Source organism: Astyanax mexicanus, chromosome 3 (genome assembly GCF_023375975.1).
Source record: "Astyanax mexicanus isolate ESR-SI-001 chromosome 3, AstMex3_surface, whole genome shotgun sequence".
Classification (NCBI taxonomy): Eukaryota; Metazoa; Chordata; class Actinopteri; order Characiformes; family Acestrorhamphidae; genus Astyanax; species Astyanax mexicanus.
Window position 1 is genome coordinate 42,628,242 of NC_064410.1, and position 120,670 is coordinate 42,748,911.

Here is a 120,670-nt window from a genome sequence, read left to right on the forward strand (position 1 = left end):
TATGTCAGAAACACACACAGACAGACACACACTTGTAATATATCCATGAATATGAAGGTGGTGCTATAGTAAAACTCAGCCCATACACACTCTAACCCAACCTGCCTGTTTGCTCCCTGTCACAGGTTTATTTCTCTTACCTGTCATGTCAGTACAGAAATTGCTTCTGACATCATTATATTTCTGTGCCACCTGCCATGCAGGCAAGGTCAGGCTCATGGGGAAACAGCACTCATTTGTGACTGCATAGATTGCATGATGGCTGCTGTTGATCTATCCCTAACATACTAAAACCAATCCACACTCTACACACCACTCAGAGAAAGCGGGCTGAGGCCACATTACCTTCAGGGTCATGGGCTGATGCGAAAAGGGAAAACACTGAATCACGGGAAGCCCCTTTTTACCTGTTGAAGGTCTCCTTATGGCAAGGACCTCCTGCTGTCAAAACTAGCTCTGATTGCAATCTGTCAATGTCATTCAGTGCATTACAGACACAGGCAGGGCTATACAATGCGGCATACGACCATAGCAATCAATATGTCTACTGATATAGCTATGCCTGACTGACAATCATATGCATTATACACTGTTGTAAAGCATTAGGGACATTAAAGGTCATTAAAGGACCAATACATAAAAAAAAATTAATACCATTCACTGCTCATTTCTCAGTCCCATTTCCACACCCCAGGTTACCAAGTATGGAACACAATATCTGGAAAATTTGTGTGCTGTAGTGTGCTGCAGCCTCAGTATCCTACTAAAAAGCTCCATAACCAGAGGAAAACATAAGTAAATATTGGCTATGAGTTTAATAGATACAGCTTAAAGCCCAGAAGGACTACAAGACAAATAGTAAGCTGGCTAAATTTCTCCTGAACAGGTAAGCACCAAGTATCAGATAAGGTTATCTTACCTTAGCTAGGTAATTCATCACATGTATCACACAGGAAGAAAAGATGTTCATTTTAAGTAATTTCAACATTTAGTTAATTATTGAGTAAAATTATCCTATATAGTGCTGGCTAATGCCATTAGGCTGCAGCATGCTACAATGCAAAAAAATGAGCAGATGGGCCACAGCTGTTTTTTTACCTTGTGGTGGAAACTTACAACAAAAAAAACTAAAGTTTGAGTCTATATACTCATTTTAAATATAGATAACGCTCTTCAGTGTTTTGAATTTGGGCTGATACGCCAATTTTACAAGCTAGCTTTTATTTAGTACTTATTATACTATTCAACTGCCATTCCATTTTAATGTAAAACTTCATCTACTGAATAATCGTGTTGATAGTCCAGCCAATAATTCAAGAAAATTACAACCACTGGTATGGACTTCAAAAAAAAGAAAAAATAAATTTTGTGGATTGTTGTTTTAAAAGTGTCCTCTAGTGGATGTGTTGCCTAGTGTCCATGCCAGTGTAAAGTATGCATTTAAGATTGTGAGCAATAATGGTTATATTATAAATTGATTTATTTATTTTTATGTGTAAAGGGAATATAAATGAGACTTTACCCTGCATATCTTAGAATTTATATCTTATAAGTATTGGCCATGTGGTAGAAACAGCTTAGTGCCCAGAAGGCCTACAAGACAAATGCTAAAGTGGCTTATTTTCTCCTGAACTGGTAGGCACCAGATATCAAATATCAGGTTAGCTAATCCTAGCTAGGTAATATAGCACATTAATGGAAAGAATGCATGAAAGATTGTTAAATTTTTTTGTTATATTTGATTGTTATATTTTTCATATGTAAACGGAGTATAAATGAGCCTGCATACCTTTATGCAGAAATGTATATTTTATAAAGCTACAAACACAAATGTTCTATAGATAATCAGCATGGAAAGTATGGGTCTGTAAGTTCTCTAAGCATTTTTCTACGCTCGATATAACCAAGGTTAGATTACTCTCTGATCCTTTTGATCTCCAATCATTGTCCCCAGCCTACTCCCTTTTGTCCTATAATTGACTCTCTTAAGAGCCAAGATGCTGTATTCATCAGTGTGAATAAATAATTTTTTGATCCTACAACAAGGATCACAGTGAACCCAAGGATAATGCACCCTTATTCATTCAAGGCATCTCCAGTCCTCCTCTAAAGCCACCCACTCATCTGTTTGAGGACAGTCTATTACTTTCTTTAAAACATCAAATGACCCCCAGCTAATGCATAATCAGGATGCAATAAAAAGATCTTAACTTCAAAATCCGGGTAATATCCATCGTTCAGCATAACAAATGCATTAGCATGCTCCCATCTGACATTTAAAAACATTTGCCTGATGAAGTTGTCTGAGCTCAATAAGATAAGCCTTAAAACAGCTGTGTAGAACAACAAAAAAACTCAACATTAAACCATTGATCGTGGATCAGACTTATATACGTGTATACAAATATTTTGGATATTTTTTTTTTTTTTTCATTTTTCATTGCTTCCAATACTAGTAGGAGAAAGGCTGTAGCACATGCCTCCTATGTGAGTCAGACACTGCCTGTTTTAAAGTGCTCCTGATGAAGCTTCTGGCTGGCCAGCATGCTCTGAGGACCGTGTGAGTCTGATACATTAGCTAACAGACCCCTGTACTGACTGATATTATATTTGAAGTGATGTGGGGAGGAAATGCCATCTACCCAACCCTGAGTAAGTATGGCCAGTTGTGCTCTCTTAGATGGGCAATCCTTAAATCTTTTGGACAAATGTTTATCCTGCTCATCACTTCTGTACAGAGCCTCAGAAAGGACAAGGTATTTTTTTTTTTTTTTGTAAAAGGTGGTGAGCACCAGATATTAAGTGGTAAGCACCACATACTAAGTAGTGAGCACCAGATACTAAGTGGTAAGCACCACATACTAAGTCTGTACCTGATCTCATCTGTGTTTAACTTTTAAATACAGCTAAACACAGTTTGTCTTGTCCCAGTATAAAGTTTTGCCAATAGAAAGAGATTCTCTCAAGCAGATAAACATGAACCTATTGACACTATGCATACCCAGCTGCCCACCAACAGCAATAATTTCAGGTTGATTGTTGGTCATGACGTCAGATTACATAAAATGTACGTCAGGAAAACGTCTAATACTGTTATATGCCTGCTGGGATAGTGCCAGGAGTGGGCTAGAGGGGTATAATGAGCTGAGGAGCAGTGGAATTTTGTTCTCTGCAATGATTGTGTTCCAGCCAATACCAAAATCTAGTAGAAACCCTTCCCTGGACAGTAGTCACAAAGGCAGGATAAACTTAGATTTCAGGAAAAAAATACTATCAATGATTGACCCTCCCAATAATTTTGACCACATAATATTTTGCATAATACATTGAACAAATTAACACACTCACATTCTCACCGTAAGGGCAAAAAAAGTCTTTTACTTAATAGTTTCCAATGTCAGCATGTCATTGTCCTACTGTAAAGTTTGAATGGCCAGGATGTGGATTACAGCTGGCTCTCAGTGATGTTCAATGAAACATGCCAGTCATCTGCCCAGACTCTCATGCATATTTCTATCTGTCTCTGAGTCCTAAACCAGGATTAATATTCAAGACTTAATACTGTCATTTACACCCATAACTACATTCACAAACTAGCCCACTTTGGCAGTCCTAGCAATCCTGTTGTAGGGAAAAAAACAGTGAGTCAAACACACATATCTGAAAAAATACTGCACTGTTTTTGGCTGCCATAACAGATGTGAAGCTTAAATTCCTACTGTTGTCACAGCAGTTTCACTATTGCTGCTGTTTTCTGTCTGTTCTACACAGTTTTACTACTCTGGCTTCTGGCAGTTTTACTACTCATGCTTGGCACTGCATTTGGTGGGGCACGGCCTGTGCAACTTTAGCTTTAAGAAGGTTCCCTTAGTTTTCAAGTGCAGAGTGACCTGATGAAGAGATTTCAGAGCGCTTCAAAGGAAAGGCAGTTCAAACTTAAAGGTAATCAGTATTGGCGCTGTTCCTTGCTGTAAGTCCATGTAATGAAATCAAATGGTTGTAGTGTAAGAGTGTGAGAACTGAAGATCAGCAAGTATTTCATTCATCCCTGATGATGTTTGTATTCATGAGTCTACAGTTATATCTGAGTTACAGTAAGACACAGTAAGATTCTGTGATTTTTCAAGTGAGTTAAGCATGGTGGACTCATGTGAATCCTAAGAGAATTTGAGTTCTGAACAGTGTGAGATGCATGGAGTCACATATAGATTTACAGCAACATTATTAATGGCTTTTCTATTCCTGGTCACTGCTAAAGGACACATGATTTTTACATGCATTTTTGGACAAGCTGAGAAACACAGAATCGTTGACCTCTAAAGTAAATGTTGCACAAGTGCTTTCTGAGTGCTTCACCAGAATTACATAGTGCAGTTTTAAAGCATCGGAGTAGAAATGATAACCTTGATAACTCTTAGCAAATGGCATGATCTACTTTCAAGGCAATAAATCGTATGTATATCTTATTTATACATGTGATAAGAATGTATGTATTATTAAGCATATATATATTTATATATATATATATATATATATATATATATATATATATATATATATACTGTATAGAAATATAACTTTATGTAAATTTTTTTTCCCAACCCACTCATTAGGACTCCCCCCATCACTAGTAATGCCCCAACACCAGGAGGGTGAAGACTAACACATGCTTCTTCCGATAAATGTGAAGCCAACCACCGCTTCTTTTCGAGCTGCTGCTGATGCAGCATTGCTGAGTAGCATCAGGGAAAGCACAGTGACTCAATTCCGATACATCAGCTCACAGACGCCCTGTCCTGCAGACATCACCCTTTAGTGATGTGGGGAGAGAGCGCCATTTACCCACCCGGAGGGAGCAAGGCCAATTTTGCTCCCTCTGAGTGCCGGCAGCTTATGGCAAAGCTGCATGAGCTGGGAATATTTCGCTTATTTTCATTCTAACTTAGAATATTCAACTTATTTATTTTGTCATTTGAACTTAAAACAAGTATAAAAAGTCACTGGTCAAGTTATTCTGATTCTTGTGTACAAATTTAGGCAAAAACAGTGATAGATACACATGCCACATGACGTTGCTACAGCAGGCTATTCAATCAACACATCCCACAAATATGTGTGTATGAATAAACCGCCTTCTAGGTGCTGCACAGATGAGAAGCTACAGAAAGCAATTCACTTATGTTATTGCCAATTAAGGACGTTCCACTAATTACTGTATATTACCTGGAATATTATTGTGTTGGGACCCCTGTGGCTTCAACAACACACTCCAGTCAAAGGAGCTTTCAACTGGAAATTGCCTTCTGTCTCAATGAAAACCTGCCTCTACGTCTCCATGTCTCAAACACCATTCAGAGTTCATAGGTCTCCATCCAGTCCTCTAATATGCTCACAAAGATCTTATGAAGTCCAAGGCCACCTGTCTCCCTCCTCATTAACCTAGGGACTAACCTTCGCACAAGCATTGCTCTTCCAAGCAATCAATTATATCCCCTGTTGTTTGCAGTGACCCAGGCCATAAAGAACTACATTCAGGGAGCTTTATTATTAGACTATTGAGTTCACCTATTCTGTAGAAAAAAAAGATAGGTATTCAGTCTTTGATTTCCGAGGTCACAGAGGTGGCTAGGGTCCTGCTGCATTCAAGTGGTGTTGATTTGATAAGAAAAACATTTTTTTCTACCAGGAAGCATCATCAGGCCTCCTATAAGGTGGATGCATTGAATTTTCAATGCAGCAGGAATAAGTCGTGGTGTAAACGCTATTTCCCAACATGTGGAAAAGATTTCAGAAAGGTTACCCTGTAAATTAAAGAAATAATGTATCAGAAATGTTCTGAAATTGTCTGATGCAATAATAGTTTGCATTATTACATTACATTTGGCAGACGCTTTTGTCCAAAGCGACTTACAATAGTGAAGTACAGAAATAATAGAAGGTAAAACAACTTTAGATAGGGCCTAAAGGAGGTCAAAAATAATGGGATAGAGAAGTGAAGGAGGGGAAGAGGAAAATGAGGTTAGAAGTAGTTAGTGTGTTAGAGGTGTTAAGAGAGTAAGTGCTCTTTGAAGAGCTCTGTCTTCAGGAGTTTCTTAAAGATAGCGAGAGATTATAATGCTATTAGAACGTTTCTCACATAACGTTTCACACATTCCCAGCTAGATGAATAATAACATTATAGAAACTTTGAAAGTAACATTCCCAAAACTTAAACTGTTGAATGGCCACTCTTGGTATAGTGCCATCTAAGGGATCACTGTGTTCAGCGTAGGCTTGTACAGTATCTCATGATTCCTTAAATTGTTTAGTGACATAATGCACTCTAGAAGTATAATTCCAAATACCATTCAATCTCTCTTTTTTGAAATAAGCATTGTAAACATTTCAATGCTTCTTTTACCCATTTGTTGAAAATCTAGAGATTCTTTGCTTCTCAAGAGATATCTTTGCTTCTCAAATAATCCGGCTTTCATGAATATGGCTTTTGCACCAAATTGTGATTACAATTCCATGTTGAAAAGACCTGTTTGAAATCACATCATTATATAGTTTCTAGTTTATTTTTACCTTGTTTCTGGCACTAAATTCCCACCCAAACCACTTGTTTTGGTGTTTCAGGCCCAAACTTTTATGTCTTCTGGTTGTACAAAGAGTTCCATTTTAAATTACTTTCTTATCATATTATTAAGCACACTTTTGCCCTTTTGCTTTCGCCAATGCTGCCTTTTCTTGTCCATAATTTTCAAGTTCATTCAAGCACTGAAAATACATTCTATTTTGAGTAAAGTTAAAGGTAAAAAGATGTATTTTCCTACATTCAGTGTTGGTTGAATGGAAACTGTGAAAGGCATATTTTTTCAAACAGCTAAGCAGATATTTGTGCGAGGCATTTTGCATGGAAGTGAAAGGTTAAAAGATGTCTTTTCCAAGTGGATACAAATATGTTATTGTGCGTTTTTATATAAAATTGTAGCTGTCTTTTATGATTGGTGTTTTTTTTTTTGTATTTAGCACTGCTTAAGCAAGGAACACTTTTTTCCCCCATTTTATCCCCAATTTACAAGGCCAATTACCCAACCCACTCATTGGGACTCGCCTATCACTAGTAATGCCCCAACACCAGGAGGGTGAAGACAAGCACATGCCTCCTCCGATACATGTGAACATCACAGCGCACTTGGAGGAAAGCGCAGCGACTCGGTTCCGATACATCAACTCACAGATGCTGATCAACATCACCCTTTGGATTCCAACCGGCAATCTCCTGCTCATAGTGAAATCGCTTAGACCGCTAGATCATTCGGAGCCAAGCTAAGGAACAAATTTAATGATTAGCATGCTTTCTTATTACCCTACGTTAAACAGTAAAATCACTATTTTTGACAGGTTGTGTCTGTTACACAATATTAAATAAGTGAGGTGATGATGACAAACCATTATCTCTCTCTTCTACTGTATTGTTGGGAAGTTCAGTACAGAAATCTGCTAACGCTGCCTTCCGGACAGTGAAGGACAATTTCTCACCTCTAACATCCTGAATCTGCTCAATGGTCTGTGGTGGAACGTAGAGCTGGACACATTTGAGATGAGAGTGAAGTTTCTCTCACAATGGCATTGTAAATCTCTTAAATTTGATGTATGTGTGACAGGATGTGTGTGTGTGCCCTTTTTTAGAAACATGTCCCAGTGAACCATAATTGATAATGACACCAGGAACAGAGAGCTCCTGGTGCTATTGGAGGAGGTGATCTTGGACACTACACTCAGTGGCCTTTTCACAAGCAGTAAAGTTACAGTGCCAGTGGAACCAATTACGACCTTAGTCACCAGTGTATGGCAGTGTGGAGTTACATCGACATAGTAGTGAATGCTACTGTGTTAAACAGTTGTTACTGTAGAGTGTAGTGTCCAAATGGAGCTGTTGGCACTGGACATTAGGCGTGAAACAATATAAATATCGAAATATATCCTATCGTTTTTGTGTTTGCGATACATTATCGATGTATGGCATCTAATATCAATATTTTTATTGAATCTGAGGTGCATCTTGCTTTCCGCTCAGCTTGATAAATTGTGGATTCATTGTGCTGCTGCTGAGCACAAAAGGCCTTAAAGGAGAACTCCAGTGTAAAATGGGCTTTTGATGAGGTAAAACATAATAAAAAGAACACACACACATTTAATTACCTCTAATTACCTATCCAGATTCTAACTAGGAGGTGTGGAGCTACTTTGAGCCTGGATAGTGGTGGAAAAAGCGAGTTATTGGGGCATATTATGCCATGTCACCCAGTCTGAAGGGTGTTCGGACAAACTGTTAAAATTTCTGGATTTCCGGAGGTGTGCTATTTATCAAAGTTAAGTAATTTTTTTTATCATGTTTTACTACACCAAGAGTCCAGTTTACACCAGAGTTCTCCTTTAAAACTCATCCCCAATTTAACTTACTAAAGTTACTGCTTTATTACTCAGTGTGGTGGTGCTTATAAAATGAATAAAGTAAACTTGAAGAGAAGAATACTGGTAGTCAAGCTCTATAAAAACTGAAACCATTAAATCTGTAATTCCTGGTATTTGCTTATTTGGGAGTATTTTATCAGTATCTTTAGTAACACAGTCCTGCAATACATACAGGCCACAAATGTCACTTGTTAAAGTCTAAATTAAGCATATGTGCTCAATGTTTACTTGAACATGTTTTACTAGTGGTGTCAATCTCTTAATCTGCTGAGTAAAGGTTTCAGGGATAGTGTTTGACAGCATCAAATACTTTTAAAGTAGAGCTTTAAAAGCCACTTAAATCTAGATATCGTTTAAACGTATAATTTGCTAGTAATTAAATATGTAATCTGTTGGGTTTGGGCACTTTTGGAGATACAGACTAAGTTGAGTGTAACCTGTGTGAGTGAGCCATTTACCCATCTCCCATTGTGCTTCTGGTCTCAGCACTTTGGGTAATGCGGTACTGTTACAAATTAACGATTAGTCGACACTGAAATTTGTAGTCGACTAATCTTTGCAAATCTACTTTTAAACATGACTTTTAATAGGTAAACAGGTGGATTAAGAAGGGAGAAGAGGAAACAGGCATCAAATGTATTCTTCAATGGAGCAGCAGCTGTGCATGCATGAGTGTGTGTATGTTTGACAGAGAGAGAGTGAGAGAGAGAGAAAGAGAGAAGAGAGAGAGAAACTGAAGAATGTGAAGAATGGAAAGGTTAGAGGTAAGAAAAAGAGTTATGAGATTAAATCCATATTTAAAAATGAATAAAAAGTGATTCTAAACACAACAGTAATGAATCCGCGTCTTACATCACTAAATAAACTACTAATATGTCACTAGGTTTGGTGAGTGAAAAGAGTGAACTATGAGAGAATGCATTAGTGTTGACAGCACTCAGCACTAGTTCTTACTTATGTTCACATCAACATACTACCAGTGAGGGAAGGAGTGAGATTCATTAAAAAATGTATGATCCGGGAACTGCCGGGTGTCGGACTCTTGCTCTTTGCCATGGGGGCTTCGTCTGGAGTCTCCCCCGTCCTCATCTGGGGTGTGCGCATGGTTACCATCGGGATGTGTGGCCGCGGGTTTTCTGGGCTCCTAATGGGCTGTGGATGGTCTGGGTCCACTGGGTTCTTCCCTATCTGCCTCTGGATCGCAGGGGCATGGTGGCGGTTTCTTGCCTCCATTGTGGTAGGCATTTCATGACATAATCCGTAACACATGACATATTTTTGCAAAAAACAATAGAATAGAAGTAACTCTGCGTGTGTGTGTATGTATTTATGTGTATGTATTAATATGTATGTATATTTATGTATGTGTGTATATGTATAAACATATGTATAGTTAGATATGTGAGTATGTGTATGTATGTATGTTTGTTTATTTTATGTTTATTTTATTTTATTATTTTTTTGTTTGTTTGTTTGTTTGTTTTTGTTTAGTTCTTTTTTTTTTTTTTTTTTTTAAATGTATGATCACTCAATCTGTGATAAGGAATGCATGGGCACTGTCGTACACTTTATATAAAGAACATTTTATTAAGAACATTTCATCTTTGATGTTTACTAAACCTTTTTCTTCCTAAGGAAATGCAACCTTGAAGACTTTCCTGTATCAGTAGGCAAATGAATATGATTAAAACTTGATGGAATGCAATCATTTATGAATTGTCCTCACTACACACTTGACCAGCCCTCATGCCACAATACTGTCATACTGAAAGACTGAAAGTGTACAGCATATGTTTCTATGCTCTAGCATGAAACAACAGAGCCATCATGTGGTGGAAAACTGTGCTTTCTACAAATAGCTACTCCCCCAGTTGCCCCAGTAAGGAGGGGGCGGAGGGGTTATTTGATATTCTCTGCTAACCAGAGTATCCAGGTCATAAAGCATTGCAGCATTTGAGCTAGTTGCAAGGTGTTATGTGACATATGTAAGATATATTGGTTTCATTTTCTTTTCTTCTTCTGTCATTTATACATAGTTAATGAGTTAGACATGTTCCAATTCTTCTTAGACACTACATGGCAGAAGATATAACCATCAATAACATTACAGTTTATTCCCTCATAATAGTAATATGTTTTTTACAGAAGATAAAAGTGCTCTTCTAAATTGTTTAAGTGAAAAAAAACAGCAAGACAAAATTATTGTTTTCATTACTGGAGGAAAAAACAGAGCTGGTATGATCCATGATGCAACTCCTGTTAACAAAAACGAGGAGAATTAGTTCTGAACACTGCAGCGTATAAATATTAACACCCAGTATGTAATTAATGAGAGAATTTGATCATTTAATTTTGTGTGTGCAATGTCTTTAAAAATGTTAAATCCCGCTTTGAAAATTAAATGGTTTTGCTCCAAAGCACCAACAAATGAATGCTCTCTCATCACCCCGGGAGTTCAGCAGCAAATATTCAGGGTGCATTAGGCAGAAACAATTGATCAAAACAGGCTAATTAATGTATGTGTTTTACATATATTTTTCCACATCATTTATTAATGACATTTAATGTATTTGTTTTATTTTCTCAAACGAAACAGAGACTATCAAATATTACAGGCATACCTCATTAGCAACACACAGCCGTGAGCATCCCATGCATTTTTAAAGGGCACAATTCACAATAACTGTTGCCTTTAAAGGCATTTTATTGCCTAGCGTGGATTGTGCAGTGGAATGTAATGAAGGAAATAAGCTCAGGCCTGTTTTTGTAGCGCAGCTTTATAATAACTGGAAATGCTGACAGAGGGATGCAGTGGTTGACCTGTCTGTGGCATGCTGGTTCATCGTCCTCATTTTGATAAAAACGTCAGTCTAGTTGGTGCTGACATTTTTCTTATCTTTGATGTACTGGAGACTGGATATGAAGGGAGGTTTTACAGATCGCTTGTCTAGAGGTCTTTTAAGGCCTTTACTCTTTGATGAGTCAGAGTTTGAATATAATATAAGATATAATAAAGCTAACATGGCATAGGGAAACATAAAATGAAACAGAAACACTATATTCTGTATTTTGGTTTTTAATTATGCAGGCCATCATAAGCATACATCATTAACAAAAATCATTTCATTATTTGCTATGATGACTGATGACAATAAAAGTATTTTATTGCTTTTGTGTCTGTGCTTTCCATTATTGGCCCAGGGAAAAGACATTAAGTGCTCCTTTCCCTTTGTGACCTGGGAAAACATCTTGTTTATACTGTCCCAACATTTCCCACCTCTTTATACTTTGTTAGTTTTGCTACAATTCCGTAAACACAAATCTTTGCTTAGCTTTGTGTAGTCAGAGTTATTTTAATGCTGTCAAAATGAAAGGGTTTATGAGTGCACTTCATTTTGAGAATTTAAAGTATATATATTTTTTACACAAATTAATTATTTTTATAATTTTTGGCCTTAACTTCCTTACATATTTCACTTCTTTTACAGAGTCTATTGGCGTATTAGTGGTTTTATTTAGCAGTGTAATACATCGCTGCTACTGTTGTGTTCAGAAGGTAGATTTTTAAATATGGATTAAATCTCATAACTGACTTTCATTATCTTACCCCTCATTCCTTTTCTCATTATTCTGCTTCTTTTTCTCTTAAAGACTCTGTGTCTGAGTTGTTTAGTGTTCAATGCTAAGGCTCTCCTTAAAAAATTACTTAGCAGTTGAAGAGATTACAATTTACAAATCAAAGAAACTACACTGATATATAATAATAGAAGTTAACCTCTCCAAAAACACCAAAGAGGATAAGCATTTAAACTTGTGATTAATCATGATTAAGCACTGCATATTGCTGTCTTTAATATGATACATTTTGTACCCCTTGGTGTCTTGTTTCAGGTTTAGTTACTTGTGATTTTTGACTAGTTATTCTGTGTATTGTTTTAGTGTATTATCACTCGTAAAGTCACATTTTCTCCATGATTGATGATAAACTCACACTGGTCTATACAACAGTGTTTAGTGTTTTGTCTGACAGGGGGGTTTAAGGAGAAAGCCTACTTTTACTTATTTTTATAGCCTGACCTTAGACCAGGTTATCACTAAAATACTGTTAAAAATGACAACTTAATGCTAACTTGCATAGTTTGCATAGAGATTCATGTGCTGCTCTCCAGCGTTAAAAGTATGAACTCCTACATCTGTAAATGGACAAATACATTTGAGGTTCATTATGTACGGCAATTTTATGTACAAAAAAAGTATTGTATTCATTAATTTCGTTCATCTTTTTATCCACTTCTTTCTTCTCAGGATTATAGCAGGTAAGACGCCAGTCAATCACAATTTTTTTTTTAACTATGCCAGTGTAAGTTTTCTTTTCATCTTTAAATAAACTTTTGTGTGTATGTGTGTGTGTATATGTGAGATAATGTGTGAGAGAGAGAGAGAGAGAGAGAGAGAGAGAGAGAGAGAGAGAGAAAGAGAGAGATCTCTTAACTTACACCAAAAAAAACATTGAAATTCTAAGGCTCATTTATACTCCCTTTATGCACAAAAAATAATATATCTAACACATCCACTAGAGACCAGGGGTGGGTTTCCCGAAAACGATCAATCTTAGCGAATAACGAACGAACTAAGGAATGACGTGTGTAAAGAACGAGCCAGTTCTGCGAGTGTTTCCCAAAGAGCTTCGCAACGTGAAAATTAACGAACGAGGTTAAAGAACATCTTTGTTGACTCCTCCCCCGAAACAGCGCGCTCAATCGATCCACAAATATCGATTCAACACTGCAATATGCAGTATTTATTCACTATTACACCCTAAAAACGTAGAAATGTGTTGTAATTAACAACATTATACTCCTAAAGATACATATGACTAAATAAATACTCGAAAATCTAATCTATTTTAAAACATTAAACTTATTCTTACATTTTTAAAACTATTATTGTTAATATATATTATATTAATAGATATTATACTAATATTATTAACAGTAATATTGATAGTAATATTAATTTATTAGTATTTTAATTTTTTATTATTATAACAATAATATAATAATACATATGTTCCTGTGTGTGTGTGTGTATATATATATATATATATATATATATATATATATGTATATACATATACATATATATATATATATTACATTTTAAACCAACAGAAATATGTTTTGTACTTTATACTGTGAAGCTCCAGCTCATCCTAAATCACCATCTCAGTTGGGTTAATGTCAGGGGATTGTCAAAGCCATGCACCTTTTTGTCTACTAATTCCATTTGCGTCAATTAGTTTTCATGGTTTTAATATTAATCGACAATGTAAAAAAAAAAAAAAAACATGGAATGAGACGTGTCCAACTTTTGACTGATATTTGCGAGCTGACACACCCCAGAGTTTGCCCAGATGAACTTGGTGACTTTGCAGTTTTGCTTAGACCGTGAGCATCATCTGCAGGAATTGACTGATTGCATTTCTTGCAGCATTAATGTCAAGACTTCTATCATCGCTAATCTGGATTTAAATAATTTACTCGTGGGTTTGATTGCCCAGTTAGACTACAAGCCACAGTTGGCATTATATATATATTATTATAATATAATATAATATAATATAATATAATATAACTTATTCACTCATTTACTGACTCGTCAACCGCTTTATCCGTTAAGGGGCGCGGGGGGGGGGGGGGTGGGTCGATGCTTGGTGGCTGGAGTCTATACCAGCTGGCATCGGGCTGAAGGCAGTATACACCCTGGACAGGATGCCAATCCATCACAGGGCAGACAGACACAGACAGACACACAGACACATTCACTCACACCTAAGGGGCAATTTTTATCCGACATCTAATTAGCCTGAACTAATTTCTTTGGACTGTGGGAGGAAACCGGAGCACCCGCAGACACGGGATATAATATAATATAATATAATATAATAATTATATAATATAATAATAATTATATAGTAATATAATTGATTATAATTAATAGTAATATAATATAATATAAAAATATTAATAATTATATAGTAATATAATTGATTATAATTAATAGTAATATAATATAATATAATATAAAAATATTAATAATTATATAGTAATATAATTGATTATGATTAATAGTAATGTAATATAATTGCTTCAAACACGGAAATTATCATTTTTCTTCCTCAAAATTGGTGGTCCCTGGTGTTTAAGGTGCTGAACTGCAAGTCGAGATCCCCTAAAGAAGCTCGTTAAAAATAACGACTGGGTCAGGGCACTCGTTAATCTGCGAGCGAGTTTACGCAGTACTTTAGTTACGCACGGGTTTGGGAAACACTCTTTAATTAACGATCAATCTTAAGTACGAGTTAACGAAGTTCTTAGCGTTACGAAGCTTTCGGGAAACCCACCCCAGTACAGTCTAGAGAGAACCACCAGGGTGGAGGTTGTGATTATGTACTTAGTACAAAAAAATAAAAAAATAAAAAAATAAAAATTCTGTCCGTCTCACTAAGCCCTCTGAGAACATACACAAATATAAATAAATGGATGCATAGAAGTATCCATCCATATTCATATACATGTTTAATGTATTTACAGTTAGTATATTCCCAGGCAGTTATTTTCTGTCACACTAGACTAAGCCCTGATCTCTATGAAAGAGAATAAACTAAAACACTCAAAACCATTTTACAATCATACTTTAAACCATTGATGAAATAGAATTTTGTTTTTGGTTGTTCTGCCTAACGAGCTTGCACAGATCTCCACATCATGGCTATTGGATTCTCTTCTACTTGGGTAACATTTTTGCTGAAGGCCAGAATTTTGTCTGTAAACAGACAACATGTTGAGCTTCACATAAACCCCCATTAATATTGCAACCAGTGGTTGGCTCACTCATGTCTCATGTCTCATGTCTGGCATAAATGAGCCTTTCCAATACCTTTCCAAATGTTTATAGGCATCAGTTTATTCATTATTTCATTTGAAATCAGGAATATTTAAAGCAAGTGTGTCCTCCCTTTGCTGCAGCAGCATCATTATCCAAGCAGATATCTGACAGCGCTACTCTTACACTGAAAAAATAATAAAGACTTTGGCTGGGAGAGATCATTTAGTGTTGTTTGTGCAAAAAAACTATATGTCCAGATGTACACTCCTACTGATTAGTAAACTCAGCTATACTTTAAGGTGCTCCTATTGCTGACACAGGCACTGAATTGCACACACAGCTTATTTACTTTCAAGGCAGCAGTAGTGCTGAAGTAAAACATGGGAATCGCTTAGTTTCAGTTTAGAAATATAGGATTTATGTGGTCCAGCATTAAGGGAAATCTACAATCAGCAACCACTGGGAACAAGTAATCTACAGCTGTTGTATTAAAATAATTAATAATGTATAAGAAGATAAATTATTTGTATTTGCAAATAAGTGCCAAGTGACTTTTTTTCAGCTTAGCTGACATTAAATAATGATTACTACTGCTAAGAAAGGTAGTATTGTATGGTTTTAGAGACCTAATGATAATATATGTTTTATAGCTCTTTATTTTTAATGCAATTATATGAAAGAATTTTCTCTATATCAGAAAAACTAAAATGTGATTTGCACATTTGCACCGGTGCTGTTTCTAGCTTTTAGCAGCTAAAGATGGAGACGCTACACAACCAGTTGCAGCTAGTTTTTACTAGTTGGCTCTAGTCTGCAGACTCTGGTGCAGTCGGATCTCACAGTCAGAGTGAAGTTGTGAAGTGTATGATGGGCTCGGACTTGATTTTTAGCCTAAAAATCCATCCAACATCATCAACATTTTTTTTTACTAAATTTGGCATTAATTGTCATTTTTATGTGTCTATTGCTCATTTAAAAATTTAATGATTTTTGTTTGTCATTGTTGTTTTGTTAGATTTTTTCTTGTTGCCCCCCCCCCCCCCCCCGCCCACCACAGCGCAGATGCTGGCCACGATTGAATGGTAGGACATCTGTGGTGTTTTACATCACAATGCAAATGCACTTTGTTCTGTTACATGATGACTTAAATCTGTTGTGGTTAGGAGATTTAAATGGGCCCAATTTAGAGAATCACCCAGTACCTACTTAGTAAATAACTCTTTTAGGCATGTACAGAGAACGTATTACTTATGATCAGATTAAACTAAATCAAATTAAACTAAGACAAATTTAAAACCAATAAACTAAACCAGATTTGAGCTGTAATTTTGTTGTAATTTTTCTTGTGTTTTTATTGAATACAACTGAATTGAATAAACTGCTTTGGGTCAATTTATGTTGGTTTATGTGCTCAAAAATATTAAAAATTGAGCACATAAAATTAAAATATTAGTCATAGCAGAGCCAGAACCAGCTTTGTACAATTTCTACATCACTTTCTGTGTGCTGCATTTATAACTGTCCCAAAAACGTACAAAATGTTCAGAAAATATTTACATGATTTAACAAAGTTAAGGGGTTAAACACAATTGCAAAATGATAAAAATAGTAGGTTTCTTACTGTTTCTTTCTTACTGATCACCATGTCTTAAAGAAGTGAGAAGACAAAATGTTAAAATAGATGTAAAACAGTATGAAATGTATACAAAAAAAAATCTAAATAAAAAAAATCCAATTCTACCAACCTAAAAAAAAAAAAAAAGTTTGTTTTCACAGTTTCAGGCAGCTGAAGATTAACAGATACTTGGTGGAGAGCGCTTAAGTATCTTGATAATGGGTGATTTACATATGTGTAAGAACCAGATGGCTTTTCTCTATGTGTGGTCAGTTCTTTTACTGTTGTATACAATATGGCTGCTAGATTGTGTCTGTTAAAAACTCAATATAAATTATTAAAATTGTTTAGACATAACACTAAAGTTGGCAATACTTTTTTATTTTCATCTAGTCTTTGCTAAATGCCTCTAGTTCTGTGAAAATCTTGGGTCATCTTTAATGCACTGCCCTTTAAGGTCTATCCACAGATTTTATTATTTTTTTAAACGAAAAATGATGCCTCTTACACTTTACCATACACTTTACACACTGCAGAATTAGTTGTTGTTGAGATTCTCTTTGTTTTAGAAGCAAACAAAAACAGTATGAAAACATAGATGAAATGAAATTCATTATAAATAGAATAGTATAAACAAGATATAAATATAGGTGTCAGGGGAATGGCACACACACCTAACACAGAAACTATTATTAGGGCTAATGTTTTTAGACTCCAAACTAATGGTGATGTGGGTTTGCTTGTATAAAATAGTATAAAATAGTAAAAAAAAAAACACCTATTTTTATTTTTACCTTTTTTATAGCCAGGGTTGTGTTTGTTTCCAAAATGTGCTTAAATATAAGTCTATTTTTTTCCCTTTGTAAGTGAAATATTCCTGTTTATGTAAAAAAGTTATATTTCAAAATTCTTCCAATAAGATCATGCTTGTGCAAGTGTGGCTGCACAGTAAAATAGTGTCACAAAACCAGAGTTTAATTACTCTTCCATACATAGTTAGCATTTGTCTTTCAAGCAAACTTTTAAAACTTATCTTAGGAAGTTGTCTTAGTCTTTCAAACGTTAACATGGCCTTCACTATTGTTGTTACCTTGTTTACTGCCATATTGTTATGAACAGAAGAAATGACTACCTCAAAACACTTTGCTACATTTTTATAGACAGGATTCCTTTTTGCAAATATTATAAAAACGTTAAACAACATTTTTTTCATCAAGTTTCAAGGAAGGTTAGCCTGAAATGTAACAGAAATAATGGTTCCCAGAATGTGCTAAAAACATGTGACACAATAAGGGTGTTGCATTAAATGTGCATCTATAGTAGCACTGTTTTGGCAAGATTCTGGTGATATAAGAAGTATACAATGCTTGGGCTACAAATATATTGTGATACTGTAAGCAAGTCAATATATAAATCATACCAACATCAGTGTAAAACCTGTGTAAAAGAAAGCTTTACTTTTGATCCAATCAAAATAATGGGATTAGCGTTTGTTCTCCTTTATGTTGCTTCCATGTCACAGATGCAACAACAGGGTGGCATCATATAACCAAAAACACAGTAGTAATACAGTGTTTGAAGGGAAAGTACCTGAACACGTTGAGTTGGAGAAAATATTAATATAACTTTTAACGATTAAACTGATATGAGCAACAACAATTCAGTTAAAAGTTCTAAAAGCTTTTTTTTAATCTATTTTGATTAATTTTAATTATCTACACAGCCCTAATACAGATTATTTAATCAGTCTACTGAATATCTCTCTTAGTGTTTTAAACAGCAGATGATTAGCACCTACTTGGTGAATAAGTTTCTTGACAGAAGCTACTTTGCATTTGTTGGTCTCAGAGCAAGATAGTAAAATACACAGCCTGTCTGTCTCTCAATGGCTTTTAGCACTCTATGGTGAAAATCTCACACCTCCATCCTCACCAGTACACTTTATCAGAAAACCAGCAAGAACTCAATTGTTCTAAAAAAATGGGTGACCTCCAAAAATGTCCATGTGATCCCCTTCTGTAAAATGTGTGAATTGCCACTCACAGGGAGAGACTGACACATTTTAACATTCAGCCTGAACAACTACTGTCTCATTGTATATCTACTGTACATTCTACCTGATTCAGTTTAGGTACTCAACAACAGAGCCAATGGTTCAAAATCTCATCCCTAAACTTATGATCTGATCTACTGAGAAAGAGCTGAGACTTAGGAAGACTTTTCTTTTTCAAAACATATTTTCTTTTGCAGATATGACAGTTTCACATAATACCCCAATCTGCCCAATATAAAATAGGAACCTATATCCTGTAATAATACCTTGGATTTTGAAACACATTCTTCTAGTGGACTATTTAAGGCTATCTGGAACATGTCCAGATTGTGACCACTCTGACCACCTCATAAAACATTTTTAAGAAAAAGTTGCATAGGTTTCTATGATCCATGTTTTTTCTTTACTGTTAAAAAATTATGGACATATAGGTGACTATAAACTTCATTTTTATAGTTTTACAGGTCATTGTTATATTTTAACTTCACATTGCTATGCTTTAACTGCTATTTACATGTTTTTTTTAACATTCAAGCAGATTGTTAAAAATACTCACCACCACATGTTTTCTCAGGTTTGATGTGGAAGTTTTGAAAGCTGACAGCTCTGTCCAGCGGGGCACATTTTGTATTGCATGAGGACATTATTGCCCTGGTAGTCCACGCGTGAGCATCCCTGCTCCAGCGCATCCGTGCCATTTTTTTTTATTATTCAGACAATTGTTTTTTTTCCCAGCATTTTATTTTTTTACTCAATAACAGGGAGTTTTCCAATGTAGCGTAGTAAATTACTTGTGTCAAAATGTACTTGAGTAAAAGTAAAATTACCTATTTTAAAAACTACTTTAAAAATTACAAATTACTCATAAAATCTACTCAATTACAGTAACTTGAGTAAATGTAATTCATTACTTTCCACCTCTGGTTTTCAGTATGGTTTATATTGAGCCAGAGATTTTTCACTCAGTTTCCTAGACTTCATAAAGCAGTGCTTCTTAAACATGATCAAACACAAACTTCCAAGTACCACCTACAAATCATTTTATAGGAACATCATATAAAAAGCTATCTTTTTCCCAATGAGCTTTTATCAGTTATGCAGTTTAGTGCATACAGCAAAATTCTGAGGCCGTCTGGCATACCACCATGGGATGTTTTGCATAACACCAGTGCACCAGTACACGTACCACATTTAAAGAAACACTTTTCTAAAACACCCAGATAGTTATTATTGTAAAGTTCTTTATTAGTACCCACTAGCTCAAGTCAAATATGTTAAGAACATTTATTGTCATTACATGCCAGAGCAGAGAAGAAGAAGGGCCTAGTTCACAATTCCAACAGGGGCATATATTGTGATATTAAAAATACTATAATTTTTACCAGATGTTAATGTGCCAATATGGTATGATAATGAACTCTGTTTATCCAATATTTAATTAAAATATGTGACAAATATAATATATATCTGCCACACAGTGTCACAGTGAATTGCCTTGTGTTAAATTAACACTAGGAGTCAACAATCAAATTCTCTGAATAGCAAGAGCATGACATTTTGGAAATAATTTGAAATTGCACGTTCTGCATTGTGACTATTGCGTATGCACAACCTGTGGTGGCCATGCTGAAACAATATATTGTGAAGCCCTAATGGCACTTCAGTAGACATTGGTTTTGAACCCACAGCCCTGTGATCAATGAACCTGAGCTCTAAATACTGAAACCAATGGGTCATGGATTACGACTGCAGTGTTCTTAAAATAAGAGACTACATGTGGGACACATTTATTAAATTCAGTTTTTTCTGTGTGGATAGGGAAACATGTTTCGGATACGTGTGCCACTTTTTTTAACAATACTGTAATAAAATCATATTTCATAATAAAATATGACATATTTTATTGGTCCTCATCACTAATAATGATAAGGCAACTACAGGCTGGTGCTGAGGCATCTCTTAATTCTGATAAACTGACACCTAACAGTTTTTGCAAACTAACTTTAGTATTATAACTAAATATAGCAAAAGGTAAAACAAAAACATATAAAAGGTTTCACATCACAGCTTAAATAAAATAAGACAAAAAATAAATAAAACTGAAGTATATTTACAGAAATGTTGATGTTATAAAAAAAGATTATTATTAGTAGAGTATTATTATATTTCTATACAAAAACATAAGAAATTTGTAAATAGTTAATTTGGGAAAAAATATATGAAAATATGTTTAAAGTATAGCTTTATAAAGTGCAAATGAACACTTTTACTAGTATTATATAACACAATTGATAATAAAACATTCAATAGAATAATAAAAGTGTATTCTTGTAAAAATAACAAATATGCTGACTTTTAAAAAAATAGGAGACCATTCAAGAGACACTTTTATCAAATTGAAAACCTCTGGAATATAATCAAGAGGAAAATAATCACAAGCTATTAAACCAACTGCTTGAATTTTTGCACCAGAAGTGGCATTCAGTTATCCAAATGCACTGGTGGGGAAGAACATGCCAAGATGCATGAAAACTGTGATTAGAAACCAGGGTTATTTCACCAAATATTGATTTCTGAATTCTTAAAACTTGTTTTATTTGAATTGAGAAATTGCCATTTCTCATTTTCTGCAAATAAATGCTCTAAATGACAGGTTTTTTTTGGAATTTGGGAGAAATTATGTCTGTAGTTTATAAGATAAAACAACATCTTTCTTTAACATTTACCTATAAATAGCAAAATCAGATAAACTGATTCAGAAACTGAAGTGGTCTCTTAATTTTTTTCCAGAGCTGTACATTAAAATAAGTCATAAATTAAGAAAAGTGAATCCTGCTTTTCCGCTGTCAGACAGCAGAGGTCCCTCTCTCCCTCTCTTCCGCTTAGCTTAGATCACCACACCCCCGTCTCCGGCGCGTCACTCCCGCGTCATAGCGCCATTCCCTGCCTGCCCTTTGTTGCGCGGCTCTGTCAGCCATTTTACGAAGAGCAGTCGGTGTAGGACAGACGGTGGTGTGACTCTTAGTCGCTGAGTTTCTACTGTTTGTACCACTGAGTGTAGTTTTATATTTACTGAAATCTATTTAACGGTTTTTACGCCCTAAAGCTCCAGCCATGTCTCGGGACCGGTTCAGGAACAACCGCGGAGGAGGATTCCAGCCACGCGGCCGCGGTGGGATGGGGATTGGAGGAGGGATGCGCGGAGGAATGGGGATGGGGATGGGGATGAGAATGGGAAGTCCGAATTTCCGCAATCAGAACAATCCTCAGTTTCCCTTTCAGAACCGCGGCAACCAGATGAGCGGCGGTTTTAAACAGAACCAGGGGAATCAGCAGAACCAGGGGAATCAGCAGAACCAGGCGCAGACTCCTAAACAGACCACCCCCCAGAAACAGGACGGAGCTAACGCCGCACAGAAGCCCGAGATCAAATCTCCCCCACCATCAACACCACAGCCACAGCAGAAGACTCCACAGCCACAGGAGAAAACACCACAACAGCAAACTCAGCAGCAGCAGCAACAGAAGACCCCGCAACAACAACAGCAGCAGCAACAGAAGACCCCACAGCAGCAACAGCAGCCAAAACCGCCGCAGCAGCAGCAAGGCCCGGCCCCCCAACAGAACAAACCCCCGGCACAGCAGACCCAGCAGCCGCAGGTCGGTAACGCAGGTCCGCCGAAACTGCAGTCGCCTCCGCCCAAAAACACCAACATGAAGCAGGAGCAAATAACCCCACAGAACCAGGCCCGAAAACCTCCACAGAGACCAAACGCTGGAAACAACCAGAAACCGCCCCAGGCTGAGCAGGAGTCGGCCTCGCACACGGTAAGATGATTTAAACAACACAAAATAACGTTATTTACTGAAACGGTTACTTGTCAAGATTGCGTCAATGTGGTGATACAACAAAATTAAAAATAAGAAACAAAATTTTTAAATTCTTATTTAACCTACGTATGCTAAGCTAACTAGCTACCGCTAATATGTAGCTAACTTAGATAGCTTAGCTGACCTACGGCAACAGTAAAGCTTTTAAAATCAATAAAATATTGAATACTGCTGATAAATGGTCCCCTTAACTGTTTTTTTTATTTACTGTGAATGTACTGTATGTATTCTTCAAATGTATCTAAGGGTTTATAAGAATGTAATTAACTACCATCGAAAAATAGGACTAAGCCGAGGCCTCGTCTGAGCCCGTGTCCGCCTCGCGGCCATTTTGTCGAGAGACAAAGCATCGTTAACATAAAAGAGGCTCATGCTAACAGCGTGCTAACGCTAGTTAGCTAAGTATGTGGGTTTGAGTTAAGCATTTGAAATTGAAGTACATATCGTGCTTCACATAACATTTTACATTACGTAGCTTATGTCTAGATAATGTTTAGACTTACATTATTGTACCTAGCTACGCTTTGGTGTATCTTCAACGTTTTCCTCCATCTTGTGTGTTTCCTGCTTCTTGCTAACACTAGCTAGACAATTAGCTAACTAGCAAGCTAAGCTAACCATTTTATGTAACAATACATTCCTGTTTAATTAGGAATTCAATATAAACCATTTCTATGTATAAAAGGATTTAACTTACCTCGTATGCTCATGAGTTAACTTACATATTTTTTGTGTTGCTTTATTTGAAAGACTTATGATGCCAATTAATTTTTTTTCCCACAGTTCCTCGTGCTTAAATGTTAAATGATAATGGCAGAATAACGTGACCATATTCATTTTCCATGTTAAAGTTAATATCTCCAACACAACGAGCTGTACGTCTAGGCTTAGAGCGGTTTCATTTCCCTCATTTCATGGTAAAACTTAGCTAAGTGGCCAATGGTAATTCTTAACACATTTAGCGGTAAATCAAAAAGTATGTGCCGATCACAAGATATGTATTAAAGCCATTGTTTAAATCTGTTTGATTTCAGGAGTTGAAGGCGAAGCTGTCAATGCTGCGCAAACCTGGAGAGAAGACCTACACACAGCGATGCCGTTTGTTCATTGGAAACCTGCCCAATGATATCACTGAGGCAGAGTTCAGAAAGCTGTTTGCAAAGTATGGAGAGCCCAGTGAGACCTTCATCAACCAGGGCAAAGGTTTTGGATTCATCAGACTGGTAAGAGTTTCTCATATAAAATTTAGCTATGCAAGCAAGTCAGAATCCAGAGTATGAAAGACTGAGCATCTTTTTCCCCCCTCCTCTTTTAGGAGTCCCGTGCTGTAGCTGAGATCGCAAAAGCTGAACTGGATGACATACCAATGAAGGGCAGACCACTAAGGGTTCGCTTTGCAACTCACTCTGCTGCTCTGTCTGTGCGCAACCTGTCCCCCTTTGTCTCCAACGAGCTGCTCGAAGAGGCGTTCTCTCAGTTTGGTCAAGTCGAGAGAGCCATTGTCGTTGTCGATGACCGCGGACGCTCAACTGGAAAGGGAATTGTTGAGTTTGCCACCAAGCCTGCGGCACGGAAGGCACTTGATCGGTGTGCCGATGGCGTCTTCCTGCTTACCTCGTAAGATGCCTTGAAATTCTACATTTGCATGTTGACGAAGATGCATTTTATGTATACAGGTGCCTAATTGTTGTACTCTCCCAATTTATAGGGCACCACGTCCAATTGTTGTTGAACCATTAGAACAGTATGACGATGAGGATGGTCTGCCAGAGAAGCTTGCCCAGAAGAATCCAAATTATCAGAAGTAAGTTTCAGTCATCTGTACTAGTAATTTCTACTAGGGCTGGAGTGATTCCAGCATAATTGGTCATTGATTATGAAAATATAGGATTTTCAGTGTGCCACAAAGAGGGCTGGCTGCATGTAAACCAAACACGAGATGTGTCCCAGCCTGCAAGTTACCACACTTAAAATGTGTGTAAATGTAAAGTATGGTAGCAAGTTATTGTGGGGGGAAAAAAAAACTTTGTTGGTTAAAACAGGTTTTAGAAATGTTTTAAATCACTGCAAAACACCAACATGACAGATCAACTTGTACCTACTCAGCAGTTAACTATTAACTTAATTATTAAAGCCCTTAACAAACAACAACATATAAGACAAGAAGAGTTAAGCCGTCATAAGTTTAAAAGTGAAGTTTTGGGAATAAAAAAAATCCAATTAAAATTCAAACTTCTCAGGTTATGATGTTAGAGATTGGAATGTTAGTTTGCTAAAATATATATATATTTTTTTTGTTTAGAGAGAGAGAGCAGCCTCCACGCTTTGCTCGACCGGGTACCTTTGAGTTTGAATACTCCCAGCGTTGGAAGTCCCTTGATGACATGGAGAAACAACAGAGGCAGCAAGTTGAGAAAAATATCCGCGAGGCCCGTGAAAAACTGGAGGCGGAAATGGACGATGCCTATCATGAGCATCAAGCTAATTTACTTCGCCAGGGTAAGTGGACATATTTGTATTCTGTACAGTTATATTGTGCATAGCGATTATTGGATAATAATTATTCCTTTTTTTTCCACAGATCTTCTCAGGCGCCAGGAGGAGCTGCGACGCATGGAAGAGATGCATAGCCAGGAAATGCAGAAACGGAAAGAGATGCAGCTAAGGTATATTTTGCCTACCTTTGTGCTTTGTGACAATGTTCACTTATTTCTTCGTATTTTGTTAGGTGTTCATTTGGCCAAACAATGTTCACAAGCATTTAATATGATGTAATTTACATTCTATTTGTAGACAAGAGGAGGAACGCCGTAGACGTGAGGAGGAACTGCTTCGGCAGAGGGAGCTGGAGGAGCAGATGAGGCGCAAGCGTGAGGAGTCCTACAGGATGGGTGGCTTCATGGATAATGTAAGGCACATGCAACTATATGTATCCATATATACATAGTGGAGAAATTGTCTATGGCAGCCAAATTTTGTTTTGCACTGAATGCATGAAACACTGATCTTTATTTTGACTTTTTTTGCCTTTGCAGAGGGAGAGGGAGATGAGGATGAATGCTGGAAGTGGTCTTGGGATGGCAGGTGAGGCAGTTGTACCAGTTTGGGAGTTTAAACTATATATATTAACTTTAAATATATATTTGGCATAATGTAATTCCTGACGATCTGAACTGTTTGTATTTTAATAACATTAAGTAAAAATAAAAGTCAGTAGTTTTGGCTAATGTTTCAGTGGTCAATGTTATAGTGTATAAAGTGCCTGGTTAATATTTTGATTTGTGTTAATGGCACATTTTCTACTAATGTGAGACTGATTAATGAAATATATATAATAAATAATTCATTTAGGTTCTGTTCTGCTTACATGTACTCTCATGGTTAAATGTGTTTTCAAGGAATATGTAAAGATTTCGTAAAAGTGTGATTTTCGCAAAACATCTACAATATTACAAACCAGCTAAAGTCCCATGACACCCTATAATTATTTTTTTGTTTCATTAGATATGCCTTTTGGCTCCTCCAACCAGAAGTTTCAGTTGTCTGGAATGAACTTTGACGGTCACCAGGGAATGGGTGGAGCAGGAGCAGGGGGCATGGTGCCCAATGAAATGGTAATGTATCCAGTGGTGGCAAAGAATGAATGGAGGAGAGCGTGGTGTGATGGTTGAAGTGAATGGAGGGTGTGGTCTTCATAAACCAAGAGGAGCTGTGCTCTACCTAATACCAGTAGGGGTTGAATGGTTGCAACGTTTTTGGTGAAGGATTGGTCAAACCTGTGGACTGAGATCCTGTTTTTTTCCGTGTTTGTACATTTGCCTAAACTTTTGCTCAGCCATTATGCTCAGCTTCTTGGTAATTTCCCCATTTGCTTAAAGTCTGTCTGTACTAAAGTCCAAGTAATGAACTTGTAACTGTTTAGTCACTGCATACACTTGTAAGTCCTGTCTGATGTGAGCGCTGATGAAGGCAGGCATGTTTTGTAGCATGAGTAGAGCTGTAGTCTAGAATAAGAATTCTTGTAATGGCAGCAATAGACCTGGAGTACTATCTGGTTGAAACTGCGGGGGAGTTTGATGACTGCAAGATTCAGATTACTGGTTCATGATTTTTGCCCTTCCATATGGAGTGGCCGAAACTATCCACTGGCACTACAGTTTTGAGAGACAGATGGGATTTAGTGCAGATAGACTGGTTAAGCAAGAATATTGTAAATGTCTCAAAATTGTCAGAACGTGTTTTGTATTTGTGCTGAGCTTTTGGATGAGTTTTTGGTTGATGGCGGTTGTGACTTCTGGCTGGTTTTGGATGTTCAATTCACATTTGTTTACCACAGATCTTTTACTTATTTTCTGTTGGCCTGTTATGCTATACAGCCACTTTTTTGTTTCGCGGCACATTTAAATTCAAATCCAATGGCATTTTTAAAGTCTAAATTTGTGTTTTTTGAGACTTAAAACTTAACAAAATAAAATGTTTTTTTAATGTTAAAAATACTCTAAACAGATTTGAGATTTCATTGGGGGAAGCTATTAAAGATTTTTGAATGCCCTGTTAGACACCAACCGAGCAAAACGCATTTATATCAACAGCTCAAGTATTATCATGAATTTACTAAAGCAGTGCTGTTTTAGACAGCAGTGCTGTTCTAACTATAAATGTAGCTCAGCACTGTTTAGTTTAATCATACATGTACTTTAAATGCTAAATCAAATTTATTTGTATAGCGCTGTTTACAACTAACGTTGTCACAAAGCAGCTTCATGGGAAAGGGAATCAGACAAAACACTGAACATAAATTACAGAACCCCCAATGAGTGCAGAGGAAAGTAAAAAACTCCCTCAGAGTTGGACCAATGGTCAGACGGCTAGGTTTGCTCAGCTTACATTTCTGTTCTTGCCCTATACGTCTTATTTTTTATCTGTTAACAGCTAAACACTTAATTTATGCAACTAGAGTTGTAAATGTAACTTGCATCCCTAGTTTTTTCTATTAATGTACGAAGTTCCTTTTATATTGCCTAACAGCTGACTTAAAAAGTAAAAATCTTTCAGTTTGAGGATTAGTAATATACACTCAGTACACTGCAGAGTAATTTGACTGGCTCTGATTAGACTTTGGCTTCATTCACATATGGTATCATAACACCTTTGATAAAAATGAAGGCAGTAAATGTTTTGCAGACTTGGAGACAAGCTTTTCTTTGTTGGTGCTCCAAGACTTATGCAGTAAACCATCTACTGGTGTTGTCAATTGTTGTATGGGACCTTGTGCATTTAATGGAATGTTTTCTGACTCACTGGATGACCGTTGTGGCCATTGTTTAAGGTTCCTGCAGTGTTAAAATTGCACACATGCCTGAAACTACAACCTCAAACTAAAGACACACTCCAGTAAATATGTAAAATGTTTATGCCTGACTGTATGACTTTTTGTGGACGACTGCAGATAATTGTCAGGTTTCCATGCACATCTTTCTATTTAAACTTGCAGTCATTCGTGTTAAGTTATCCAGAGTGTGACGTTCAAACCTTATTTGTTGCTTAATCTAGGACCCTCTTCTCCTGTGGCAACAGTAAATCCAGTACATTTGTGTAGAGTATTGCAATATTTTGGATTTTTTCTATACTCATTTTACTATTCTGGGTTGATGGTGGATAGAGAGGATTTCCCACTTTCTATTTAATGCCACAAGCTATCAAATAGACGGCTCTGCTGACAATGTGCGTGAGTTTTCGAGAAACTACAAGTAACTACAGTTGTGAACTAGTTTCATAATCAATACGTCACTAATTGTTGAAGGTATTAAGACTGACGTTCTTCCAGAAATGTAGTGCATTGTAGTATTGATAGGTTTTACTTTTATAAATTTCATAAGAAAAGTAGTGGGCATAGGCTTTTGTGATGCACAATTTCACTATATTCTACATTTTCAAAATTGTGCTTAAAGGCAAATTGGTTGTTCCCTGCTAAAATAAAAGCTACGCCTGTCATCTTTCTTGATCTACCTTAAACTTTTTATTCTGTTTGCCATAAGAGAACGGGGTCTATAGTTGACCATAGATGTGCTTACTTGCCCATTAGACAGCCTGTCTTAAGTTATCAAAGCTAAAAAGGCTAACTTCTCATTTTTCAGAGTTCCTGTGACAATGAAATTAATTTATTAAATGTCTACAGTTGTAAACCCATGTAGGTTCATCATTCAAACAGTCAAGTCTCAATGTGTTTTAGGAAACCTAGATGAATATTGATAAAGTAGTTCACGGATTAATATTTGAATTGTGATTTGGCATCTATGAGACAAATGTCAAGATATTTGGTTTGGATATTAAAAATAAATTAAGAATGGAGAATCTAACTCTTTAACTGCACAAACCCTTGCAGAGAAGAGAAGAGCAGTAAAACTTGTAAACTAACACAATAAAAACTGCTCCATATTTTTTCCTTAGTTTAAATATGTATTAAGGTATATGTAACACATCTTGTTAGTTTATTGCCTATTAGATGCAATAACATGCAGTACAATAAATGCCTTTTAATAGGTCACATTGTACTCACTCACTGTTTTATTTGTTTAAATATTGATTAATTTGTCGCTATCCTGCCGAAAGAGGCATTGACTATTTCGATATGATGAGCGTCTTTACACATTTATCAGTGACTCCATATGAAGCACTGTAATAACACAGTAAGCAGCTAGATTTCTTAAAGAAAGTAACAACTAAAGTAGTTGTAACACTTTACTGCCTTCCCCATGGGGTTGCTGTAGTTCAGTTACTTTTTTGTGGTAGGATCTTGCTAACGAACATATTACCCTTTCTTCCTTTTTCTATGTTACCTGTGGCACCTGTGGATCTGCGTGTTGGAACTATTTCGTCGAATGTTTCCCTTGGATCCTCAATTTAATACACTTGGCTCTAAATACGAACTTATGGAACGTGCGGGCTGTGTGTTGCTCTTTATTCCTTCTCATGGACACACAAACTTCATTATGCCAAAACTACTGCATCACACCTACACTGGTCACTTTAGCACCATGAGCGTTTCTCTCAAGGTGGCCCTGGAGGTCCTAGGGGGATGGGTCCTGGCAATGCAGGATTTGGCAGGGTCCGTGAGGAATTCGATGGACCTGCCAAGAAGCCACGCTTCTGATCTGGCACTTTTATATTATAGAGCTCATGTTTGGATTCCCAGAGGTTCTGGGGTCTTAATGTATTTAAGTTTAAAATGTTTCTTTACAGTTTTAGACTCAAAAAACGTACCCTGTTTGTGGCAATGTTTTTTTGTAAGTTGTATGTTTCAAGTTAAAGTAGTGAACTGCTCAGCGGGAGTGATCTCTTGCTTAGTTTATCTTATGTACACTCTTACTTATATCATGCAATGTTACTTGTTATGCTGGTAATTCTTGTAAGTTGTTTTGATCTCTATGGCCGTGTTCTATGCCATTCAACGTTTTTGAAGTAATCCATGTAAATTTACAATAAAGCGTCCAGTTGGTTCTTTAAACTCCACATAAGCGTTGTTGGCGCAGTGTTTGACTCAAATCTAAAAATATTCTCTAAGCTTATCTAAGAAATGTTCAAAATGCAAGGCCTAAAATCTATTTATATTGTTGTGGCCAATTTATGCTTCTGCGTCGAATCTACACCGTAGCCCACATGGACCCTGCGGCATAGCCTCTTCGGAAATTTAAATGTGCGATGTGGCATTGTGGAACACAGTAACTGTGATTGGTTTACCAAGCTTCGTGTTCCAGCCTTCAAATTCCTACTTCACTGTTAAAACAGAGATGAGTAGGTATGAACACATGCAAGTGTTAACTTGCTACACTTCAGGCACTGTGTTGACTCGACACAGAAGTATAAATCAGCCTATAGAATAGGGATCACACTAGTAGGGGTGTTGATTGGCGTTTTGTACTAAAACGATGATTGGGATGCATTATGTTTTGTCTGATAAATACAGCAAGATTTGATATACATGGTTTCTGTCTGAGACAACCATGTCCACCTGAACCGATCTTCTACTGCTTCCATCTATGTAGTAGATTGCCTCTCATATGCTTATTTTAGCAATTGATCTTGAACCAATGAAAGCAGAATGCATTTTCACATTTCGGAAATAAGATATTGCACTGTATTGTCAGGACAAACAAAATAATTGTATTGTGAAATTTGTATCGCACCCCTACTATAAAATTAATTAATTAATTCTATATGACATTTTTGATCCTACATGTGGCTTTATAATTGACTTTATAATTAATTACATTTTGTAGTAATGATTTAAATGGGTTTACATTTTTAACTTTGAATTTATTTACAGTATGATTTTGGCTTATACATGTGGGATGGGCTGATTAAACTGTTTAGTGGTGGTTGGGTAGTGTAACTCCTGCTAATGTAGCTGTAAGGGATACAAAGACAACTAAATCTTGTGGTGCTGATCAGCACCAATACAGAATAATTTGACCAGTTTTGCCATACAATTTCTTTGGTGAGTCCTATGTCCATAATGTTAAAACATAGTTGTGAGAAATTTAAGATGGCTTTAGATAAATCCACAATTAGCAACCATGTTGTGGAAATCTCAAATTTAATCCTGCTGGAAATAGGAATGCAGCGATTTAAAAATCAACCAGTTCATTGATTAAAAAACAAATAATAATTCTTAATGGAAACCTTGCATGCAGCGACATTTTACTTATTTATTCAAATCACAATATTGCAGCCCTCACCTTTAATGTTCTATCATGTTTAACTTATTTTGGAACATCTGAATTTATAGATTTAATGCAGAAAGCAACTATCCTCCAGTGCATCATTGCTATTGCATACATGCTCTGACAGGTTATAAACACCAACCTAAGCCCAAATTAAGAAACGTGTAGATAATTGTATAATAGTAAAAAAAAGAAAAGAAAAAAAGAAATAATTGATCCTAGTACGGATTCACCATGTTAATTCTTCTCTGTACTAAACATTTTTATTGATCTTTTCTCTGAGAAAGTAGTGGGCATAATTTATACACAATTATCTAAAAAATAGTTTTCTTTCTAGACAGAGAGACCTAAAAGAACAAAAGTATCACTGCTGCTGTTTGTTGGTGCTTTTTGTTTTTCCTCCCTTAACAGGCAACTGTTCTTTTCTGTGGACCTCTCAACTTGTGGCAGTTACCCGCACAGTCACGATCAACAGTGTTCTGAAGTGGCTTCATTAGTGTAGCAATGTAGCCTCATAACATGGACAATGCAAGTTCTGTGTGGTTTCCTTTCAGAACATAAATCTTAAATTAATTTTCCTTGGAGTTTTTTTGGACATTTTTGGGACATTTTCATTTTTTGTATTTTTGATGATCATTTTGAGGGTTTTCAGTAATCAGTTTGTATATTTTGGAAATTGTAGTATTTTTCTTTTTACTTTTTTCTTTCAGGTTTTTTTTTCTCTCTTTTTTTGACAATAATATAAGCTCTGTAGGGTTTTTTCCACATCTTTGGCAGAAGTACATTCTATTAGGTGGTAAGTAACACATTCATTACCCCCAAAAAATAATTAGTTGTAACTTGTGTTTTTGACCACACTGATTCTTAGCCATATTTACAACCAGTGTGGTATACACTAACTTTTATTTGGATTGTTGGAGTAGAGAAAACACTTCAAGTAAAGGGGCATTTGAGAACCAAGATCAGGAAGCAAGCAAATAAAGGATAAGCAAACATCAGTAAGATGTTGAGCTGCCAGTAACAAACTTGCTGTGCATTGGCATAGATCCTGTCGTTCTCTTAAAGTACCCAAAGGATAAAAGGGAGCACTGTGCGAAGGCTATTGCACACTGTGCATTCTTCACCCAGCATCACAAAAAACATTGTTTTGGTGAAGGAGCACTAATCGAGCACATACGCACCCACACACTGCACCAGAGCATGCTGTTCAGTATTTAAATGCTTTTGGGTTTAATTTAACACCGTTATCATACAACACACAACTGGCATCATAAGCCTTAATATTTACATAGCTGCTCTTTAATTTCCATACATGTACAAGCATCACACATGCATGCCTTTCATTACAATTTATTTATTTATTTATTTATATATTTTTTTTTCATTTGTTTTTCGTGTCTAATTAGTTGACACTTCTCTGTTGCCTAGTGAACACATTTTTTATTGATCTTTTCCATCTTGATGTGAAATCTCACATCTGAAGACATTTTCACTACATCTAATCATACATATGCATGTCATGGCAATGTGAGGCTTTCAATACTTTAACTTGTTCTTTTTTTGTGCTGAAAGGAGTGTACATGTTATCCAATAGAGGAAAAGGACACCTATTGTTTGACAAAACATTCCATAGCAAGTTGTACTTTGACCAGGGGATCTGGCACAATCATGTTATTGGTAGAATTTAGTTAAACTTCTTGCTACCATCACTGTGCTCATTTTGTTGTTGGGGTTGAACACTTTATGCCTACATTGCAGTCATCTTTAAGATGGCTTTTTCCTCCATGTGGTCAGCTGCAAACTCTAGTCGAGCTTGGCTGTTAATTTTAGAGGAGCTTTCCTACTGCTACAAATGTGAAAAATAGCCATTTTCTACAGTGTTTTAAATTAAAGCATGTGCCTTGATTTAACTCAGCTAGGGGTTGAGCAACAAGGCCTATGGGGTCTTCCAGATGATCACCTTTACCATTTAACTACTCGTGTACAGTTTATTTTATTTTCAAATTACAGACTACACCGTCCCAGTGTAAACAAAAGATAACCACAGTAAGTAAAATGCATCGGAAAAGAACAGCTTGGACATTGAAAGCCCAATATTGCCATGACATTCATGGTTGTGATTGTGTAAACGTCTTATCACATGTATATGCATCTTGTGAAGAGGTAAGCCCTTTAAAAAGTATTATTTTTCATTATACTAACAAATTTTAATTATTAGACCCGTCTCAGTTTTTGAGAATCGGTCCATACCAGAAGCTCGTTTTGGTTCTAGATCATGACCATTTGTATTTGTTGAATAGGTAGTAGCCCTCTTTAAGGCCAAGCCTTAAGAGTATTTTAGCCCGTGTTTACCTAATTTTAGCATTAAAGTATATAGTGGTGTCTTCAGACAACGATGAAAAAAGGGGCACGTAAAGGCTTTTGCTTGAGGCAGATGAGCAAGACTTCACACATGGTGTGCAAACCGCTGCACATTCTATGTAGGGCTGCAACGATTAGTCGAAATAATCGATTTTAACTACAAATTTCATTGTCGACTTATCGTTAATTTGTAAGAGTCCTGCATTACACAAAGTGCTGGGGACAAGTGCTCAAACACAACAGGTTATATATTTATTTATATATAACAACATACAGACAATTAAATGCCTTTTAAATCGTATGTTCATCTGTTTTTATTGTTTTTAGAGATGAACATGGCAGAAATAATCGTTGACTAATCAAAAAAATAATTCAGATTAGTTGACTACCAAATTGATCATTAGTTGCAGCCCAAATGCTATGAGCGTTTGTATGTGCCACTTATATTTATACATTTTTCATCAAAACACTGGGTGCAGCGCAAAGAAATGCCAATGGAAAGACAGCTGAAACAATAAATTTGGAAATGCACGGCCATAATACGCCGCCATAGCTTTGGGCAGAAACCACCATAGTTCTTTTTGGCACTCTCGCAATGACTTGCAATGATTCAGTTATAAACCCAGGTTTTTTTTTTATTTATATATATAATCAAAAATGAAAAACTAAAAATCTGCATGTAAACAGTTTACAATACACAGTCGCCTTTTTTGTGAACTGTTTTAAAATGTTAACTGAAAAGACTAATTCTTACACCAAAGGCAAAAGCTTCAGAAACAACGAAGAAACCACCAAAGACAAGAAATTGTCAAAGAAAGGTAACCTCACATATACACCCTGTCTGTGTTACATTAACTACTGTCTCCTGTCCTGAACTGGTACACCACAATTGTCAGTTGCACATAATCGTACTATTACTATCCAGATGTATAAAACATTTTGATGGCTAATATTCTTACCTACAGAAATGTGTATGTCTGAAATCCACTCTGGTGCTAAGGTAATGACAAACAACTTTCAAACTAACTTAAGCATAACTTTAAATCTTGGGCTGCTGTTTTGCACTGTCCATGTGGCTTAGTGGCAGTTTGACTGGCGTTTAAATCTAGCTCAGGAATTCTTGTGGAGCAGTGGCAATCCTTACTGCCTTCACAATGCTGACCATTGTATTGTACTTAGTTTTGCGCCTAAGATTTTGACATCAGTATGTGAGGGATTGGCTTTCCAAAGATAACGAAGTGACCTTGAGTATTTTCAAATGTGCCTGTCTTAGGAACGGCAAATTGCAAAATAAATCTACTAACGAAGCTTGTTCTTTTCTCAGAGACCTATATACTTCTGGGGTTTAGAAGAGTTTCTGGCAGAACAGTATACATTTCCCCACATTTGTTGATTTAAATTTTAATTATTTGTATTGTGTTTTTACAGTTTTAAATGTGCAAGACTTGATATGCACAGCCTATAGCCATAAACACTCACAATAAGGTGTAAAATGCCAGTGTAATTTGTAACGCATAACAATCTGCATTCTTAGCATTGCAGTGTAGGGGGTGCTACAGAGACAAAGACCTGGCCAAGTTGTCTTTGTACTGCTGGGTACTTACTCCAAGTCAGCTGTTGTGGGAGACACGACAATCAATGTTGCTGAGCTACCTCGCTAATGTGAAGATCACTAGTGCACTACGATAAACACGTTTTGTAAAACAGTATCATGGTCAAAGATTTTTGGGCATGACCCAGACAAGTGTGGCTCATTTGGTTTTGTAAAATTATGAAGGAAAATATAATATCCTGCAGTGTTAAATTGCATTGCTTGATAAAATAGTTGTACCCATTTAACACTGCTGTGATTGCCAAGCAATACTGCTCAGCAGCAATTGCATTTACGTGCTTGTATGTTGAATATTCGATAACGGTTAATGTAATCTGACCAGTCTGATTCTAAATCAAAAACTAAAAGTATTAATAAATATAATATATAAATATTGGTCTCTTAAGCTGTTGAGATGGCTTTGTGTATGATTTCTTTGCAGATGTGTGCCAAAGTAACTTTCGACACATTTGCAAAACATATCTAATTGTTCATTTTCTTAAAATGTAATAAAATTGCTGGAAAACTGCAAGTTTGTTCTAAAAATAAACATGAAAAACAGCTACTTCAATATTTTCCTAAACCGTTTTTCTAATATGTAATTAATGGGTGAAACAGTATATTCAGGTGGGAAATTGAGCAGTACAGACATGAAGGCAAATGTTATAAAACTAATTGTGTGCCCAGATAAATTGACAGGTCTGGCAAGAGCGTGATCTCCAGTGATTATATAGAAGTTTGTCTTTGGCTAGTTGATTTGGCAATGTAATACTTTTCCTACCTAAACTTTAAAATGAATTTACGAAGGCAATTACGTTTTAATTAAAGGTTATGGAAAAGCAACAATTTCTTAAAATGGGATTTGGATCATAATTACATTTTGGTTTCAGGCTAACATTAAGAGACTCCTCTTCGCAACGGAATTATTCTGAATGTACTGCTGCATATGCAGGCTCAGCTGCCAGTTAAAAATTAAATTATGGACTTTCAGAATGAATGTATGGTGCATGCTTGCTCAGCTGGATCTACCTTTCTATGAACACAGCAGAACTTACAGAATGTTGATTATGCTTGATCAGTATCTGGCAGCTTTAGCTAGAAACTCCAGAATTCAGCTGTGCATTTGGTGAATTTTGTTATCTGATCTAGTATAATTAAAACTAGGCTTAATATGTTCTGATCTGACCTGTGCAGTAGCCACACCTTAGGTGCACACTTTATGGGCCAGCCGCCCCACATTCCTCGATAATTCTAATGTGTTTAAAAACATGGCTGTTTAAGCCTTTTTCTTAGTTGTATTTAGAGTTAATTGCTAAATTATTCAGTAAACTTGACTGACTAATGCAAAAGAAGTCAATCATGCTTATAAACAATTGTTTAAAAGTGAGTTTGGAGATAAATATACCCATGCATTATTGTATCTGATTAAGACTTAATTCTGCTATAGAGTTACCTTTTTTACTATTGGAAAACCTCAATCTATCCCATACAAATACACAATTACTTACTGATGTCCTTACTTGATTTACTAAAGTTACTGCTTTATTACTCCATATGGTGGCGCTAATCAAGTGAAAATATTGTTTGAAACTGATACCAATAAATACATAAATTGTTAGGATTTGCTTAATTAGGAGTATTTTATAGTTTTCAGTAATGCAAATGCCGCCAAGTATCGTACACAATTGTGCATTGTATATTGAGTATTGCAGAGACACAGTATTATAATGTCTTGGGCACTGCATTGTATTTTGAAATGCCCTGTGACTTTCACCTCTATTATACATCCTACCAGATAATTACTAACTTGCAACATTAAGTTTCATGCCCTCATTAGATTATTTACAGCCAGTAGGGAGTAAACGTTGACAGTTCGTGCACATTTATTTGCCTTAAGAGTTGACCTAGCAAATTGCTCTTTTAGTATCATGGAAAATAATTTTGTGGCCATTTATGCCATGTGGCTATGGCATAGTTTACGTTTCACACTTAAGATAATGTGCAGTAAATATATATTTTACAGTATATAAAAAATATTTTGCCCTCCACTTACTCTACAATATGTAAGCTCAACTGGCACAAGTAGTGCACACATGCTGAATCCTAATAGAATTCAAAGTATTATACGCATTGGGCAAATTTCATTCATGTGACAGCCGTAGTATTCATTTGTTTAAGAAAGTCTCACACTGTCTTGTAACAGTGTTACACTACTGTTACAAGAAAGTATATCTTACTGTTAAGTGCCACGTTGTATTACTTTACCCACAACACAAAAGAAGACGGTCAATATGTAACAATCAATCCATTCCTATAAGGTCAGTGGAAATTGATGCGACTCTGAGAGGAGAGCCTGTCTCTGTGTCTGTAATGTGAATGGCATGTATGATGGATGGTGGTGCTGTAGCTGAGCAGTAGCGGCCAGTGTCCAGCTTGCCCTGCTCCACAGTTGAGACTCCAGCAGTTGGTTACAGTGAGGATGGTAGTGCTACAGAACAGTGGACAGTTGAGCCTGGACTTGTTTACGTCAAAAGGTTTGCTTGCATATCAAGAAGAGGTAAGTGCACATGTCTTTTGTTTAATAAGGGTGAAGAGGCAGGACCGCTTGGGCTTCCTGAATCACATCACATGCTGATGTTACTGGGGTTATGGCATCACACTTCTGAAAATGGATTCACAGTGCAGAAATGTTTTTGTCCTATGGACTCAGTATGGAAAACAACTGTTTACATCTTGTAGCTGGTGTACAATGCATAAACATTTCCCTATGAACAGCAACAAACCGATAAATGTCTGGTAGTTAAGGAGTTGCTGAACATTTCATGTGAAGTGTATAAAATGAACATGACTGGGGTGGGATGGCAATGTACAAATATGCTAAAAAAAAAAAAAAAAAAGGTAATGTTTAGGAAAGCACTGCATCGTTCTCTGCAAATGTACACTTCTGAGGTGGCTGAGGGTGGGGACTTGCGCTGTACTGTAGACCTCATCTTGAATTAGATCTGTGTTTAGATTATTCCTGCAAGCTGCCTAAATATTTGCACTTTGTGGACTTGTACTTTCCTTTTTGGACTTCATCCGACCTGCTTTATGATCCTCTGTGGCACATTTAAACATTATAGTAAACTTGCTTTTATAGCTTACTTGGACTTTAATGTTCTATTTGAGTCTGAAGGAATTCTTGACCTGTATGTTCTTTGAAGTACTTGTCTGTGAGTTTTTACACAACTCTGTCTGAAAGCTGATATCTTGCATCACTAACACTATTCACACTGTGTACGTCACTCAGGTTTGGTACATTATCAGAACACAGCAGAGCAAACAAACTATCCTGATGATGCACAACAGCACACAATGCAGACTGCTTTTAACAATGGCCAGAAGTACAGCAGCAACAGTTGAAAAGCTAAAAGTATTGTCCAAAATGCTGGAGATTGTGAGCAGCTCTTTTTATCCGTTTCCACATTGAGCTCCACAGTGTAGATCTGCAAAGGGTGCTCTGAGTTTCACAGCATTTAAAATGTTTGAGTAACTTAATCTTAAGAGATGTATGGCACATTACAGAGAGGAGGTGGTCTTAGTCCAATCCCAAACAAACTGGAGAGGTTTGCTTTTGGTGATGTGATCTGGTCTTGATCAGAAGCTAAACAGTTTAATCTGATATTTGCCAGATATAGCAAATTATCACAGTCATAACCAAACGCTGTCTGTGCTGCGTTCACTACTCCCAGCTTCGTATACATCTATGTGTACAATCGCGCTGCACGTATTGTTGGAAACAGATATACGCGCTGGAACACAGGATCTTATTGCTATATTCACTTTCCTGCTTCTGTGCCAGACAGTTCAGACCAGTCAGAGAAAACTGTTTATTCAAATATTTTGCCCTCTTTTTACAATTTTTTTTTTAACACTAAGCCTCCATTATCAATAGGATGCACTGCAGTAGTTGTGGCGCACATTTATTTATATTTAAATTTATTTAAATCACAAGACTTAACAATTATCAAAAGGCACAAAATAACCAATTGATGCCAATGTCAATTTAAATATCAAGTATACAATTCACAAAAAGTACCCTTTTAAAAAATAGTTTTGCTAATTAAGAGTACCTTACAGGTTGATTAGATATGCAGATTGATAAGTAGATCAGCCTTCACATATATTGTGATGCCAACTCTGAAATAAATGTAGATGACCAGGCAGCCTCTGGTGCAAGGTGTTGCTATTTTTGTATCATGTGTTCTTTCCTGATTCTCCATGACAAATCTAGCTTAATGCTTTAAACCTACCAAGTGTGTTTTAGCCAACATGTCGTTTGTCAGAAGCCTACAATTCCTATTCAACTTGACTGTGTGACTGTGTTCACTATTCCTATTGCTGCTTGTCTCCATGGACAGTTTCTACTAATTTCACTCATTTTAGTAACCCACAACATGGTGTTTTAAAATGTCTGGCGTATGTTGTATTAAACAGTGTTTGGTGTATGTATCCCCAGTGTAGGGGGTACAGTCGCTTTGTAAAGCAAATACTGGATTAGCATCATGGCTGTCCAGGTGTGTGTGTCTATCTGCACTGTGATCCATTTCCTCAGTCTCTGTGGTTAGTTAACTGACCTTTACTGCACCTTTTATGAAGTGTGATGCCAGAACTTCCACCTTTTTCTCTAATTGCTGCCTGTGAATAGGCAGACTTAAATGCAACCCATCAGGATCTACACTACAGAACCCCAGAAAGAACTGTGCATGAGGTGATATGGTCTAATAATATAATTAGTGGGCTGTAACTTACACTTCCCACATTTACTTTTGTAATCAGTTTTTCAGCTCGACATGAGTCAACACTTTTCTTTCTTTTATTAGAAGCAAACAGGCTAAATGTTTCCTCTTTATGTATTTATAAATATATAAACATAAACATTAAATATATAAATATAAACATTATATATTTATGTTCACACAATCAGTAATTAACCACTTGAAATGTGTAAGTAGTCAAAGTAGAATTAGTTCTTTGTGTAAAGTACGAAATAACAGAATAGATCCAGCTTTTATCTACATTATCTTAGTTGTGTGAATGATCTGTGCTCTCAGTTTTGCTTGTTTGCTTACTATCTGTTTCTCGCTGCAGGGGCATCGAGTGGTGGACGCAGGGTAACCGCCAAACCTTTTGCAAATAAGGTACGTTTATAATTAAAAACTTGCACTTTTTAATCAGATTGCTTCCTGTTAATGTAGAACACATGCAGTGTATGCATTTGAAGACTAATTTCTATTTCTTTTACGTAAAAAAATGAATACGTAAAATTGATTTGCTGCCAAACTTCTACAAAATGGGGTCCATTCCATTTTGTCTTATTTTAGCATTTAGTCATGCAACATGTCGACTTGTAAATCTTTTAATTTGATTTGTCTCATAGATCCTCACAGCACACGTTAGTACTTTTCTTCAAACCTACTCTATAGGTTGTTGGAGAATAAATGTAATCTGAGACAGCACTCATTGAGGCTCTCAACCACACACTCCTTATGAAGAAGAAACCTAAAGGTTAGTGGAACCTACATGACATTCTTCTTTTTTTTAATTGATACTTAAATTTGTGGAATGTTGATTGCACTAGCATTTTGTAACTTGAGTATTTATCCTTAAACTATTTTTTTTTTTGCTCTTCTTTTTAGGGAGAGTGACAGAATGTATTGGACAGCAGAAGGATAACCGTTGTATTTTGCAATGCTTCAAGTCACCTGTTAGATTACGATCGGATTTTATTATTTATTTATTCTTTTTTTTTGGACATAAACAGTTGGAGGTGAACAACTGTTCCCATTGATTTATAACGAAGGAAATTAAATTCCATCTGTTCCAATACTTTACAACTTATCTTTACACGTATCTGTGCTATGTTGTCCACAACAGGTTAAATTCTGGGGGTTGTGTTTCACTTTTATCACTGTTGTATCTGGAGTTGCCGTTAATTCTGGCGCCGATCCAGTGTAGAGGTCAGGAGCATGCAAGCTGATAGCGCCGAACACAAGGTTCTGTGAATGTGGGTCAATAGTCCTGTCTGACCTGCATTACACAGTGGCCAGCTAGGGTGTTTTGTAAAAGGTTTGTAAAATAAAGATTGTTTTTACCATCTGAGTTGTCTGTTTTTGTGAAACATTTTACTTGTTTTATATATACATTACAGTTTACAGTAATGATTTAAAATGTAAAAATAAGTAAAAAAAAAAAAAAGTTTTTCTTGGATGAATTATTTTACTATACACTTTTATTCCATTAGCCTAAATACATGCAGATTTTTCACCAAGTTTCTGTAATAGCCTGTGTTCTGAATTTTGGGTAATTGCAGGGAAATACAGTGTACTAAATCAAGTTTTATTTTGCACTTTTTTTTTTTGGAAGTTAGCCTCATGATCCTTATGCATAATTAGATGCAATGGCTTTTGGCCTGCATATTCCCTTTAAAATTGTTCAGTGTTCTCTAACAATTTTTGATTTTTATAATATAGAACACTTTACAGATCCCATGTGTAGGTCATCTACATGCATTAATTGATGAATACAAAACACTGGAACTATTGTGAAATATAAAAATTTGATTTAAGCACAAAGCATTAAGAATTTTTTTTGTGTTTTTTTTTTTTATTATTCACAAAAACATTTATATTTAAAGGGGGGTGTGGGTGATTTTTGAGGCTGCTAATGAAGTTTAAAAAAACAATGATCATCTGCATTAAAGACAAAGGCATGGTTGCAGAAGTAGAGGGTACGGGCCTGCCTGCAGAATATTCTTTTAAATCATATTTTACAGTCCTTAGCCATTGTCTCAGTTTATGGACCTTGTGGACTGATTGTATACTTAAACCTTTTGTAAGTATGCCCATCAAAAGCCATAAACACCATGCTTAAAGCCACTTAATCCTATCCATGTGACATCTGGCCCATCCAATGGTTGTAAGCTGACCTTAGTGGGAAGCGGGAAAGGAAAAGGCGGAGGGAGAAATTGGTAGCCATGTGATCAATGGGCCAGCTTTTTAAATCATTAATGCACATGATTTATTTATGGCCTTATTTGGATACTTGCACCCCTCAGGGGTGGCCACATTCAGTCTGTCTGACTGTGGTGTAATCAGACATGAGTGGAGTCCGGGCCCCATCAGGCATGACCCTGAGCGCTGTGGAGCCCAAGCACCAGCAAGCTGTTCAGAGGACCCGTGCCCTGACCCGAACATACCTGCTGTCCAGCTCCATGCTGCCAATACCACCCTCCAGTAACCAGAGCATCGGTGAATCTCTGAAGCTTCCAGCACTGACCAGAACAGCATATCGCCGGACCTCCCTGCTACCACTCAGGTAAGAGGATATCCAGAGCTTCAAACCCAGGCTTAACAATGGACCTCTAAATAAAAGAATGATAGAAAAAAAGAAATTAAAACAATTATTTACGTGGCATGTATAGGATTTTGTCAAGAAATGTGAACGACTACTAGAAATCCCAAAGAAACTTTTTAAAACGTTGGACAATATTAGCTTGGCTATGCACTAGACGTGTGCCATATCGTATCGTACACGATAATATCGCCAACATTTTTGAATACCGTGAATGATATTATACCCTGAAATATCGTCTTACATTATATATCTACTAGAGACAGATTATATCTGTCCAGTATCATTTATTTTACTTCAATCCTGGATATATGGAGTTCATTATTAATATTATTAGTATCATGACATTGTTGACTGTTACAAAGCTGACAGTTAGGGGTGTGCCATAGCATGCCTTATCGTATGCAATAATTAAATTATTTAAAACATGTTATTCTCTTCCAGTAGTGTATTCTTGAGATATTTTTGTTTTTAATTCAGTGTTTTGTCATATCACCAAGAGTATCGTTTTCGCGAAAATACCATGAAATATCGTGATATTATTTTAGGGATATATTGTCCACACCTACTATGCACCCATAAAAATGTAATGCATTGACACTAATTTTGTATTTAATTGGTGACATGGTTCTAGTTTTACAATATAGAATAGCTCATATCAATGCAGAATATATACAAAAAGTAATTTAAAAATTGTATACAAAAAATTGTTACTGAGACACAATATACTTTTCTCAGCATATCATGGACATAATCAGAAATATAGAAAACTGACCAAGTGCATGTTTTATTACAAAGTGTGTAATCAGTCTAGTTTTACAGGATGAAATGCAGTAAATAAAAAATAGGGGTATACTTAAAATTCAGCAACCAAAATGATTTAAATGAAAAAAATAAGAATTATGACCAATATATAATCATGTGCTTTGTTGTCTGTTGACTTAATTTAGTGTTCAATAACTTGAATAGTAGTTTTGTAGTCAGAGTATGCATCTTTGAAATCCAAGATAAACCAGTGTTTAAAGTCCATTTTTAGACCCTTTAACATGTACTTAACTTTCAAATGAATGTTTTACAACTGTTTACCTGAGTTTGTGTTTCAAACTCAAAATTCCTCTCCTCTTAGGTTTCCATTTCTACATGTGAGGGTCAACTTTCTTGAACCTAAAACCCGATACAGAACACTTCTTCAGATCAACTGCTGCACTTTCATTTTGCCACGTTTCGGTTTCAGATGGCATTTTACCTATAACCTGAAAACTAGTGAAATGAATTGTTTTCCTCCCAGTCACCCAGCCACATACTCACACCACAGAAAAGCCCATTCAGATTTCTAAACCACTGTTTCCAATAGGTAGTGTGTGCTGGGAAACCTGAGCTAAGCACTTCTCACGTAGCAACAGACCCACACCACTCACAGCCAACACAACAGTCCTATCAGCTCCATTTATCTGATGGCTTGCAGGCGGCTAAGGTTTTAAATAACTGAGAGCTGCTCTAATTTAGTGTGCCTGCCTCTATAAATCCAAAAGATGAGATGGGGAGGCTGTTAAAACGTTAATGTTGGATATGATCAAATTATATTAGATTCCCAAAAAGGGTGTTAATTATTTTATTGCACATTGTGTTAGGCCTGTCACAATAAAACAAAATATAACAAAATATACAGCTTTGGAAATAATTAAGAGACCACTTCAGTTTCTAAAATCAGTTTCTTTGATTTTGCTATTTATAGGTACATGTTTGAGTAAAATAAACATTTTTGTTTTATTCGATAAACTACAGACAACATTTCTCCCAAATTCCAAATAAAAATATTGTCATTTAGAGCATTTATTTGCAGAAATCAGAAATGGCTAAAATTACAAAAAAGATACAGAGCTTTCAGGCCCCCAAATAGTGCAAAGAAAACAAGTTCATATTCAGAACGTTTTAAGAGTTTATAAATCAATATTTGGTGGAATAAAGCTGTTTTTTTAATCACAGTTTTCATGCATCTTGGCATGTTCTCCTCCACCAGTCTAACACACTGCTTTTGGAAAACGTAATGCCACTTCTGGTACAATAATTCAAGCAGTTCATCTTGGTTTGATGCCTTGAGATCATCCATATTCCTCTTGATTATATTCCAGAGGTTTTCAGTTTGGTAAAATCAAAGAAACTCATCATTTCTAAGTGGTCTCTTATTTTTTCCAGAGCTGTATAACAATATATATCAAAGTATATCACATTAATACAACTTTTTAAAAGACAATACATTTTAGCATAGCATTAGCATATCATCATGACCACATTAACCATTTGTAAGCTGTTCTGGGCATATAGGATCACTTTATGGTTATATAATTACAGACTGCTGTCTCTCAGATTCTCTGCATACTTTCTTTTCATCCTTTCACAGGACCACCACAGTGCAGGTATTGTTTGGGTGGTCAAATTTTCCATACTGCAGTGACACTGACATGGTGGCATGTTAGTGTGTGAAAGGTGGACAAGTAGATCAGACACAGTAGTGTCACTGGCATGGTGGTAGTGAGTTGAGAGATATGCCATGAGTGGATCAGACTAGAGGATGAGCTTCTGGCTCTGACTTTATATCTACAAGGTAGACCAACTAGGTGTTTAAAAACTCCAGGAACACTGTTGTGTTCTATCCACTCACACCATCACAACAAACACCACCACCATGTCAAAGTCACTGCACCCAAATAATATTTGCCCTGTGGTGGTCGTGTGAGGTCTTGGGTATTAGAAAACATGGATAAAAATGTATGTAAACAGAAGGACTACAGTCTGCAATTATAGAACTACAAAGTGTTCTTATAATCAGTGGAGCTGAAATGTAAATATAGATGTAGAATCAAGGATGTGGTCATAATGTTATGCTTGATCGATGCACTGTGTGCTGTGTTTAATGTATGTATGATATTCATTTTCTTTTATTCTTTCTTGTCTGAATGTTTCCAGCATTAGTGAGCCCTCCCTGTTCGCCCCAGTCCAGCGTGTGGTTTTGGACGGGTTTCCTCGAAATTGCCGCCCTTGTCCTCGTAAACGAGCTCAATCTCTCTCTCTATGCAAGTCAAGTGAAAATAAAAATGGACCAATACCGAGCTACCAGCCAATATACACCCACTTTACTCAACCAATAAGACCAGTTTCCAAACTAAATCAGCAGCCCATTTTACGGGCTAGGAGGCTCCCTGCTGGCCAGAGTGGCCTACGATCTTCAGTAAAGCAGTATTGGCAGGATCCTCACAATGAGACTTTATCCATCAGAGGGACACCTTGTCTTCCAAGCCCGCCTTCACCCTCTACCTCTGCCACCACGTCTCGCACTCAGCTACATGTTTTCCTCCCGGTTGAAGGTTCTGGAGGGGAAGAAGACAAAGACAGTGAATCTGTGGATGAAGGTTTCATGGATGAGGTGGATAATAAAGCCTCAATTCTGAGGCACAAAAAAGGAGAATCAAAGAAAGAGCCTATACAAACTGATTGTGCAACATCATTAAAAGCTGATTTGGTCCAGTTAGTGACCTGAGTGTTTATTCATGCCATGCTAATTGCTGTTTTACAGTGAAGTGAATTCATACACGAATATTATCTTAGCCTGATATATGTCTGATAAGAAGTGTGAATTAAATTTAAATATCACTTGTGACTGTATGGAATACTGAGTAGCATTAGACCAGAGCTGTCAATGTTCCTTCCAGGTAACAGCTGTGCAGAAATGTAAGTATTTCCTCTTGTTAATTAAATGATGGGTTAAATCATGACCTTTGTTGTGGAAAGTTCCTCACAGCACTCGGTCATACTGAACATCCTGACTGTATCAGAGGACCAGTTTAATTTTCAGAACTGGTCTGGTCTCTTATGGGTTAATAACCCAGTACTTCATGCTAGAACAAAACTAAATTTCTGTATATAACTGACTGTAGTCGCTGAACACTTGTACCAGAGTAAGTAATCAATAAATAATACAAACAATCTGTTTCATGTTATTTATTCACTCTCTTGTCATTATGTGTTGAAGTCACAGGCTGGTTAAAGGGCGGATGTGGGGAAAAAGGGTATCTAAGATACAACATATGATTTATTATGTATGATACAATAGTCTTATCCTTTATTAAGACTAGCATTATATTATCATTAAAGCAAAGAAACATTTGTTTCACAAAGGACCCACTATGGGACAACATACCCCAAAACGGGTATATAAAGGGCATCTAAGAGGGCAGTTTTCTTCATCTAAAAAGTACCTGCAGGAAATTTCAAATATATCCAATTGTGTATTAAATGTGAATGTGCTTCTATTAGGAAACATTCCCACACTCTCACACACGCAGGGGCCCTTTCCAACACCCTTTTAGACACTTGTCATGTAAAGTTGCAAAAGGGGGCATATAATAACGACATTATTTTCTAATTGAATGACAGAGGTCCAACTATGCATGGGCACTCATTAAGTCACATTATAAAAGTTTCCTGCTCTAAGTTCATTATTCTCATATGTTACTGCACTCTAGATAGTGAATAATAAATAAATAATTAAAAAAGAAAGTTGAAAATGTATTATTATTAGTTTATTCTTTACCTAAGGACTAACAGACTAGTTTCTAAAGATTTTAGAGCTTTGCTCAGTCCATATCGCTGCATCTGATTAGATAAATTAGATAAATCTTTAATAGGTTCTTTTATCTCAGTGTAAAGTTAGTAGTTTTCTTTGTTTGAATTTGGAGTTCCCATGTAACCTGAAATTCCTTCAGGGTGGATCCAACATTGCAAAGTATTTTGCTATAATTCTATTACAGTTATTTGTTAAATAGCAGACTTCTTAGGTCTCCCGGAAGTTGCGGGAGTCTACCACATATCAATAACGGATCCCTAATGCCCGCAGGTCAGATAAAATTTCCCTGAATCTTGAATAGGCTGCCCAAGAGTGAACACGAACACACACATGCACACAGGTGACACAGACTTTTCTCCTTTCACATGTGTAAAAGTGAGGGAGAGGGAGAGAAAGGCGCTCCCCTCGTGTGCATATTCATAAAGCGCATGCAAAACAGCGAGGGTTCTGTTTGGCCTGTTCTCTGCAAAGTTTTTAGTGTGGGCAGGCAGTTGTTTTTTTCTGTCCTGGACTGGATGTGTTCAGTGAGTAAGAGAAGGAGCATCATGGCTCCCATCAAAACTAATTTCACTTCTGACTACTCTAAAGAATATCAATGTCTGGTAAAAGTAAAAAAATATGAGTCTTGCCCACTGTACAGTTTGTAACAGTGATTTCAGCATTGCCCACAGGGGACAAAATGATTGCAATAGGCATGTTCAGGTGAGTTAATGTGACTATAAAATATATACAGAAAAACAGTACATTATGGCTATTATATATATATATATTATAAATTATATAATATATGATGTCTGTAACAGGGCCCTCAAGAGTTGTAGCTACTATTTGCAAGATAATGTGTAGTTTCACATAGGTAACCCATTGTTATAGCCCACCTGTATCTCACAAGCGTCCCATCTAGGCCATGTTTAACACCTCCTGGTCTGGCTCGTACTGGACACCCATATGTGGGGCCAACGTAAACCCCACGGACAAAACTTTCTGATTCCCAGTTTGTCTACCCCTACAGGCCCCACATGGACATGTTACCTGTGTCCAGTGAAAGAGTGTGGGAGCTGCTTGGAGGAATCAGCCTGCTGGCCGCTCGATGCCGCTGTTGCAGCAGGCCGTGGTGCTGTTTTCTGCAGGGGGAGTGGAGCTCTCTAGCAGCAGCGTGCGGAAGGAATTTAGCGGGACTGAGAGTTGGTTAGCTGCAGCGCAGACTCACACACACCTTATTTTTTATTCTCTTTTGCACTTCAGAAAACGATAATCGCCGTGTCGCCGTGGCTGTGCATGGACCGTGCTGTGTGACCGGCTGCTGACTGCAGAGTGTGCGGGCCCTGAGGTCAGTGTTTACGGGCTGGACTGCGTGGCCCGCGTGGTGTTTTGCTGTGTGCAGACCAGCTACTAACAACATTGAGCGTAACTAATTTATCAATGGGAATGAACGAAATAAATAACCACGGCTGCTCAGAGCAGAGAGTCAGTAAAAGAGGGAATTAGTTAGCTTAGTTAATTTAGCTAACGCTATGTTAGAATAGCTAGCTATTTTTATATCCAGCTATCCTATAAGAATAACTGAAATATCGATTAACTGCTCTCTCCCTTATGTTTTGCCTGAACAGCTGAAATAACGTGTGTAAAAATGCCTCGGTCAAGCCATTCCAGTTTTCCGTTCCACCTCAAATGGCAGGAGCCAGAATGTAAATAATGCACCTTTTTAAGGTGGAATGGAAATGTGGATTAATTAGCTAAGATAGACAAGTTCTGAGGCGTGTTAATTCCAGCTGCAGACTAAAGTAGCCCCAGCTGTTTTTAGCTAACCTAGCTCAACTAGCATACAGTTAACAGTAACGTATGTTTTTGTGCAATGGGTTAGCTAAGACAGCTAATTAACCTAGGTTGGCTAATATTAACTCCAGAATGGACAACATGACAATAACTTTAGATACTCCCCAAAATGGCTTAACGTTAGCTCGGTTAGCTTAGCTAACCACTCTAGCTAGCAGCTTTACCTTAAAATCTCATTTAGCTAGATAATGTTAACTCTGACCGTTTTTTTATATTTCATCTAGCGTTTGCTAATGTTCTCGAATTAACTTTAGTTTTCCAAAAAATATAGCTAGCTGGTGCTACTCATTTAATTACCTCAGTTTTTGTTGTTTAACGTGTAGTTTTGGTTTGTTGTACTCCCATCTCCAGCATGGCTCAGTTTTGCTCTGTGTAACTTTACAAGTTACACACTTTGTACAATAAAGGGACATGACCTCAATGTGTTTGCTCACATATAATTAGTTATAAGAGTGAACAATACTACTGCTTCAATCACTGCTCTTTTATACACACAAAGTATTTCCCAGACTATGATTAATTAACATTTAGTTATCTTTATTATCTTTAAGGGTATTATTGCTTTATGTTATTCTATTATTACGATGTTAGTGAAATTTAATGGTTTTAAAAATATAATATTGTTTATCACAGTCATTTTTGGGACAATACAAAGTCCACAAAAATGGTACTGTGACAGAATATATAGCTATGTATGAACTCCGTAATAGTTTCATGGTATTTTGCATGAATGACTGTTACAATCTCGTGAAAATCTAAATTAGAGGTGTGCCATATCATACTGTATGCAATAATATTGGCAAATAAAATGTTAAATTAATTTTGTTGCAGTAGTGCATTCCTGAAATAAATTTTAATTTAATTGAATTTTTGTTGCAATATAGTTACTGCAAAAATACCTTGGAATACTGTAAAATTACTGTAGGGCAAGATCGGCCATCTGTATTGCATATTTTAGCACATTTATTAGTTTGTGTTGTGTGTATACTGTATGCAGTGTCCATAAGAGCTGCCAACTTATAAGGTGCTTCCAGAAAAAGAAAAAGTGGTTGGTTATTACTTAGTTCAATCATCGAATTCCATTGCGCTATTTTTGCTAACCACCAAGATGAGACATTGTACAAGAAGTGAATCTTATAGGTGCAATAACATGAAAACAACTTGTTTAGTTCTAAGAGGTGAGTGCAGAATGTTGGCCCTTTGTCACACCAAAAAGATAATTTATGTCAACAACCTTAATGTTGTGTGTTGTCTTGTCCAGCAGAGGTCTGAGACATGGATGCCTCCCCTCAGTCTCCTGAAAAAGAAGGTACACTGATGGAGAGCACGTCCCCGGTTGGAGAGGACCCAGCGGCCTGTCACAGTGGTGATGTTCATTCCACTGATGGCAAAGACAATGATACATTAGATGATCATTCCAACTCACAGTCTGCAAAAGAAGAAGAATGCGCTTCGGAAGAAAACCAGGTGGAAGAGGGTGAGGAGGAGGAGGATGTTGAAGGGAAGTCCGCAATAGAAAACGTCAACAACAAGCAACAAGAGGACCAACAGATGGATTGCGATCAGAAGGAGGCAAGTGAGGAAAACATGAAGGTCAAAAAAAATCTAATTAGCTCAGGTGAAGAGAGGGACAAGGACGAGATACAACCCCAAGGTGAGGAGGCAAACAGAGATTTGGAAAAAGAGGATGCTGAGCATCATCTGGAAAAGGCAAAGGAGAAGAAAACTGATAAAGAGGAACAGAATCAACTTGATGAGGCGAGGCATGGAAACCTCATCCAGGAGACAGACCAGCAGGACACCACCGGGCAGCCTCAGGTGGATATAGTGACAGAACACAAAAAAACAGAAGACAGCACAGGTGAGGAGGAAGGCATAGATGTCACAAGACAGACAGACAGAACTTTTGTGATTAAAGAAAGTGAACAAAAACTGGAAGATGAGACGGACAGAACTTGTGCAGAAAACACTACAGAACACATTACGTTTCAAATGAGACAGGAGAAAGAGAAGCACAACATACCAGAAGAGATGGAAAGGCCAGAGGATGATGAGCCAAGTACTGAACAGGAAGACAGAGGGACAGTTGATGAAGAATCCACTGAATCACCAATGGATATTGATCACACAATTGAAAAGATGAAGGAGGATATTCCAGATGATTTTGATTCCTCTAATTCACAGGGTGAGTCTGAACAGATTGTTTGGCTTTATTTAGTGTGTTTTGTATCTGTTCCCTTGTTCAGTAAAAAAAGGTGTTTTCCCCTTCCATGGAGGATAACACTAAGATAAGATAGCTTTATTGTCATTGCACTAAATTCCACTAAATTGAGCAGCAATCCCAATGTGCTTAAGACATACAATAAATAATGAGAATGAAAGAAAAACTATAATGCACAAATAAACTAATTTATACAGAGGATTTATGAACAAATATATATATACAGTATAAGCACTGATTATTGCACCCAAGTAAATAATCTGTCTTGGTAAATAGTAAATACTGGGCTACTTATTTAGCTTATATTACAGTTATTTTTGTCTCTGTCGCCTTTTTTTTTTTTAAACTTGAAAATGAATATAAACGTTTTCTTTTTACTCAAGGCAAAGCTGAAAGTCCTTCTCAGGAACTAGGGCCTGAATTGAAGCATTCTGATAGTCAGGACCAGTCTAATGTGTCCTCTGAAGATGCGTCATCAAACAGATCCGGTAAGCACATTCAGTAATCATTATCCAAGTCACATGGAGCTATAAACAAAGAGATGTTTTGGACAGTTATCAGTCATCTGACAGAATCTCTTAATGTGAGCTGTCTTTGTGAATTGGGAAGATGTGAAGCTGCAAAAGAAGAAAAAACATTGGCTCCTCCACCCCGGTAAAATGGAATGTTCTCTTAGAGACCAAAAAGAGTGCTTAATGTGCATCAAAATACAAGGACCTACCAATAATCCACTCCAAGATGAGCAAGAGCTATTAAAAAAGTGCAGAGTGAGCTGTCTTCAGCGGCAGTGTGTAGGTAATATACAGTTCAAATATTAGGAGAGCAGTGGTTGTATCTGTTAGTTCCCTCCAATATAGACATAAAGCAGACTGCATTTGGTTTGAAAGTGTACAGTGCATCCTGGTACAATCCTGTTGTAAAAAAAAAATTGAAGCCAAAAGACTAAATGACTAAAAAGGAAGCTATCGGTTGTGCCAGAGCATTAATGATAGAGACTGAAGGCGAAGCTGTGTGGGCACCTAAACACAGCCCATATTTTTTTTGTGGAAAACACTTCCCCGTCTCTATTGGGAGAGTGCAGAACAACTGAACATGATTTTCATCAGAAACAAGAGAGCGTGGCTCAAGCAACTGCACGCCAAGTTTGTAAGTACACCAATATATTATTTATTGTGTTGAAAGTGTTTATTTATTTATTTATTTATTTATTTATTTATTTATTTTGTATAAATGTTATTTTGACACTGCCAAGTAATTGTAATTATACACGGATATGGGGATACCTTACTAATAAACCAACTGGGGGTGGGTTTCCCAAAAAGTTTTCGTAGCACTTAGATGATTTTAGATGGTCAAGCGAGCTTCTCATTGAGCACTCTCTTTCCATGTTAAGATGTTCTAAATGCTAAGATGCTTTTAGGAAACTCTGCCCTTATTCAGAGAAATTGCTGCTCTTTTGATTTGTATGACTGTCATGGACTCTAAACATCTGTTATTTTATTATTGTTCATTGAATTTATCATACATTGCCTAGATATTACATTAGATCAGTCTCCATGTATTGCAGTATTTGTACTGCATTCTGCTCATTCTGTAGCAGTACACTTTTAAAATAAATGCTAGATATCCTTGTGCATGGCATATATTAAAATACTTGATTGATATCATTGGGTTTCTATTTATCTCTGTTTATCCATATTCATCAACAGGCCGCAAAATTTGGCTCATGGGCGACGGTTACATCCGACGTGGTGAAGAGAGGGCAAGGAGGACTACAGGTGTTAACCTCGGACTGAACGCCCAGGTCCACTGGTTTGGCCAGAGTGGAATGCAGTGGTGTTCCTTCATCCCTTTTTTCCACCAGACCCTTCAAGGAAGACCAGCTCCTGATATCCTACTCATACACTGTGGCAGCAATGATCTAGGACATTTGAAGACCCTGGAACTTGTTGGAGCAATGAAGAGAGACCTGTCTGATCTCAGTGTGAAGTTCCCGCAGATAAAGATTATATTGTCTGCCATCGCTGAGCGACCCCAGTGGGTCCCTGCCAATTCAGGAAAAATAAACAAGGCTAGAAAATGGGTTAACAAGGTCATGTCTGCCTTCGTCTTGGGTTTTGAGGGGATTATAGTACATCATCCTCACATAACGTTTGATCAGCCTGGTCTGTTTTTAAATGATGGAGTTAATTTCTCCTCTGTGGGAAATGATATATTTTTAAATGACATTTCTCTCTGTCTGAAAGACTTAGTACAGTAGGAGCGATGCTGGCTTCAAATTTCACGTGTAAATATTTTACGCAACTTTAAAATTAGTCTAATTTTGAAAACATTTTTTTAAACATTGTTACAGCTCATTTTCTATATAATGCTTTGTATGATTTATATTGCAATAAATAAATGATTTATTAAGCACTACTGTCTTTCTTTCTTTTTTAGATTTTCTGTTCGATTTATGAAAGAAAAAAGCTGCTGGAAGCATGGCAGGATCTTATCAGTATTATAACGAAACTATTCACTGAACAATGATACAGTTATACACAGTGTTTATACAAATCATACCCTATGCTTTGCAGGTGCGCTTATATAAAATATAGCAATAACAACATAATTTTTTAGTTTTTAAACAAACTGCTCCAAAACTGAACATACATGAATTCTTCTATGATCTGTGACTTCTGACAAATAGTTTAAAAGGCAGAATGATGCAAATGCATCAACAAAATCTGTGCATCTACCCCCTGAGTGTCTATGGGGTAATACAAATTCTGATATTGGTGTTTCAGAGTTGCAGAAACCGCCACCTTTTCAGGAATAACAGGAAGGATTTCCGAAACAGCGTTGTCTTTTGCTTATCTTAACAATAGCTTTCAAATGTAATCATATGGGGAAATTCAGTCATGTGAATTGTGATATTCAAGAATACATTCTTTCTTTCTTAGTTTTTGTTAGCTATTTACAGGATAATAGTCACATAGATTTATTCAGTGTGATTATTTTATATACTTAAAAAATTTCTGTTTCCTGTGAGGTTTTCCCAAACTGTTTTGACCAACTAGATTAGTAACATTAGGGAGAAGCAGGGCGAAGAAGGGAGAAACAAAACTACTGGAGGTCTGTTAGAACAGTTTACTGCTGAACACAATGTTGCTTTCGTTCGTAAATGTCAGTTTAAACACAAAGTTATTAACACAGTCAAATGTAAACTGTATGTCACAAACAAAACAAAGCCCCCTGTGTGTACAGTTGCTACTGAGTGCAATATGTGATCTGCCATTTTGAAGCGGGATCCAAAAAAAAAAAATCATTTTTTAATACCATGTCAAATTCAGTTTGATATAAAAGCCGTCTCTGTATAGGGTTATGGATTTTCATATATAGCTATTCTTGGTTTTTTTTTTTTTTTTTTGTGGTGGTGGAAAAAGTGCTTTTATTGGCTGGTTCATGACACTGCAATGGCTAACAGGAGCAGTGTGACATGGTGTAGCTTTGTTTTTAGCCTTGTAATACCTTAAGTATTATTATTATTATTATTATTATTTGAAAGTTCAACACATTGATTCATTACATGCATGCAATCTCCAAAATCCACGGTAGTCAGCCCTCATCTCCAAGTCACACAAATGAGTATAGTTTATTTATTACCTGTAATGATGTGCATTTCTAATAAACATTGCAAGTTGAGAAAATGAGAAGATGCTTTGCATAAACATAAATAGATCCTGTCCAAAGATAACCTCATAATTGGTGTGGTTTATTTTAGCAAGGGCATGACAAAATTAAGATTACTTGTACTAAAGGTGTTGTAAGAGTGTTGTTGTGTAATGTCAGACTTGACTTTCCCTCCATTTATTATTATTTCTTGTTCATCAACAGAAAACCAGACCACCCAGGAGCTAAAGGATGAGATGGTGGAGTCTTCTATAGAAACAGTAAGCATACTATATTTTATATGTGTGCATTCACTTATTTTATAGTAACAAAGCAAATTTAAAAGAAGTTCTTGTTTGTGTTTTAAAAAATATATAAAGAAGTGTCATTTCTTCTTCCTGCCCAGCCTGGTCAGCCAGTGGTGGAGGCTGAGAAGATGGATTTTGAGGACTCTGGTGTCCTTTCTGTGAAAGTTAAAGATGAGCCTATGGATGAGGAATATGAAAAAGCTCTGGCACTTCAGGATCCACCTTCAAAAATCAAGGATGAGCCAGACACAAGTGAAGTGAGTTGTGTTTCTTGTTTAGTTTTTCAGCTCATAACTTGTGTGTAATATACTCTTACGAGTGTAAAAGTTGTTCAATATTTAATTTAAGTAAATACTATAGTTCTTATAGCACCATGAAACTTAAAGAAGCTTGGCTGCTTAAATGTTACAAGTCAACGAAACCTCTTTTTGTTAAGTGTTCAGTATATGTCATAGATGTACGTCTACTGCCTAAAATATTAAATTATTTTAAATTTAACTTATTAGCAAAAATAACAAGCCCTTTATGAGTTGAACTAAAAGCAGAGGGAAACATTCATCTCTGCAAAATTGGAGCTTGGAAGGAATTCAGTTTGCTGTAAACTATTAAAACAGTAGACTTTTAAAAAAGAAGAAAATGAAGAATAAAATGATCATATTTTTTTGAGAGATACAGTATATAATCCAATCTGTGTTTTATTTTTTGTGGAGGCATTATTTATTATTGGTGACATTTTGCTGGTGTTTAAACTACAGGAATGCATCCAGAAACCTGAAGAAGAGTTCAAGATCAGTGCAGTGTTCTCAGTTGGGAAAAATCCTGCATCTTCAGGTATGTAAATGACAGTTGTTCATTGCTGTTAAGTACTGCATACTCTGTATTTCTGTATTGTAAATGTGTATAATCACCTATCCAAATTATTAAACACAGGTTCAATCACTGCTAATGCTGCCATTGCATATGTATAAAACCAAGCACCTAGGCAACATGCAGACTGTCTCTACAAACATTAGCAAACGAATGGGTCTCAGGAGATCATTGAATTCCAGCATGGTACTCTGATAGGATGCAGCACCTGTGTAACAAGTCCAGTAATGGAATTTCCACACTACTAAATATTCTGCAGTCAACTGTCAGGCATAGTGCACAGAGGTTGCCAACTTTCTGCAGAGTAAATTTCTGTAGACCTCTAAACTGTATGTGGCCTTCAGATTAGCTCCAGATCAGTTTTTAGAGAGCTTCCTGAAATGGGTTACCAAGGCTGAAAATCAACATTCAAGCTTCACATCATCAAACACAATGCAGGCAAACAGATACTTTTGACAGTTTAGTGTTTATCACACATACCATTCATAACATAACATTTCTACACCCATTATCTATTTTTTTCAGCTTCACTGCTCATGTAGGACACTGTAGTGCTATAATTAAAGACTGTAGCTCTTCTATTTCTCTGCATATCTTTATTATACTCTTTTCACCCTTTTCTTTAATGATTAGGAGAACCACAGAGCAAGCGTTTTCCTTCTGGTCAGAGACAGAATCTCTGAATATGTTGCTGCACAGTTTATAGTTTGTGTTGCTCATTCTCCAGTCCTTCCTCAGTACCCACAGGAAGCTGCACATATCAGAGTGGTATTCACCATAGCTCACAGTTTTTCTGCAGGGTGATCTTTTTCTTGACAGGGAAGGAAATGGTGTTGTGGTGATTGTTTGCCATCGTCTCTGTTCTGCAGGGACCAGCAGCACCTCAACAAAGTCCGCCACCAACTCCCCTGCTCCTGCTCTGACTCCAGCCAGCTCTCTGTGTGTGGTGTGTTCAGGCTGTAAGAAAGTTCTCCTTAAGGGCCAAACGGCGTTCCAGCGAAAGGGCTCTCCCCAGCTCTACTGCTCACCACAGTGTCTCTGCACTACAGCAACGGACCTGATGACCAAGTCTATCCCTAAAAAAACTTGTCATTACTGCCTCAGGTGAGCATTTTCAGCTATTGATTTATTTATATTATATTTCTCTTTTTAGATAAAATCAGCGTGTGTACTGAATAATAGCATTTACATGTCCAGATTGGTCAAATCACTTACTAAATGATTTAAAATCAGGCTTTTAATTGCTTGTGCTGGCAAGGCTGGATAATGGCAAACCCATAGTCTAGGAAAGCTTACAAATGTTCACTTAAATTACCTCCTTGTTTTCATAAGCAGTCTTTTTTACAGGGAATTTCAACTATGAAGCTTAAGAGAAGTTAAGAAGTAAATTTTTTATAGTTTATTAACTGTGAATTGATTACTTATCAAGGTATTCAAGGTTTTTAATGGGGGGGGTGTACAGAACTGTACATATGTTTTAGGCATCTAAGAACATTCTTTAAAGAAGACATTTTATATAAAACCTGCTTTGTGTATGCTTTTGTATTTGTACTTGGGTCTTGACAACCCGTATAAACACTCCAAGCATGAAAAAAAAATCCATCCATCCTTTCTCTGTGAATAAGATAAAAGAGTTTGGGCTCAGAAATTATATGTTTCTAAGAGCTGTTTGGATGCTTCCTTATTGTGACATCACAATAAGCAAAACTGCATTGAACCACCCTGGCACCACTTCTCACTTGTCAACCCCCACCAGAGCCCCACCCACTAGATCAAAGACACTGTTTCATTCTGCTAGCTGAGAACCTCAGTATATAGTATATAGCACAATTAGCTGGCAGACTTTTTCTGATGGAGGGATCTGTGGCAAATCAGCAGATGCTGAGATGTAAGTACTTTCAAATAATGAGTTTTGTGTGGTAAACACTCAGCATATACGGTATATGGCATAGCCAGCCACAGCTTATTTGCATAAAATTAATAGAACCTTTAAATGGATCATTCTGAAAGTGAAATTCTGAAAGTAAATTGCAAACTTTTAAAAGATACCACATCATCTGTTTTTCATATATCTTTAGTTCAGTTTCATATATGTTAAATTGCAACAATTTTAACAAGTATTTTCTTGCTTGGTTCAGATCAGGTGAATCACACTGTAAATATAAACAGCCTTTTTTGTAACCTAAGAAACAAAATATGGAATTTGACCAAAAACATACAAAGTTGTACCCAATACTATTTGTGCAGGATATATAATGTTTTATATATGTGCACACAGTTACATATGTTTAGATATAAACATGAAATGAATTGTTTGCTGTAAATTTTTCTTTAAAGTTTGTTCAAGCCAGAATTACTCTGATATTAATAATAAAAAAAAATGTTTGTTTTTTTTTTCTCTTCTGCAGAGAGATTTCCAACCCAAAGGATGTAATCATTGCTCCGGTTGACTCAGCAGGAGCAGTAAAGGACTTCTGCAGTCAGAAGTGCCTCAGCGCCTTTAACTTCAAAAGGGACAGTGCAAAAGCTTCACTTGGAGGCAGCTCTAAAAGCACGAAGTGCAGCATGTGCCAAAAAGCCTGCACTGTAAGTAACTCCTAGATATAGTTTAGTAACATCGCCTAATTTTATTTTATGTTGTAGTGAGGATGCTCTGAGCAGATAATTGTGATGATGATAACGGAGTGGCTTTTGGAAGTCAGTCTGATCTGATCTTTTATTTTTTTTCTCTCTCTCTCTTTCTGCTAGACTCGTCATGAGGTTAATTTCTTGGGCAGTGTTCATAAATTGTGCAGTGATTTCTGCTTCAATCAATTCCGCTCCTCCAATAAGCTCACCATGAACTGCTGTGTCCAGTGTGGAGGCTATTGTTACAGTGGAGATGGTCAGTGCCACTGTATGGTAGTAGAAGGCACTGTTAAAAAGTTTTGCAACCAGAATTGCGTCTCTGTCTACAAAAAGGTAAGTCAGGCGTCTGCCTCATTTTTTATTTTTTTCTGCATCACTAAATAAATATATTTTTTGTAGAAGTGTACTGAATAAATACATCAGTGCTATAATGATAAGGCATGTTGGTTTAACATTGGAATTTGCGGTTGACCGCAACAACAATCGGCGTGTTTCTGAACATTTATCCTAGCATAATGTATGTCACTATGAGACAAAAATGTGCAGGAAATTGGGAACTTTGTGTATTGTTGCACCAATTGGGAGAAAATGGGAAACATTATAAATAAATACATTTTTAAAAATTGCGTGTTTGCAGTTAGAAATATGGTTTCTGTTCCTAACATTTATGCCACTTATTTCTTCAAAAGAAAAGAAAAAAAAGTTTAAAAAAAGCTGCAAAATGTAGACATTGCAGTTGACATTGTATTGTGTTTTCCTTATGCAATAAATATTGCAATTTTAAAAATACAGATATTCTCTCCATATTTAAACTGAATTCAACCAAAGTCAATGATCTGGCATGTCATGTTATTTATAATACGCCCTGCAATCAAGATCTGAGTGAGTTAAACATAATTAGACATAATGTTTCTCTGTGTTTCTCATGCAACAATCACCAGACTTACAAATTCGAAGAGATTGTGATGTATTTTGTTGTGTTTTATACTGTTTTGCAGAAATATGGGAAGCCTGTATCGTGCACAATGTGTCGAGGTTATCACTCTATGCAAGAGATGGTGGAAAACATAAACACAGAGGGCAGCAGAGAGCTATTCTGCTCCACTGCATGTGTGACTGCATACAAAGTACAGTCTGTCAGCTCATCAGGTATGTATATTTTCAAAGAATGTTGGGAAGCAGCAATCCAATTTCTGTCTTTATACTGTCAGAATGTTACATTAAATATTTTCTGTCTCTGGTTTTCCTTTCTCCTACACATTAAGGTGCTGCAGTGGAATGCAACAACTGCAAGCTCGTTAATGTGCCTCAGTACCACCTTGCCATGTCAGATAGTACGATCCGCAACTTCTGCTCCTTACCTTGTGTGGTGTCCTTTCAGGTATGCTACTCTTCAGACTTCTGTTGTCTCTAGAACATTCTGATGAACTGAGTTATTGTTGTCTAATATTGAGTTTATTGTGAGGGACCATGTTTAGGGCTTACTGTCTTGCTTCATTATATTGTATTTATTTATTTATTCATTCATTTTTGTAGGATTCCTTTAATAAGACAAACTCTCACAACCAGCTGAATGTTGCACCATCTCTGAGCACCGCTGTGCCTCAGTCTGCTCCAAAGCTTGCCTCCACCAAACCTGTTTCTGCAGAGCCCAGCTCCTCTGGAGCTCCTCAAATCCCAGCAGTGACCAAAATTCCATGTGCACAGTGTCAGCGCTCCTTCTTCCGCAAGCCTGAGCTGCTGGACTTTAAGGTACTCCATATATAAAATGTTATAATGTTGATAAATGATGAGTTTGTTGTATAGGTCAGTAATCCAGGTCTAGAAAGTATAAATTCATTCAATTTTATAAAAGTCATGGGGTAGGTTTTTACTTATTGGATTGGGTTACCCCATCTCTGGTTTGTTGAACAATATATAAGTGAAGTGTAATAATACTTGAATACAGCTTCTGATATATATATATATATATATATATATATATATATATATATATATATATATATATATATATATATATATATATATATGTATACATGTATATATATGTATACATGTATATCCGTCCAGTTGTAACAGATAGGACATGCCATCAAAAATTTGTAGTACTGGTCAGTCATAAGCTTTAAGCTTTTTTTAATATATAAACTTTTCAAGTGGAACTTGCATTGTGTACTATGACTGACCATTACATTTGTCCATCTACACATCTACATTCAATTGGTCTATAGCTTACTGAGCACCATGTGTTCTCCGTTAAGCTGTGCTAAACCTTTAAAAAAATACAAAGGGATTATTCAGGTTGATACAAATGTGTACAAACGGAATAAATTAATAAAATAATTAAACAATCCAGGAACATAGGCTGTCTAGCAGATCTAACTCTTCTGTTTACCTCTGTGTTTGTGGATGGTGTGAGTTCTCTAGTTCTAGTCGGTCATTAGCTTCCTGTTTCTAACTCAAGTGGTTTTGAATTCTGTGTGATCCTGCAGGGCAAGATGTATGTGTTCTGTGATAAGAGTTGTATTGACGAGTTCAGGAGGACCAACTATATTATGGCACAGTGTGTGTATTGCAAAATCGACAAGGTGGTGAAGGAGATAAAGAGGATTAACAACACAGACTGCTCTTTCTGCAGTGAGGGTAAGACCTTGCTTTGATGCCTATTTAAACGTTTTAGTGAGTTTTGAGTTTTAGTAAAAGTAACAGTAAAAGTTCTCAGGTTTTAAATAATAAAAATATGTTGCCAAAAATGATCAGGCTTGTATATGATTTCAAAATTAGAAAAAAGTTGTTTTTTAATCGAAGTGGTCAGATGGAAGTAAAAAAAATAATAAATGTGAGAAAATTATGAATAAATAAATAAGAAAATAAATAAAACCTTTTAATATTCAGCTTTCTCTACACATAATGTTATTATTAAAAGTAATATATAATTGCTGGGTGTGTTATTTTACAACAAGAAATTAATGTATCTGTGTTTCTGCCAGGCTGCAAGTTACTCTACAAGCATGACCTTGTCAAACGCTGGGGGAAAAAGCACTGTCGCAACTGCCTCTACTGCAGCGGCACCTCTCAGACTTTGGTCACCAGCGTTTTTTCAGGCAAGCAGGAGGAGTTCTGTGGAAATGAGTGCTTGTCACAGTACACGCTGTTATTCTGCCAGGTAATACCTGAAAGCTGCTTTACTTTTATAAAATGTTATGTATGTATGAAAATTAATGTCCACAGGCTCCGAGTGGTCCAGCGGGCTAAGTTGTTAGATGACGCTCTCTCCCCACATCACACCAAAGGGTGATGTCGATCAGCAGAAGGCGTTTGTGAGCTGATGTATGGGAACCGAGTTGCTGCGCTTTCCTCTGAGTATTTACTTATTATTAGGTGACACTTCAACCGAAGTGACTTACAAGTTTAGTGTCTTGCCCATGGACACTTTTTGGTGTAGCAGCACAGTCACCCAGACCCAGTTTTCCAGAACGCAGCCTTGTCACCCAGACCGGAAATTTAACTCGTTTCCCACATAATGTGATGGCTCATTATGAGGTAGTGGTGTTATCCACTGCACCACACCAACCAGGGTAAACTGAGTCGCGATACACAAATGCAGGAGTATAAATGTGCAGGCCACACTGTAGGCAAATGTGAACCAGTATTTGGTGTCCTTTTACACTGCCAGTGGATATTAAGCAATACATACATTACAAGGTAGTTCAAACTTTCTGCTGTTATTTTATTCTTCTTATATGGTCATATTTTGTTTTTTGATTATAATCAATTTTCCCCATCTTCTAACAATCAAACTACAGATGACAAGAAGTGTTTAAAATTAGGTTTACTTCTAAAAACCTATCCACACACAGTATATAATCTATAATAATAATTTATAATCTATATAATTCAAAACAAGCCCATGCGTTCATATTACGTGCTGACCTCGAGTACACGCAGCTGTGGAGAAATTCATACACAGATAGACACTGGATTATACTTCAAAACATGGGTTTGTGGCTAAAAAATTGCGGTAGGATTTATTTATAGCTAAATATATGCTTTATCGCACTGAGTGTTTGTGTCGAAAGTGCTGGAACTTTTTTTCGCTGCAAGCTCAGTCCACGGAGAGGAATGGTTAGCAAATAAGTGAGGCGCTGGTAATGAAGATAAGGCGGATAAAATTTGGAGTGTTTTCGGATAATTTAGATTAAAAAGATAAAATCTCAGTACATAAATTCACGATTACTCCATTTTTAAAATCGCATTAAAACTGTAATTCAAATTAACTGAATTAAGCGTGAAAATTGCCCAGCACTAACAGATCATTAACCATAAACACTGTTGTCACCTCATATTGGCAAACTCAAAACTTTTAAAGCATGGTGACTCCTAAACCCAAACGCTCATTACTTTAACTCTCCAAAAATCTGTAGATGAGGCTAAATCTTTGATTTGTTCTGAAATAATTTAGTTGTTTTCTCAACACCATAGAGGAGTGAGTGACTATCATTGTACATACTACACTAAATTATCTTTTCTTTGCATTGTCCTCCACTCGGACATCTGATACAGAATAAAAGAAGGCTTTTATGTGGTTATGATCATCTTCAAAATGTCTCACAGGTGGCTAAATGCAGCATGTGCAAGCGTGCCAAGAAGATGGTGGAGTCTGTGAAGTGGCTGGGAGAGAAGAAGCACTTTTGTAGCCTGCAGTGTCTGATGTACTTCTGTAGTCTGCAGGGTAACTCTACAGCTGCCGTCAGAGCTTCTGTCAAACCCACAGTTACACAGCCTACCACTGTACAGCCTGCAGTCACACAAGGTAAAGCTGAGGAGGGGAACATTTTAGGAACAGCACTTGCTTTTTTAAGAAGTTACTCTGTTCTTTGTTTCTCATTCTTCATAATCTCTGTGTGACAGCACCAGTCTCCACCACCCCTGTGCTCCAACCTGCACCCAGCACTTTGACCACCCAGACATCAGCGGTTAAAACTGAGGACACACCTGTAATTGCCAATGTTATATCATTATCTAACGCCACTAACGGGCAGCCTAATGTCCTCGGAAGTGCTGCCTTGCAAGGTAAGTTTACCTCCCTTTTTCTCTAACTGCTTCCTCTTGCAATTGGATTGATTAACACTTGCAAGTTGCTCTGCTGTTTTATGTATGCTCATGTCGTATTCTTGTGTTTCAGGGGCTGTGCCTTCTTGTGTGAAGCTGATAGGACATGTAAGTATGCATATAAGTGGTTTAGTAAAACACATTTACAGTACTGCACACAAATCTGAGTGTTAAGATGTATTCAGCATCATAGCAAAACCAGACAAGCATGTGTTTACTAGAATGTTAAATATTAATATCTTACTACTGTATTTAGTAATATATTTCATAATGTTTAATGTACACACACTATATATCTAAATGTCACTAATTCTAATGACTGCATTCAGCTTCTTTCAGTAGAACACACACAGCTTGTTTAGGCTGTAAAGAGTGGTACTGCCAATAGAATAGGATTTTGTGGAACAGATAAACACTCATAATGTACTTATGTGGTTATACAGACCAACTGGCACGTATTTTGACCTAGTGGTACCCTTAGATAATTCCATTTTCTAAAGTATGCATATTGCTTCTTTTTACATTTCACCTGATTCAGTCAGCTACAGTGTTCACAAGCATTCTTTCGGCCAATCAGAATGCTTAATTTTCACCCAACCTCCCCACCTCACCTAGCTTCACCTTAAACTTTATTAATGATGAGACAAAGTTGTGCACATATATTGTTAAGTATATTGTTAAGCAAGCTATCTTTTAAGCCATTTGCTACTTTCATCCTTGCTTCATATTCCTCCAAATTGTTAACGCAGTCTCTGTTCTGAAGACTCTCGTGCACTCTCTCTCACTGTTTCACACACGCGCACACAACTGATGACATATTTTCTCTAGTCTCCCAAGCCTTAATTATTACTGTCCCGTTTTTAAGTGATTGAAACCACTGATAATTCAAGGTTGGCATGTCTGGTTGTACTGTTATTAAAATTCTGTCTATAGTTTTTGATCAGAGGAGCATGGGTCCCTTCTGTATGAGTTGGTTCCTCCTCTCCATGAACCTATTGGTGCCATGCCTATAGCCTGGCCTGCCACTGAACTTAAGAGCAGTGAAACTTTTTTTTTTTTCCCTTAGGGATGATGGTGCTCCATCTTTCTTTGTTTTCTGATTTTTTTAACAAACACTTTCAGTGATGCCAACATCCAGACTGCTCAGTCAATGGCTCTCATAACAGCAGTTTTTTATATTTTTTCTGTCCTTCAGAACTAACAGAAAGTGGAGATTTTTTTTGTTTGCCATCTTTTTTAAATTTGAAATTTTTTATGGTCTACCAGATGTGAATGTTTGTTGGGGATCCACTTTTTTAGACCCCCATTTTCATTTATTGGTCTTTGATTTCCCTATTTCTTTGGCACATGGATTATTTCTATCTAATCTCCTCATAAATATATACCTTGAAAAATAGCAAAAAGTAGCTAAATGCTGTTTTGACCTAAAATGGAAAGATATGCTTTGCTATGCTAGGTTTTGACTTTTGTACTATTAGGTAGTTTGTAATGAGATGTTTGGATGTTCAGAATGGCTTCAGTACATCTCTAGTTTTTATTAGTTGATGAACTTGCCTGTAATGTATCTGTTCTAGGCCAGCACACAGACAGACGCTCTGAAAATACCCAGTGCCCCAACACCCAGACTACTAAAAAACAAAGCTTTGCTCTGTAAACCCATGAGCCAGAACAAAGGAACATCCTGCAAACCCAATACGTGTGATGTGAATCTACAAACAGGTACTGATAATAAATACTGTATATATATATTCAAAATAAACTACACTTAAACATCCAAATACTTACACACTGTATGTGTGTACACCTGTGTCTGTGTGTGTGTGTTTTTGTGTTTTTTTCACCCACAGATATAGCCTCGCCTGACATATTAGTGTTACCCATACCAGTGCCAGTGTATGTTCCTGTACCCATGAATCTCTACACACAGTTTACACCACATGCTATGGGACTTCCTCTGCCGGTGAGCTGCTTATACTCTCCTGAACGATACACTCGCTGTGCGCCAACAACCCCACCCAAGCCCTACCCACACAGTATTAATGTGAGTGTCTCCCCTTCAGAACTACCTGTAGTATGTTAATGATATGATTTGCTCTCTAGGTGCCCGTTCCCATGTTTCTGCCCACAACATTGGACAGTGCTGAGAAGATAGTGGAAACCATTCAGAAGATCAAAGAAAAGATCCCAGATGACCCTCTAGAGGCAGACCTGATCATGATGGCTGAGATGGTGGCAGAGGACAATGAGAAAGATAAGACTGTCTCCCATGGAGGTAAACAAATTGGGGTCCTTTTAAATACTGTATATATACACACACATACAGCTCTGTAAAAAATAAGAGACCACTTAAAAATTATGAGCTTCTTGATTTTTCCAAATTGAAAACATCTGGAATATAACTAAGAGGAAGATGGATGCACACAAGCCATCAAACCAAGCTGAACGGCTTGACTTTTTGCGCCAGGAGTGTAATAAAGTTATCCAAAAGCAGTGTGTAAGACTGGTGAAGGAGAACATGCCAAGATGCATGAAAACTGATATTAAAAAACAGGGTTATTCCACCAAATATTGATTTTTGAACTCTCAAAACTATGAATATGAACTTGTTTTCTTTGCGTTATTTGAGATCTGAAAGCTCTGCATCTTTTTTGTTATTTTTCATTTTCTGCAGTCTGTTTACTTGATTCTCCTTTTGTCAGGACCATCAGAGAGCAGTTATTATTTGGGTGGTGGATCATTCTTAGCACTGCAGTGACACTGGCATGGTGGTGGTGTGTTAGTGCGTGTTGTACTTGTGTGGGTCAGACACAGCAGTGCTGCTGAAGTTTTTAAACACTGTTCATTCTCAGTGACCCACTGAGAATGACCCACTGCTCAAATAATACCTGCTCTGTGGTGGTCCTGTGGCATCCTGAACATTTGAAGAACAGAATGAATTTTACATTTTACAGTATATTGCTTACTTACAATACTTCACATCTTAAGTCTTTAAACTTTGTAATAGTCATGGCAGTATCATACTGTATGATCTGAAGTGGTTTTCTTTCTGTGTGTAATGATTTGCTGTATTTTTTTGTGCTATAAGATCCACTTAAAATCCTTTAATTTTTCCAGAATTTGTCAGTGCGCCTTATATATGAGTTTTACCAGTCAGGTTGTAAGGAGCATTAAAGCCATTTTTATACAGGAGTTTCAGTTTAGTTCTTCAGCGGTTCAGCGGTTCTTCAACGGTTAGCATTAACTGCTAACCGTTCATGCAGCTTTGCCATCAAGCTACCGGCGCTCAGAGGGAGCAAAATTGGCCCTGCTCCCTCCGAGTGGGTAGATGGCGCTTTCTCCCCACATCAGGGTGTTGTTGGCAGCACAGGGCGTCTGTGAGCTGATGTATCCAAAACCAAGTCGCTGTGCTTTCCAAGTGTGCAGTGATGCTACTCAGCAATACTGCAGCAGCTTGAAAAAAGGCGGTGGCTGACTTAATGTATTGGAGGAGGCATGTGCTAGTCTTCACCCTCCTGGTCTGTTGGGGCATCACTAGTGATAGGGGGGAGTCCTAATGAGTGAGTTGGGTTATTGGCTGTGCAAAATTGGAGAGAAAATGGGAAGAATTTGAAAAGAAAAAAAAAACGCCAGCTAATATTGGCCTGACTTACAGGAACACTCAGCGGCGAGACCTACTGAATTACAAATATGGCAACACCTCTGTGCCTTACTAGTGTCACATAATGTGCCTTATAATCCAGTGCAGTTTATGTATGAAAATAGACCAGAAAATTTACGTTTATTGATAGTGCGAAAAATATAGTCCTCATGGCTCATATCTTGCTCCTCAGACCAAGATGACAACTACATTGAAGATTTCGATTTGGACGCCCTGTCCGGTCATATAAGCTGGGACGAAGACAGCGTCTCTAGTGCCTCTCGATGTCGACAAACCTCAGAGTCTGAGAAAACTTATCCGCCTCCACCTCCACTCAAAAGAGGTCATCGGTCACCCAGCCCAAGCTCCACCTACACACCTGACTCCACCCCAACCCCACAAGAGCCACAGCTGGACCTGGAAGCAGACTTCCCTGCTGGTGAGAGCGGAAATAAATGAAAGTATCACTAAGGTACACTTATCAGTTTATAGTTCATAGTTTGCTTACAGATGATCTTGTTTTTCAGAATGTTTCGAGCTTCTGGAGCGGCGAAAGGAAAAGGAAAAAACCACAAGCCCCAGACAGCGACCTCGGCGAAAAGGACGGGATGGCTTCCCACAGAAAAAACGAGTATGATCATCACACAGATCCTTCATGTCCAAACGTTTTACCTGAATCTGAGCAGTATATTTTAATATCTTCCATTTAGAGTTCACTCTAAAACCACTAACAACTTTATCAAGCCAAAATAGCTTTAAAATATCACCAAAAACTCATAATAATAAGTCCTGTCATGATAATTGCATTTTGATTAACCGTACAATATATGGATATGACCTCAAATATTTTTGCTCAGTATTACCAATTGTGTTTACTTATTGGGGAGCATCCATTAACATCCATACTTGATTTAAACAGAGGTTTTATTTTATCTGTATTTTACTAATTTAGAATAAATTCAAAAGAAATAGTTAATTGTGTGTTTAAAGAGTAGAATTGCAATATTATTCTATTGATTATGACTAATATTCTATTTATTCAAATAGTTTATTGCATTTAGTTTTGGAATAATATATTTATTATATATAATATAATTTTTAATTACCTGTTTGTGGGAGTTATACTTTAATCACTATGTAACTCTAGGCACGCAAGCGTACAGGAGGCAGTCCACGATCACCATCTAACCTTCCCAACGTCTCAAAACTGCACCACGAGTATGGTGTCCAGGCGTGGAAAAGCTGGATACGCTGGAGGAACTCACAGCCCAATATAGAGGTGCCGAAGATGGGCTGTAAGTCTGATTTCATAGAGCTTTATTCCACAACGATGTTCTGCCTTTTAGTTGTGTTTCACAGCATAATATCATGTATCATTGTGTCAGGTTTTGGGTTTGTATCATCAGTATTATGTTACATTTGTCTTTGTAATACTTTTCTTTCCTGTTATTTATTGAACCAGCTCGTAACATGATGTTGAAGGAGGACATGTTGCAGTGTAGCACAGCTGAGCTGAGCTACGGTCTCTGCAAGTTCATCAGTGAAGCCCGGCGACCTAATGGAGAAATGTACCGTCCAGACAGCATCCATTACCTCTGCTTAGGCATCCAGCAGGTAGAAACCACACACTTGGTGCTTTCTGTTAATAAAATGGTTAGGGCTGGATATAATTAAAAGATTAAATAAAAAAAATTATACCGATACTCATGATAATGATCATTTCTGATGCATTTTTTAAAATTGCAACCAAAACAAATCCAAAAAGCCGACATGAGGTTCACTAGTAAAGGCTACAATACTTTTGGATCTTGTTGGAACAAACAAACAATAAGCGTGTTTGTTGAGCTTTATTAAAAACAAAAACAACAGCATTACTTTAACTGCTTAAACTACAAATATGTTCCATGATAATATTAATGTATGCATTCTTGTTTTTTTTTTGTTTTTTTTTTCTTTTTGTGGATTTTGTCTTTTTAAGAAGTATCAGCATTAGATTGGCAAATGTAAATTATAGTTACTATAGTTACTACTTATAGTTATATATAAATTAAATATATTTATAATTATAATTGTATATAATATATTATATAATTATAGCCATGATTAATTTTTTAAATGCTAATATTTCACTGTATTAATGTGACTGGGCATTAATAATAGTGTTGCGTGGTTTAGATTTGGCAGACCTTTTTTTTTTTTTTTTTTTTTTTTACTGTATTATAATATCTTGGAGTAGAGAGAGAGAGGAAGACGAGACAGTGCAAGATGAGACAGTGCAAATGAGAGCAAGCGAGCACAAATGAGAGAGAAAGAGAGAGAGAGAGAGAGAGAGAGAGTGACAACACGAGCAGCTAAGAGATTTCAGCAAAGCGGCGGTGTGTGGACAATTTGAATGATCTGCGTTTCTTTGCGTGTGCTCTCTCTTTGCTCCCTTGTCATTTTTTTAAGGCATAATAATTTAGAAGTCTTTAAAAGAACATCTTCTATACATTTTTATTAGCCAAGCATTTACTACTACTTCTAGAAAGTGGCCTCTATTTAGGCCTCTAACTGGCTGTTTTGAATCCCAAATATTACTAGTAACACACATTTCTTATATGCACACACATATTGTACATAAATACATGCACATATTGTAGTAACAGCTTTCTAATAGAGTACCGATGAGAAAAATAATAAATTGCCAATGATGTTTTGTGCTAAAATCTTATTATTTCTATTATGTGATGTATTAAAATTCAGTGTATTATTTAATTTTACAGCACCTCTTTGAAAATGGACGAATGGAGAACATTTTTGCTGATTTGTTCTACAGTAAATTCAGTCAGAGTATAAACACCCTTCTCAAAGACTGGAAACCAACTATTATGCCTAGTGGTAAGAAATTATTACTAATAATAACTGTCAATATAATATTCATTTATTGAGCACTTTAAGACTTGTTTATGCTCATCATTAGATATTCATAGAGACAAAGCCATATATGTCTGTACTCTGCATTATTTTTTTGCCTCTTTTCTTATGTAAAGAGAGAATAAATGAGCATTTATAAAAACAGAATCTTAAATAGTCTTAAAATGACAAAATAATGAATGCCTGTTTAATCATAGAGATTTTGGTTAATCAACAAAATTATTTAAATGTGTCTTAAAAGCAGTGTTTCCACAGAATTCCATATAAATGAGCTGTTTAAACAATTGTTGAGAGCCTAATTACACTTGCTTTGTTGTGTTGTGTCTGTGTGTGTCTCTGTCTGCGTGTGCATGCAGGCTATGTGCACTCTCGAGTGGAAGAGGAGTATCTGTGGCAGTGTAAGCAGCTGGGTGCGTTTTCTCCCAGCGTGCTTCTCAACACCTTGCTCTACTTCTGCACTAAATTCTTTAACTTTAAGACTGTGGCTCAGCACCGCCGTCTGTCCTTTGCACACGTCATGCGCTGCACTCGCTCTCACGGCAACAGCAAGACGGCCTGCCTCCGCTTCTACCCCCCGGTGCCCAAAGAGGGTAAGAGAACATGTGCACACATGCAAGACGATTGATTTATTTTGTTTATACTGAACCTTTATTCAAAAATGCGGAAAAAAAGAGGAATACATTGAAATTGTGTGCTTTTGTTTTCAGGCACTTCAAATGCAGAGGAAGTACCAGCTAAGAGGAAGAGAGAGGATGAGGAGGATGAAGGTGTCGTGATGGAAATGCAGGAGAATGCTGGTAATCCGCTCCGCTGTCCTGTCAGGCTCTATGAGTTCTACCTCTCTAAATGGTATGTCTATTAATCAGTCCTCTCTGTTTTTGCTGATCATGTGTTGATCATCAATGACTGTAGAAACTGTGTTTTAACTTGAAGACGATGAATGAATTGGTTAAATAATGGTTTTGTTGATGGATTGATTGATGGATTTGGCTTTTGTAGAAACGGTGATTAAGTAGGGATGTGAATACTTCACTAGATTTCTCTGCCCTCTGTTCCTGAAGATGTGCCTGTTTAAGATCTGAAATCTGTTCATTAATCCCATATTTGTTAATCCTTCCAGCTCGTCCTCAGTAAAGCAGCGGACAAACATTTTCTATCTGCGTCCTGAGCGCTCCTGCATCCCCAACAGCCCGCTGTGGTTCTCCTCCTCGGCTCTAGATGACGAGGAGCTGGACATCATGCTCACGCGTATCCTGACAGTTCGAGAGCTGTATCTGGAGAGGGAGATACCAGCAAGTGTGTCCGACTCGGAAAATATCACAGATTCTGACTGAAACGGTCATGTACACACCCATACCTGAACTATTTTCAACTGAAACTTTACATCAGTGGAGCATCTACATGTGAACTGTCAGCAGGATATACAGTACATCCTCTTGTTAACGGTTGTAATGGTATTATACAAAACCAGAAATCTGACCAAATCTATTGTCCTTCCTCTCCGGTTCCAGAAAGTGCAGTGTCGGCACTCTGGAGTGGCTCATAATGAGAATGTTATCAAGCTCCAAATACAAAAAAGGCGCACAACTCTTTATAAAGAAAATTGGTCCTGTATTTTAAGTCACTCTGAAGTGCTTGTTGCCAGTTTCCTTTTTGTTTTGTTTTTATATCTTTTTGTTCTTAATTGTAGCATTTTATGTTTAAAATGGTAAATGTTGATATAAAGGAAACAGAAGTGACTGTAACAACAAAATAAACAGCTACAACACAGTTTAAAGATCCCGTACAGGTCCTGACTGTTCTCAAAGACTGAGCATGATGCTAATGACTGTTGTACAATGCTTCTCCATTACACTCTTTGTGTATGCTCTTTGGTATCCTTGTGACTTCATTGAACTGCCATGTTTTCTGCAACACTAAAGAAACAAGACTGTCCGTTTCAAACTGCTGCCCGTATTCAGAAAGTGCGGATCATGCCTGTAAACAGAAGATTTTCCAAGATTTGTTTCATGTTCTGTTTTTTTATGGATAAAAAGGTTTTGTGATCACAAAGAAGCTGTGCATTATTTTTAATCAAAATAAGATAGGGGGCCTCGTCCACAAGTATCGTCTCTGAATCGCTCTCAGCACATAAAAAAACAGCTAATCAGAGGCTGAGGAAGAGTAACCACTGGTAAGGTCCCTGCTTACTGATGCGTAATACAGGGGGAAATACTCTATTTTATTTTAAGTTGACGATGAGGCGATCAGACAATGAGGAACTAGCACGGTTGAACTGAATTTCTACTACTTAAGGGGGCACACGTCAAGTTTGGAACAACAACATTCTAATTTATAAGCGTAAAAATAATTTGTTTATCACTTGTTTATAAATGAGTATAATGTGAAAATATTTGCACATATAACAGGTTTATTTCAAGCTGCAGTCTGTGTAACTATTTAAAATAAATGCCATCAATGTGCTTCTGATATTATCCCTGCAATGCCAAATACATTCTTTAAAAAAAAAACAAAAAAAAAAACAGGGTGTCTAGTAGATCCCTGGACCTTTTTCTGGCTGTAATAGCTTTTGCTGGTTACCTGATCAATCATGGGTGCTGCTAATGGTGCTGTTACAAGAGCTAATGTGAACACAAAAATATCAGAACAGTAAACTCAGTCTTATCTGCTCATTCACTCATCGTAAGCCAATACAACTAAAACACAGAATAAGAATGGAAGAGAGCTGGCAAGCTAAAAGAAATTGTGACCAAATCCTCACTAAAATCATTTGATCCATTCACTGAAAAGAGCCTGCGCAACGAAAAGTACTTTTTAGCGTGCTTGGTGTAATTACACATTCTCACCAAAAACTAGCGGACATTCACTTTTTAATTAATATATAATTATTAGTGGTGTCAAGCGATTAAAAAAATTTATCCGATTAATCGCAACAATTTTCTGTGATTAACTGTGGTTAATTACGTTGGTTCTTCTAAATTAGTTAATTGCATTAACAATACCTTTGACAGCCCTAATATTTACAGTATATATTCATTTTTCAAAAATTATTCTGGAAAAGCCATGATTTGTTTTTAAACCACAGAATTGTTGTCAGCTGTGCTCTCTTAATGATGGATCCCACTTTCTTCATAAACTGTATAAATCACAAAGTAAGAAAACATCAATGGATCTTTGTAAAAACGGTGCCAGTGCTGTTTTTAAATTTACTTTATTTAAGAAAATCAATGTCATTCTCTTTTTTTGTAATTCTCTTTTTTATACAGGTTATAATACAAGAGAAAGGCAGAAGAAAGGAAAATAAATCAAAAATGAGAAAATGACATACTGTCACTTTCTCTATTGTTTTATTGTGGATGTACGTTCTCATCCGTTGTTTGGAGATATGCTTTCACATACACTTTTGTGTAATGTGGCACAGTTTTCATCATGCCAGTTATCAGAGTCTGTAGGATAGCCTTTTCCCATGCTTGCACAGTCCTCGCCAGTTGGATTAATCAGTATAACAGTCCAGTTGTCTGGTTCCTTTTCCAACCAGTGTCTGAGTAAAATATAGTTTATAGTGAGACATTTTAATATTTCTGTGAAAAACAATCCAGACAAGGTTTAGAAAAGTGAAATTCCTACCGAATCATCTCGTCCAGAGGCGTGTTGTCCACCCACAGCCACTGTGTCTCGACCTGTTCATCTGTCAGGCCAATCCAAAATCTGTCATTGTCTGTCATCATTTTTGATTGTACTAATCTTCCCATAAATTCCTTTAAATTTTAACACATAAGTATGTAAATATGTTGAACGTGAAATTTATTATCAGTAAAGATTTGTGAAAAGTGATAAAATGCTGAATATAAACCTGCTCTTCTATGCTCTTGATTGCCAAATGTCCTCCAATGGAGATGCAGTGGTCTCGACTCCGAGTCCAGTTCAAACGATTTTCAGAGAAGAAATAGCACTTCCCACCATGGTACTCCCATTTTTTTGGGCAGGCTAAAAAGGAATAATCAAAATAATTAAAGTTAATGAGAACATAGAATAAGATATCGCATTCAGTATATACTGACATGCCACATGCATACATGCCACATGAAACTAGTATCAGGAACTACCACTATGTCCCATGACTTTTGTCATGTCCCATGGAAGCTAAAGGATGATGCACTGATTTGTGGGATGTGTGTGTGTGGTCTCCTGCACTGAATGTGGATGTGATTTCTGTTCACACAGACAATTCTAGCCAGATGCTGCCGGTCACGATCATTATCACCCACTGTGCTGAGCTGTCCACTGTGTGTGGTAATGCCACTGTAGAGCGAAGAACGTTAAATGCACACACTACTTCAGAAATAGGAAATACTGTAAAATTTCCCATCCATCTGTTCCCACCCACTATCAGGCCTCGCTAAAACACTGGTAATCCATGTTGCCTCAACATGACCACGCTGGCCAGTTTTCAACCTCACACACAACAAGATAACACCTCACAACTTCTGCAAGTGTCAGTGTTCTCAAGCTGTGCCCTTAGGTAACATTTAGCTTTGTGATCACATTACAAAACTACTATCTCCTGACTTAACATAAATATGTTTAGTATATTGTATCATATTCACACCTACAGCAGATAAGATGAACTTACATAACTCTCTTTGGAAACAGTTTCTCCGAGAATCAGCAGAGTTTCTTGATAAATCATGTTGTCCGTGTTCTACTTAAAACAGGAAACACCAAATTACTTGTTACTTGTGTTCCTGCACGTAATGGTTGTATGTGTATATTTTCAGACATTGATTGAACAGTTAGAGCTTATGAGGTACAATTCAATAAGAAACAAAACAAATATTCTTACCAGTTTGGTTCTTGCTCAGCTGGTCTTGAAGCTCAAGCCGCTCTTTCAGTTTCAGGTCATGAGAAATATCTAATGAAAGTACATTCAGACATGTTCATTTTGTCAAATAATGTATACACAAATCAATTTGATCAATTGGAGAAATTGTCTTTCCAAGACAAAGATCTGGGAACATTAGATTGTTGTGACAGAAATAGTTGAGGTGAATAAGTGCTATGACTGTTCATGTAACTTAATCAAAATGCTCTGAAATTGTAAGAAAACTGTGCAGATTTACTTACCACAAGCAAAAAGAAAACTTAATGGGAGGGGAATGTTCTAAAACGATTTCCAGCAGAGGAAAAATCTTAATATAAATACTGTACATTTTGGGGAATTTCCTTTGGTTGATGCAAAATGTTTATGATATAATTTGTGCGCAATCCATATTATTTCAAAGTGAACAGCTAAGACATGGGATAACAGTAATGGTTCGCTCAGGAGACAACTTGGAAATGCATACATCTGTATGAGTTGTGAGGTGTTATCTTGTCTATGAGCTTGAATATTGGCCAGTGTGCTCATGGCAAGATGAGGGGAATTATTGAAATTAGGGCGTGGCCTGATGGTGGGTGCCAGATGGATGGGACGTTTCATTTTGGAAGATGAAATCCAGCTTTGCCCTAACCAAGCCTGTGGACGTTACGTCTGAGCCTGGCCCACCCCACAAACTGTCTTTATGAGCCCAAACCCGATTTAATCCCAACATTTTTTGTAGTAAATAAAGCATTAAAACAGACTTTTTTAACTACAATTGTGAGCATTACCTGTGACGAAGTCGTGTTTATGCTCACTTTTGGCATGTAAATACGCTAAGATACTTTCTGATTCTGACTTCAAAGGTTTATATTGTCCTTCCTGGCAGACAGACAATCTAAACTCTACGTGTTTGTACTTTGAATATGTCATGCCATGCATTACCACCCACAGTGGACAGCACAGTGGATGGTAATGCTTGTGATCAATAGTGTCTCTGTGCAAAGAGATTCTGTGATTCTGACAGAAATCACATACACATTCAATGCAGGAGACCCCACTCACATATCCCACAAGTCAGTTCCTTAGCTTCCATTAAACATGGAAAGAGTTGTACTACTTTCATTTCCCATGACATTTGACATGTCACTACAGTACGAAATTAACAAGGAAGAAATTCAAATAACTGTTTTGAAGCATGAATTGTAAAAAAATATATTTATAAAAAGAGCAACATGGTTTGACATCTGCCATCCATAACATTTTCCATTTAAAATTAACTGGTATAAACATAGTATATTATATAGAATATGTAGGATGAATCTTGAAATAAACCTTGAAGAAACTATCAGTTTATTATAGAACACAAAACAGTGATAAGATAAGATCAGGATGTAGAAATGAGGACATGTAGCTACTTACACAACACAGTGAGAACAGCAACTGCACCCAAAAGGATCAGACACAGCGCCACAAATGCAGGGCAAGCACAGTGCAAACAGGACCCAGCGTGTGATTTAGCTTAAAGAGATAAATAAACAATAAAAACATGAACAATTTATGAACATGCTCAGTTTGAATTTTACATTGATCTAAAGTAATTTGAGTGATTGAGTTCTGTTATCTGCTGATACAACAAAGATGATAAGTTGTATCATCAGTTGTAAATTGTATTTCCCAACATCACAACTTCCCCTTCTAGTGCTGAAATGTACAGTACATATCTAGATAAAAGTGCGCTTCCCAGAACTTCAAAAATGTTCAGAAATGTAGTTCATATCTTTAAGATATTTTATAACTTAAATTTTTTCTATTGAAAGGAAAAAAATTCTGTGAGTTCTGCACACATTCCTAAACTTGTGTATATCCCGTTTTATATACAATATTCTTTATTAGTAAAGAAAACCAATTCTAACAAGAATAAAATGAAATTAAGGTCAGTCAGTTAAAAATAAAATCAAGAAGTACAGTTGCAAGGCCATCAAACTTTTTGATGAAACTGGCTCTCATCAGGACCGGCCCAGGAAAGGAAGACCAAAAGTTACCTCTGTTGCACAGGACAAGTTCATCAGAGTTACCAGCCTCAGAAACCGCAAGTTAACACACCCCAGATAATTGTGTCCAAACTGGTACTGTACTCTCAGGTAAAGATTTTCATTTTTAACTTAAATTAACACACTTGCAACAGCTGCTTACGTTTCATATATTTAAAAGTTTTGTACACATATCATGGACCTGAATATCATGGCAATGTTGAGCTTTGAATAATCTTTATGAAAACTGACATACAGCTCACACAATATTTAGGTATATATATGCCTCGTAGCAAGTTACACCTTGACCCGACCTGTTTAATTGCCATCAACAAGATTCTGAGATCTGATTGGATGTTTGATCAGAACTGCTAGAGTTCAGTTTGTTGGTTTCCTGGCATGGGTCAGACCTTTACACACAGATCACAAATTTCAGGTCAATTCTGATATTGTGCATTTTACAGTTGTAAAATGTACAAGTTCCATGCACATGAAAACAAAAAGGGCCATTAGGAATATCATTTTCTATTAGACAATTTCCAGTTAGAAGCATCAGCCAATGGCTTTAATTTCTTACAGGATTGATTTAGACTCCTCTTTGCCTAATTTAGAATTGTCCACATTTGCCAGCACAATATAGTTAACACATAAGCTGCTGTTATCTTCTCTTACCTTTACTGGGCTTAAGTTCAGGCTGCCTTTCATCTGTTTTATGGATTTTCACCTCAGGATAAGTGACACCAACAGCTGCTGATACTTCAGCACCTTTAAATTCACACAAAACACACAAAGCACAGTACTGGATCCAATATCAGGATGAACTATTAATGTGTAACATTTGATACATTAAAAGTAACTAAGACGAATTTCATTTGTAATCTGATGTGTTTAGCTTCCACTGTTTTTTCTCAAAATGCACTAAACTCTATGCCCTTCTAATGAATACATTTCCTTCATATTGCATTTACCTGCTTATCCAACAGCTAAGTTGTACACATACAAGTGCTGAATTATTTCTGTCTCCTCTCAATGCATTATGGTTAGTTTGTATGCCAAGGCAGGAAATATTGTACCAAGCACAGAAAAAAACTCATATAAAGCATAAAAGGTAAAATAAAAGCTGAAATACTTACTTGATTTTTTTTTTGGACCTCTTCTGTCCTTATGAACATCACCTCTGAGTATACAACCTCGTCCTGCATTGCTGAATGTCCGTATTAGACTCTAATGTAAGGGTAAATAAGTATACCTGACTGTCCCTTTAGAAGTGAAGAGAACTTCTCTTTTCACCACTGTAAAGGAGAAGTTAATACTGTATCTTACAGAGGAGGATAACCTGATTACTCAAGCACTCACAATTGGGCAGGTAGTAAATATTTAGACTACTGTAGGACTACAATAACTATGTGTGTATTGTTAATTGTTCTGATAGTTGACAAAGCTTTTAGCATGTTTACTTATGTTTGTTATTATAATAATAATAATAATAATAATAATAATAATAATAATAATAATAATTATTATTATTATGAATATTTTTACTGTAGATAATAATTTAATAGATGTTTTAATAGATTGCTTATTGTTATTACAATTGTGGAATTACAATTTTATAAAAAAATTCTTAACAATTTATTACTGTGTTACTACAATGCTAGCTAAATGTGGTTATTACCATGTTATTACCATGTAAGTAGACATTCCAAGTAGCAAAAAAAAAAAAAATCAGGGAGGTATATAATATACCTCTGACATTATTTTTGCAACAATAACAATAATAACAGTAATAATATTAATAATATTAATAATAATAATAATAATAATAATAATAACAGTAATAATAATAATAACAGTAATAAAATAATAATAATAATAATAATAATAATAATAATAATAATAATAATAATAATAATAATAACAACAACAACAATAACAATAATAATAATAATAATAATAATAATAATAATAATAATAATAATAATAATGTGACTTAATTGTTATGTATACTTCTGTATTACAAAGAATCTTAAAAACTTGTAAAAACAAGTCAGTGTTTTAAAAAATCTAGTATCTTTAGTCTCTATTTAAATTGTTTAAATTCAAGAAACTAGATGGACTTGTCTTTGATATGAAACGACTTTTAATTTGAAACAAAAAAAATTATTTGCAGCGGACTTTAATTTTGAAACAAACTTTTATTTTGAAAGGTGTGTTACAGTGTGTAAACTCGCGCTGGTCCGGTTCTCGGCATGGCTCGGTTCTGATTGTCGCTGCTGCTGGGAGCTGGTGTTCTGGTGTTCGGCTGGTGGTAATGGCAGATTTTACAGCAGCAGAGTAACAGTGCGGGGCCAGTGCAGGGAGTCCGTGCGGTTACTGTGATCCGGGTTATTCAAAGTAAAGATGGAGGAGGTGGAGTCTGCGGAGGAGCTACTAGTGAAAGAGCAGCGCAGGGAGAAGAAAGAGCTGCAAGGTCTGAACCCTCACTGGATGATATAATACACACACTATTTAAAGCTATCTCTGTTTCTGTGTTATACACTCTGTTATGCACTGTGTGGTTCCTGATCTGCCCTTAAATAAGCATCCTCAGTGGCTAATGACACTGACAGGACATGTTTTCTCCTTCTATTACAGCTAAAATCCAGAGTATGAAAAATGCTGTACCTAAAAATGACAAGAAAAGAAGGAAGCAACTGACTGAAGACATTGCCAAATTAGAGGCAGAGCTGAGTCAAAAACATGACAATGAGCTCAAACTGCTACAGACCAACTCCAATGCTGCAGAGAAGGTAATGAATGAATGAAATTAACAGGTGTTGACTGATATGAATTCATTTTGTTGTTCCTACACAAAACTGTCTCTTTGATTTCAAGCTGTGTTGCATTGTTTTGGATATTTTAAAAAGATAATTTTTTGCTTTATTGATTATGTCAAGGTTGAGGAAGTTTCCAGTGCTGTAAATTCTATAAATCTGTCTGGCGGAGAGCAAGCCGATGGTAAGCAGCCCCGACTAACCAAGGCTCAAAAGAGACGGGTAGGTTTAAATCAAAGAAAAAATGTTTTTATTGTCTAATGTGTCATAAATGTTGCTATATAGTGTTTAGTTTAGAACAGAATATGTCTTATAATGTACATTCTACACACTAATCAACCATAACTAGCTCTACCTTGTTTCTATATCCTTGTCCTGTTCATCAGCCCCTTATACAATATAGGAGCATGTTGCAGTTGTAGTTCTAAAATTACAGACTGTAGTCTTGTATCTGTTTTATCCTCCTTTCACCCTGTTCTTCAATTAGCAGATTCCCACAGCAGAGACCACCACAAAGCTGGTATTGTTTGGATTAGGTACAGCAGTGCTGCTGGAGTTCTTAAACACCTCAGTGTCACTGCTACACTGAGAGTAGTTCACCAACCATAAATATCCAGCTAACATCCATAACCTCCACAATTTGTAATAATGGATAAATGTATAAAATGATGTTAGTACATAGTGGTCAGTGGAGCTGCTAAAATGGACAATGTGTAAAGTGTTTTAATGTTATGGCTGATCTGTGTATTTAGACAGGAAGTGATTCGTGATTTAAGGTTTAGCTTCATAGAAATTAATTAAAACTTTTTGATTGTAATTAGCAGATTCATCTCATACTTAGAAACTCAAGCTAAATTGCTATAGACAGAAAAAAACAGGGTTAATGATAAGCTGGCTATGCATTGTAAGACAGTACTACTATACTAATATAAAGACTGATTTAGCTCTCTGTCCTCCTGTGTGAAATTTCCCAGGACAAGAAAGCTGCTCAGGAGAAGGAGCGAGAGAATCGCATTGCCGAAGCAGAGTTGGAGAACCTGTTAGGATCTAGACATCAGGAGGGTCTGAAACTAAAGCAGAAGTTGACAGAGAAGCATCTGCAGATCAAGGAGATCTCCTCTGATGGCCACTGCATGTACCGGGCTGTAGAGGATCAGCTGGTGGAGCGTGGGCGTGCACTTGGGATCCAGGAGCTCCGTGCTCAGACTGCTCAGTACATGAGGAGCCACTCAGGCGATTTCCTGCCTTTCCTTACCAACCCAAACACTGGAGACATGTACACTGAAGGTGAGCAGCTGATGAAATATGTTTTATAACTATGATTGCAGCTGATTTTACTAGTTAGTCAGGTATCATCCTTGAAGAAATCTGAATCCTAGTTAATGTATTTGGAGCAATAAACTGAAACTGGTGTTATATGGTACTCCTAATATATGTATTACATAACATGTGACAAGTTATTTAATCATGTTGATATAAAAAAAGCAGTAACATTTTTTTCCTACACACAGAGGAGTTTGAGAAGTACTGCAGTGATGTTGCGGAAACAGCAGCTTGGGGTGGACAGTTAGAGGTAAGTATAAGTGTCTCCTGAACATCTTCAATTTTTGTAACTGAAGATGTCTACTATACACCTCTGTAGAACTAGAACTCACTTTTCAATTTTCTTTTCAATTTCAATATGTGTTGGATTGGCATGCACCATCTCTGTAAAGAACATGTAACCAATAAAATGGTTCAAAATTACTTGAAATAAAAACAGTTTACTTACATTAAAAATCAAAAAGGTTTTCTTTTAATGTCCTTTCAATGTTCAGTATATTATTTTGCTAAATATAAGTTAAATGGTAAAAGTTAAATATGTAACCAACCATAAAAGCACCAATAACATGACTGGCCGGGCCAACTGACAATCAGCAAAAAAAACAACAACAACAACAACAACAACAAAAAAACGTGTAAATGAGATAGAGCTAAGGTCTGTTTTCAACAACATACACTGCCTGGCCAAAAAAAGTCACGACCAATCGAAACAATGTCACAAGATTTATTTCAATCCAATGTTTTCACCAAGATCTTGCAGCATTGATGATGGTAGAGTCTGACCACTGCACAAAGCCTTCTCCAGCACATCCCAAAGATTCTCAATGAGGTTAAGGTCTGGACTCTGTGGAGAACAATCCATGTGTGAAAATGATGATCTCATGCTCCCTGAATCACTCTTTCACAATTCCAGCACCATTAATCCTGGCATTGTCATCCTAGAATATGTCCGTGTCATCAGGGAAGAAAAAATCCATTGATGGAATAACCTGGTCAATATTCAGTATATTCAGGTAGTCAGCTGACCTCATTCTTTTAGCACATATTGTTGCTGAACCTAGACCTGACCAGCTGCAGCAGCACCACATCATTTACTTAGTTAAATCCAGGTGACTATTTTTTTTGGGCCAGGCAGCGTACATCAGTATGAGTCACTTTATTATTATTATTTTTTTAAACAAATAATGGCAATGTGTTTTATCTTGTTTTCCTCCCTTACAGCTAAGAGCACTTACACAAGTCCTCCAGTTACCAATAGAAGTCATTCAAGCGGATTCGCCTGCAATTGTTATAGGAGAAGAATATGACAAACTGCCAATTACCCTCATGTAAATATCTTTAGCATGTTTTCTTTCTTCTTTTTTATTTTAATATGATAAAAACAGTGAATTCATTGACTTAATGCTAAACTCTCCTCTCTCCTCTGTTCTGTTTTAGTTACATGAGACATGCCTATGGGTTGGGGGAGCACTACAACTCAGTGGAGCCACTGAAAGAAGTAGCAAGTGAGGAGCAGGAGTGAATCAGGAGTGTCTCAGATCACTGCAGGAAAGAGCATCCGTATTGGACCTTGCTTCAGTCTAGAAAGAGGCCAAATTAATATCTGGCTTTGCTTACCTCTAACTCTGACAGACTAGATACTGAATCAGTGAGAGGAAGCTTTCATAATTAAAGACCCAAGGGATCAATAGCTGTCAGTTTTTCACAGTTACAGCTGTCGGTGCAGAAGTTTTTCCATACACTCATTGTGGGCATAAATTTTATGCATTATTGAGCTTTTAGTGATTTATTTAAATGGTATGTTTTCTGGAGCAGAGCATTGTACAGCATTGACAGAAATCAAATCAGTGCCCTGGTTTTCTGAAATTAAATTAATTAAAATTACACAAACAAACCAACATGCACATTTATTGGATTGACCGGTAGTATACATTGGACACTGGAAAGGTCCTAAGTGCACATTGCAGATCTGAGAAAGATGATTGTAGATTTACACAAGTTTGAAATGTCTTTTAAGCTATTTCTAAACCACTGCAGATTCTACAATCATCAGTTCAAGCTAACCAGAAGTTGTTGAGAAGTGTAGTCACTTTAGCAAGGTCTGAAAAAAGAACAAAACTGTCACCCTCACCTGAAAGGAAATTGGTTTGGATGGTCTGGAATATCTATAGAATAATCAAGGCAAAGGCCTAAACTGGAAACTGCTGTAACATCAGTGTCACTGTCTACACCCATGTGAGTTTTAACAGCCTGGGAGAAAGCTTTACAGTAAGATAAGACAAAATAGAGTTGACTAGCCACAACAGTCATAGTATGTTAAGAGAAGTACAGGTGGGGCATTCAAGACCACAGTACCAACTGTTAAGCATGGTGGTGGGAGCATCATTCTCTTGGCTTCTTTTGGAATTGGTACATTGTGCAAACAGTGACCCCAAACATGCATTAATGGTTATTGTGCAATTGCTCAAACCATTTAACATTGAGTTTTTTGCAATGGCCTCCCTCAAGTACTGACCTTGAATTTGTGAACTGATTAAAAGTTGGGTCAGTGATAGAAATTCAACACATTTAATTGAACTCTTCCTCGTGTGAAGAATGAGTTTGCTATTGCCCGAAGGATTTAAATAAAAAAAAAAGAATTCTTGTTTTTGTCTGCTAGCATCGATGTATGTTTTAAGCTCATTCTGCCCCAGGAACAGACTGCCAAGTCTGTATGAAATAATAAAAAAAGTCAATTAATGCCATGACATCCATGTTTATGATGAGTGTGGGTAAACATATGAACATGACTGTACGACAATATGTGTGTAAGATTATGGATTCTGTAAAAACATACATATAAACAAAACATACTGTATAAGGAAAACATATGATCTCAGTAAGGATGAAGGCTACATGTTACAGCTTTCTTGGAATTTAAAAAACAAATAATAAATACATTTAGTTTCCACTTCCTGTGTTTTTAGAAAATCTTGACAGACAGGAAATGACTTTAAAAATGCACTTAAAACTAGTCTGTATGTGCCGTAAAGCTAAACCATGTTTGTGAATAAAATTATGGTGTGGGATGTTTATTTGTAAACCTGCATACAGTTAGAGGAAATCCACTGGAGTGGCATCTAATTTGCTGTGCTGTTGTAGCAAAAAACTGGAACCTCCATCTGGGGCAATGTCCCCTGGGCAAATTTTGTAAATTTGTCATCCAGGTTTTACAGAATGTACCATTTTTGTGTCAGTCCTTCAGAGGAATTTAGCTTGGCCAGCATAGTGTGGCATGTTTTTGCCTAGTTCAGCTGGATGTCTAGCTTGTCAGTTACTGAAGGATTTCCTAATATCATTTTTAATCTGCAAGTTTTATTAATAGTACAAACCTAAAATTGCTATTTTCTCACCATTGTCAATTCATGAATTAATTATTCCACTTCATTTTAAATAAAAAAATACAAAAAGTACATGAGATGTAATTATACCTGTTTATTGATTAAATGAGTCTTGTTACAGCCAGTCACATGTGTAAATATCTTCATTATCGCATTAAAGAGTAATATAATGGCCACAATAATGGCCATGTTATGATAACTATTTTGGTTTGAAAGATCTATTGTCCCAGAAATAATTGTAATAAATACTATTAATGTTTAAAACCATTTTATACTACCTAAATAATGATAACAGCATAATATTGCAATTTAAATAATTTCAAAATGCATTAATTAATTAAACACCCTATATAAATAAAACAAATAATACAAACCACTGCTTTTAAGCAAAAACGTACACGTTCTGTACTGGCTAGGGGTGTGCGGTATTGCTGTAAACAGTCTCCAAACCCTTCAAAAAAACATCATACACTAAAAATGATAAAGTATATAAAATCCCCTGCTGTTATTACCTCTCAGTGACACTAGAGGTCAGCAGAGTGTCTGTACTGAGGGAGGTCAGTATACTGGCGGTGTCTATGGAGACGCAGATCAGCGGGTCTCAGTTCAGCGCTCTGATACTGGGTTAAACTTCTAATGGCGAGCGATTTATTAATCAGGGCTCTGAGAGGAAATGCTAAATCTGTTCATTTAAGCTCCAGACATTTAAGAAATCTTCCTAAAGCTGTCGGACAGTTAGCCTGCACTGTTGGACTTCGTTTAAACAACAATTCTCTCTCCAGCCTGCCTGAACAGCTACAGTCCCTCAGACAAGTGAGTAACTTAAACCGACTGTACTGTAACTTTAACAGTTACTTAAGGGAAATTATAACCACCACTGCTTTAGCATAACTCCGAACAAATGTGAACAACTAAAACAGTAAAACACTAAATGTGATGTTTTGTGAAATTTTGAGGCAAAAAAAGAACATGCGCGCAGACCCTCCTCATATTTTGAGGCCATAGAGGGTTAATAAACACAAGGTAAGGTTAGCTAGGTTAGCTAAATAACCTAACTAACTAACCTAGTTAGCATAGCTAGCTTACAGTATCGCACTGATTCTCCTCAGTGTGATGTTCTTCATCTGCTCGTGCGCATTAAAATCCTTTTCTTATTAGAATTTCAGTTAACGTTAGACTCACCTGAAATAGCTCAGCAGTAAAGCTACATTTAAGGTGGAACAAAACATGTGAATAAGGAGAGAAAACCCTAGCGCCACATCATTTAGACAGGGCCGCAGGTTAGCAGATATTTTAAAGGTAAGGTAATCCCATAATTCCCGGAATTATCCCATAAATCCCATAAACTAAAACACTTAACGTCACTCAGTCCCGCTGTTTAGCCTTTTCAGCCTTTCCAGATGAAGTAGCCAACAGAATTTTGAGGTAGAAAAGAAATATTAATTGAACATTCCAGTTCAATATTCCAGTTTGAACAGTTTTTATTAGAGCAGCAACCTTAAGCAAAGCTTATTCAAGGGTTATTTAGTTATTTAAAAACTGCGGTCTGAATTCTTAAATGCCTTTTTAACACTTTGTTTGCCTGGTTAGATGATGTTAGATCTACAGAACCTTTCTACTTAAATCAGTATGTGTAACACTAGTCTGGGTCAGGCCCCCAGCTTTTCCCTTCCAAAACGTGCCACCGTGCTTTTACGCACGGCGCGCGTTTTTACGCACGGAATGCGCTTTTACGCACGGCGCGCGTTTTTACGCACGGAATGCGCTTTTACGCACGGCGCGCGTTTTTACGCACGGAATACGCTTTTACGCGCGGCGCGGGTTTTTACGCACGGACTACGCTTTTACGCGCGGAGCGCGTTTTTAAGGATGTGATATATTTTTTTCAAATGAAGTGATACATACTTCTTTCATCTCTTTTTTTTCATCTGTGTAATGTGTTGATTAAAAGTGTTAAAACATGCTTCCTCAGCAACTTTCAGCACTGCTAATGTCTCTTACATTACCTAAGCTCTCTTAAACACTTTATCAGTTTAATACATTTAATTATTTATAGACAAGTTTTTTAGTTTAATGTAATTTATACATTATCAAATCAAATTTATTTGTATTGCGTTTTTTACAACTGGTGTTGTCACAAAGCAGCTTTACAGAAACATGATCACAGGACAAAAAATCAGGCAAAACATTAAACATAGAAAATACAGAACACAGAACCCTCAGTGAGCGCGGAGGCAAGGAAAAACTCCCTCAGAGCTGCAGGAGGAAGAAACCTTGGGAGGACCAAGACTCACATATAAGAGGGGACCACCTACCACTGGTCAAACAGCTTTTAAATTAAGTTTAAAAAGTCTTTATACATCCACCTAAGTTTTATATATTCAGGAGGATAGCAGTGCCACTACTGGAGGCAGTTAGAGTTCATGTAAACTTGGATGTAATCTGTAGTGGAGAGTAACATGGATGGTGGAGATGCCCAAAGAGACACTTGGAAATACCCAAAAGGACACATGGAGATGCCCAAAGGGTCATTTGGAAATACCAAAAGGGATACTTGGAGATGCCCAAGGGTAACTTGAGGATGCCCAAAAGGACACTTGGAGATGCCCAAAGGGACATTTGGAGATGCCCAAAGGGACACTTGGAGATGCCCTAAGGGTCATTTGGAGATGCCCAAAGGGTCACTTGAAGATGCCCAAAAGGACTCTTGGATATGCCCAAAAGAACACTTGGAGATGACCAAAGGGTCATTTGGAGATACCCAAAGGGACACTTGGAGATGCCCAAAGAGATAATTGGAAATGCCCAAAGAGACACTTGGAAATGCTCAAAAAGACACTTGGAGATGCCCAAAGGGTCATTTGGAAATACCAAAAGGGACACTTAGAGATGCCCAAAAGGACACTTGGACATGCCCAAAGAGACACTTGGAGATGCCCAAAGAGACATTCAGAGATGCCCAAAGGGACACTCAGAGATGCCCAAAGAGACACTTAGAAATACCCAAAAGGACACTTGGAGATGCCCAAAGGGTCATTTGGAAATACCAAAAGGGACACTTGGAGATGCCCGAAGGGTCACTTGGAGATGCCCAAAGGGTCACTTGAAGATGCCCAAAAGGACTCTTGGATATGCCCAAAAGAACACTTGGAGATGACCAAAGGGTCATTTGGAGATACCCAAAGGGACACTTGGAGATGCCCAAAGAGATAATTGGAGATGCCCAAAGAGATAATTGGAGATGCCCAAAGAGATAATTGGTAGGGGTGTCACGATTCTCTAAATCCTCGATTCGATTTCATTTTCGATTTGAGGGTCACGATTCGATTCGATTCTCGATTTTCTTGTTTTTTTTTCTTGTTATTATTTTATGCCTCATAAAATTTAAATAATATATTTATTATTATTATTATTATTATTATTATAAAAATTATAAATATTATTATTATTATTTATTAAGATATATATGGTAATGCCATCTAGTGACTTTTTTTGGTAGCAACAGTGTGCACTATTAAAACAAGCAGTTTATCAGAGCTGTGTGTGGATGGCTGGTGAAACTGCTCATTACATGAAGCTGCAGTTCTTCATCCAACCACTAGCAGCAGCAGCACAAGCCCCGCTCTCTTCACTCAGTCACTACTTCAGTACAGCCCAGCCACGGGCTACAGAGATCAGCCAGTCCGTTTTTACTGTTTCTGTAAACAAATAAAGGTTTTAACCCCACTAACCGGATAATACAGCTCACTACAGTTCATCTTTCAGCCCAAGCAGCTAACAGCAGCAGGTTAGAACAGCCGACACGGAGGCACTGCTCGGATTACATTAGAAACAGGTCAGTTAGCGCGCTGCTAACCTCAGGATGTTTATAACTACGGAGTTTAGTGGACACACCACGGCCGCCAGGTAAGTCTTTTAAAGGCTACTGAAGACTATTAAAGGCTATTAGAGTGTAACCCCTGGCTCCCAGGGGTTACAAGAGGTTATTGAAAGCATTATTGGGGGGCAGAAATCAGTACAGGCTGGTTAGATAAGTGATGTGGGTGTTGTCTTATAAATATTTACACATAACTTATATCTCTCCTGAAAAGCTTTTATTTTAGTCAGAAACACGCTTGTGTTTACTTTATCTGAGAGAAAGATGTTTTTTTAATTCAATGGAAAGCAACAGGTGTAGTCAATTATAAGTTTAAGATTTTTAATCCACCTCACTGTGATCTATAGTCAGTGTTCTCAAGTCACACTGACACACGCATTTCAGCGAGTTCACACGCTCTCACCTGCGCGCACCCACCCCTCCGTTAGATACAGATACAAAACCTGCGCGCCCAACCCCCGCCCCCCCTCCCCCCCTCCCCCGTTGGACAGATAAAAACAGTGATCACACTCCCGCCGACTGCGCTCATGCAGTGGCTATCTCTATTTAAATGAATAGGATGCGCTGTGTTGGTGCCGCGCCATTTGCGTAGCGCGCTGCGCTATTTGCGTAGCGCGCGCGGGAGGGATCGTCGATCCTCTTTTTGACTTAGATACTCGAGATCGTGACCTCATTTCGATTCGATTTCGATAAAATATCGAGATCGTGACACCCCTAATAATTGGAGATCCAAAAGGACACATGGAGATGCCCATAGGGTCATTTGGAAATACCAAAAGGGATACTTGGAGATGCCCAAAAGGGTCACTTGGAAATGCCCACAGGGTCACTTGGAGATGCCCCAAGGGTCACTTGAAGATGCCCAAAAGGACACTTGGACATGCCCAAAGAGATAATTGGAGATGCCCAAAGGGACACTTGGAGATGCCCAAAGAGACACTTGGAGATGCCCAAAGGGACATTCGGAGATGCCCAAAAGGACACTTGGAGATGCCCAAAGAGACACTTGGAGATGCCCAAAGGGACATTCGGAGATGCCCAAAGGGACACTTGGAGATGCCCAAAAGGTCACTTGGAGATGCCCAAAGAGACACTTGGAGATGCCTAAAGGGTCATTTGGAAATACTAAAAGGGACATTAGAGATGCTCAAAAGGACATTCGGAGATGCCCAAAAGGACAATTTTTTTGATATGTTCATTTGCTCTAGAGAGGACATAGACAAGCTGTGTATGTATGTATGTATTTATTTGCAGTAGGTGTAACTTAAAGTAGCTAAATGCATTCATTTGAAGGGTTCTAACATTTGGACATATGGTGTTAATCTATAGGTGTCTCTTCTGCTTTAGTTAACAGAGCTTAATTTGGGGAATAATGTCTTTGAGGAGATTCCAGCTGTACTGAAAAATCTGACCACTCTGAAAAAGCTCTATTTGTTTGGGAATGATATTTTAAGTCTGAATCCAGAGGTTTTAGGTGAGTTAAAGCCTCTAAAATTTATTTAAAGTTTATTGTTATTTATTGTTAATGCCCATTTTAACAATTTTGTTTTATTTTTCCAGAAGGTCTTCCAAACCTTACAGTTCTTAACTTGAATCACAACAGGATCAGAGTCATTCCTCCAGCTATAAAGAGGTAACGTGTGTGTGGTCTGCTATGATTTAGTGATATTGAGTGTAATGTTGATTTAGAGCTGTGAATGACCATCAGTCAAGTTAACATATATCAATGTGATCCAAATGGACAGTGCAACTTCTTCACCCATTTTGTTCTTCTCTTGTTATTTACAGACTTTCTAATTTGGAAATATTTAGTGTTACGCACAATCAGCTTGAAGAGATTCCTGCTGAACTGGGATTGCTTACGAAGTTAACAGAGATTAATTTGGCCAATAACAAGCTCACACAAATTCCACAGCAACTTTATGATTTAACACAACTGAGGAAACTCTGTTTGGCGAGGAACAGTCTGAAAGATTTACCAGAGGTAAGGTGGCTTTTTGCTAGAAGATAAAGTTAATTTAACACAATAAATATATATTTATTTATTCATGTTTAGTCTATTTCTTTCTTCTATTTTTCATATTACTGGTGTAGAGCTGTTTGACAAAGAATAAGTATTTTTCTTTATTGGTAAAGGGCATTCTTGGATGGGAAAATCTGAAGACTTTAGATGTTGCTGGAAATCACCTGTCTATGTTTCCAGCTGATGTAAGTAAAAACTTACTACACGACTTTTAAAGTCTTTTAAGTAAAATACATTCACCTTTTACACAGATTTTTGATTTCCCGTGGATAAACATTGCCATTAGTATTGGACACTCTGTGGCAGATAAACATATATATGGTGCTCCATCTGAAATTGAAGGTAAAGAATTGGGGATGAGATGGGGTGGAGATCATCCTTCTCTTTTTGTTGAATGAAACAATGAAAGATAAGGTGTCCCAATATTTTTTTTCTCATGTAGTATTTTATACTATTAAAAAAATAAATAAATAAAGAAGATGATTCATTTTGATCAGTAAAATATGTAGGCTCATTGCTCAAACAATATGACTAATATAAAAACAATATACTCCACCACCCAGATGGCTTGTGTAATCATTCAATGCATTGTTTTCTTCACTGCTGATTAGCATAGAACTCCTCATGGCTCGATCACTAATTAAACAAATTGACTTCATAACAAGTCTGAACAGCCACAGCATGCAATTATTATTATTTTTTTCTAAATAATAAGAGTGAAAATTTACTTTGTTTTTTGTTTTATCTCTCAGTTCCAGTTTCTTGCACTGGAGGAGTTGTTATTTGAGGGAAACAACTTTGTACAGTTTGAGCTGTTTGAGTCGTTTCGAGTGCAGGAAGTCTTTTCATTAAAGGTAATGTATCATTACTGTACCATATATACCACCATCTACATCTGACTTTCATCTGTATTGTTGCATTTTGTGTTTTTTTTGGAAAATCAGTATTGGATTAGTTTTGGACTATTTTAACCTTTGAAATACTGACATAACACAAAATTCCGCAGCGACCAAATAAGGTTTCCAACCTTTGACAGTGTTTTTGCTATGTACTGTGAACACCATAAGTAACCACAGCCACAGAAACGTGTTTCTATATGTGTTTTAAGGATATGTGCAGGCTGACAAAATTGAAGAAATTTGGTAAAAATGATTCTTAAATGAATCTTAAATCTTAAATGATCCTTTAGACAGCCAAAAAACAATATCAAACAGTATGTGGTAAGGTACTCAAAAAATCCACTAAGCCGTAATAAACATAAACACAGTTTCTGTTCTGGAAAAGACTGATATGTTGGTTGGAAGAATGTGGGTTTGTTTGCTTTGATTTGTAAAGTGCAGTGACTGTATGGATTTGTTCAGTTCCACCAGAAGTATTTTTTTTTATTATTATTTAGAGTACTAAATTTGTTTTACTGTTTTTTTTTTTAACAAATAAATTTTTACTGCCTACTTAACATATATTTCATATTAAAGCTGTGAAGGAACTGTGCAGTTGCAGTATGTACTATAGTAATGTTATTATAATGCTGGTGTTGTTGTCTGTATCGTGTGGTTTTGGCAGGAGCTTGCTGCCAGGCTCATCCTGAAAGAAGGCATGAATAAGCTGTCTGTGCTGTCCAGAGCTCTCCCGCTTTACCCTGATCTGCAGACCATGCTGTCTCGCTGGGGCAGGTGTGCCTTGTGCTTCCAGCGTTTCCTCACCACCTGGCTGGAGTGCGTGCAGTTCATCAACCTCCGAAAGGTACGCGGCTGACTCTCACTCTCCCTGACCTCTGACTCGGCCATCTGCCACTGCCACAGTTTTTACTGCACTGCGTTCACTGAAGGTTTATGCCACTGTGCTGTAATAGCATATGGAAAGAGTAACCCCACCCCCTTAGAATGGCCTGTACAGCTTGGTTTGCAAAAGAATATACACTATTTATTTAATACACTGCAAATTAAAATGTTTTACAGTGTTTATTTGAGCGGTTCACTTATTTTATGACAATAGAATTGTGTATTTGTTCTGGGTTTTGTAGAACAATGTACAAAATGCTGTACAATAAAAAATAGCAGTTTAATATTAAAAAGGACTGTTAACAATATAAAAATCACAAAATTACTCACATTTAAATACGAATGTGAATAGGCTTATCAGTGGAATAAAATCAGCCATAACTTTAAAAGCATCTGCCTATTATTCTGTAATTCATGTTCACCAAATAACACACTAAGACTAAGACAAAAGATCTCTGTTTTGTGGTATCTGGTGCCATATTCTCTAATTAAATATTATAAATGTCTTGCTCATGCCCCCATGGATTGAACTGGTGTGTTTAGAACTTCCCATGAACGTTTCAAATCGAATTGAGATCCGAGGAATTTGGGACAGACTCAACACCACCTCTGAAACTCTCTCTGTTGTGTGCCTGAAACTATTCTTCCACATTTGACAATGTGCACTATCCTGCTAAAATAACATCCACATGAATGCCAGGACTAGGGGTATCCTAGTACTACATTGCCCATTGCCATAGTTAAAAACACACGCCCACATGATTCATCAGACCACACCACCACCTTCTCATAGGACTCTATGGTCCAATTATGATTCTCATGATCCTGACCATTTTATGTGCTTTTTATATTATGCGCAAATTTTATGCTTTAAAATAATGTCCACATTGACTTCCACTGACTGTTCCTGTATTTTATTATTATTTATTTTGTTATTATTGTTGTTTTAATAGTGCACACTGCTGCTACCAAAAAAGCCACTAGATGGCATTACATATATATTTTAATTAAATTATTTAAATTTGACCATTAGTGCCTAATGTGGTGTATTACAGATCACTTGTATCACTTTGCATCACTTATAGCAAGCCCACCTTTTGAAATGAGATATTGTAAATTTGATAAATCAAACCAATGACTGACCATAGACTAATCTAAAACTGGCATAGGCCTCTCTGCTGTAAAAAAAAAGAAAAAAGAAAATCGAGAATCGAATCAAATCGTGACCCTAAAATCAGAAATAAAATCGATTTGAGGATTTAGAGAGTCGTGACACCCCTAGTATACACATGAAAACTAAGCTGCCAAAACAACCTGATTTAAACAATTTGCTTTCAGCTAAGACTGGTCACACCAGATTAGTTAAAGAAGCGTCATTTCGGGCTGCTGGTTGAGAACCTCGAACAGTACACATCATGATTATCCAGCAGTCAGAGAGAGGAATCTGTACATATTTTTGTAGAGTTTTGTGTTTCTATTGCAGTTCTAAGCATGAACTGGCTTGTTCGTGTATGCCATTTAACACAGGCTAACACGAACGTGGTAAACACTCAGCAAATACATGGCTTTTGCATAAAAGTAAGCTTGTGTGAAAAGAGATATAATATGTCCCCTTTAATATGATTGATTTTCAGTACATAAATCAATAGAAATGCAAAGCCCTTTGAAAAGGTACACACAGAGGAAACAAACACTTAAGTGTAAAATCAAAAGCAATTATTCCAATAAAATTAATTATATAAAGTATTGCTTGGTTTGTTTTCTGACAGCTCATTTAAACACTGTGGTCTGCTTGAAATATGTTAAACCTGTGATGCACCTGCAATCTGAATTTCCAGTCTTACTCTGGAAATGAGTTTTACTTCTCTGTTTCCTTATTTCTAGGACATGAGTTTGAAAAGCTCACAGATTGTTCCAGTGCGGGTCCTGCTGTGCTCATATTCCTGCTTCAGCAAGAGTGGTCACTCATACTATGGTGTTGCTAAAGTCTAACAAGTATGACAATTCATTTAAGGCGTCTCTTGCTTTGTTCAGTTATACATTGTTTCCATGAAGTGTAGTTTGTAGTCATATAATATTCTGCCACTAGATGGCAATGTTTGATTAGTCTTGCATGGTGATGAAATTTAGTCTGCACTGGGAAAGTCTCTAACAATACATCAGTGCAGGTGTATCAGCTGAAATCTTGCCAGATTTAGACATATGTTCTTTATAAAATTGTAGAATTGCACTATTATTATTATTAGTAGTATTAGTAGTAGTAGTAATGATATTGGAGCTATTACAAGTAATGTAAAGTACTGTGCTGTATGGTTTTAGTCAGCCTTAGTCAGTCAGTTTTAGTCAGTCATCACACTATTTAAAACCATGCATCTCACCTAATCACATTAGAGCAGTTGAAAGAAAACATAAATGCAGAAAAATGTAACAAGACTTTCTTATATTGAAGAAAATAGTTGAGATCTTTTAAGCTAGTCTGAAAGACAAAGCTTGTTGCCAGATTTCTTCTGGATACCCCAGACAGTGGTGTGTTTGTACAGTTCCATCAATAGCTTACCTGATTTTACGTCAATCAAGCACTAATTTATCAAACCAGGTGTTGAATGATGATTTTAAATAACATTAGACTTTAATGAGAAGACCTTTTAATGAATGTAGTAAACAACTACATTGTAAGAACAGATAAACCTTCACTGCCCATAAAATATGTTTTTTTGTATTCTAATTTTCAACATTTTGGTATTTCCATTAACATGTTCTGAATAGTTAATTATGAAATATCGTAAATAAACAGCGGCATTTATTGGTGCCATATAATTATCTAAAATATTACAAATTTAGGATATAAATGCTGTTCAGATATAATAACATCTCAACAGCATTTAATTTAAAATATGCATTTTTGTCTTGACTTCAAGAGTGTATAGTTTTACTCTTATGTAGTAAGACACTCATTATTTTTTTAACCAGTGATGGTATTAATGTTAAACAGAACTTCTAATACATATTGGAAAATGATCACTTATGATTTTTGTGGTCCTGCAGACTTTCTTTCATCAAGGGTGTGTGGTCATGTTTAATAAATGTAAAAACCTTTTTTAGGTTTATGTGACTAATTAATGCAGCTTATATTTCTGTGATACTTTTGCTAAAATTGTGTTTCATTAATTATGCATCACCTCAGCCCATGTTTCACTGTAGAAGAGTGAACAGACTACAAAAGCCATTTTAAATCTGAACTAAAGCCTTCTGCTGTACATTTTATTACCTGTCTATAGCTGGACTTTATGCTCCCTCCACAGTCTGCTGAACACAATGCTCTCTCGACTCAGGCCGATGGCATCTGTTGAAACCTGAGAGAAAACTTCATTTCTCCGAGTTAATTTCCCATGCAGGCCTTCTGAGCTCAGAGCACAATCTACAGAGTTGGGCCTGATGAATAATGCAGCAGGTTTAATTGCAAAGCCAGAAACTAATGACTTTGGACTGGTTAACAGCAGGGGAACCATACATCTCTGCAAACTGAATGAAAAATCAGTTTAAAAAAAAAGAAAGGGGAAAAAATGCTAATTGATGAATAATTAAAGCTTGAGCTACAGGGCATAATTGTGACATTTTGTTTCAATCAATTTAGAAGTAGAGAAAAGTGCACTTAGGAAACTAATGGTAGTTTTGAGGAAGTCCGGTGGAGGAAAAAAAGGCCATAGCATAAAGTCCAGTGCTTTATTATACAAGCCTTCAGTCAAAATCAGCTTCTGTGCTGAGACTCGATATTTTTACTCGATATATTATCATTTAAATGTTTTATTTTCTTTAGTAATTTTAGGTGACATTACTTCGTGCTGTTTTCGAAATGTATTGTTCATTTTTTCCATCAGTGCTTGAATTGCATTGATGCTTGGAGTGTCTGGTCCTCCAGAGAGTCTTCTGTGTTAATGTGCTCAGCCTCTTCAGATCTCAGTAAGCTCCAGCGCCTCAGGCTTTTTGACATTGAGGTCACTGGCCTTATAATCTTTAACCTGTGAGATATAGACAGGTCAGAACCTTGCACTTTCCGTCCTTGCTTCCCTGTCTGTCTGTCTAGCTATCTATCATCTTTATTTCATGTCTATTGGTGAATAGTAACGTGAGTAAAAATGGAATGATCTCCTAAACCATACATTTGAAAATGAAACATGCTTTTCAGCAGTATATGCCAAAGTTTGTGTTTTTGTACACTATTAAGAAAGGCCAGATGCAAACTTCTAAGCATTAAAAAAATCATATTATCTACCAGTATTTTAATTAAACAGTGGATGTAATGTCAAGAATAAAACAATTCTGCATTTATGTTTACTAGTAAGGCAAATTAACCCCCCCCCCCCCCAGTTTAGCTGCAGTAGACCTTCTCCAGACTAAATATATATCTATATATTGGAATGGTACTGCCTTTATGGAAGAGCCATTAGTAGCAAATCTTCCTTATGGATAGGCGGACGGACAGATAGAAAGAATTAAATCAGCATTTGGGCAGGACCTGGTTGGTGGTGAAGGAAGGGGAAAGACTAAACATCAGCATCCGAAAACAGCTAGGTAGGCGTGTATGTAGAGGTCTTCCACAGACAGGTGGAAACTGGTGATTTGTTGTAAAGTTGTAAAGGTCAAGTAGCTTTACAGTCTTCATAACCTTTTATCCACAATGAGCAGATGTGTATTTAGGGGACAAGGGGTAGAAATGCATAAAAAGATTACATCTCCATACTATTTAACGTAGAGGTGGATCAGTCATGCTTTGAACTTGTGAAGCAGCCAGTGGCATAGAAAAGAGTGCACTGATGGGGGAAATGTATATATAATAAAATATTGTGCTACTGATGTAGTTTTAAAATTGAGAAAAAATGTTGCCAAATGCTACATATATGGGAAACAAGTATAGCATGTAATTAGCTGAATTTAACATAGTTGGTCATGCATGTTAAAATCTGAAAATAACAAATAAGTATGTGTTGAAATGCAAGACTGTGTGTATATATATATAATTTATTTTACAGTGACTAAAATGTAATAATGCCCATCCTCTATCAGTGCATCAACCTATTGAAACAGTTCCTATTGGTTATTACACAGAGCTTGTAATACAAATGCACAAATACAGATTCCATGTTTATTTATAAATATATTTTTATACATATATATATGAGATAGAGGGAGTGAATGAGGGAGAATATGAAATGAAATGTGTATTATTCCAGAGAGCAGATGTTTTGGTCCTGCAGCAGCAGGGCTGCCTCAGGCCCTGTCTGGTGTCAGTGTATGTGTGTGTAAATGTGTGTGTGTGTGTGTGTGTGTGTATGCCTTTCTTCTGCTTCAGACCACTTTATTAACACAGAGCCCAGTGCACTCACCCCATTGTTTTGCTAGCCTCGTTTCACAAAAACACACACCACTAACAAACACACACATACATGCACACACCCCACTGTTGTTTTCATGCATCAGTGTTCCAGGGATATCACAAAAGCACCCAGATCCCTCACGCCGGAACGCCTCTGCCTGAATAAAGAATACGTGCTGTGATTGACATTAATGGCAACGCGGAGTGGCTGTCATAGGAGAGAGTGTCTCACAGCAGGAGGTAAAAAAACGATAAGAAGTGTGGAGAGCCATGCATTAGTACATTCTGTGCATGTATGCCATATGTTAATTAGGAAGTGTGCGCTGATATAATCACTGAACAGGTTTATGGCCTATGGTGGGTATCTCCGCTCTACCTCGTGGGGAAGCGGAGAATGATAAAGGAGCTGTGCATACATTTTAATTTACTGAGCTCAAAATGGGCAGCGTGATGTTGGCAAATTCACTCAGGATGATCTATTGGAATGCGTCAGCTCTTCATTACACCTCTCCTTTGTTACACTATTTAGGCCCCCATCAACTTGAAGGCCCGTGGTAGCGGCAGCCTTTGGCGACTCTGGCCGAGAGAGAGGAGGTTTCAAATCCATAATTCAGACAAATGATCGCTAATAGCTGCCATTAGTAGAGGCTCAGGGCCATTTGGGAGTAGTTATCTGGGTGTCGTCGTCGTACCGAGCAGAAATGTGTTTAACTGGAGTGAGCACTGACCTGATTTATGGTTCTTTAAATCTAAGAGTTACTATACGGTTCTTCAACCTGATCCACAGTCCAGTAAAAAAAAAAAAAAAAAACAGTAGTACAACTACATTGCAGATGGCACAAAATTATAATATGTTTACCTGCCTTCGCTTTTTTGTGTGAAGATTAATGATAAGCTAGACAAGGATATCAAAAACATCTTCAGTGTTACAGAAATTGATAATTTGTTTGGTTGTTTTGCTCCAGTATAAGTGTCCAGCCACCCTTAATACACGAAACAACTGAAACAACTAATTGATTACATCGTTTAAAATCCATTATTAAAATAGGTGTCAACTAATTTAATAATCAATTAATTGGGTCTACATTCATTTACACACAACTACAGTCGCCTGTTCCCTTATTTGGGCAGTAAGCCAACCAAAGCCATGGCAGTAAATTATGTAAATGCGTGGAAGTGTTGGAGAATCAGAGCCAAGTGTATATTTACATTATATAAAACACTGTTGTTGTGTTATTAATTAATCTTTATATGTAAAAACTAATATTTTCAATAATGGTAGGTTGTATGTTCCTTATACAATTACATATAACATTATAACATTAGTAATAACATTAACAATATCATTCAATATCATATAAAGACAGATTGTTTATTAAATAAAATGCTGGAAATCAACCCCCCCCCCCCCCCCATAAAATTAATAATAGATTAGTTTTATCCCTAGTTTTTTTTTTCATTCAGCACATCTTAATACTTAATAGATGATTGATAAATGATTCTGATAAAGTCATAATGTCACAAAAGCCAGTTTTTTTTTAAATAAGCAACAACAAATAAAACCAAAAGGCATTATAAACATATTTTTATAATGCTTTCATGCTCATTACTTGATATACACTATACACAGTAATGACCAGTGGGTAGCAATTGTAATTCTTTTATTATTTAACACACATAGCCCTATGCCATAAAACGGTGAATACAAAGCTCCTCTAAAAAGGGCCCTGCACTGCTCTTTTGTAACTGTCTGGTGTGTTTGCACTCCCTGATGTGTAGGGGAGATCTCTTCTCTCTTGTTTGGTGCGACACTGCTTGTTTTGCCTAATAACAACCATAAAAAGTAAGATTGCAAATGACTGTAAAGATCATTTGACTGAGGTAAATCTTTCCATTGTACCTGTTACAATGCTGCTCCTTTATCTTAAGTTTATTTGTATAACTGTAGTAAATGGAAACACAACTTATTTCACTATTCTTTCTGGCAAATTTTCAGAATTGCACATAACATTTCCGAAACATTTGAATGGAGTTACAATACAACAATACAACGTGCCAGCTTCTATTGTCTCCATCTTCAAAAAAAGATCACACTGCATAATGCAACACAAACCTAATCTGAATGGCACTGCTTTGTAATTATTGCCTGAGGCCCTGAGCGAGGACTCTCTGATAAACCTATCCTGTTCTCTACGCTCCATGTCCTTGAGACCATTTGGCTTTGCTTAATTAGGCCCCAAACTTCGAAAGTGTGCTAAAAATCCTGATGCTCCACCATTGTTTGCTTCAACATTAATGCGTCTTTTAAACTGATAACCACTCGATTTCCGACCTGAGTTAATATTTAAAGCACAGTTGCTGCATTTTCTGCAGTAGCACAGTGTGTTTGCATCATTGTGTTTGCATCCTGTTTGAGTTACTTATTAAGCCATTAATGACTCAGATGTGGCATTTTCATAAACCTGCTGCAACATTGCCTAACCAAAGGAATAGAAATTCTCCTTTAATTAAAAGTTTTAGTCAAAAGTTTAAATCAAAAGTTGACTATCACTGACTGTATAATGGTACTATGCATGGAATGTTAATTTTAACACCTCCATAATGTTAGTATTCATCAAGCTGGGAACATTATGTTCTAATGTTTAAATAGTGTTGTGAAGCAAATCATTATTATGTCACACATATACAGAATGTTTCTGGAACTTTATTTTAGTAAAGTGTTGCTAAACGATTTTATAATGTCCTTTATTAGCTGTGTTTTTACCTTAAAATAGCAGCTTAAAACTCTGCAATGCTCCCCTGGCCGGTAATAGGGGCCATAGCATCACTATCACACTGCTGACTGCACTATGTAACTCTGGTAAAGTGGGCAGGAAAATGTAACAGTGTTTAACACTTTATAATACAGGCATTATTTGGTTTAAATCAATGGAGGAATATTACTGTAAAATCAATACAGTAATATTACTGTACCACATCAGTATCTCTCAGCTTGCCAAGAAAAGTGTGTTCTTCAGTGAAGGTTCAAAGAGGTGACTCACAATTACACCCTAAACTAACTTTTTTTAAATGTTGATTTAAATGCACAGTAACACCAATGAGCTGTTTATTTAAAAGGATAAGGATAAACTGGAAAATTGTCATTTATGAATAATGATGGCTGGTGTTGGTGTGACACCAGTGTGTCTTATCTCCTGACAGGCGTTGATAACTCTTTCCAACCATCTATTTATTTTGTTCAGTTGGCCTGAAGCCCATTTCCATTGTTATCTGGAATTTTCTTTATTGGCATCTTAAAGTATCCTTTAAAATAGTCTGGGGTTCATTCAGAAAAGCTAAGGAGAGACTAAAATAGACCTTTCTCGTCTCTAAAGTCGTTTAGGATAGAGAAACGAGATTCTATTGTGGGAGCTACTGTATGTTTTTCACGTTGTTTCCTCACGCTGCCATAACCGGAAGCCCCATGGCACCAGTGTGATGAAACAGTTAATGTGTACTCCATACAGTTCCAGGGACCTGAGCTCGTGGGTTTGATCCGATAACGCAGATAACAGATGGATAGATGGTTTGGTGTGCCTTCCATAAAGTAAAAGACAAGAAGGATCGGGCCCTTTAATAAAAGCTCATTTCATTGTTTTTCAGTCTGTCGCTCTCAGGCTTGATTTGAGTTGAAAGCTCTTGGTTGAGAAGAAGCACTAAAGTCTGTAAATGACCCGAGTTTCCTTCACTTCCAAGAAGTTAGACTCTCCAAGTCCGTGTGGAGTGGATGTATTAAAATGAGTATCATTGATTGGTGTATTAAATGCCCGTGTCTGAGAGGCAGAAAAACAGCTACTCAATGGCACGCAGAGAAGCCCTGTCTAACTGTGAGGAGAACTCTCCAATCAGAGTAATCTATTGTCTCACATCTTATGCTGAATGAAGGATCTCCTATTGAGCTGCTGGCGCGGCACCATGGCTTTGTCAGCATGATGACTGCACAATCAATTCTCTTCTGCCTCCCTCCTCGAGAAGAGGCGGGGACGGCCATTAGAGGGCACTGTGCCTCTCTCCTCAGCCTCAAAACAAGAACATTGGGTTGTGAGGTGAAATACACATGGCTAGACTCCTCTTAGCTACATTATAGGTGATGGGTGATGAGACTGAGAATAAAATAAAATGGTGGTCTATCAGACCCACCATTAGAAAAGGGGGAAAGATAAAGACATTTGATACAGCTTACGCAAATTACATTACAGCTGCATTCAGTACTTCCAAAAAGGTATCTCCTTGTTTCTACACCCTTCATTTTAGCCAGTTCTATAATTACAGACTGTAGTCCTTTTGTTTTTCTGCATACTTTTTTTATCCTCCTTTCACCCAGGTTTTCAATGGTCAGCTATTATTTGGGTGGTGGGTCATTCTCAGCACTGCAGTGACACTGACATGGTGCTGGTTAGTGTGTTAGTGAGTGTTGTTCTGGTATGAGTGGATCAGACACAGCAGCAGTGCTGCTGGAGTTTTTAAACATTTTGTTCATTCGCTGTTTGCTCTATTAGACACTTCTACCTAACTGCTCCACCTTGTAGATGTAAATCAGACACAAAAGCTCATTTGTTGTTGTGCAGTTTGTGGTGGTCATCCTCTAGTCCTTCATCAGTTGGCACAGGATGTTGATGCATGACGCTACTCATATAGGAGCATCCAGTGGTGGACTATCCTTATTCCAACACTAACACTGAGGATTGTGATGAAAAGCTTGATCGGTGTACAGTATATCAACCATTTCCCCCTTTTGGGAGAAATCAGCTATATTATAGTATTTTAAGTGCCGTCATGAACAAAGAAATACAAGTGTCAGTCCTGACGTTGTCTGTCTGCCTGCCACGGTCTCATGCTCAGTTCACACGCTAAGGACTCCGCTTCCCAGTATTCACCTGTGCCCAACCTCCCGGACATGCCAGATCATGTGATGCTTCGGCGTTCCAGCTCACCCAGCTCCTGAAATTACTCACACCTGTATTTCCCTGTATAAATACCCCCTGTTTTCCTCTTCTATGGGGCCCAGTATTGAACCTAGTTCTTTAGCTGTTGTACTCAGGGTTTATTTGTGTTTGACTTTTTGTAATCGACCCATTTTGTATCTTTGACCACTCTTTTGTCTGGCACTTTACAGTTTGTTTTCTTATTGCAGACCCTATTTTTGAATTTTTGACTGCTCATTTTGCCCCGTATATGACCACTTTGCCTGCCAACTTTGGTTTGTTGCTTATGTTTGCTGCCCTTTTGTTACTGACCTTGCCTGTCCCTAAACCTCCCTGTAGGTTTAGCCCTTTATTTAATAAACTGTGTGTTTGGTATCCGCGTGTGTCTGTTGTGTGTTTGGCCACCGTGACAACAAGTCTAAATAAAGCACAGGGTATTCAGTTTTGTAATGTACATGGATGTCCATTAAAAAAAATAGATATAAACTATTTGTTTTATTATCCATTGGTTATCCAGTTGGAAGGGCTCAGTTGTTACACAAAGTGTACTGTGGATTTTGCCTCAGTCTCTGCTCCCAGCAGTGCAGTTTTATAACATTGTTGATGTGCATATAGAATTGTTTAGTCAGTACCATATACATAATCACAGTTTGTCACTTGCAGTCATCTCCTGACTAATATTGCATAATTATTAAAACATAATAAAACACACTAGACTCAGCAGTACTTTCACCGACAGCTCGCTTCTGAAGTTCTCTCAGTCCCTCTTTTTCATTTATTCTCAATAATAAAATGAACTTGTCCACGCTTCAGTTATTTTGCATATTTTAAAGGCCCATCCACGCCGTCCTGAAGGACAGAGATAGAAGGCTTTGTGTCTTCATGTCTCCGTGCAGAACAAATGAAAATAAATGTAAGGAGTAGTAAAGCTCGGGGCCTTTGAGGTGAGAGCAAGGCAGCACCATTATTGGTCTTCGGCTCATTACCGGAGTACAGAGAGAACAGAGCTGCACACATGCACCCTGAGTGCATTCTGGCAGTTTTGGGTCATTCCTCCTTTTTCCAAAGTACAAAAACATCCCATGTTGTTAAGAGCAAGAAAACACAGAAGAAGCAAAAAAACTTCAAAGAACAAATAAGCTTTAATCTTGTGTTGTTCTCTTGGAAAGTTTCAAGGCTCGGTAATTACTGTGGAGCATCGACAGAGAATGATGAACCTAGCTTTTTATTCTGCTGAAGGACTTTTGTCTTTGCCGTGAACCCGCAGAGTCCGAGGTAAAGTCATGAGTTTTTAAAGTGGGATTTTCAGGGAAGATCTAGCAGATAATACGGGAAACAAAACACAGTGTACTCTCTAAAGAGAGAAAAAAGTCTGTAGTTATTATCAAAATATACAAAATAATAAGGCACTTTTTTACATTTATTACCACTTTTCTGTCTAGCTGTATCAGATTTTGATTTGTTTTCACAATTTTGATACGATTTTTTTGGGCAGGTGTAAACACAGAATGGCAATCAGAAACTTGTAAAGAGGTGATCTTGGTCAGGTCCCAAACAAACTCTGGTTGGAGCAATTAATTTGTGGTCAGAATGTAATCCTACCTCAAACTGTTCTGCAGGGTTGGACAATGAAACTAAAACACCTGGTTTTAGACCACAAAAATGTATTGTCCTGACGGACAGTTCTGGTGGAAACAGGAGAGTCGAGGTGCACACTGAATTCTGCCGTGATTTGGGCAGCCGTGGTTTTATGTTTTTTGGATACAATCCGGGTTAGCACCCGAACATCCCTTTCAGACAGCTTCCTCTTGAGTCCACAGTTAATCCTGTTGGATGTGGTTGGTCCTTCTTGGTGGTATGCTGACATTACCTTGGATACCGTGGTTCTTGATACATCACAAAGACTTGCTGTCTTGGTCACAGATGCGCCAGCAAGACGTGCACCAACAATTTGTCCTCTTTTGACATCTGGTATGTCACCCATAATGTTGTGTGCATTGCAATATTTTGAGCAAAACTGTGATCTTACCCTGCTAATTGAACCTTCACACTCTGCTCTTACTGGTGCAATGTGCAATTAATGAAGATTGGCCACCAGGCTGGTCCAATTTAGCCATGAAACCTCCCACACTAAAATGACAGGTGTTTCAGTTTCATTGTCCAACCCCTGTAGTTTAACATGCTATATTACCCAGATAATTCCTAAAGCTATTAATAAATACAATATCTATCATTGTGTTATGTTAAACTGCACATAAATGATGCACTAGTCCAGAACACAGGATCCTTTTCCTGTATTTACTTTCTTGTTTCCGGCTCAGACAGGTCTAACCAGGTCTGACAGGTCTGTCCAATAAGGATGTTGTAACATGTTTTTATTGTGACACAGTATAGTGGCTTGCATTTTTTTCCATGTGTCAAATCAAACCAAACTATTTTTACACTTAAAACTAAATTCATTACATGGAATTCTGAAGTTCCACAAGTGAAGATTACATCCTGTTCCTTAAGTTTGTTTTCTCACTTTATTGCTGCCATAGCAACAACAGGGATATTATTAATGTTGTGCCCATTACTGTTGAAGTGTCTTGCCACTGCAAATGATGATCCTTAACTTGGATGGTTGGAAAATGTTCAGCAACATGATCTGCAAGGCTTCTCTTAGTGTACCTAATGTATAAAACCCGGCCTTTTAGCTCTGCTTTGGAATATGTCATTTTTCTACAGTGAAAATCTAGCTTTTCCATTTTTGAGAATTTTAGTTTACTACATAATATGTAGTAGAATATTTGTAACATAGTTTTAGAATTTCTTGATGAATGAACCAATAGTGATTCTCCAAAATGACCTGAAATACATTCTTTTACATTGACTTCCATTGAAAGTTAAGAAGGATTTATCTCTGTCATGTAAAGCTACTGTTTTACAGATACATGTTTTTTATTGGACAGCGATGATATTGTCTTTACCCTCCATGTATGCATGGGACAAAGTAATGTTAATGTAAGTGAACCATTGAATTTATTTATTTTTTTTTAAATAACATTGGCATTAAATGAATGTTTCAGGCGCAATTACACGCGCCACATTTAATGCTTTGTGTTGCGCTTTGTTAAATTAAGCAGTAATTATGTTCTGTATATGTATATGTACAGTGAATGTGCTATACGATATGTACGTACGTATATAATTGTGTCTAAAAATAAAATGGCCTTTATTCAGCTGCTGCTCTGCAGTGTAGAACTGAGCAGATGTACTAGCGGTTAAACGATGCTCATGGCTGCTGTCTCTCTCTCTCTCTCTCTCTCTCTGTGCTCAGTGTTACTGGGTTGTGTTTGGTAGGTCACATGGCCTGTGGCGAGCATGCTCAGTGAGGGAAGCAGCTGACACCAGCGCGGCTCAGGTAGTGGCATCTGGACGGCGGGTTTTTCTGGAACACGCAGTGCCTGTGGCATCCTGCCTCCCCCGACCCAACATCTGTCTCACACAGGGGCATGAGGAACATCCTTCAGGAATGTGTCTATCAGGACTGATAATGTCTCCCTCTCTCTCTCTCTCTCTCTCTCTCTTTTTCTATCTCTATCATTATCTCTTTCTCTTTTTCTCTGTGTATAGTATCTCTTATTTGCGTTATCGGATTTATCTTAATCACTCTCTCTCTCTCTTTCTCTCTCTCTCTTTCGTTCTCTCTCCCCAACAAGGCATTAATCATAAGCTTATTATATGAGTGAGTGGTTCTACTGCAGAGTTTTGTCTAATAAAAATATATTAGACTTTATGACGCTAGAAAGCACTTAGAGGATATGAAATAAAATCTTGCTTTTTAATATAATATAAAGCTATATAATGACATAGCATTAACCAGTAGGTCTCTGTTTTTTATTTCTTACATTGAAACCTCTTATTTTTTATTTCCATCATAAGATTTTGTTAAATCTGTAATGAAATAATAATTTTTTTTCTGGTTCTCAATATAGTTATTAAATATGTACATTTTGGGTTTTTCTTTTTTTTTTTTTACAAATTTTCGAAGATTTCGCCAAATAGCTTAGACTAATATAGTTTGATCACATTGGCTTCCACTGAGATGTGAAATAGTGTTTTCCTCCTATTGTAAAATTGCCAATTTGCAGACACAAAGTTATTGCTTCACAGTAACAATATGCTTCCTCTTTTCCATTGATATTTTGCTTACGGTTACTGGCTGAATCTGACGCAGGGCAGAGAGTGTGCTTAGATCCTCCAGCAGCATATGGGGAGGCTGAGTCCACTCCAGCAGGTGCGTGGTTGGGAAACAGCTCCAGTAGCTGCTGATGGGACGCGCTGCTGCAGTCGTATGTGCTGGAGCTCAGCCAGCCTAATTGGAGCACCTGGCTTAAGTCAACCCTCTCAACCCAGCCACTAATTCTACTGCTTAGTCCAATGTGGAAATCTAAAACAAGGCAACGAGGAGGCCGCTGGCACGGCGGAGTCTCCCACGGCTGCGCTTTAGCCTGCCTGCTTAAAACTAGCTGACGACAGGAATTACTGCGGGAATGAAGTAAATCTGATTACTGCAGAACATTGGAGTTTGTCAGTAATCCAAATCAATGCGTTTATGAACTTGGTTAATCAGATAATTGGAAAACTTTTGACCTATATGAATAGATCGGTGATCAGATTTTTGTTTTGCAGCCAATAAGTTCACAATTGTAAAACTTTTATTTAAGCCGCAATATAAGCATTTATTAGCTATAAGACTTTTTCTTGCAGATACTGTTTTAATACTTCTTGCTTATTTCCGCTACCATGGCCTTTTTTTATGCATCTGAAAACACTATACATCTGAAAATACATTTACAGAGCTAAAATCAAGCTCTGTTTATTTGATTTCTTAATCAGATCTTTTGACCTTACTCCATAAGAAATCAGAGTATGCTATTAGATAACTAATCTAAAAATCAGATAGCTGCAGATATTAGTTTATAATCAAATACTGAGGTGCATCTTAACACACTTACTGTTTTAATAATATGATGAAGTGTTAGGAAACTCCAGCCAGCAGAAGGGAATAGTAACTAATCACATTTACCTTTTTAGAAGTTTAGATAATGCTGAATGCATTAAAATTAGTTATGGATGAACTGAAATAAACTGATAGAACTGTTTATTTTGTGGTCACGGTTTTAAAGGGGGACTTAAAACCGCTTATCCAGTTTTTCTCTCTTTAATTAAAACCCCTATAATGAAGGCCATCATATATGTATACAGTAAAATGATCCACCCTGTAGATGTGCAGCTTGCCATGCCAAGGTGGGCATACTGTATGCCTGACAGAAAATAAAATGTAATTAACCTGGAAAAAATATGATATGATAAGTCTTCTCTTTGTAAGGTTTGATTATATAAATGTACAGTATTTTCATAATGACCCATAAACTGGCCTTTGATGGTCATGATGGTTTGGTCTATTTTGCTAACCTTTTATTTGTATATCTGTGCACTGTAAAATGTTCAACTGCAAAAAAAAAAAAAAAAGCCAAAAGGATTGTAAAATTTTAGTTACACCAGAAAGATTACAGCATAATAATGTATAATAAAAAGAGTTCTTTACCGTAAATGACTCACAGAGTATTACAGCTTTTCTGGAGTAAGCTTTTCCATAAATAAATAAATTATAATATTGTTTATATAATTATTCTTTACAATAAATTAATAAATGCAATACATTACAATATATTGTAATAAAAATGTTTTGGGTCTTTAGTTGCCAATGAAGTACTGTAAAATGATTACAAATAGATTATTATAAAATTATAGCTTTCCATACACTGAAATAATATCACTATAAATAAAGAGTAAAAAAAACAGACAGAAGAGATGCTTTAAAGTTACTGCATAGCTGTTTTCAGCTAACATAAAGTCAAAATCTGCAGTCAGAAAAATGGCAACTTGCTCTTATGACCTACAACAATGAGGCCAGGCAGTCAGTCATTATAGAGAATACAACGAACAAATAAATAATAATTTTGGGAAGGTAGCCCTGGAAGGTAAGACAACAAACAGTGAATTGTTGATTCAAACTTTTTCAAACTTTTTACCCAAAACCACATGCTGCTATTCTTTCTCAGGAAGAGAAAGAGAGACGGAGAGAGAGAAAGAGCCCATCTGTAAATATTTATCCAGAATTTATAAGATTAAATGGGTGAATGCATCACAGCAGACGTATGGGATCCCTCACAGAGCTGAATAATACAGTGGAACAGCTCAGTCAAACATTTGTTTCAGATGCGGGAGACATCAGTGTCTGAGGATGGATGGATGAGTGGGAAAGTGTGTGCGGAGCATGACGGTGCTTCTCTGACGGCACCCAGTTTTGCTTTGCAACCAGCCAGTCAATGTAACAAATAAGATGTAGTGCAAATGTCATGTAAAAGCCAAATGCAGCTTTTTAACATATAGGGCCAATCCAATATATGACCATTTGTTATCTAGAAGATTATTTAAATATTTTGATTTTATTGCTGCTCCAAAAGTCTCGTAGGTGCTGCGTTTAACTTTGCTTGTCTATTTACAGTACAACGGGTCTGTTTTCACCCATGAACAGACAGAGAGAAATCTGGAAATAATCCAGTTAAGAGTTTACACAGTGTGAGTAATACAAAATGCAGTGCTCTTCATAAAATGTCTTAATAAGAGTTTTAGGCCCTATCCAGATGGGATTAGTTTCTCAGGGGTTCCTTCTCGCTTTTATGGGGGGTTCTCTGGGATTTTATTCTTGTCCTGAATGACCATGTATGTGTTTTTCTCAGACGTCCTCTGAAAAAATTACAGGCTGAATTACCTACTGTTTTTTACTGAACTCACATCTCTGAGTTTTGTCACCTCGCATTTAATAAAATAGCCATTTCTCCACTGCCACGCACCGTAATGACACTTTGGGCGCACGTTTCTATGGAGATCCACGTGAACACAACAACAAGTGAAAATAGAGGAACTACTAAACGTGATGTCACGTGAACGAGAGATTTGAAAACCTCACTGGTCCTCCTGTTTTTTCACTTGAAGTCCAGATACAAGAGTTTTATCACTGAGTAAAAGTGTGAAATATTTTTTACAGACGTCCCCCTGAGAAACTAATCCCGTCTGGACAGGGCTTTAGAAAGAGTTTTAGTTTGCCTCTGTTTTTAAATGGGTGTAGTTGCAGATATTGAGCTCAGTTGGCTGTAAACGCACAATATTTGGTAGCCAATTGGCTAATCCTGACTTTGAGTCTGTAGACCTTTAATTAATTTGCTTATTAAGAGGCCTTAGTGCTTAGATTCATATTTTAATGTGATTCTGAAGCATACGACAGGCCTGTGTGCAATCCTGATGTGAAGATGAAAGCACATTTTTAATTTTTCAGATGACAACCAAGCTTTACATATTGAGGCAGCTATTATTATCATTCCAGTGAGAGTTATTTTAACAGATCTCATACCTGAAGTGTGACTCAGGTAAGCAGTTTATTCGCACTGTGAAAATCCTTATAAAACGTTTTACGTGGCCCTGAGGCTTGATGTCTGACAGCGTGAAATATGCTTTTGCAGACTGTTAACCTCTTACACTCTGAAGGGCTGCTGGGTCTCTGGGCTGATACTTCTTTACAGTTCCTTATATCTGCAGTACAGATCTAATATACAGTTCTGGAAAAAAATAAGAGACCACTTTACCAAATTATGAGATTCTTTGATTTTACCAATTTTAAAACCTCTGGAATATAATCAAGAGGAAGATGGATGATCACAAGCCATCAAAACAAGCTGAACTGCTTGAATTTTGGCACCAGGAGTGACATAAAGGTATCCAAAAGCAGTGTGTAAGACTGGTGGAGGAGAACAGGCCAAGATTCATGAAAACTGTGATTTAAAACCAGGATTATTCTACCAAATATTGATTTCTGAACTCTTAAAACTTTATGAATATGAGCTTGTTGTCTTTGCATGATTCGAGGTCTGAAAGCTCTGCATCGTTTTTGTTATTTCAGCCATTTCTCATTTTCTGCTAATAAATGCTCTAAATGACAACATTTTTATTTAGAATTCGGGAGAAATGTTGTCCGTAGTTTATGGAATAAACATTACTGCAAAGTTAACATGTTTGTAGGTAAAAGTTTTGGGACACATGCTCATTAATCTTTCTTTTGAAATCAAGGGTATTATAAAAAAGAGCCTCTACTGCTCAGAAAAGGCTTTTAATTGGATTTTGGAGCATTGGAGCCACTGACGAGAGCTTTAGTGAGGCCAGACTACTGAATGATCACCTGACCACCTCATCTCCAACTCACCAGCTCATCCCCAAGGTATTGAATGGTTCCACTGCGCCACAGTTTATCTGCTGCAGAGAGTAACATTCTATTGGCAGTACTTCTCCACAGTGAGTATTTAGTATTGTTTGTGTTCATCTATGTTAGCAATAGGTAGAATGTAGTTGAGCATTTACGTACTAAAAATTAATAACTACATACATATACATATCTTATTACACCTTTATAGCTTATTTGTATTTTGATGTATTGTTCAATTGCAACATTGAAATATTATTAGTATGTTAAAATTGTATCAGTACTTTTTGTATTAAAAGTACATAGTACTTTATTGCTTTATTAAGATTTGGAAGAGTAATAAGTTACACAATCCATGAGTAATCCCCCAAAAAAGTACTGTATATAAAAATAAGGTAACTGAGAATTTTTACATTTTCAAATTCATTCATCTATTGCACTGGAATCAGGACAACCCAGGTATGTTTCATTGGGATTGGGTATGGTATAAGGAGTGCTCATTCCTGGTCCTGGAGCTCTAACACACCTGTGTGTAGAACTGTGTTCACATGTCCCTGAAGGCTTTAATTACCCAGATCAGGTGTGTGAGATTAGGGGGAGGTAAACTCTGCAGGGTGGGAGATCTCCAGGACCAAGACTGAGCACCCCAGGGGTATGAGCTCTTAAATCCAGATTCACTTCCAAGCCTTGGTGTTGTTGTTGCAAAGCGTCTACTAGCAAACCTTTAGGCAACATTAACAGAAATGACTGTTAGCTGCTGCAGTGGAGAACTTCTCAGAGGGTAATGAATGAAAGACGTTTAAGGTATGCAGTGTGGAACAGTGTATTTCACAGGGTAGTTTTACTGTTGATAGCATTGTGCTGTAAGTTCATAGCATTTTTATTCTTGAGTTAGCCTGTATATACAGTATACCAGTTAAATAACTGAATACACTGTCGATTTGTGACTTTATTTCCATTAACCAAGCAAAAAAAGAGCTTTGTTTTAACTGATTAGTGTGGTGATGTATTTATCAGCCAAAATAAGCCAGAGGTTGATTTGAACGACAGTTAAAATGTTTATTAGTTAATACGTCAGAACAGGATGATCTAGGTCACTGTCACATCCTGGTCTTGTCTCGTGTGTCTGTGTGTCTTCCCCACGTGACCTGTGCTTCCCTGTGTCTCCCGTCTCAGTACTTTTCCACCTGTGTCTAATGTAGCTCCGCCCCTTCCCCAGGTGTTTCCAATTCTAGTGTGTTTCCTGTTTGTTAAATAGATCCCCTGTGCCACTTGTCCTCTGTCGGTCTTTGCACCTTCCCCTGTTGTTTTGTCGTTCCTCGTTTCTCTAGTTTATTCTCCTCGTTTCCTAGTTCCTTACTCTGTGTTTTTCTCTGTTTTTGCCTCATACATATATTTATACTTAGTCTATTTCCTTGTTTATTTCTTAGTTTTTGCTTCTTGTTGTTTCCCTTGTAATATATCCCTGCCCTGTTTAGTTTTGTTTATTTCTTGTTTGGTTTTTCTAGTTTCTTGTTTATTTCCGTGTTCCCTAGTTCCTTGTACATACCCCTGCTTTGTGTTGATTCCTAGTTTAGCTCCTTGTATATATTCCCTGTTTTTTTATCATTATTATTATCTCTAGTTTGTTTGTTTTAGTTCTCTGGTTCCTCTCGTTTGTTTCTGGTTATTTTCAGTCATTTAGTTTATTCCATAGTTCCTTGTATGTATCTCCCTGTTTTATGTTTAAGTGTTTACTTGTTTCTCGTTTCTTTGTTTATTTATATTTATTTATTAAATTATTCATTTTTCCCTTACCTGCACTTGTGTCTGCCTCCTCGTCTCCCTGCCTGGGTATTCCTGACAGTCACTCCTTAATGGAATGTTTGTCTATTTTAGTTCAGGCAGCAAAATCAGCGCCGCTTGTTTTTAGTTATAATAATAATAATAATAATAATAATAATAATAATAATAATAATAATAGCACTTTTAATACATGGAGGCAACTCTTTAATGAGTACATTAAAAATTAAATTATGCATAGAATAATGGCAATATAAAAATATGTAAAATTATATTAGATAAGTTAAAATAGGCAACTTAAAATAAAATAAAATAAAACAATAATATGTACATAATAAATAAACATATGTAAATAAAAAGTAACTGTGAAAATAACTGCAACTAAAAATACAGTACAATAGAATATAACAGTAATATGTACATAATAAATTAACATATGTACATAAAAAGTAACTATAACAATAACTGTGGTTCAAATAAAATAAATAAAATAAAAAGTCCACGGTTGTAGCTATAAAGTAATAAAATAAAAGTAACAGAAAAATAATCAAAGCAAGTAAAAGCAAAGAAGGATTAAACTATAAAATAAATTTAAAAATCATAAAAAACAAATGTATAGAAATAGATATTCAGCTGGCAATTATGTGATGCCAAAAAAAAATCTTGAATAGGCCCTTAGATTAGGACTGTTTATATCATTAATCAATGGCATAAATTCTTACTTAGAAACATATAACATTTACATTCAATTTATAGTCTGTATCAAAACTTTCCAAAAATATGGATTATATAAATATTTGTCCAAAAAATGACAACATTAAAAAGCTTTTTCCTTCTGCAAAATAAAAAAAAAATACAAACACACCAGTTTCTTTACATCAAGTTTGAGGCACAATAAAATTACTGTACAATTGAAAATTTCTATTTTATAGTTTGTTTTCCCAGTAAAAATCAAATCTAATAAATATACAATAATAACAATATTGTGAGTTTTAAGAGTTAAGGATCTCTAACGAAGGTTGGGTTTTTGAGTTGTCTCTTTCCTCCTTACCTCCAGAGAGCACCTGCTGGGTGAAGCCCCTCCTCCACCCCTCCCCGGGTGCCCGGTGAAAGATGGATAGCACGTCTGTCTCCTGGGCCTTCATCCAGGTGTGGAACAGCTGGGGAAGACCGCGGTGGGGGGACAGCAGGGAATGGGGGGGAGGCGGGGGCGCTCTGCAGGAGCTATAAATTGCACAGGAACTCTGGGTACTTAACACCGGCGTGGCTCCATGCTCATATTAATCATACACAGGTGCTCAGGTGTGTCCTGTCACTCCTCCGGCCGTCAGATGCACTTATTCACCTCCTCCCTCTCTCTCCTTCTCTCTCTCTCGCTCTCCGTCTCTCTCTCTCTCTCGCTCTGCTGTGGAGAGGTGCACAGGGCAGGAGAGGCCAGGCCGAGCCCCGCTGATTTACGACCTCTCGCAGGTCATTTATTCGAGGGGATGAGAGGTGTGTCACCGGGAGCTTCACATGAAATTTCTCTCATCTTCCACCTTCTGAGTGAAATCACAGACACACTGTGCAGGGATATGAGTGAGAGCAATATTACAGATAAGCTGAGCTGGATGAATATACCAGTGTTCCACGTGAACATCTAAATAAAAAATGACTATAGAAGTAAAATTTTCTATTGGGGTAGTAATACAGCATGAATCTGAGTCAGCCTGACTGTTGTCATGTTAATCAACAGTTTGGAATCGCTGATATCAATATTTTATTAGAGTAATTGTGCTGAAAATGTATAAAATGATTTGGGAACACTTTATTTGAAAGTTACCATCAAAAACATCTGCCTTAATTATGCTTCACAAAAATATTATTTACTATTTATTTAATTCTCAAACAAATAGTTGCAAAAATAGCAGCCTGAAGGACAGTAATGGAGAGAACACAATCTGTTGAAGAACAGTAATGGAGAACAATCAAAAAAAGAACACTGTTGACAATGAGAGGACAGACTCTGCTGAAGAACAGTCGTTGAAAGAACACACTCTGCTGAGGAACAGTCATTAAGAGAACACTCTGTTGAAAAACAGCCATGGAGAACAGTTATTAGGACAACACTCTATTAAAATACAGTCATGGAGAACAGCCATTAGGAGAAAACTCTGTTGAAGAACAGTCATGGGGAACAGTCATGGAGAACACAATCTGTTGAAGAACAGTCATGGAGAACAGTCATTAAAAGAACACTGTTAAAAAATGATCATGGGGAACAGTCATGTAGAACACACTCTGTTGAAGAACAGTCATGGAAAACAGTCATAAGGCGTGTTTCCACCGCAAAATCACAGGTTCTCGGCCAGAAAAGCCGGTTCCGTTCTAGCCCCACAATCTTGCTGGTCTGGAACCAGCGAACCTGTGACACGAGCGGCCAAAGGGCGCTAAAGCCTCTCCGGGGCAAAGTTGTTTACAAACCTCATCTCCATTCACAGCTAAGAACAGCAGAAGCAGCTAAATGAATAAAAATGAATCAACAGTGGTCCACTGAGGATCAGCAGCACAAGTTTTAAAAGGAGCTCTGGTTCCGCCATGTTGTTTTCAAATCGTCCCCCGACTTCTGTTGACGCCCACATTTACATACGTAATGAGTGACTCCTTAGAGCAGTGGAAACACGGGCCGGTTCTTAAAAGGTTCAAAGGTTCGCCGGCTCCGGCACCAGCACTTTGTTGGTGGAAAAGAGGTAATAGAGAACACAATCCTGTTGAAGAACAGTCATGGAGAACAGTAAAAAAAACACTGTTGACAATGAGAGAACAGGATCTGCTGAAGAACAGTTATTGAGAGAACAGACTCTGCTGCAAAAAGTAATGAAGAACAGCCAAAGGAACGGCACTCTGCTGAAGAACAGTCACTGAGGGAACACACTCTAATAAAGCATATTCAAGGGGAACAGTCCACTGTTGACGCAGGGCTGAAGGTTGTTGTGAAAGTTTTATTGCGCATCATGCAGACTCTCATAAACACAAACTTTGGGTTTGAGTCAGCAAGGCCCGTGTGTGTACGGCCCAAGCTGTGCTCTGAAGAGGGGGATCCCTGCAAAGCATCAATCACGCCTTAAACACACAGTGGGTGCCATGCGGCCTGCTCCTCACTCAGCCCTCATCAGCCATCAATCATCCGAGCGGCGCAGGCCCCAGAGCTGTGCACGCGTCGGCACTTTTGGCCCTCACCTGAGCTTCAGGGAGAGCCAAAATGGGCCCAAAGCAGATTGGATTAGAGAGAGAGATGCATTTCCCCTCCACAGCTCCTGTACAAACTCTGTCCAGGAGAAGAGAGACACTTTACCATTTTCACACTTCATTTACCTTCATCATGGCTTTTAGAGTATATTGTAATTTAACAATATAATTGGTAGTAGATTATTACATAAAAACTAATTTTTTAACACATACAGTACCAGTCAAAAGTCTCGAAACACCTCTTCATATTTAATGTGTTTTCTTTCTTTTTTATGATTTTTACATTGTTGATTTACGATTGAAGACATTAAAGCTACACAGGAACACATACAGAATTATGTAGTTAACAAAAAACTGTTAAACAAATACTTTATATTCTTCAAGGTGGGCATCTCTTGCTTAGATGACAGCTTTGCACATCTTGACTGGATTTTCTCAGTCAGGTTTATGAGTTTTCTTGCCTCTTAATGTGCTTGAGAGCATCAGTTGTAAAGTTTTGAAGAGGTAGTGTTGCAGGTATACAGTGAATAATAGCTCTATTTGAGTAAAGTTCTAATCCATATTATTGCAAGGACTACTCAACTAAGTAAAGAAAAACAATAGTTTAAGAAATGAAGGTCAGTCAAGCTGAAAAATATCAAGTAATTTAAAAGTATCCTGAAGTCCAGTTGCAAAGTCCATCCAAAACGTTAGGATGGAACTGGCACTTATCAGTACTGCTCCAGAAAAGGAAGACCAAGGGTTACTACACGATCCCTCATGTGTTCCTTCATAGTCTGGATGACTTCAGTATTAATTTACAATGTAGAAAAAAAATATTGAATGGTAATGTTCAAAGTTTTGACTGGTACTGTGTATTATATATCAGTAGTAGCAGTATTTTTGGTCATAGAGGTGAAATTCATTGTCAACAGTATTTGGTTTAGGATTAAGATTAAGATTAGGATTAGAATCAGTATGAGGTTTAAGATAAAATCTGAAGGGTAAGGATAACTTAAGAACTACAAATTTAAGCTCAGGAAAAGGTGAAGACAATACGTTAACAAAGTTATAAATTACCATTGAACTGATTAAAAGTTGACTATAAGTTACAATTCTACAACAGATAATCCTAATAAAGTGTTTTTGATTATTGTAATTGTCACTGGTCTTAATAAAAGTCTTTATTAGGTCTTTATACAGGTGCTGTGTGTAAGCTAACAGTGAGGCGCTGTTTTATTGAGCATGCTGCAGGACTGTGTGTAATATATATTGTTTCCTAATTGAGGTTTAGTTTCACTTACTTACATCTGTCTGAAACCGGAGCATCTGTTGCTGCCAACAATGTTCCAGGATTACAGATTTCTACAGTACGCCAATGCCCAGAGGACAGACGCATGAGAGAGGAGTCATTCTTTTCGTCCTTATAAATCTGGACTGGAGCTCTACTGGCCACCAGAGATAAAGAGACCGTCCTCTTTCCCTTTTTTTTTGTTTTGGCCTTGCCCTGTTCGTCTGCAGAGCTGCAGGAGGCCATTAGCTGACATTTAAGCAGAGCTTTTGTCCTTGCCAAAGCAGACACACTATCTCCCTCCCTTTCCTGTCCACCTCTCTCTCTCTCTCTCTCTCTCTCTCTCTTCAGTGTGGCCTACATCTCCTGCATTCAGCTGTGTCTGGGATGATGGAGAGCCGAGCGCATGCATCATTCAGGGCCTGCTCAGAGATGTACTGCCGCACTTCCTTAATAACGTCATTTTGGCTGAATGGTATTAACAGATTACCCCGGCCCAGGGCGGCGCAGCATGTGCTGGAGAAAGATAACCTTGTGTTCTGTAATTTAATAGGAAATGTTTTCCCACCACCTCACTGGAGCATGAGCGCAGCTTTTTCTTTAGCCCCCCTAGCCAGTGGTGGGCGATACTGATAAAACTCAATACAATGATCTTTTCCAAATATATCACAGTATCAGATGGTATTTAAGTCTGCGTTAATAAAGTTAATGAAGCCAAGCCTCCGTAGTGCTGCCACTCTAATAATCCTATAATAATGACCTGCAAATTGCAGTTGAGTGTGATTTTGTTAATTATTACAGTCAACTTGAAATCAGCTTGAAATTAACTCAAAAGTGACCTCAAATTAACCTCAAATTCTGACATTAACCTTAAATTTACCACAGATTAACCTCAAATGAAAGTGAAATCAGTCTGATATCAACCTGAAATTGACCTAAAATGAATCAGAAATCAACCAAAAATGAATCTAAAATCAACCTGACATTGACCTAAAATTAACCTGAAATCAACCTCAAATTAACCTAAAAATTAACCTAAAATGTACTTTAAATTAACTTAAAATTAACCTGAAATCAGCTTGAAATTAACCTGAAATCAGCTTGAAATCAATCTAAAGTTAACCAGAAATTAACCAGAAATCAACCTGAAATAAACTTAAAATAAACCTAAAATAAACCTGAAATTAACCATACATGCAACATGATGGTTTTCTGTACTCAGCTAGCCAGATCACTCTATGGGCATAGGGTTGTTTGTATCATGTTTAATGATAAACATCTTTAATAAAACAGACTTTGATTAGGTAAAGGTTTTGAAATTTTGACAATTAAACTCACATTTCGCATCAAAAACCCATACCTGGTTCACATCAATCTCTAATGTAATACGTAATTCTTTATCATCACGGATATCATAATGGATTGTGATATTAAAAAACAATTTAATATTTTAGATTTTTTTTTTTTTCATTTTTATACAGATTTTATTTTAAAATATTAGAGACTTCTTTTTTGTGCATTACAGACCAAAAACATCATTCTGATATATTTTTTTTAATCAGTGGAACATAGTTCTGGTCTGAAAGGGTTAAAACTATTAGTATATTATTGTCAGCTGTTTTCTTTTTTTTTTTTATTGTAGCTGTATTCTACGTCAAACTGATATTGGCATCAAATGTCCTTAAAACATGTTATTGTGGCATCAATACCAGAATACTGCTTTAGACGATGCCATATTACCTGCTTATTATATTATACCTGCTCTACCCCCAGTCTTATTCTTTAGTGTTGTTCCTCCTCTTCCTCTGAGGCTGCTGTTGTGGGTGCGCGCGGGGCGGGAGGTGAAGGCACATTACATGATAGTGAATTCCTCAAGGTTTACGAATCACTTCCGAGTCTCGTGCACGGACACGGAAGTGTAAACAGGCTTAGCTTCAATCAGCCGCACATCAAAGAGCTACTCTCACTTAACTCCCACAGGGAGGATGTTTTTTTTCCTTTTTTTCTCTCTCTCTCCTTCTCTCTCTTCTCGCCCTATCTCTCTTTCCTTCGCTCTCTCGGACATTTTTCTCCTCCGCCGAGGGCCTACGGTTGTAATGTTCCTTGCCACATATCTACGGCTTCATGAAAGAGCGTTGAAAATGTGATCAACGTAGTTTGATTTAGAGAGAGACTGAGAGAGTAAGCGAACGTGGGCACTAGAGAGAGAGTACGAAAGAGCGAGTGTGTACTAAAGAGAGAGGGAAAGAGAGAGAGAGAGAGAGAGAGAGATAGAAGAGGGGTAGGGGAAAAAATGTAAACCGTTTAGAGGCGAACTCTTTATGGAGTTTAATCCCGCGTTCCATCCCTGGAAGCTGAATTTATATCCCGCATTAGCTATCATCACGCTGGAGTATTGCTCTTCTTCTACTTCTTCTTCTTCTTCTTCTTCTCCCTCTGTGAGCTTTCCAGGGCCTGACGACAGCCCTATCACTCACTCGCACGCCGGCGCGCACTCGCGCTCGCACACAAGGCATTATGGGTTTATCTCATCTCGCGCAGCCCGCGCCGCTCAGTCCTCCAGGCTACTTTACTAATAACGTATTCCTTATCAGGCACTCTGCACCTCTGCCTGTGATCAAAGACCCAATTAATGGAGCGGGGAAAGGTGAAGCATTCAAATAATGGAGACAGCTGTTTTTCTCTGTTTGAGAAAATCCATTTGTATTGTTATCGGCCGAGAGCAGTTCTCCAGACCGCGCTTATTTCAGGCGTTGTCTATTCTGGCAGCTTGATAACTTTAAAAAAAAAAAAAAAAGAAATAAAAAAGCTGAGGGAGGAAAAAAAGAAGAGCCCACAATGTGTCTTGTTGGTGAATGGCGGAAAAAAAAATATCTCAACCCTGCAAC

The 120,670-nt window shown here is 37.1% G+C and overlaps 6 protein-coding genes across 11 annotated transcripts; 5 read left to right on the forward strand and 1 right to left on the reverse strand.

The window, feature by feature from the left end:
* The first annotated feature begins 21,966 nt into the window (after positions 1-21,966).
* On the forward strand, positions 21,967-41,720 carry sfpq (splicing factor proline/glutamine-rich). 4 transcript variants are annotated; one of them, XM_015605818.3, is made up of 12 exons: positions 21,967-22,844; positions 23,942-24,130; positions 24,223-24,524; positions 24,616-24,711; positions 25,210-25,406; positions 25,489-25,573; positions 25,701-25,815; positions 25,943-25,991; positions 26,412-26,521; positions 40,713-40,762; positions 41,002-41,129; positions 41,261-41,720. In XM_015605818.3, the coding sequence occupies exons 1-10, from the start codon at positions 22,131-22,133 to the stop codon at positions 40,737-40,739; spliced, it is 1,884 nt and encodes a 627-aa protein (XP_015461304.3). In that variant the 5' UTR covers positions 21,967-22,130; the 3' UTR covers positions 40,740-40,762; positions 41,002-41,129; positions 41,261-41,720. The 4 variants fall into 4 exon arrangements, with proteins under 4 accessions (XP_015461304.3, XP_015461305.3, XP_007249438.3 ...); XM_015605819.3 differs by having other exon boundaries at positions 41,048-41,129; XM_007249376.4 differs by having other exon boundaries at positions 21,968-22,844; positions 29,941-40,762.
* A 499-nt stretch (positions 41,721-42,219) lies between these two features.
* LOC107197622 (uncharacterized) lies at positions 42,220-46,958 on the forward strand. The gene is made up of 2 exons (XM_015605816.3): positions 42,220-42,938; positions 45,942-46,958. Exons 1-2 carry the CDS (start codon positions 42,721-42,723, stop codon positions 46,510-46,512), a joined length of 789 nt encoding a protein of 262 aa, XP_015461302.1. The 5' UTR covers positions 42,220-42,720; the 3' UTR covers positions 46,513-46,958.
* A 1,692-nt stretch (positions 46,959-48,650) lies between these two features.
* On the forward strand, positions 48,651-72,641 carry zmym4.1 (zinc finger MYM-type containing 4, tandem duplicate 1). The gene is made up of 28 exons (XM_007249374.4): positions 48,651-48,928; positions 50,699-51,619; positions 52,039-52,143; positions 55,532-55,587; positions 55,713-55,871; positions 56,370-56,445; positions 57,351-57,585; positions 58,890-59,067; positions 59,230-59,442; positions 60,108-60,258; positions 60,375-60,490; positions 60,646-60,861; positions 61,602-61,752; positions 62,100-62,275; positions 63,724-63,922; positions 64,021-64,182; positions 64,295-64,329; positions 65,796-65,940; positions 66,069-66,181; positions 66,322-66,493; positions 68,052-68,297; positions 68,386-68,489; positions 69,006-69,153; positions 69,321-69,472; positions 70,621-70,735; positions 71,128-71,361; positions 71,479-71,620; positions 71,892-72,641. The coding sequence occupies exons 2-28, from the start codon at positions 50,710-50,712 to the stop codon at positions 72,103-72,105; spliced, it is 4,923 nt and encodes a 1,640-aa protein (XP_007249436.3). The 5' UTR covers positions 48,651-48,928; positions 50,699-50,709; the 3' UTR covers positions 72,106-72,641.
* A 1,371-nt stretch (positions 72,642-74,012) lies between these two features.
* Positions 74,013-77,351, reverse strand: illr4 (immune-related, lectin-like receptor 4). Its single transcript, XM_049475927.1, has 7 exons — positions 77,345-77,351; positions 77,052-77,150; positions 75,615-75,683; positions 75,405-75,473; positions 74,625-74,758; positions 74,399-74,529; positions 74,013-74,312 (listed from the first exon to the last, which is right to left on the reverse strand). The coding sequence occupies exons 1-7, from the start codon at positions 77,349-77,351 to the stop codon at positions 74,138-74,140; spliced, it is 684 nt and encodes a 227-aa protein (XP_049331884.1). The 3' UTR covers positions 74,013-74,137.
* A 2,512-nt stretch (positions 77,352-79,863) lies between these two features.
* Positions 79,864-85,302, forward strand: otud6b (OTU deubiquitinase 6B). The gene is made up of 7 exons (XM_007249369.4): positions 79,864-80,132; positions 80,297-80,451; positions 80,599-80,697; positions 81,450-81,762; positions 81,987-82,048; positions 83,020-83,126; positions 83,236-85,302. Exons 1-7 carry the CDS (start codon positions 80,063-80,065, stop codon positions 83,318-83,320), a joined length of 891 nt encoding a protein of 296 aa, XP_007249431.3. The 5' UTR covers positions 79,864-80,062; the 3' UTR covers positions 83,321-85,302.
* Positions 85,303-85,606: 304 nt separating this feature from the next.
* lrrc69 (leucine rich repeat containing 69) lies at positions 85,607-107,201 on the forward strand. Of its 3 annotated transcripts, XM_049475346.1 has the most exons (9): positions 85,620-85,991; positions 90,403-90,529; positions 90,616-90,688; positions 90,844-91,039; positions 91,192-91,263; positions 91,831-91,932; positions 92,642-92,821; positions 94,744-94,854; positions 106,517-107,201. In XM_049475346.1, the coding sequence occupies exons 1-8, from the start codon at positions 85,815-85,817 to the stop codon at positions 94,849-94,851; spliced, it is 1,035 nt and encodes a 344-aa protein (XP_049331303.1). In that variant the 5' UTR covers positions 85,620-85,814; the 3' UTR covers positions 94,852-94,854; positions 106,517-107,201. The 3 variants fall into 3 exon arrangements, with proteins under 3 accessions (XP_049331302.1, XP_049331301.1, XP_049331303.1); XM_049475345.1 differs by lacking the exon at positions 94,744-94,854 and having other exon boundaries at positions 85,607-85,991; positions 90,619-90,688; XM_049475344.1 differs by lacking the exon at positions 94,744-94,854 and having other exon boundaries at positions 85,609-85,991.
* The last annotated feature ends 13,469 nt before the right edge of the window (positions 107,202-120,670 follow it).

Coding starts and splice junctions, on each gene's coding strand:
- zmym4.1 (XM_007249374.4), top strand. CDS start 50,710: ATGGATGCCTCCCCTCAGTCTCCTGAAAAAGAAGGTACACTGATGGAG. Junction 62,276..63,723: donor ACACGCTGTTATTCTGCCAG/GTAATACCTGAA, acceptor AATGTCTCACAG/GTGGCTAAATGCAGCATGTG. Junction 70,736..71,127: donor ACCAACTATTATGCCTAGTG/GTAAGAAATTAT, acceptor GTGTGCATGCAG/GCTATGTGCACTCTCGAGTG.
- sfpq (XM_007249376.4), top strand. CDS start 22,131: ATGTCTCGGGACCGGTTCAGGAACAACCGCGGAGGAGGATTCCAGCCA. Junction 24,525..24,615: donor GGCGTCTTCCTGCTTACCTC/GTAAGATGCCTT, acceptor CCCAATTTATAG/GGCACCACGTCCAATTGTTG. Junction 24,712..25,209: donor AAGAATCCAAATTATCAGAA/GTAAGTTTCAGT, acceptor TTTTTTGTTTAG/AGAGAGAGAGCAGCCTCCAC.
- illr4 (XM_049475927.1), bottom strand. Junction 74,759..75,404: donor CTGTTTCCAAAGAGAGTTAT/GTAAGTTCATCT, acceptor ATTCCTTTTTAG/CCTGCCCAAAAAAATGGGAG. Junction 74,530..74,624: donor TCAAGAGCATAGAAGAGCAG/GTTTATATTCAG, acceptor TAAAATTTAAAG/GAATTTATGGGAAGATTAGT.
- LOC107197622 (XM_015605816.3), top strand. CDS start 42,721: ATGAGTGGAGTCCGGGCCCCATCAGGCATGACCCTGAGCGCTGTGGAG. Junction 42,939..45,941: donor ACCTCCCTGCTACCACTCAG/GTAAGAGGATAT, acceptor GAATGTTTCCAG/CATTAGTGAGCCCTCCCTGT.
- lrrc69 (XM_049475344.1), top strand. CDS start 85,815: ATGGCGAGCGATTTATTAATCAGGGCTCTGAGAGGAAATGCTAAATCT. Junction 91,040..91,191: donor GTCTGAAAGATTTACCAGAG/GTAAGGTGGCTT, acceptor TTATTGGTAAAG/GGCATTCTTGGATGGGAAAA. Junction 92,822..106,516: donor AGTTCATCAACCTCCGAAAG/GTACGCGGCTGA, acceptor CTCTGTGCTCAG/TGTTACTGGGTTGTGTTTGG.
- otud6b (XM_007249369.4), top strand. CDS start 80,063: ATGGAGGAGGTGGAGTCTGCGGAGGAGCTACTAGTGAAAGAGCAGCGC. Junction 80,452..80,598: donor ACTCCAATGCTGCAGAGAAG/GTAATGAATGAA, acceptor GATTATGTCAAG/GTTGAGGAAGTTTCCAGTGC. Junction 82,049..83,019: donor CTTGGGGTGGACAGTTAGAG/GTAAGTATAAGT, acceptor CCTCCCTTACAG/CTAAGAGCACTTACACAAGT.